Below are 144,179 nucleotides of genomic sequence, written 5' to 3'. Positions count from 1 at the left end.
CCTTGCTCCTGAGATATCACTCTGGATTTTTATTCACCACAGGTGGGTGTGGAACCAAACCATACCATGTCTCCACTCCACCTACCAGTCTCCACATGGTTTCTCCTTTTATTCTGTAGTTGTAGAACTCCCATTCAGCTCAATTCCTCACAGTTCTGAATGATTGTTATTCCACAGTTTAGTTGCAATTTTGATGAGGTCGGGTAAGGAGGTCAGCCATGTCTGCCTATGCCACCATCTTGGCCACAGGTCTCTGTTAACATTACAACTTTTTTTACAATTTTCTTACAAACCCCTTTTTCCAAAATTCAATTTCAATACATATTACATAATGTACATGTTAGTATTTTTAACCTTGTACACATATATAATTTATAAATAAATAAATATATACTGAGTGGAAGTCCTTCAAAAATCTTAATTAATGGTATTATAAATTTTTAAAAGGAAAGAACAACATATTCTATATTATCCTAAAGATGATGTATAGTAATAAAGCATTTTAAGCAAATGAAGAACGATTGGAGTTTAACACTCTGGCCATATTCTAGGAAGTAAGTTAGAAGATGAGATCTGTGACAAGCAAAGCAACTGTGAAGCCTCTGTGTTAATTGTAGTGAGAAGATCCTAAACAATGATGGTGGCATGGGAGGCAGAGGCTGCTTGCAAGAAAATAAAGATTATAACCTGTAAATCAGATTGACCTACATCATTCATTACACTCGATCCTACACAATTCCACAAAGATAATTTATATGTCCTTCCAAAAGTAGGCTTATAAATCAAGTTGTAATGTATTATTATCCTATTTGAGATCATTAAAACAGAAATGAAATTATATTCTGATTTCACAACTAGGACCAATATTTAAAAAATAATGTAATCACTGTCACAGTTATATTGGTCTATCTTTTCTCATGTAAGCTAAATTATAATCTTGATCACAGAAGATGGGAGACAGGGACGGAAGGAGGGAGGAGCAGAGGTGAAGGTGAAAGATACTTACTGATATACTGGCTGATATATGGCTAAAATACTGAGGTCAGTATCTGATTACTCCATTCCATCAAACTGGTTGATAGGACAAAGATAGTTTGTTTTCCCTCCTTATCTTTTCAGATTCCATAGACTGGACTGGAATCCAGGGACTTTTACATTTTTGCTAAGAAAACCAGGAACCAAGCAAAAGAGAATGAATATTGAGATATAACTTAAGTAAGTTATGCATTATCCACTGGAGCTTCCACAGTTGGATTTAACAAAATTAGATACATACATTTTGTATAACTGACCTCCATTAAGTATAAATTCAGGAGGCTAATTCAAGTACTATTTTCCATTAACATTTTAAGAACTCCTTACCTATTTTTGAATGAATGAAGAAATGAGTGAGTGAGTGAGCGGCTGTTCAAATTTTATTTCAGATCTGTGCCTGGTCCTACATAAGAAGTATCACATTGATGGTCCTATTTCCAGAAAAGCTCCATGTGATTTAAATTTGAAATGTTTTCATCCATAGCAGGTAACTTTTTAACTAGGCCAAAATCGAATATTACATGAGATATCCCTAGTGGCATTTTGTAATAGTTCCTCATCTTTCTATTTCACATGGCCTTCAGTGGCACAGCTCCTCTCTTAAATTACTCTAGCTTTTCCGCAATTCTGTAGGTCAGATTTATATATAAACTGGCTAGACAGCATGGCAATAAGTGGATTCTCAAGGATATTTCACAAGACTTTAAAATACATACAGCATTTTACCATTAATGTTAACAATCATTGTACATAATGTTAAAATCAGTTTATCTTAAAAACAGAGAGAATAGTCTCATAATTTTTCAAAACTAAAAATGTATTGGATTCAGACTGACAGTTCAGAGAATAAAAACAAAATGTCAGCCTAGTTTCAAAAGGTGTTTATTAATCATTCTAAATTTCATTCCTCTTTATAATGTATTCTGAGAATATCATAGCAATCAGCATTATGTTACTGTTGTAATGATAGCTTAGAGGGCAACAGAAACCCTCTCTGGGATATTGAAATCAGACAAGCTGGGGACAGCTGACAGGGCACTGTTGGGGCATTCTGTTGAGAAATAACAGGTAAGGTGCCCTCTAATTAGAGTAAAGTCATCTCAGTTTTTCATTCCAAAATTTCAGATTTACTTCTGAACTTAATCCTATGTGGGGCTCAAAAACAGACTATATTCACCTCCAACAGTAAATTAACTGACATGTGAGCACAAAACATGTGGCTTTAAATATAGTACTGAATTACCGGTCCTCCAAAGAAATAGAATGGACTCTGATTCACAGAGCAGGTAACAAACCTAAGGCTCTCAATCAGGCTGAAGGAATTTACGAGCACGGCAGTCATTCACTCTCCTTAGAAGGTCATCGGCTTCACAGCCTGGGAAATAATCCCTGCCAACTGCCTTGCAAAGTGCCTGAGGCATCGGTCCCGAGAGGCATAATTCCTCTTCTTTCAAGGCTAGAGGTCAGAGCCACGATCACAGCTCAGTAAAATTTAAAGGAAAAAGTATCCGGGGTCAAAAATATCCTAAGGAAAAATACAAGACTAAAACTAAAAAATATATACTGTGCTCCTCTGGGCTTTAGCATGGCAATGAAAAACCTGTTGCAGAATATTAAATTTAGATTTCCTTTTCATCCGATAGCTTCAAAATAACTAAAACTGAATACAGAATATGATGGGTGTCATTCTGCAATCAGTTCTGAGGACATTTTTAAATGCTACAAATCCACTGAAATCCTCATCAGCCTAGACATTATATTTAAAAAATCAAGTTTAAGTGACGTAAACATGAAATGGGAGCAACAGCTCGTGATTAAATTATTGCATCAACTAACTTGAGTACACGAAAAGAATGCTGTTCTTTCAAGCAATGTTATTCTACCTCTGATCAGAGAGACTCATCCTCACATTTGGTTTCTACTTCATAAAACATAACTCATACAGCAAAAGGGGGAAGATAATTTGTAAATAAGAATAAACCGTGATTTGGGAATTATAAAATACATAAACTAAATTCATGTTTGTGCAAAAAATACAGTTCCTCTTTATACTCCTAAAAGTGAAAAACTGTAAAAATTGCTTTTGAAAATCATAAGCCAGATGAGATTACCATTAAACTCAACAAAAGTAGCTTGGTACTCATGAAAACATAACTGAGTATATTTAAAGATTAAAGGCATTTCTGCAGGTATACATGGCAAAGGGTAAAGTGTTTTATTTTGGTCATCTCTGCCAGCTGCTATTACACGCTGTCATTTTCAGCAAGAAGAAATGAATTTGCAAAAGAGTGAGCACAACAGGCCTGAAGTCAGGCAAGCCAGGGACAGCTGACGGAGCAGGGTCTGCACTCTGCCTTCCAGGACCCTTGCATATCCACATTTCATGGGATGTTTTTCTGACATGCCTGTAACTTAGTAGAATCTATGGCCTCCTAGCCTATTAATCTGCTTCTCTCTCTAAATTCGGTCCTACTCTTTTAAGGGAGAAAGTTCTACCTGGCAAGAAGGAAAAGCCCCTGACAAACAGATTGTGTCCTTTCATTGTCCCTGGCTTTTCAAAACTCAATTCAGAGGGTACACCTCCTCACTGTTTTCTGTATTACTCGAAATGGATTGGGTCATGCCAGGGTAACAACTTAACCCTGAGATCTCAGTGGCGCGCATGGGAAAGGTTTATTTCTCACTCATACTAAGTCCGCTGCAACTCCGGCAGTTCTACGCAGCAGCTCCCTCTCAGGGTGAATACCAGTCCTATCTCCTGTGACTTGGTCGTCTTAACACACCATACCCAGATTTCTGAGATAAGGGGGTAATAAAGATCTAGAGGGCAATTTACTGGCTCATACCTGCCTTGGCCCAGAAGAGCTCCCCTTCTGCCCACAGTGCATTGTGTAGCTTTAAAGAGCCTGGGCCATACCCTCTTCCCGGGGGATCTGGAGGACATAAAAACAACACATTGGTAAGCACTTCAAGTCTCCCCTACCTTTTTTAACCCTGCCCTGTAAATGTAGGCTGGTGTCCACAATTCGCTCTCCACTTTGTCTTCACTCTATTATAGAACATGTAATTGTTTATCGTATATTTTACTTCATTAGGCAATGAGATTCTTGAAGGAAACACTTAGATCAATTATTTTCCTGACTAAATTCCATGAACACAAATAAACATAACCACAGAAAGTTAGACAGATGCCTGCTAAATGTTATTGTAAAGTCCTAATTACTCAGGTATAGCAGCAACCTCAAAAATATATTTGAATTTTATATGAAAACCACCACTTATTCAACACCAATAAATACTGAATGTTCCCTATACACCAATCAGCAGTAAATGCGATAAACCAGGACCTTCTCATGTAGTAGTTTATATTCTAATAGGGAAAACAATAAATAAACATCAAAAGCAATAATGCTGAAAATAAGAAAAAATCAGTACGAGAGTTACTATAAACTGGGTGACCTGAGGAGCCCTCTGAAGAGGTGATGTTCAGTGACACATGAATGATAAGAGGAAGCCTACAATTAGAAAGCCTAAGGAAAAAGTATCTTTAGATGCCTCCACTTTTATTTACTTTTCATCACTTTTACAAACTAAAGTACAGAAATATTAATTTATAACACATAAATCTTTGAGTGCACAACTCAAAGAATTTTTACATATATCTATAGCCAGATTAAACCATTCAGGTCAAAATATGGAATATTGCCAGGGCTCTTACAGTGGATATAGAGGGAATATACCTCAACAAAATAAAGTCCATCTATGACATACCTGCATTTAACATCTAAAAGGAAAAAGACCAAGCTGACAGACACAGACAACATATTAGTGGTTGCCAGAGGTGAGGGGTAGGGACTGAACAAAACAAAAGGAATCAAAATGTACAGACTTTCAGCTATAAAATATGCCATGGCTATGTCATGTACAGCATGTGACTGTAGTTAACACTGTATTGTCTAATTGACAATTACTGGGAGAACATACCTTAAAAGTTCTCGTAACAAAAATGAAATAAAATTCTGTAACTATGTATGGTTAACAGATGCTAACTAAACTTGCTGTAGTGATGATTTCACAGTACATGCTACTGTCAAATCACGTGTGCACTTGAAACTAATAAAGTGTTGTCTGTCAATTATACATAATTTTTAAAAATTGGCAAAGGTAATCTATGGAGATAGAGATCAGGCAGCAGTTATCTTGGGAGGGGTGCTCTTGAGAGGGGCCCAAGGAAATCTCCTAGAATAGTATTTTAAAAGGAAGGAACAGCTAGTCCAAAGTCCAGAGCAAACTTGGTATGTTCAAGAATGTAGAATTTTTGTACAATGTGTATAAATTATCTACTTGTAGTTACATGTGAAATTACCCTCTATCAAGGACCTTACATAGAGTTCAAGATCCCTCACTTTTACTGAATCACCTCTAAACTGTGTAGAGTTAAAGCACAGTCCCCAGCATACCTCATCATTACCAACCACCAACTGTTATTAAGTGCCTTATAAGTAAAAGAAAAGCAGCTATTACTGTAGAAGATTTTTAAAATATCTGACACTCTTCATTTTAAAATTTACAATCTATTGTATTAGAGAAAAAGACAAAAATATGTAAAGTGTTAATTGATTAAAAGTTAAAAGCAACATGTGGCAAGACTAAGACATACCTCAAGATAGCATAAGATTAATTACCAAGTAAAATTATCCACATAAACTTTTATTTATATATTTTCCATAAAATCAAGTTTATTTCTGGTTGAAGGAAAATGACAATGATTTCACTAAATTTACAGGATACAATAGCATATTTCCGTGGTACAGTTACACAATGGTATACTATTTGGCCGTATGGAAGAAGGAAATCTTACTTTTAGCTACAGCATGAATGAACCTGGAAAGTATTATGCTAAGTGAAATAAGCCAGCCAGAGAAAGACAAGTACCATATGATTCCCCTCATATGTAGAATCTAATGAACAAAATAAACAAACAAACAAAATAGAAACAGACTGTACATACAGAAGACAGACTAACAGCTGTCAGAGGGGAGGGGCTTCGGGGCTGGGTGCAAAAGGTGAAGAAATAAAGCAAAAAAACAAAAACGAAAAAACACCTCAAAGACACAGACAACAGTGGTGATTATCAGAGGGAAAAGAGGGTGGCGGGGGGAGGTAGAAGAGGGTAGAGGGAGGACAAATGGCGATGGAAGGAGACTTGATTTTGGATGGTGAGCACACAATGCAATGTACACAAGATGCACTATAGAATTGTATACCTGAAACCAATGTAATTTTATTAACCAATGTCACCCCAACAAATTCAATAAAAATTTTTTAAATGTTTTTAAGAAGAAATAGTCTCTGTGTTATATACAATATTCACTTGCAGAGCACCCAAAAAAAGGTATAGTGTAACTTTCCCTAACAGCTAAGCTAAACAAGGACAACAAAAGTTCTGTGAGGTCTTAGAGGGCTAGTAATAGCAAGAGACAAGCCATTTTATAAAATGATACTATGGATGAGCAGAGAAAAAAACAGTGGTTTCAAATTTGAATTTGACTCAAATTCAAAAATTATTTGACTCAAAAGCAATTCATCCAAATTCCGTGCATCAATTTGCAATAATGTCGGGGGGCTTTAACGCAGCCCCCCCCCGTCCGCCATGGATGAAGCCTCTTATCTGTAACACACCTGGGGGCCTTACCATGCGGTACTCCTGTCCCTGGGGGGATGAATTTCTGTCCTCTTAGGCGTGCTGTCCATGGGGATGGTGGCTCGAAGCCTCTGGTCCGTGCAGGTCCCGAAAATCCTCAGGTCCCTGTTCCGGGCGCCAGATGTCGGGGAGGGGGGCTTTAAAGCAGCCCCCCGGTCCGCCACGGATGAAGAATAAGACTACCAAGACATGATCTGCTTGGGGAGGAGAGGTGACCGCTTCTCTCGAAGGAGAAGGTCCCAGAGCCTCTCTCTCCAGGGGCTTTTATTAGGTTCATTTGCATAGGAATACAGATAAAGCTCATCAATCATTGTCAGCCAGTAAGGGTTAAACAATACATGATTTACAGAGAACTTTGAGGGCTTATACTGAGTTACAGCCAATTAGTTAGAGGGCCATAAAACTTTAGGCGCCAGACTCATCTCAGGTCTGGACCCTTATCTTTGAAACTGAGGGTACAAATTAAGTAGGTTTCACAGGAATGTATGTATTTTTTTAGGCCTGATTCCCCAGGGAATCCGCCCCTCCCAGCACAGGACTGCACTGCCCTCTGTTATTGCTTCAGGCTTAAGTCAGGCAAGGGAAGTAAGGCAGCCAAGAGATTAGGAGACTTCTTGCAGACAGAGTGAGGACTCAGGCTATGTCAAAGCCGAGGGGCGAGGGTCCATCACCACCTTTTGCCACAGCCCCCCGAGTCCTTCCCTGCGGGCCTCTTCCATGACCATGTCTGTCTTAGGTTGACCCTCCCTTGAGGATTCTTACCCATCATTGGCTAACTGGCCAAGCTCAGGGCCAAGCAGGGTGAAGTGGGCAGGGGTGGCACACCTGCCAGGGAGATAAGCTTTGTCTCCTTAGTGGCTTATTGTCCCAACTCTGACTCAGCCTTAACCATGGGGGGTTACAGCCTCTGAAACCAGGCAGGGCGGTTCCCAACACAATAACATTGATTCTCATATACATGATAGAACACAATGTGTGTCCAGAATGAGTGGTAATTGGGATTTACTTAATTATGGTTACTGATTCTCCCAAACTATGCAGAAAAGGCTAATTACTATAACTTCTATCAAAAAGGGTTATAAATTGAAAAGAGGAAAAAACCCAGAAGCAAATCCTGAGGCATGGGTTCACATGCAGTTGGTAATCTAAGAGGAAACAATGGTAGGGGAGGGAGAAAGTGAGACAGGGAAGGGAAGCCAGACAATAAAGGGTTGGTTATTAATGAAGTGTCCACTGCAGCTATTAAAAAATAATTAATCCCATTGGGAATACCTGGCAGCCAGTTTAGAATAGTGTAGCCAGTGTAGCAAAATGGGTGAAAAAGACTGAGATATTGACATGTCAGCTAATGACTGGTATTTATGTCAGTCATTAGCTGAGGGCTCCTCCCAGGCCGTATTACTTATCTGGAAGGCTGGTCCACTGAGGGCAAAGGGGGCTTTGGTGACAAGAAAAAGCCTTCAGGCAAAGGAACACTGCTGATGCCAGCTGGAGAAAAGGCCAGCCTACACCGAAGTGGTAAGAACAAGGGAACCTGGCGGGAGAGTGATTATCATATGGACAGGGGTAATCTGGAAGACCCAATAAAAGAGGACCTTTAACTGGGCTCTGAGAAATGGGGAGTATTTGGTTAAGGGAAAGCGTTTTAAGTTAGGAAAACTGGCAGGAGCAAAAGTATTAGTAGGAAAGCGTAAGAGGTCTCCTAGGTCATAAGCCAGTTTGTCTAGCTCAGAAGGACAATTTATATAGGATATCCTTGGGGAAATATGGTAAAAATGTATGTTGGGGCCAAATTAAGTAAAGTATTTAATGCTAGGCTAAAGAGTTTCAACTTTTCATTGTGGGTATTGAGGAACCTTTAAGTTTCTAAATGGAAATATAATAAAATGAAAACATTACCTTAAGGCATTAACATCTATGAGTCAGCACTAATATCCTTAGAATGTAAACTCCTATTGGATAGGCTCTGTATGTTTTCAGTGTCTCCAGGAGAGGACTGTATGCAGAGAAATATTCAGAACCCATTAATAATGAGGACCCTGAGTACACAAACTTTGGTATCACAATACCATTTCTTACTAAAAGAAAGCAAGGCTCCTTGGAGAAAGGGCTGATTTCAAGTCTGTGCAGAATATTTACAAGGTACAGTATAAGTCTAAAATATATTTTCATGCCAGAAAGGAAGTAAACTGTCAAACACTGTAGTGTCTTGGTCAAAAGAACTCAGGAGCCCACCTGAAGAGGTTACCGGTAGCCAAAGAAGAAACAATTTGAGCATCAAAATAATAAATATTATACAAATATATTAAATAATATCTTCAGTGACATAAAATATATTGAAAATTTTAACATCCGTAAGTTCATAAGTATACTTAAAAACTTGAAGGATATTAGGGAACTAACTCATTATTCTGAAAACTAGGAAATAGAGGAGAAAATTGTACATTTATCCTAGTTGTCCTGTATACACTGTACAGATATTTAATGAGGCAAAGTTATTTATTATAAAAGAATTTCTGTTAGTAAATGTAGAATGAATAATCACATTAGGATATTACCATTTTGCAACTCTAAATGAAATAATGGACCTATGCTATAATCAATAGCTACTAAAACTATCAGCTGAAAAGTTGATGGAAAAAATTTGTGAGGTTTATGACAAACTTTGTCGGGTTGACAACATCTGAACCCAATAACCAATTAAAACATGATAAAAAGAAAGACCGCCAGACAGTTTATGCCTCTTAATGTAATGCAACAAAAAATAAATAATAACACCTATGAAATCTCTTCACCAAAAAAAAGCTTAAAAAGCTTGATCTGGATAATCCTGTAGGATTAACTACCAATATACAAGAAATACAAGAGAAAGAACTCCATAGGAATACGATTTGCTAAGTTCAGCGTTTGCTCAGTTCTGTAGAGCAATTGATCATTATTCTTTTTTTTCCATCCCCACCTGAGGACATTTTTTCATCCCTTATTTTTAGAGAGAGAGGAAGGGAAAGAGAGCGGAAAAGAGAGAGAAACACCAGTCTGAGAGAGAAACATATATTGGTTGCCTCCCATATGCTCCTGGACCAGGGATCAAAGGAGCAACCCAGGAATGTGCCCTCACAGGGAATCAAACCCACACCCCCTGGCTATGGGACAATGGGCCAACCAACTGAACCACATGGGTGATCATTATTCTTTAACAAATAAACTTCAAGAAAAAAATTAGAGGTGAACCTATAGATTTAAAAAAAATCATCAAATGTAATATGGAGAATTTGTTTAGGTCCGGATTCAAGTAAAACATAAAATAAAATTTACAAGATGATTAAATTTGATATTGAATGTCTCATGATGTTAGGGAATTATTGTAAAATTTGAGTTGCACTAATGATATTGTAGTAATGTTCTTTTTAAAAACCCTTTTATATTATAGATATGTATTTATAATCCCAAAACTTGTATTCTTAAATATTTATCAGTAAAAGAATATTGTGATATACTTCAAAAGAACCTAATTGGCTGGGAGGAGAACTATATATTAATAATTATTTATGATACATATGTGATTAATATGTGAACATTTGTTATACTAATCTATTTACCTTACTGTATGTTGGAATACAAAGATCAAGTATTCTGACTTAACTAAAACTCAGTATTTCTGTGCTCCTGCCTAATCAAGGACTGAAGACAACTATTGACGGACAGAAGCATAGGACAAAGCTAGAGAGCAGTTATGAAAGTACAATGTCAGCACGTACACAAAACTTCACTGTGAGAAGCTTCTAATTGATACAGTAGACAGACAGGAGCAGAGTAGGAACTACAGGCCAGCTACTGAAGCTCAGTGAGGCAGAAAGCCCCAGGTGCCTAGCAACGAACAAAACTGGGAATACAAGTATTGCAGGGTGGGACCTCACCCCCAGGGTGAACTCCCCTCACTTACCAGTTTAGAACCCCTGACCTTTCACATCACTGGTCGTGTGTTTTGGACCCTCCCCTGAGCGTTCCGCCCCTAGCATCTAAGTCCCCTTAGAGGGGGAACAAGGAAGGCCAGAGAATAGCCTCACATGACCCACATACAAGCCCTGCATGGCCACTCCCTCAGGACAATGAGGTTCAGACCCATATCCAATAATCTTACAAACAAAGCCTTTTGTCTATTGATCACAAGGACAATGTTTCCATCAAACTAATGATAACATGTAGGCTTCAGGTGTGTTTCAGCTCAAGCCTCAGAAAAGCAGCAAAACCGGAAAGCAACAGCCAGCTGACATGAGGACCAGCTACAATGACTAAGGACTCCCTACCCTAGACGTGACCAATCAGTAAAAACCACCACCCTAAAAGGACACACCTGGAAAGCTGAGGAATATTCTATTGAAATCCTCCCCCCACCCCAGACCTCAAGATAAAACCCCATAAGAGGAAGGCCCCAGGGCAGGCTCTTTCCCTCTCTGGAGCACACTTGTGCCATTCCTTCCCCCATTCTTCCCTCAAAGCACATGCCCTTGCTTTCTTTCTCCTGAGATCCAAAAGCCCTTCTTTTGCCTCTGTAACTTGCTTCCTGAGTCCACACAGCCCAGCTGGTTCACTTCTTCCACAGCTCACTTATTTTACCTCTGTGACTCTCTAAATAAATTTTCACTTATATTTGAGTTCCTTGGCTCAGAATTCTTTTTTTTAGTCGAACTCAAGGACCGAGGTCTAACATCTGGTGCTGTTTGCCATTAACACAGCAACTAAAATCCAGACAGGAAGCAATGGTCAACCTTAAGAGACTCTTTGTTAGTGATTGCCCAAGAGGCAATTTTAATAAAGTCTGAAAGTTAGAAGACTGCCAACACCTACCTTTGTAACCGTGGGATCACTTCTGTAGGTTTAGGAGCATGAAAGAGAAGGAACTAAAATAATAAAGAACAGCAACAATAATTGTGTTGTGGGTAGCAGCTGTAGACTTAGCACTGTCCTAAGAGCTCTGCATGCATTATTTAAACTTCACAACAACTCAGAAATGGGTTTTGAGCATTTTGTAGTACTTTCTAAAGAACTACTCAGTGAGGTAGGCATCAACACATGGCACCACTTTTCACATCAGGAGATTAAGGTTCAGAGGCCAACAACTTGTTTAAGGTCATATTCCAGTTTTATTAAATATGAAAGAATGCTTTAGACACTCCATTGCATTGGACTTTATCGGCTGGGTGCAACACACTGGAAAACTTTAAACCCATTCGATAGGCCTAGAGCTTTTCATCGCCAGCACCACACTCTACACATCTTGGTCTCACCTGGAAGAATAACCAACCCTTCACTCAACCCCAGGAAGCCTGGGCTACTAGCCGGGAAACTCCCGCCCAGAACTTTCCTGATGTTTCCCCCAACACCCCCCCAAACCCCGCCCCTTCTCGGGGCGCTCGCAGCCTTCGACCTTCAAACTACGTCTCCCATAAAGCCGTGCGCGGACACCAAGCCTCCCCCGGAAGTTAGGGAGGCTCTATCCGGCGTCGGGAAGAGTAAGTGTGGGGTGCTCTCAGTCCCTCGACCGCAGCCGCATTTCCTAGTCAGATCGCGCGTTGGTCGGCCGCGGGGGCGGCGACCAGTCCTCGAGGCTCTTTCGTCTCCGCGCTGTCCCGCCGGGCCCTGCGGGACCGTGCGGCGCAGCCCCGCGGCCGGGGTCCCGGGACGAGGGGGGAGGCGGCCTGTTCTGCGGCCCGTGGCACGTCCAGCCCAGCCTGTGAAGTAGGGGAAAGGAAATGCTGCCTTGGGCATGGTTTCACTTTGAAAGAAGGAATTCGCAGTAGTGGCAAGAAAACAAACTCTCAAAGCATTTGACTGTTTGAAGAGACCGTGCATGGGTGGTGCTTGATTGGTTAAAGGACCATCCTGAGTGCCCAGGGAAGGGGAATTCGTTAAATAATGGTTGGTGACTTAAGTGACAGAACCATATTTGAGGTCAGCCGGGTCCATATTGAGCAACGTACGTGTAACCTTGAGCAAGTCACAGGCCCCGAGTTAGACACATCAGTAAAAGTGCATGTTGGTTTGGATAAAACCTAAGACCCTTGAACCCTAAGGTTCTTTTAAATGACCTCTCAGAATAGTCCATGCTCCTCTTGGAAAGCGAGGACAATAGGTTATCTGAATCGCCTGATCCTGCTTTAAGTCCTTACCCTCTGGAGGACCTGTCAACGAGAGATGGAAAAGTAAATCAAGCAGTAGAGCTGGATTTCAGACTTTGCGTAATTCTCTAGAATGAGTAATGGTTCTATTTCTAGATGGTTTTTGTGCTGAGAAAGCTAAGGGGGGGAGTACGTTTTCCACTTTCGCCTGAAGACACTGCATAAGCATCGCACTGCAGCTACTGAATGGTACGGTGTTTCTGGAGGAAGAGTTTTGCAGTCACCTGGGGTGGTGGTCTGTGGGGAGGCTGAGGAAGTGACCATGACTCCAGAGCATGAGGCAGTGAAATATTACTTAAAGTACACCTAACTGAAGGACCCGTATGGTGAGATTTTATAGAAAATTTAAAGGAAAGACACCTTAGAAGGGAGACTACACCAGTCAGTATATAGCAGTGCTTCAAAACAAAGTTCTGAAAAGTTGTATCTTTTTTTACTCATAATACTTTTTAAGCATTTAAAAATCTAAGTGTGAAGGGAATGGTCATGTACATTCCAGAGTAAATCAAAAATTAAAATGTTTTCTAATATAGAAGTCACTAATTTAAGTTATAAACATTTTCATTATCAGGTTTTAACCCAAATGTTTAAATTCCTGTGAATATATTTCACCTATTTGTAGTTTCCACCTATTCATTTATAAACAGTAGAAAGATACAGGAAAGGTGAACAGACACAAACTAAAGTTAATCTCTCTTGTCCATTTTTTTCCCTTAAATTTTGCTCATACGACTACTACTGTAAAATTGATCTGCCAAATTGTAGGGTCATAACCCTAGAGACATCAGCTTTCAAACATTATGGATTATAACCTTTCCCTCTTTTAAGCCTAAATATCTTATTAGAATGGTAGAAGCCTAGTTAGGAACCCAAATCTTTTCCTAACAGCATTTTATAGAAAAAAATGTATACCTTAATAAAAGGCACTGTGAGGAGTTCATAGACAGCTGAAACATGAACCATTTCCACCAAAAATAGCTCAATTTTTGCCTTACCACATTCAATCCATGTTTAGGCAACATTTATTAGGAGATATGAAATAATTATTTTCTGTTTTTTTCTTAAAGAAACAATGGAGTGATAATGCAAAGTTAAGTGTTTAAAAAGTTTCTGTGTTTCAAGGATAAACAAAGTAATTAACAGTGTCCAATAATCAAAAATATATGATCAATAATTTATGACAAAGATAATACTGAAGTGCAATGGGACAAAGATGGTAATTTCAAGAATGATGCCAAGTCATGTGGATTACTCAATGAGATAAAAATGTATCTTGACCCTTACCTCACACTATGAACAAAAATAAATTTCAGACAGGTTACAGAAAAGAACAAGGAAAAGCAATAAGTGGTTTTCATGAGAAACTTAATTTTTGAATAATTTGCTGTGGAATTGTAACTCCTCTGAGGGCAGGGACCTGTTTCTGGTACCCAGGCATCTAAGAGAATACTTCTTGTCATCTGCTAAAGACTTCTGCTTTTACTTCTCTCTGCTTTAAATCCTCTTCCCATTGAAGTCCCTGTGTCTTCAGATTCCCACTTTGCATTGTAAAGCTGTTACCTGACTCCTCCCAAGCATATGGTCCCCGATTTTACCAAAGTTCTGTATACATTATTTTATATATCCCTCATGTTGAATTATATTTAAAATTCTCAACTGATGACAGTTTTGAAGTGTATGCTGTGATAACATTTTACTACTAATTAACTCGTGAAGAGCATATTGTTTGAGAATCCATAACTGTTATTCTAATTATATCAGCACTCATATAATGTTCAATCATTGATACAAAAAGCAATTACAAATGTTTTTTTCTATTTTCCTTTTTTTAAGGAAGAAATGTCTTCTATAAACAGAAGTCCAAAACAAGAAATAATTTCCCAATTTCACTGTTCAGCTGCAGAAGGAGATATTGCCAAGTTAACAGTAATACTCAGTCGCTCTCCATCTCTTCTCAATGAAATTTCTGAAAATGGCTGGACTGCTTTAATGTATGCTGCAAGGAATGGGCACCTGGATGTTGTCCAATTGCTACTTGAGAAAGGGTAAACATTTTGAGCTATGCCACTTGAAGGAGACTGTGGTTTACTTTCTGAGTGACATCTTTTCTTCTAAATTTTTCTTGTAGCCACATTCATATCATTGGACTTATAAATAACTCACTGACTAGTTCTGTTAACAAAATGTAGCATAATTTCTAATCAAAACATACAACTTTTTATTGAAGAATTAACTTTTCATACTTAATAGCAAAACAAATTTAAAAGCAAATTTATGAAGCAAAGCAAAATTAATCTAATGGTTTCCCAAATAGAAAATGTAAATCTACCCACTGTGACTACCACAAATTCCTTGTAAAATTTTAATATCTAATAGCACGTACTGCTTTTTAATTTTATAATTCTCCAAAAATTAAAATATCTTCTATCTCTAACTTTACATCCTTTATGATTATTTCTTTTAACCTCCCCACTTGTAAATTATATATTAAAATGAAAAAATCTATGTAATCATTAAATAGAGGGACTACATATGTATCTAAAAATATTATAATAAACACTGGAGAAAATGTTTATTTCCTATTATATTTTTCCTTTCATCTGTAGGTGTGACAGATCCATTGTCAACAGATCAAAGCAGACTGCACTGGATATCGCTGAGTTTTGGGGTTACAAGCATATAGCTAACTTACTAGCTAATGCTAAAGGTCAGAAGAAGCCTTGGTTCCTAACCAATGAAGTAGAAGAATGTGAAAATTATTTTAGCAAGACACTACTGGACCGGAAAAGTGAAAAAAGAAATGATTCTGACTGGCTACTAGCTAAAGAAAGCCATCCAGCCACAGTTTATGTCCTTTTCTCAGATTTAAATCCCTTGGTTACTTTAGGTGGCAACAAAGAAAGTTCCCAACAACCAGAAGTCAGGCTTTGTCAACTGAACTACACAGATATAAAGGATTATTTGGCTCAACCTGAAAAGGTCACCTTGATTTTCCTTGGAGTAGAACTTGAAATGAAAAAAGAGTTACTTAACTCTGCTGGGGAAGTCCCAAGAGAAGAAGATGGGTTGATTGCCTGGTTTGCTCTAGGTATAGATCCTGTTGCTGCTGAAGAATTTAAGCAAAGACATGAAAATTGTTATTTTCTTCATCCACCAATGCCAGCTCTTCTGCAATTGAAAGAAAAGGAAGCTGGTAAGAAGTGAACAGTCCATACTTGTATCCATAATAATCTGGTTTTTCGGAACTGTATTGCAGTTGTATCCGTCTGCAGTTCCTAGGGAGCATGCTTTTTCCAGTAAGCAGTGAAATTAAGCTCTATCTTCATTAGAAACTTATGTAAAGTTCTCACCCTAGGGGACTACTCTCCTGGGCAGTTACAGCAGTCTCAATCAGCCAAGATTAATTTCCCCACAATTAACCCTGATGTGTGATGGTGTCATTTGATTCTTCAGTGAATAACGATTGAGACCTGCTGTACACTGAGCCCGATGGCAAAGACTTTGTTTTGTTTTGTTTTCTGTTGCTGGGTATGCCAGTTCATGTGCAGCCTTTTTATGCCATGGTAAGAAACTACGGGTTTTAGTCCAAATTCCATTTAAGTGTTATAACCTGACCTATGTTTTAAAAAAAAAAAAAAAAAGCCTCCATTTTGCCTGCTTTATAGACCATGAATTATAGGTAATTAAATATGGAAGTCAGGAGTCTTGTTGAGAGGTGATGAGAAATTGCCGTATCCGAGGTAAGAGATTGCGGTAGCTTGAATTAGTGGAGTGGAGGGTGAAAGAGTTGAGACATTCTGGAGGGAGAACTGATAGGGCTTGATCAATGAGCAGTCTATTATAAGTGAGAGGGAGTTGATAGTAAACTGGACTATGACCTGAATTAAAGTGATTATAGTAGAGATGGAGAAAAGGAGATACATTCAAAGTATATTTTGAGAAAAAAATCGACAGTACTTGATGGGATGCATATAGAGTACATAATAACGAAGGAAAAGATCAGGAGTGACTGCTAGGTTTGAACGTTAGTAATTTGGTAAATAGTGATAGTATTTTTGATAAAATAATGTAGGGTGATGAGTAGAGCAAGGAAAGCAGAACAGACTTGAAGTAAGTAAATCAGGATAGTAGTTTTGGGCAGGCTAAGTTTTAGAGGATGGTAGAATCTGGAGAGAGGGAAGGAGAGGAGGTCTGAACTAGAGATACCCATAGGGAATCAACACAAATGTGGTATCTAAATCCCAGGAAACTACTGAGATTACTTAGAGAGTGGAGAGCAAGTAAGAAAGAGACTCTCAGAATCTTGCCTGGATCCCTCTCAGTTTAGAGGTCAGGTAGTGGTAGAGAAGCCATCAAAGGTGATGTTGACAGTGCGGCCATAAGATAGGAGGAAAACAGGAGACATGGAAACCATGAAAGCAGAGTATTTTGGGGAGGTACAGGTCAAATGTGTTGAATGCTGTTGAGACTTTGAGTATGGTGAAGGCAAAGTTGTTTTGTTTTATTTTGTTTTTTAATAAGAATCTTTGGTTTTGGTAGTATAAAGGTGTTAATGAACTTGACAAGAGGAGTGTCAGTGGAGTGGAAGGAACAGAAACTAGATTATGACAGACTGAGGAGTTAATGCGAGGTGAGGGAACATCACTTGTCAGTGTTCACCTTCCCTCACGTGATGAGGAAGGCCCTTACAGAGACATGAATGGTGTAAATACAGTATTTTTTTATGCTCTGTGCAGTTTCCAGTTGTAAACAGGATATGTTCCACAGTGACATGTACCAGTAGTGGCTTAGTCACAAAGACGGGTTCTAGCAATTCCCTAGTAAATATTGTTTTTTATTGTTCAAGTCCAAGTTAGGAACTGCCTTTGTAGTGTGTTTTTATAAAAGTCTCCATTATTAAGTCGCCATTTGTAAAGTCACTATATACCAGAATCTTGTATACCCAAAATTTCAAAATCACCTATAATAAAAGTCGGAGCTAAGCTAATACAGTGCGTAAGATGGATGTTAGTACATCTATTTTATATGAGCGTTGTACTTTATTAGTTCAAATTATAGTTAAATCTAATTTGCATTTGCATATGTAGAATTAAGTCTTTTACTTTATGTATACATCATAAAAATAGGAATATTAAACCCTTGATCACAGAGCTATTCAGGAGTATATGTCTTTATTGTGACTTACGAACACATATTGTTACAATATATGTCTTCATTATGACTTAAGAACATTTTACTTATATATTAAATTGTTTACGATTTGTCGCATAATTAAAACTTTTTGTGTTTCTCTTGAAGGGGTCGTAGCTCAAGCAAGATCTGTTCTAGCCTGGCACAGTCGATACAAGTTCTGCCCAACCTGCGGAAGCACAACTAAAATTGAAGAAGGTGGCTATAAAAGAGTATGCTTAAAAGAAAACTGCCCTAGCCTTCATGGTGTTCACAATACATCATATCCAAGAGTTGGTAAGCCCTTTATTTTACAGTGAAATCTCAGCCATCTGGAATCTTAGGCAATAAGACATTCATTTTCAGTTGTAGATGGATTAACATTTTTATTAAGAGCATGTTTAATTTAACCATTAAGACTATAAATATTAAGTTATTACATACTTTCATGACTTTTAAGTAAAGGACATTGTACATAATTAGCCAGGGACAAAAAAAGAAAAAGAAAAAGAAAAGAGCCCCAACATTTGGTACCTGTTTGAGGCATCACCAAAGCAGTACAGCCTGGAGCTAGTTTCTCATAAACTAGCTGGTATCCGCCTGTACCTTCTGTCTTTCTTCTAATCCGTGTTTGAGTCTGCTGGGGATTTCAAAATCTGATAACCCAGCCCTTTAAGACTGTGCGGAAAAAAAATAGACTAAGCAACACCTGCAGAGGTCGTCTGGGAGTAAGTAAAGTGCACGGCTTAGAGGCATCTGTTTTTGCTGCTCGAAAGCCCCTTATATTTGATTCCTGGATCTCAGTCATGATATGGGGAGGGTAATTCACTAGATTGGTGACTTGTGAAGAGGTGAACTGTTATTTAATTTGTATGTGTATGTATTGTTTTAATGGCTTAAACTTGATCATAGAGCCACCTTAGCTTTTAAAAACATTTTGTTAAGGATTGGGATGTAAGAGCGAGGGAAGTTTACCAGGGGAAAACTTGAATTTTCCCCATGCCATCCATGTACTATCTACTCACACTTTTTTCTTATTAAAGAACATAAGAATATGTCTGGCACCATAGGTGCACAATAAATGTTGTTAAGATGAGAAGGACGACAAAAATGATCTTGCAGTTCACGGACAGTACTCTGTACAACTTTTTTGAAATACTGTCATTAGGCAGAAAGGAAAAATCTCTTGTAAACAGACAACAGTCTTGTTTTTACCGTATATACACTTATAATTATCCTACTAGACAGTGACCCTGCACACACAATGAGTCTGAACTACTTTTCCCTGTCATTCATACATCTGATTCTTTTTAATAGATCCAGTAGTAATCATGCAAGTTATTCATCCAGATGGGACCAAATGTCTTTTAGGCAGGCAGAAAAGATTTCCCCCAGGCATGTTTACTTGCCTTGCTGGATTTATTGAACCTGGTAAGCAGTCTTAAATTAACTTTTGTAATAATTTTCACTTAACTTACAATTTCCTAATAAAAATTTTAGACACCATTTGAGAAATAATCTTTCATAAATTATTATGTTATAAAACAGGTATTTCTGAATATTTTCTGTGTATTTGAAATGATAATTATTGTTTTTACTAGTGGAATAAGTTTGTATGTTTTAAAATTTCAATATTTGCTCTTTCATATATTGCTGTTACCCAAGGTATCCACATGATTTACATACACCTCACTTCCTTCTGTACTAGACTCAGCTGTCACCTTTCCAAAGAGGCCTTTCCTGATAGCCCCAAATACATGAGTTAGCCCCATACCCTGCGTTCACAGTCCCTGTTACCCTGCCATTGTTTTTGCTGCAGTATTCATCACCACCTAACCTGTGTGTGCATGTATCTGTCTGTCAGTCTCTCTATTTATCTGCTCATACCAGAAAGTAAGTGCCATAAGGGAAGGGGCTGTATTTTATCATCAACGTATCCCAAACCCTTAGGGCAGTGCCTCTTAAATACTAGGAGTTCAATAAATATTTGTGGAATAAATGAATGAATATATCTAGTTAATACATTTTTAATCTCAACTTCTAATATTAATCTGCATTACTAGATGATAATAGTAATAAACACATGTAGAACCACACTCTGTTCTGAAGGCTTTCCATGTATTAAATCACATGATCCTCAGCAATTTTATAGATGGGGCAATAAGGCACTGGGGTGGAATAACTTGCCCAAAATCAAGCAGCTAGTAAGTGATAGGGCAGAGATTTAAACCTGGATAGTTTGTCTCTGACTCCATGTTTCTCAAAGCTCTATGCTGCCTCTAGCAGCTCTAGGTTTCTTTGTTTTTTTGTTCTTTTTACTGCTGCCTAGAATTCCATTTGTGAATATTCTGAAATTCATTTATCCATTGTACTGTTGGGCATTAAGCTTACTTCAAAGCTCTTGCTATTACAAACAACACTGCCATCGATATTTTTATACTACTCCTTATACACATTTGCAGGCGTTATCTAGAATACATACCTGAGAATAGAATGGCTAGATCATAGGGTATGAGCATCTTAACCTTTTCTAGATATTGCCAAGTTGCTCTCTCAAGTGTCCCTGCCAATTTGCATTCCTTCTAGCAGTACATGACATTTTCTGATAATCCACATCTTCACCAAGTTAGAATTTTCAGACTTTTTAATTTGCCTTTCTGATGGATATGAAATAGTGTATCATTATAGTTTTCATTTTTATTTCCTGCTGATGGAGTATCTTTTTCAAATGTGTTTTAAACATCCAGTTTTCTTTATTCCTGGGTTTTACATGTTTGTCTTCTTTGCCTATTTTTGTTTTGGTTGTTTGCCTTTTTTTCTTATTGATTTTAGGAGTTTTTAAATATGTATTATGTTATTCTTTATTTTGTTATGGTCTTGCAAACTTGCTAGTCTATGAATTATCTTTTTTATGAACACAAGTTGTTCATTTTAATATAGAAAATATATTAATCTATTTGAAAAAGAAAGCTATATTTAAATAGCAAAATATTTCTAAACTTCCAGATAAACTTAACTTAGAAAATATTCCTTCTATTCTAATTCTCAATGCCAGCAAATCAAAATGTAAAGTACATTTATTGGCACCATTTTATTTTATCATAGCTGAGCCAACAATCATCCAGATCAGTGATTTTCAACCTATTTCATCTCATGGCACACACGAACTAATTATTAAAATTCCACAGCACATTCAACAATATATTTTTTACTAATCTGACAAATAAAAGAGGTACAATTTTGATTGATTTACAAAAATAATAGTAATTATTTACTCTTTTTGCTCCAAAGTGAATTTTTAAAAAATTATGTGCCTATACTTGTATATAAGGATTTTTGTTACCAGGAATTAACCAATCAGACACACCCTTATTATGTGACATGACCAATAAGATGCTCTCTGTTACATGACATATATATTTATGGTTTAAGACAGGTCATTCACACTGGATGGCTATTGCTCTGTTGGCTGTTGTCATTTTTTTATTTGACAGTCTAAGGAAGAGATCAGTGCTCCTTACTAAATAGGGATTACATACATTTTAAAAACTTTTGTGGCTTCCCGGTTGAAAATCACTAATCTAGAGGAAAATAGTCATTTAGAAAGAAAAATACTGAATTTTATTTAATGTTACTTTTAAACTTTTAGTGTTAGGTGCTTCTAACTATTTTGAAAAGAGTTATCTGCAATAACTGGCAACATAAGAAGAGTTTGAAGATTTTAGTGTGGAAGAGACTAGCCACTTACAAAAATCATATAAAGATAACGTAACTATTTAGTGATCGTATATAAATGAAATACTATTTAAAGTGTTTACACAGTGTGTAACCAATAGTAGGTGCTAGGTAGTTGTAGATGTTATTTTTTAAATGTAAATAAAGATTTGGACCTTTAAGAAATAAAAAGAATGTTGGTATTTTGATTCTGCGTGCAGTCATATACTTTAACAAATAAAGTTTTTCTTGAATTCCAATCCAATTTTAGCCTGTTTTCTGATTCTTTGAATTGGGTTCTGTCCAAAATGATTTCCAAATGTTTGAACCATTCAGAGAACAGTATGTCCAGGGCATGTTCCTCAGCTACTTGTTCTTTTGCCCTATTTCATTAGGGGAGACAATAGAAGATGCCGTTCGGAGAGAAGTAGAAGAGGAAAGTGGAGTCAAAGTTGGCCAAGTTCAGTATGTCTCTTGTCAGCCATGGCCAATGCCCTCCTCCTTAATGATTGGTTGCTTAGCTGTGGCAGTGTCTACAGAAATTAAAGTTGACAAGAATGAAATAGAGGATGCCCGCTGGTTCACTAGAGAACAGGTAAAGTTCAATTTAATTTCCTTCTGCTATTGATTGTTCTCTAACTGTATCGGTGTAGGCATGCAGCAAGGATACTTGCTTTCAACAAGTTCAATGAATGGCTGTGGCTCTCTCATCATGCATGGATTACAGTGTAATTGATGTGTCCTATGTTAATTCATTCTATGAGATTCTCCAAGTAATGATGATTCTGTGCCATTTTCCAATTTCAAATGCCATTCCTTCAAATTAATGATGCCTTTCAGTGGACTTAAATAGGTAACCATTATTTCAGAGATGAGAAACACGAGTGTTATTTTTAAACATTTTAATTTAATTGATAGCTTTAAAACAGTTATCTCTAAAAATATCAGTAAAAATGCTAAAAATTGTGAAAAGTTCTTGTTCAGTTTAAAATACACTTAAAGACAAGAATGACAAAACTGTATAACAAAAATACACTTGCAAGAACTTTTTACATCATTAAGTTTTATAAGGAAAGATAAATTACATGTGTATATTTTACATGACCCAAAGTATCTGTAGAAGACAAATGGATAGTCTGCAGCACTGAAGACCTGAAGTCCTTTCTGACTTTGTCTAATAAAATTAATTTTATTTTATGTTCAACCTTTAAAAGTAGAAATAAGATTTTTTTCAAATTTTATAAATGGAACCTGTCCCAAAACTTGACATCACTTTGAAAATAAGTGTGGGGCATATGCTTTGCTTTTTCATGACCTTGTTTTCATAAGGGAATATACATTACTCAAACATTTTAAAAATTGAATCACTAACTCACTGAAGCAACTTAAGATGCTGCACTAAATTTTTCATGTTTACCCTGCATATTTACATGAATGTTATTACTTTCTACTGTTATTCACTATAAAAGTCATAACATTTTAGTTTAATTATATAAGCATAGAAGTTGTATTTAAGTATAACAGTGTTGAAATCCTAGTACATTTTATTGTGGTCTATTTTAGGTTGTGGATGTTCTGACCAAAGGGAAGCAGCAGGCATTCTTTGTGCCACCAAGCCGAGCTATTGCGCATCAATTAATCAAACACTGGATTGGAATGAACCCCAACCTCTAAACCAAGTAACTGGACTTTGCGTACTGATTGATTTCTTACACCACTTACTCCTCAAGTGAGGCTAGAAATGTTCAGTGCTCTTTAGAATGTCACAACACAAAACATCTCATTGGATTTTGAAAATATTTTCAAAGTGTACATTTCATCTTAACCATAGAATTCTTATTTTTATGAATTACAGCATTGCCTCAAATTTTGTTATATCTGGATCATCCTTCTGTAAACATTGTTTTGGTTTTGCCCCACAATTTTATTTCACAAAACCATATTTCTAATAAGAGATATCATGTAGTAAAGAAATATGTTCTAACAATGTAAGTACACCAAAATTCTAGCACCTCTTGTAAGCATTAGACTAGTCATTAAAGATCCATCGCTGAAATTAAATATACTTACAAGTAATTCTCCTCAAAGATCAGATACTAAATCTCATATACAGGGTCCGGCAAAAGTAACACCTGCTTGAGCGTGGTTGGTCGGGCACGTGAATGTCTCACACGAGATGGACAGCAATTTGAACATTTCACCTAAAACGTCCTATGGTGTGCTGGAGTGTGGTGTTGTTATGTTACAGAATTACATGCTATGATTTTCTAATAGAAGTTTGTAATGAGTGGGCATTATTTGTGCCAGACCCTGAATATTTACATAGTTAATAAAAGCACTGGTTTTATGTCACATCTTTTTTGAGAAATGAGGTAAAATAATTTTAGTGAATTTTGAGCTTGAATTTTTAGTCTTTCCATTACCATAAAGTGTCTTTCAGTTGTCAGTAGTCAATTATGCTCGTCTTCCCATTGTAATTCACTTTTTTCTCCTGGTTTCATTGTTCTAACAGTGCTGCAGTTACAGTGTTGCTACTAGTCTATTCTCATCAGTTAAGAATTCTCTATTTTGACAACTCCACAGAATTAGTGAGAGCATATATTGTGTCTCCTCCTTAAACCTAAAATTAATTAATCTATTTTCTATTAGATATACTCAAAATCTTAAGACAAATCAGGGTTCTCTGCATTTTCACTGAAATTAAACATATTTGAAAGGAATTCTCCTCAAAGGTCAGATGTTATGTAAATCACAGAAAGATTTACACATTTTTAAAAATCCCTGGCTTTATGGCATTTTGTGATAAGGAATGTATCTGCATTAGCAAAAAAACTATATAATCATTACTAATAACACTGTTAAGCTCATATAACATTTGCTTTTGGCCTTAAATCAACACATTCTAAGAAGCCTTTATAAAGTAAGCATATGTTAGAAATGAATCAATAAGATTCTAGAGAAAGTAAATTGTAGTTCACAGTTTTGCAACATAGAACTGTCATATTTTACAAGGCTGTTTTGAAAATGCTTTAAAAAGTAACATTTAAATACATAAATTTATATAATTTGGCTGTATGCTCTAGCATGTTAGAATGGGAAGAGACCTAAAGAATAATATAGTTCATTGCCCTTCTCTTATAGATAAGGTAAAGGAAATATTGAAAGGTGAATTTAATTAATTCATTAAAGGTAATTAATTAATTAATTAATGAAAGTTAAACAATTATAATTTTAATACAATTTATTGTGTTTATGGTTAATTACAAGTTTATACTGTGTAACCCAGAGCAGCATTCTTCCTCTGATCAAAAGTAGAAACTATTACTAAAAGTGTATATAAGATAAATCACAATAATAGGTAAGAATAAATTCAGTTTACCAAAACTGTTAATTAAAATATTAAATACTAAAATTTATTTAACTTAAATAAGATCATTTTATTAGGTAAAACTTTGTTTTATTAATAAACAATGGTTTTCTTAGTAATTGATGAAGGCTTATTGATACCAGGTCTTTAAATAAAATTAAGATTTACACAGGACATTTGGATACATAATAAAGTTTGAACTACACAGGCATATAGAAAATTCCATGCCTCGAGTATTCTGAAGTGTAATGACTTAAAGTTCAGTTTTACTTCAAATGTAGTTTTAATACTTATAGATCCTAAGATTACATCAAAAGTTTTAGGATAGCAGAGTAAAATACAAAGTATCAACAAAGTAGTTGTAAATTTAGTTTTTGGTATTTAACACTGTACTCAGGGAAAATCAGTCTCTAAGTAAATTATTGTTTTAATAATCATTCTTAAATCGTTAACCTCTGAGAGGTAATAGCTATGTGTAAGTAGAAGAAATAGGCAAGAAATGGTAAAGGTTCAAGTGCCATCAATGTATTCTAATGGAAATAAAGGTAACAATACATTGAAAACTTTATCTATTCTCTGGTGTGTTATGTGTTCTTTTTAATGTTTTGATAAATATCTTCTGAAAAAATGGAAAAAGCTAAATTTCAATCATCATTTCCTATTTAGAATTAATGATGTGTAAACAAAATACACAAATGCCCTTTTAAAAGTTGTCATATTAGAAGATGTAAATTTTTGTTTAAATCTTTTTAATTTTATAGTTTTGGGTCATATATATGTATGCATGTCCATACATACACACACCCCAAACTACATATACATATATGTCAGTGATTTCCTATTTGTATATTGTCTGTTTTTATTACCAAGTTTTGCATTTTGAATTTATTATTTTTTTACTGTTCATGGAAGGACTAGAAGAATTAGAAGCCTACATATTTTATTTAGTTGGAAAAATAACTGAGTAACTCTTTTGAAGTTCAGCTAAGGGGTGTGGATAAAGACAGAAAAAAAAAATGGAACAACCAAGGTGAGACCATGAGATGAAAGGAGACAGTGGAAGTTCGTTAATAAACTAAATAAACTCAACTAAATTTCATATGACAACAGTAGACAGAACTGGTCCTGGAACTGTGTTGCTGATGTGTTTATGGCACAACATTAGGTAAAAATGTTCTATAAAACAAATTCATTAATTATTGAGAATAAAGTTTCCATAATGCAAATTGTATTAGGGATGAGAACCAGTTATTAGGTTCTAAAAACTATATATATAATATATATTATAAGTAATATATATATAGTGTGTGTGTGTGTGTGTGTGAGGTGAGAATGGTGGGTGTTGAGTGAAATTTATGTGTGTGCTACACTTAAAAGGGCCAATTTTCTGTAGTAGAAAAAGATCTAGGACAACGTAATTCAAAGTGCAAAATGAAGAGTATTTGTCTACAAGTGTAAAAGACCTAGGTCCTGAGGCATCTGCGGAGGGAGGCACTTAGAAAAGGAGGGGGAGAGTTTGACTTCAGAGTAGATGGGGGAGGGTGCTCCCTAAGGGGCCAAATGCTTATGAGCTTTGACAGCACTGTGGTAGATGAGAGACAGACACACGGCATATTTTGAGAACTATATTGAAGAAATGGATAATAATGTTGCCAGGAGCCTGCATCTTCAAAAAGAGTTTCATTGGTCAAGAGAGGACTGGAAAGGAGTTGTTTGTGAAAATAAATTCAATGCCGAAAATGATTCTTCTATAGTACATCTTGTCCTTTTTCTTCCTGGGACACTCAGAATTCAGAATAGCTGTTGAAACAGGAAGTGTGGTTTATTATCATATACAGTAGATTTCCAAATAATTTATTTTCCAAAAGTAGAAACGATCAAAAGAAAGTTATTCAAATAATAAAGATTGCATGGGGGGAAAATGGGTAATCAGAAGCCTGAACTTTTTTATTGTTTGAGAAATAATTTTTCAACTACAAAATGAACATTTGGATGTGTTAATTGGGCTCATAGGCAAGTTCCTCATTCTATTTTCACTAAAAGATATGCACATATAATTGTACTCTTTGGTGGAAGTAGCACTTTTAAATTTTCTTTATACGTTTCTTTCACTGCTAAGCAGACAATGCCATAGCATTGGACAATGGATATTTCTCCTTTTCACAAGTCCCATTATGATGATGCTCTACAGAATAGTGGGGGTGGCTGTGAAATTTGAAAACAGATTTATTAAGTTGAAAAAGAACCCTTTCTGCTAATGGAAACATTTTTCTTTCTAACCAGAAGTCTGATAACAGACAAACTACAGCATAGAGAATGGAAAAGTGCCCTGGCTGTCCAGTCCTGGGTTCACGGGAGCTGTGCCAGACCATCTTCTTGTCTCACCCTTGACGGATTACAAACATAATTCTAATCACTTAACTTGTGAGGTAGTTTCATTTTTAGTAACACAGGAGTTCCACTCAGGAGTGGATATGGACAGTGGTACTTACATCTATTTTAGAACAGAGTGAGTAAAAAACTGATCTCGTCTGAAGTTTATTTTTATTTTATATTCAACCCATTTTACTCTAGCCTGAAATTGTTGTCTATTGGAGCAGTGTGATGTTTTGAACATCTCAGTGAAATACCTTACAAATATTTATTACTGCTTTCAGATAGCAGTAAGCTGATGTCATCTCTATCACTAGGGGTAAAAACGATTTAAAATGCCATTGATCCAACAGCTTTGCTGCTAAGAGTTATTTTGCTTTTGTTGCTGGATTCACTTGTATTACGAAACAAGTGAATCCAGTGCCAAAAGGGTTTATAGGGTTTGGAAGTCCAAATAAGATGCCGGAACAACCGTTGCAAAATCAGACCTCGGGCTGCGACAGCCCTGACCATCTGTTCTGCATGTTAGCGAGAGCTTCTGTGGGATTGCAGCCGTGAGTGGGAAGCCCGTAGGAACTTTGTTCTGGAAGACACTGTTAAGGATGAAAGGAGAAAATATGCCATTGATTCTAATAAATTGTAAATTTACTTCAAACTCAGATTTGTGAACTTTGTAAAAGTTGTTTTCTGCTTTTTCTTTCCAATATATCTAAGAACTAATAGATCTCTATTTCCAACAAGCTCCTAAGAAAATAGAACTCTTTAGTTAGCTTATTCTCAATACTAATACTATCTACACAGAACTCTATATAGAATGTTGACAGTTATTTTTTTATCCTTAACCCTATGAAATGCATGTTAATATCATTATCCCCATTTTACAATTGACTAAGAGGAGCTTACTTTTTAAGGGACATTGTTAAATAAATAGAAGAGCCAAAGCTTGAACCCAAGTATTTCATTCCAAGTTCTTTCATCTTTCCACTTACCAGAGCCATCTTGCAGAAGCCCTTTAATAATGCCGCACTGACAAAAGCACTTTCAGTCTCAATTTCCTCTTTCAATTCCTTAAATTTTGGTCATTTTTAGGTTGGATCTTCTTTTAACATTACACATTTTTTGCAACCTTCAACTACTTATTTGGTTACCAAATTTCTATCTCCAACTATCCGGTAGACATATTTGCTTGGACATCTCAGAGTGTCCTATATATTACACCTGTAAAGTTCAATGAGCTTGTCTCCCAAGGGTGTTCCTGTTTCTCTCCCTATTTCAGTAGTCTTGCAAGTGCCCAAGACTTACCTTGCAGGTCTTAGAACTTGGGGTATTGTTACCTTTAATATGTCTACTTTATCTCTCACCCTACGGTCCCCACAGCCAATCTCCAAATCCTCTCCCTTTTATTTCTTTTCTTCCTCATACTTCTTAAATATCAGTCTCTGTCTCTCTGTCATGCCTCCCCCATCCCCAACTCCATCTCTCCATAGCCACCATCCTACTTCGGGCTACTCACCTGGTCTCAAGCTCAGCTCAGCCTCCTAAATGGGTCTCTCTACTTGAAAGTTTTACTCCCAATCTATTCTTCACATCACAGCCAAGGAGATCTCGCTTAGAGGTAATCTTTTCTAATCTTTCTCTTAATATTTTTTTAATCTTCACCTGGGGATATGTTTATTGTTTTGAGAGAGAAAGGAAGGGAGAAAGAGAAAGAAATGTCATCGATCAGTTGCCTCCAGTACACATGCCAACCAGGAGTCAGACCCACAACCTTTTGGTGCCCAGGATGATGCTCCAACCAACTGAGCTACCCAGCCAGGGCTCTCTGACTTAATATTCTTCAGAAAGACCCCTCTGTGGACAAAGGAGAAAGTCCAATTTCCTTAGCATAGCAATTTGCCTCTGCAGTTAAACTCTCATCACTTCTCTTTCTTCCAACTGCTTATATTTGTGTGGCAAAAAGCCACAGACAAACCTAAATTTTTATTATGCATTAATAAACTTTTATTAAGGATTATCTGAATAATTATGACCAATATCATATGCTACTAGTTTAAATAGAAATGTTTCATTCATTTATTTAAAGATTCTAAGCTATATTTTTTATTTACATTTCTCGCAGTATTTGAAAAATTGCAGTTAAGAGCTTATTTATCCCCATTTTATACATGAGCACACTGAGTCTAAGAAGTCAGATGACTTCTCCAAGATCAACGTAGGGTATGGAAATAGGACTCAAGTTTCAGTCCCTCTAATGAAAATCTAGAACTCCACCATACCATACACCATACTGCCTCTGCCCCAGGATCTCCCACTCAATGATAAGGAGCTGACAAAGAGTTGGACTAGATCATTTAAGTTTTCATTCTTGTTTGGGTGTCTTCCCCTTAGTCTACACCATGGGAACATCATAGCTGTGTATCATGAATGCCCCTATCCAAGCTCCTCATCCACAAGAGCATCACTGTGCACTAAAAGTGTATTTGAAAACAAACAGGCGTCCGGGATGGGCAAGACAGATAATAATAGACCGATTAAAGGGTGGTGGATCATTCCTGACACTGCATAAGATTAAATATGGTAATCAGATTTTGGATTTAGACAACCCAGATAAATCCAAAGTAGAACAAGATGAGGTCCTCGAATCTTGACTTCATTTTCTTGCCTTTCAAAATACATATTTGCATTTAATTCACGTCTCCCTCAGAGCTGAGGAATCTGTGAAGGATTTACCCAGGTGAGCTGATTATATTTTCTTTCTTTTAATTTTTTTATTTTTCTATGCTGTTTTGAATGAAATACTTTAATCTTTGTCATCTTAAATTAGTGGCTTAGCAAAGGATAATAGCAAAGGGAAAATTATTTGAATGTTATATATGAGGACAATTTAAAAATGTATTTCTTTACAGGCACAGAAAATCCAACAGCTGTTTGTAATTTGCTCGGTTATCAGAGAGCATGGTTACATCCAAAAAAATTCTCAATACTCAATGCATTTAGGCCTCTTTTATTTGTGCTAAGAAAGACATCATATGCACACTTGAATAGCCACCAGCCATATCCTAATTTGGTTATGTGAAATAGTGCATTTGGAAAGCAAGGAAAATGCAATTGACAAGCTAGGCTTACAAGCATAATTGAAATTCACTTTGAATTCAGGCAAGGTCAGTTTCATTTCAAAGCAGTAATCTTTGTTTTGAATTCCTATATTCTGCTTTGTTTCTACGGCAGCATTAAATTTACTACCAAATATAAATATGATTTTAATAAATCACCAAATGATTTTCTCATCTGGTTTAGTTAGTAGGATTTCTCTTCATTAATTTTACTTACCTAAATGTTTTTAATTTTTGAAATATATTAATCACCCAAAACATTGTGATCTGATCTCAAGAAAGAACACATTATGGATTACTCTTCTCTACAACAATAGCAATTACTCTGAGATTTACAGCAATTTAATAAACAAATATTCTGGCTAATATTTGTTATATAAATACTCTGGATTCAAACTTTGCAAAATGATGTGTTTGCGATTTTACTGTCAGTCCTTTGCTTTTGATGGTGATACACATTTACAATCAGATTCCCCTCACAGTTAGTAATTCCGACAGTTCTTCCTATCTTCCTCATTCTCACTCAGAATTTAAGTATTAGGTGGTTTTTAATCTCCCTTTTCTTCTTCCAGAATTTAAACATTCATTGTTTTGTTTTTTAAAAAATTCCAGTGTCAGATTACCTTAATGTTGAATAAGTATCCTCAAATTCTTTACTGGGAACGAAAACTGAAAACTAAATTTCTATTTTCTACTTCTTTTTTTAGATAGTGCTTCAGTTGCTAACAATTCACTTTTTAAAAAATATTTTATATGAAGTCATTTAACTTCTCAAACAAATCTATAGTAACCATGTGATGAAATCAGCATGCTCACAAAATGGTCTTGGTGTCTTCTCTTCAGGGGGAAAATCATCCAATAACCAAATTTTCAAATAGGTCTTTAAAGTGACATACCAGTTAAAGGACACATGGACAAAACCAAAGGTGGGTAAAATCAGGGTAAGAAGTGGGGATGGCTGGGGTGGGGGGCAGTGGTGAAGGAAAAAATGGAGACAATTGTACTTGAATACCAATAAAAATATATAAATACAAATTTTAAAAGAAATAAAAAAATAAAAAAAAGTAACAACAGGAATTTAAATGTGATGGGTCAAATTCTCGACTCTCTCATCAGCTATGAAGCCCCTTTCAGAGACTGGTTCCAGATTATTTTTGAGAAGGAATAGAAACTCTGAGTATGATCCAATTTGAGAATGTGTACACTCACTAGCAAAATGCACCGATATGTTACTCTTCTCAACTAATGGGACTGCCCGGACCTCAGTGAATTTGAGAAATGGGATGGAATGTTAGCACTAATTGTCTGCCCAAAAGAAATCTAATCATGAAGTGATTGAATTAACCTGGCAGATTAATTCTAGCCGTAATTATCATTGGCCAGACTGCAATTTGCACACTTTTTTATGATAATGGGCAAAAATACAGGACAGTCAGTAGTTCAAGCTATGTAAAAGGAAGATCAGCAGGAAATAGTAAGCATAGAACAATTAAAAATAAATGCCATTTTATTGCTTTTAAAAACATACATTAGTTTGGATCAAGCTACAAAAATGTGCTTTACTGAATAAGGTAATAGAAAATATTTAAAAATTGTGATTTCTGAGTTATTGAAGGTATATTCTCTAAATCTTTTAATTGAAACCTCTTTGAAGTCCTTATATCTTGTTTACATTAATGTCCTTATCAAATTATTTTTTCAGAGGTAACAGTAATTTCAAGGTAATTCAAGTTCTCTTAAATTATGAATTCTAAACAAGTAATGAGGTTTCACATTTCCTAAAGTACAGTAAAAATTGCTAAAAATAAGAATGTTGTCTCTTACTAAATAGCAGACTATGATAATATCTCCACGGAAACATTTGAAAGAACATGTTGATTGCATTCTTCTGAATGACTTGAAGAGGTAAAATTAACCTACAGCCATTTTTTAGGGTACAGAATAAAACGCAGTTTTTTGCTTAGGGGGTAAGGAGAGATTTTGAGTTTGTTTTAAATACTGACTTGAGATTTTTCTTACTCCCACTAGAATTTGGCAGTGTCGTGTGTGAGGTTGGGATTTTTTGTTGATTTGTTTTGGTTCTGGACTGGAAAGGAATGACCATGTTTTGTTTTGCACCAGCAAACACTCCAGAGTCAGCACAACTGCTGAGATGTGCCCCTAGGGAGTAAAACTGCCCCGCTGAACAAATCAGAGGGATTTCATATTTTGCGGGAATTATACACAGAGGTTTCTGTATGAAGATCAAGACAGTATGTTCAAGTTCTACTTCAGACTGAGGATTAAGATTGAGTGTTTCAAAATTAGCAGGATATCATTTAAACCCATCAAGCCTCGGTAATTCAGCAATTAAGTGTTCAGAGAAGCAAGGCTCTTCTGTAGTACAATTTTTGGAGTAGTATGCCTCTACTTTAATAAGCAAAACAGGAGACAGCATTTCTCTTTAGAAAACTCAAAGGCATTCCTCATTTGATTAATAGGTAGTGAAAGTCCTGGGCAGAAAAAAGTAGCTCCTGAGTTCTTTTCAATTAGCCTTTTGTACCCTTTTTTTTTTTGCTAACTTTTACAAGGTAACTAGTGACATATTTAAATACACATATGTGCTCTACTTTGTCTCTTCATCTTAATGAAATACACCATTTTAGTAAAATTTTTATCATTTGAAATATGTGTGTTGAAATGAAGTCATCACTTTGTGTCTAGTTGACAACAGTATAATTAGCCAAAGAGAAATAAAGTACCCCATGGGACTTGAGTGAATAGAAATGGATCTCTCAAGATAGATTCTGAAAGTCGGTGTGCTGGTCAAGGTCAGAGTAGGAGAAAACCATGATTACAGATTTATTGGACATAGCAATTGAAAAAATTTTTAGAGAAGTCAGTGTTCTAATCATAGTTGAATAAGGTGATTTCTCTCCATACACTGATATCTAATTCGTGCCTCATTCTGCATATGGGATTAGCTAAACTTGCACTCTGAGAGTCCTTCCGAAACCCAAGAGGAAATTAGTCAAAGCAAAATACATTTCTTCAGGGTTTTCTGGTCTAACAGTGTCGTGACAATAACACAGAATGTAACCGTGCCTCCTGAAGTGAGTGACTTGACTGGTAAGCAAAATGGTTTTAGGTGGTGCATGTGAAGATACTTTCATTATTTTTTTAAATTATTTATGTTTTTGTTTTACATGTGTATTAGCTACAACCCAAAATTTTACATATATGAAACTAAAGTAAAAAATTTAATGAATAAAAAAACTATTAAGCAAATAACAGCCCCGCTATTTTATGGGAGTAGTAAAACGCCTGAAAGTAGTACACACTATTGACATTGAGAAACAGTAGTGCAAGTTGTATGCATTCATTCATTGATTCGACAAATGTTTATTAACTACTATGTTCTTCCACATACGTGGAACAGGAGCACATCAGAGTATAAGACAGACATCATCTTTACCTTTGTGCATCCCACACTTTGGCCCATATCTCTAGTGATTCCTCAGAGGATTAGGATACTCTGAGACTGTATACACTGGGGCGCTTTGTCTACCTTTGCTGGGCCCCAAAAGTAAATTTGCTCTGGACTTCTGTTGGCTCAAGTCAGGTTAACCATAGAGTAGCCAGGGGCCTGGTTTAATCCCGGGAAAATAGTCTCACTAGGAGTGCTTCATGAACCATGCCCCGTAAATACTGGAGCTCACAGGAGGTGGTGGATGCGCTGTTATAAATAGGAAGATCAAGGTTTAGGTGTGTCATTCACCCTGCCAGACATCCTCCTTCTGAACACTTCCGCTACACTGCAATCCTCCAGGTTCTCACCAACCATTTTAGCTCTTGCAGGCAAAATCAAACACAAAATGTAAGAACACTTTGACTCTGATAAGCCAAATGTGAACACAAGGGAGACAAGCAATGAAAAACACAACATATCTTCTTACTCTAGTGGCCCTAGGCCCTACTAATCTGATTGCTAAACTTTTATCATAAATCATGTTTAGCAGAGATGAAAGCAGGATATTGAGAAGTTAACACCTGAGATTGATTTAGGACACAATTTGGGTAGAACCTCTTTACACTGGGCTGAGAAAATATAAAAAGTGATCTCTCAAAAAGTCTTCTTTTCCTAGAAGTCTATTGATATAAAAAGAAAGAGAATCTGTGTCTAAACCAAAAAATAAAACTACAAAATAAGAAATTTAATCCTTAGTGTGTACCATCTGGGAGAGGAGGGATATGAAGTGGAGTGGAGTGAAGCTGAATTCATTGCAAGTTTCCTCAAGACTGTCCTAACCTAAAATCTTAAGGCTCTTCAAGATTTTCTGAATAAGGTTCCATTCCACCCATTCAATTATGTCTGCTTCAACAGTGCTTCTGAAATCAGAATCACTTGGTGTGGGCGCAAGGGGATTGGAGGGTGAGTGCTTATTAAAAATGTGTATTCCTGAGCCTCAGAATCTGAATCTCTAAAGTAAGGCCCAAAACCGACATTTTCAGCTAGTTCAGTGATTTGTAAGCCCTCTCAAGTTTGATTATCCTTAAGCTAAACTGTAAATTCCTTTAAGTTTGCATTATATTTACATTTTTACATTATGTCCAGCTCCGAATCTTGAGCACATAGCACGCAGAGTGCCAAATTCTTAAGGCTGTCTCTGTAGGAAGTACACTGGGGCTTCCAAGTTATAATTTTGCTCCTTTCACTTGAATCATTTTGTAAGAAAGTGAGAGAGAAAAAGAAGAGTTTCTGAAGCATGTCGGAAAGAGCCTCTACATTTAACACAGTAAAGCATTAAAACCTTCCAAAAATCTTCAATAAAAAAAAAAATTCCTCACTTTCAGAGACTTGCCGTGGTGGAGAAAAAAGTGAAACAGCATCTCAGCACTCTGTTTCCTCCGCTGAGAAATGGGGGAGTTGGGTGGGTGACCTCACACCTGTCTACCTGTCAAGCAAAGGGTAAACACTTTTGGAAGTGCAAACGATTTTCATTTTTAGTTCTTCCTTCCCTTCCTCTACTGATATTACCTAATTTATCAAACTTTATTAAATACCAAGTTCAATTTTCCTCTGGTTTACTAATATAAATTTTTATCTAGCTTTTAAAATGTTAATAATAACAATAACAATAAATTCCCCACTGCACAATGTCCTTTCCTATCTGCATTTTATTTCTGCAGATTCTGATTTAACTACTATAGGGTGGGCTTCCTGTTCCTCCAGGATCGCCCTCCCCCACTAAGTTATGTTGGATCCACTATGCGTCAAACAGTGTGATGGCATTCTGACAAAGCTGATGTGCAAAGATCACTATTTTTATGTGAAAGTACTCTTATTTTATTCTTCTGAACTTAACACCTTAGCAGATTTATGCTCCAGTGATTACCAAGAGTCTCTTTTGCAGACAGACATAAATATTCCCTGTAAGATGGACATGAATATTCCCTGTGAGCTTCAACAACCTGCCCATTGTATGCTCAGGGAGAGGAAAAGTTGGTTTCATTGGAAATGAGATTTGGATGTTTCTGTTTTATAATTTTAAGCTAATAAATTATGATACTCTGCCCATGTGAAAGTGTATAAATATAGATATAAAACTGTCTTCAATGTTTTCAACAGAGGGGGAAGGAAAGGTGTGAAGAACAACTTGCAGTAGCTGAAACGACGTTAACTAAAGCTGTTTTATTTCCAGACACTGGGAAATTATCAAGAATTACTGCCCAGCAACCAATTTTGTTAAGTTTTATCCTTGCGACCTCCATAGTGCAAGTCTGAAAAGTGATATACGGGCATCACTGAAACGGCTGTTTTCCAATATAACTCCTCTTATGCTTATGCATACTTTTAAAAAATTTTAAATACAAAAGAATGTAGTTTCAAATACATGCTATTCAAAGTCAGGGGTGACAGTAAGTTTGTACACTTAAAACATACTTTCAAAAATAAATAGAAATTTTACAATTTTCTTGCTTTTGAATGTTTTTAAACTTGAACTTTTCATAATTTGTTTTTAAGTGTATAAATTTCTTTTAAACCTGTAGTGCAGAGAACATAGGCTTTGGGTTAAAATCAAGAAAATACAGTTGTGAAAAATAGACTAAAGTTGATTTCAAGTTCTACAGAAAACTGGAGACAAAGGGCACCACCAAGAGTATTGGACGGCACGCCACCCTGAGTTAAGCATGCAACCTTCTGAATCAGCTTTGTGTTTAGTCTCCTCTGCAATCTTAATAGCGATCATCACTTACGCTTCTGTGAATCTTTCTCTTCTTATTGATAACAGAACATTCCCCTTGAATGTTCCAAAACAAATGATTCAGCTTTGTAATACAATAGAAAATTTTTAAGTAACTTATTTAAAAAGCGGCACTAGTAGAATTTCCTAATACCTAAAAAAAATCTTTATGTTCTAACAGCTTTCTCAGAGTAATGCTGTCACTATGTAATACTGCAGTGGAGAGTATTTCCAGCTTACAATTTTCCTCGTTCTCCTGTGAGTTATAGTAATGAGCCAAAGCTCAGTTAGAAAAAAGATCTATAAAATTTAATACAAAGGTCTCAAATGTGATAGAATTTGGCTGATATATATCTGCAATCATGGTAACTTTCCTGAGCTTTATTGCCAATTTTGCACAGAACAAATAAACATTTATGAAAAATATAAATCCAGGAAATCTGTGATTAAATTGGCACCTTAATATATATTCCAAGGCCTAGTGCTGATGTATTTTACTTATGGATAAAATTATACTTTATACATATGTGTAAAAAAATAACTGAAGTGCTGAGAATGTTTTCAAAGGGGAATGAGAGGTCACTAGAGGGTTTGAAACAAGGGATGACATGATTTAATTTACATATTTTTAAAGTCTGGCTGCTATGTAAATAACCAAAGGACAAAAATATAGCAGAAAATCAGCCATTGCAATTGTTCAGATTTAAAATATAAATGAATATGTATATTTATATATTTAAATATATTACACATATATAAACATATATGTTTTTAAAATCTGGGCTATATATGTATAAAGTACAATTTTATCCACAAGTAAAATACGTCACCACTTGGCCTGGGCATGTATATTAAGGGACCATGTGACAATATTTGAAGGGGTCAAGGAATGTTTACATGCTGAAATGACAGTAACACAATGGGAGAAAGAAACTGATATTTCAGGAACAGGAGCAGAATCATCACAGGAAAATGGTCCCAGGGACACTTACTTCATCCACAAAATAAGAGGTATTTGATAGTATATGATACAAATCAAAAGCGCTAGTAGTTTGAGTATTTGAAAATGGAGAGGATTTCAGTCAATTTTTATTTCCTAAGATTATGTGTCCAGATCATTATGAAAAATGTAAAAGGAAAAGGGATAAAGTTGAAAAAGAGAGAAATTATGTAATACATTTTTTAGAGATAGGAAAGATTAAATGTTATTAACTCATTGTAGGAAAGATTTGAAATGATGGCAGTGTCTTCATGTAAGATTTAAAATTCTAAACCATGTATGAAGAAATCCAATAATATTCTGATTTTTCCAAAAATAACCACTTTTAAATTTTTTGAAATATTAAATTCTTTAGTCTTCTAAACCTTTCTTTGGTGGCCCTGCTTTGCTGGTGTTCTAAGCACTCTCTTTATGAATAAGTTTTATTTGGCCCTTTCCGAAAGAAGAGTGAATGTCTGGAGATAAGATAAAGTGATTGACTATTTCGGAGGAAGAGAGTCCCAAGCAAGGGACAAGGAAACAGGAGTCGAGGATGCTAAGGAACTTTTTCCCACCCGTAATTTTGCTCAGGACTAGTTTAGACCATGTGGCCACAGCCATGCCCCATTTAACAGGCAAACAGGAAAAAATGCCTGCCGCCACTCAAGTGAAGTAGAATTTGTAGCACCCCTTACAGAACGCGTATAAGACTCATGCCAATTATTCCAGGTGCTACCATCAGCTAACTTTGGTGCTTCTTATGGAAGGAAGTACAGAGCAGGAGAGAGAACTAGTATGGAAAAAGATGAGCAGTATATATATTAAAAATTAAAATCTTTATTAGCTCTCAACAGATTAATACACAGTAGAAGGAAAAATACATTTAGAAATACAAGAGGGCACATTATTGAAGACAATTAAATAGAGATTGGGCTGTCTGTCTAATTCATTTATCCATGCACATTTATTAGGTGAAGTACCTACTTCATATAATCAGCATCAGGCACTGTGCTAGGTACATATTCAATAGTACCTTCCATTTCCTGGACAAAGTTCTCGTACTCCTTTGCAGTTAAAGCACAAACTGACTTAAATTTGTTCCGTGTGATCGGAAACAACCCCAGGGCATCTAGACCATATGTGTCCCTTCAAAGAGAGAGTTTGCCTAATTCCCGGTAGCCTGGGTTCTAGTCCTGAATTTGCCACCATTTGTGCAATATGGGAAGCAAGGACTCTTTGGGTATGTTCTTCTCATGTAAAAAGAGAACTTTGGGTGAGCTGATCTTGAAAACTTCTTCTAGATTTTTTGGTCAAAAAAAGTTTATGGTTTGATCAGCTTTATCTAAGCACTTGCTTGCACCTCTGATGGGATGGTATCCTCCCAAAGTCAGCTACTGCTCAACTCTACTTATGTGTATATGTATTCTAATAGATATAGATGTCATTTGACTACAGTCCTTTATAACATATCATCAGTTGTGTTTCTTCAAGATGACTCTGTAGGGTGCAATTTATAATTTCCATCATAGAGGCAAAGGCAACTCAGCCTAGTAGAGATTCCAAGACCTGCCAAGTAAGCCACAGAGCCAGACCACGACCAGACCTTGTGAGTCAAAGCTCAGGGTACTCTCCACTAAACACAGCACAGCAGGCTGCATTTTGCTATTCAAACTATAGGAGGTGATAAACAAATAATCAATAACCTAGTCGAGTGCTTTTGAAGCATTTTTTAAAATAGAAAATCCAAAATGTGTAAGACAGGGATTAAAAAAAAAGGTTGAGATATTAATTATGTGTTTATGATCCTCTCCCCAATGCAATCCCCAAGTTGGCCTTCAAAGAAAAAGGGATTATTGCTTGCTTAGTCAGCCTTAGGAACGTAATTGGGCCTATTGGAGGAGCGAATAGAAAGGGCAATTGCCAAAAGTGTGTCGATTGCTCTCTATATGAAAAGTTGTGTAAAGGAAGCAAAATCAGGAAGTATATAAAAAAGAAGGAAATATTACCTTCTCAACAGCATGTATGTACCTGGAGAGTATTATGCTAAGTGAAATAAGCCAGTCAGAGAAAGACAAATACCACATGATTTCACTCATATGTGGAATCTAATGAATAAAATGAACTAACAAACAAAATAGAAACAGACTTATAGATACACAGAACAGGTTGACAGCTGTCAGAGGGGAAGGAACTTGGGAGCTGAGTGAAAAAGGGGAAGGGATTAAGCAAAGGAAAAAAAAACCCTCATAGGCAGCAGTATGGTGATTACCAGAGGGCAAGTGGGGTGGGGGAGGAAGAAGAGTGTATGGGGTGGATAATGCTGATGGAAGGAGATTTGACTTGGGGTGGTGAATACACAATACAATATACAGATGGTACATTATAGAATTGTATCCCTGAAACCTACACAATTTTATTAACCGATGTCACCTCAATAAATTCAATTAAAAATTTAAAAAAGATAATTGAGACTTTGAGAATTTGTAGAGAAAAAAGGATTTGAAATCAACACATACTATAATGTAAAAGAGTAGAGAAATGAGTTAAGAAAATTTTAAATATATTTTTGCCCAAACTGCCCACAAACAAGTCCATTTTGTTTTGGTTACCGTACAACAGTTAAAAGTTGAGCTTCTCTGCTTAGGTATGTAAAGGCGCAGCCTGCCAAAATACACTCAAGACAAGCTACTTCAGTGGGAAGCTTTCTCTTTGTATCTCTGCAGACAGTTCAATCTTCTAACAGTAAAGCAGGCTTGAGTCAGGCTTAGCTCTAAACATAGGTCAGTGCCTATATGAATGTTAGGAGGCTGCCTTTGACCCAGATATCTCCCCACAAATACTTCCTATTTGCTAAGATATCATCAACAGGGATAATAACTCTTTATTTCACAATAAAAGTAAAGAATTAATTTGATCTACTACAAAGAATGTATCATGTGCATTCAATCTTATATTTAAGTATAGTATATATGATAATAATGTAATAAAGGCAAACCATTTCCCTAATTCATTTAATTTAGTAGGATAACAAATTTGATGATATTGAATTTAATTCGACTTCATTAAAAAATTAGATATTTCTATTAGGCCAAGAAAAAATAAAATATAAAGTAATTAAACAGAATGTGATTTTATAATTTGCATTCTACATGTTATACATATGGAAAACATATGTTTGAATGTTCAAGTGGTATATAATAATGCACTAAAGAGTTGGGGTAGAATTAAACAAAAAGGGAATGTATAATCATGGTTAAATGTATTCAAAGGAGAAGACTGTGGGATAACAGAGAAAGATACTATGCTATCAAGTTGGCAAGGTGGTGAGTCAATCAGTAATTTTACTACACCTAAATTCTGAGTGGAAAATAATTTCAAATTTCATGCTTTCAAAGGACAGTGAAGACTGAAGACCATCAGCTCCCGAAAATGAGGAGAAAAAGAAGAAAAGCGTATAAAAAATGGAAACTCTTCAATCCCACAATATGTATGTCCAATTCATTTTTATAAGTATGTATAAAATGAACTACCCGGTTTATGTACCTTCTTATCACAGGAATGTTTACAAAAGTAGGAAGATAAATGCATGTAAATGTTATAAAATGATTTAGAAGTTTGGTCATAGTTATTATGTATATATTCCTGCATTAATTATTAACGATATATGTATTATGAATAGAAATGTAAATAAAAGTATTTACTTACTCAGACAAAGGCTATTAAGACCTCAATTCTTAGAATCTCTGTCTAATATATTATTATGTAACTATCTCAGTTCTATCTTTCTGCTTGCAGAAATTGAAGTGTAGTCAATTGAAAAAGACTATAAATTATAAAATTGAAAAGGGCTATAAACTGAACTGCTCTTGGCATGAGGTGTTTTTGTAAAGAATAGATTGTAATCTACAGTTCTGGAAGGCAATCTATCAGTCTATAAACTGCTCTTGCGTACGCGCTGTAGTGTAAATGGGTTTCAGAGAGATATGTCTCCATGTCTTTTCTCCCATGACTTTCTCGTTATAGCTCTCTGATTATAACCAGGCCTGCTGGAAACTGTTTCAGTACTGGCTGTGAAAAAAGCCATTCCCTCAGACTAGAAGAGAGGTAAATGGGAATGGTTAAACTTTCTAGTATGCTTGGAGAACATATATGTCAAATCAGAAGTTTGTATACCTCTCCCGAAGTGGGAAAGTTATGATTCTTTAACCTACGATTCTTTATTTGATTCTGAAACAGCAATTTTTTTTGCAACCTGTACTTCTATACCACCACTAGTGAAATTTTGATGGGATGCTTTTCTTTTTCCTGTTAAAAAGAATGTATGTATTTACTCTTTTTTTCTACTTTTATTTCTTTATTTTTATTTTTTATTGTTGTTCGAGTACAGTTGTCTCCATTTCCCCCCCCCTACCTTCACCCTCACCCTATTCATCCCTGCCTCCTACCCTCGAACCTACCCCCTTTGGCTTTTTCCATGTGTCCTTCATACATGTTCCTTGATGACCCCCACATTATCCCCTATTACCCCTCTCCCCTCTCCTCTCTGGTTACTGTCAGGTTGTTCTTTATTTCAGTGTCTCTGGTTGTATTTTGCTTGCTTGTATATTTTATATTAAAATACATGTAAGTATATATAAAATCATATTTAAATTAAGAATATTTCAAATTAATTAAAAGTAATCCTTTTTAATTTTTAGCTTGACCAATTTGTTAAAAATATCCTTGTGGACACCTGGTTCATAGATTTACCTGACATCATTATTTACTTGTTGCTCATTCTTCTTTCTTTTCCTTCACAAACACTCTCTTTCGGATATAGTTTTAAACATAATTTGAGGTCTTCATATTTTGTCCACTCTTTTTTACACAACATCTGGTAGCTCATGCTCAAGTTCACAAAGGGCTCATAGCAAAATACTCTAACATGATACAGCAGAGGAGTGAAGGCTGAAACCTGGCAGTTCTTGGGCCAAAGCTGGTGCCTAGATATGTTGGCCTCCATCTATAGAGGGTTTTTCAAAATGTAAGTCAATTCCCAGAAATTGGGAGATTTCACATAATGAATCCAAACTCTAGTGTAGTTCCGGGAAACGAGGGGCTCTGGCAACACTAGAACACCTTCTCTGTCGTATAAAAAGCCCTACGCTGACAAAAGACGCTCTCAGACCTGTTTAACAGCCTGTCTAGAAACCATTCTTAGGTATCTCTCATGCCCTTTTCCCACATGTTTATTTGTTACACCATCTCAGATTAAATCCAGCTCTATTATTATTGGTATTATAAATACCTGATCATGGCAACTTGCTCTTTATCAAAGTCTCTTAAAATTTATTTGCTCTGAAATTTTTATTTCATCCATTTTGGAAGTCTTTGTTTTAAAGTTAAGCTGAATTATATTCTTACTTCCTAAAACTTCCAGATGATACTCTGCATTCTAAGATAATTGATTTAAAATAAGATATTTATTATTAATGAATTTTGTGGGAAATACCTTGACATACTAGAAATGTTATTCAAAATACTTGCTAAAGATATGCACTGAATTTTATCTGATATGTTCAGAATTTGGAACATCTGCTCTTTAAATGGACACAGAGACTTTTTTTTTTTTGCTTCCTCTTAGGTGAGCCTCAGCCTGCTAATCAAGCATGCCGAAAAAACGTAAAAGATCATGAAGAGGAAATCGAAGGAGACACCGCAGAGGCTGTGTTTCATCAGGCTGGGGCATTAGGGAAATCTAAGGAAAACGGAGAGGGGCATACATCCGCTTCTATGAACGAAAAGCAGAGTTCCTTTTTTCTCCCTAAAGATAAGCAGCGACCTCCATCTAAGAGCAAAATAAGAAGGGAGAAGGAAAATGATGATTCTCCTCCATCCATTTCTCATCAGCTAAAGAAAGTCTTACCAGCGGTCACGTTTAATGACTGTGAAGAATCATTATCAGGAAAAATCACACTGCAGGATTTCCCAGCCACAGCAGAAGGCTCTAGACCAGACAAGGGGAAAACGATTACACAAGTAAAATGTGGGGATTTCAATATTCAAGTAGCATACAAGAATAGATTTTTCTGTAAGACAGAAATGCAGTTCCCAACAAAAAAGAGATGTCCAAAATGTCACCAGTGTTACCCTGCCAGATGTATTCAAAGATGTTATTCCTCTAGAAGCTGCTCTTCTAAATACAAGACTATTTTGATAGAAGAAATAAAATTTGAGGCTCCATCTAAATACAAAGGAGAAACTACCAGAACAGAGAGCCCCTCCCTGAAAGTTAGCATTGTAGGAAAAGGAATTAAAGTTAAATACATGAGTAAGAAACAGAATATGACAATTAATATAATTCATCCTAAAATAGGGGGGAAAACAGCTAAATACAGAAGTGCTTCCTCCGATCACACCACTAAAGAATGTTCCAGGTTTTCTGTGCAGTCAGGTATCAGGCTGCCTGAAAAGGGGCAGCTTGAAAACAAACATCAGAGTTCAGGTGGTCCCCATGGCTCTTCTCCTATTGGGTTTGCTGCCCAGAAGGAGGCGAAGCATGACACAGCTGTGGTTTCTCTGTGCTCAACCCCCGAGAGGAAGAGTGAGCCAGACATGCTGTCTTCAGTCTTGGGTGACTGTGAGTTAGAATCTGCCACCTCTCAGCAGAAGGCCTTTAAAATTGGTCTGAACATGCCAGAGACGTATTTCTTTGAAGCTGAGACTCTTCTCAAAAATGTTTTTCCTACTTCACACGATGCCCTAAAAACCACAAGTTTAAGTGAACCAGACTTGAGTAAAATGCCATTTGAGGACCCTAAAAATGTAGACAGAGACAGAAAAATCAACTTTGATATCCCAGAAAATACCACAGCGGACTCATATATACAGCAAAGCACAGAAGGAATAAATTACTTGCCATTTACCATTACTAACATCTTCCCAGTTCAAGATGGCAAAGACTCTGGCTTTTATTCTTCATCTTCTCTGAATGCAAAGCACGTAGTAGAAAAAGCAGCCAACATTTATTGCAAAGGCAGCAAAATTGCACCTGCAAAATACTGTGAGAACACAAATTCCAAATCCTTCCCTTCCAGTCAAAATACTGTGATGCCTCCCACCCCATCTTGTCCATCCCACTGGGCCACCAGATATTCAGAACCTAAAGAAACCCCTGGAGATACATTTTCCTTTGATCACTGTGCAGGATTTGAGGTAGACTTTGAGGAAGAGCAAGTTGATGTGACTGACAGAAATTGTAACAAAGCCGCTTTGCATAACGACTGTCATAAAAATGTGCAGCAACAATTGGAAATGAAGAGTACACAGCATCCAATGCCCAGCCTCGCATCCTCCAGCAGGCTCACGGCTGGGAGCCCACTCAACAGGAGCAGCCACAGCTCCGTGCAGTGGGGTCAAACAGAGTCCCAGGCAACTCATGCAGAGACAGCAGCTTCCAGCCATACAAAAGTGTCAGGCATGACCTCAATAACTGATGAGTTAGAGCAAAGATTAATTATTCAAAGTGATAAAGAAGGTACAGTTGATTCTAATTGTCCCATGGGAATGAAAAACCTTAAAGAGTCACCCAGCTTTCTGGGAAATGTTGAAGGAGACAAGTTCCTCACGAGGCCAGTGGTAAAGAACACATGCCACAGAGATTTTGAAAACCTATCAAATGAGAATCATGATGAAGTCTGCTTTCAAATGGATTTTGCACCGAACACTGCTGAGTTCAGCTCTGCAGGGTGCGCTACAGATAATCTGTTTCTTATTGAGAAACCAATGACCGGTGATGCAGACCAATACAGTAATCAAGATGAAATAAACCCTGGACTAACCAATTTTAAACAGGAGGCAGCAGAGTGCCAAAGGATTGCCTCGATAAGGCCAAATTGTGAAGGAGATAAAAATGACCCACAAGAAAATTACTACCACCAAATAGACATACTGCTTTCACCTCAGAAGCAGAAGGCCTTGAAAGGTATGGTGGGCTCCACAGAACCTTTCGTGTTCTTTATTTTTACATGTTTGAGCTTTGGAAAGTCTTAATGTGAGGGCTTTTTTTATTGCTTGGGATTTTTTTCTTTATCGCTGAAGATATATTGAGTATTTTAGAGTTAGATGAATATGGGCAAGCATATATCACCCACTCCACCCATAAATAGCGCATAACAACATCACCAAGGCTACAGTTTAATATAAAGTAAAAAAAAAATCAATTTCTCTTTAAAAGGTTGATGTATTGCCAAATCAATTTTGTGGGAGACATTAGCCTTTTGCCACTCTTAAATAATCTACCATTTCTTTCCTTCTTGCAAACTAAGCATGTTTAGAAGAATAGGAAAAATGTGTTATTGATAAAGTGTGTTTTTAAACCTTGCTGTGGTGTCACAGAAGCATGGTGTACATGTCTCAGGAGGCAATATGGAACAGTAATTAAAGCAAAGGACAAAAACCAGAAATGGCCATAGTTAATCCTGACTGAGCCGTCTATGGGGCCTCTGAACTCACGCAGACCTCTGACCTCCCTTGTGCATTGGTGGGCCCTGCTCAGAGCACTGACAGAACCCAGAAATTCTCCAGACCTCAGGAGGGCTAAGATGGAAGCTTTTCCCTAAATATATACTACTGCCTGTCTGCTTTCAGTCTTGGATCCATACTGTATCATTTTGGCCACTTCATAAAAAGCCCTTGCTGTTTTTCTCAATAAGTCCAAAATATTTTATATTTAGTGTTAGCATTATTATACATTGTATACTAAATTATGTCTCGAACAAATAAAACCTTTATACTGCTAGTAACATCCCTAACTTGTCCAAAAATGGGATTTGGAGTGATGTAACTTAATCAAGAGGCTATCTTTTCTTTGTTGTTGTTCTATCCCCCTTTTCAAAGTAGAATTAACAAAATTTCGAAGTAAAAGTGAAATACGAAAAGCAGTGTCAATTACATAAGTGTTGGCATAAAATGTGAAATTTACTCTATGGAGAATATATGCCCTAAAACAACACAAAATCTATGCAGTCATCTGCTTAATATAAGCACCCTAAAGCAAAGACCCATCGGTCACCGTAGCTACTTCCCAGTGCCCGCAGAGTTCCAGATACCAAGAAGAGTGCCATTAATCCCAGCATTGGGTTCAGTCTGTAATTCTTAGGTCTGCAGAAAGCGGACCTGCAATAAGAGCACACTTCCAGAGCACAGCCATGCTCACCTAGATGTATATTTTTCCCACCCAGGCTGGCTCTCCTTCCCCCACGAATAGGCCCCTCCCTGGACTGTCTCTTCCAGCAAAGCATATTTTCTTCAGAAAATCAATAATTCAAGTCAGAATCCTCCCAAAGCTGATATGGCACTTCAGTAGGCTTTGAAATTGTCATACTTGGTGAACAAATGAAGCTACAGGTTCTCTGTGTTACTGTGATTGTCAAAAGCCTGTTCCAATAGCTCACGGGTAGCAAACACAAGGCCCGAGGGCCAAATCCGGCCCTCCACCTTCTTTTATTTGGCCCAGCATCTTGTTTCTATGCGGCAGCAGTGCTGAGCTCCTTGCCCCTAGTTAAGGAGTAGTTACATTTATATAGTCCTAAAATTGCATCCGGCCCTTTGAAGGCAACCACGAGGCTGATGTGGCCCCTGGTGAAAATGAGTTTGACACCCCTGCTATAGCTCTTGCTCCTTTACTTACTCCTCTTCCCCCATCATTCTGTTCCAGCCTCATTGACTTTCTTGAGCTGCTAGAATCTGACAGGCAAGGTCCTCCCTGAGTCCCTTGTTCGAGCTGCTCCCATGAACTGAATTACTTTCCCCTATATGTCCACATGGTGTACTTTCATCTTTGCAAGGTTTTGCTCTCATGGTACCTTCTCAGTGACCCATTCTCAGAGCACTCAATTTAAAATTGCAGTCTGAGCCCTTTCCTTCACCAGCCAAGCATACGCTATCTCTTTTCCACATTTTACTTCCATACACAGCACTTTTCACTTCTTAATATGCTATATATTTTATTCATTCTTTTGTTCTGTCTTCTCCCATGAGAATGGAGTCACGAGGGTATGGATTTTTTTCTGATTTGACCAGTGCTCTATCTACAGCACCAGATAGTATCGATCCTGTCATGGAAACACAATGAATGTTTGTTGAATGAAAGAATGAATTCAGTGAAGTCACATCAGGTTTTTTTGTGCAAAACACTGTTCACATACAAAAACAAAAAAAGCAGGAAAATTGTTCAGAAATTTTAATGTTTATATTAAAAGACATATGAATCTATAAATTTTGTGTGGCTTTGACTCTCCTAGAGTTGCGAGTATTCTTATACTTTATTCAATACTATTGTCATCACACTATTGATACCTCAGGCCAAGATTCTGTAATCTTTTCACAGTGTAAGTCACTTTGAGAAACTGGGAAATCTTTGTACTGTTTTGTCAGGAAATTATAAATTTGATATAAGCACAAACGTGCCTGTATTTTCAGACAGGTCCTTCAACTCTTCAAATTCTAGCCAGATTAATAATCCCTGACATGAGTGCTGCCTATACCATTTACATATTGCACTTCTCTACACCCACATGTGTGCCCTTGGGAATTAGCTAGATTAGAGGTCACCACCTGGCCTGCCTACAGGGGCCAGGGATGTAATGTGAACCGGTAGAGCAGGCTGCCTGTGCCAAATAATGGAGTGTTGGCGAATTACAGGGAGCAGTGTCCAGAGGGAATACGAAAGCGGGTCTAGTACAGCCAGGCTTTTTGAAATTTCAAGATAGCTAGAGATCTGGATTTTTAATATGTATGAGTCTCTAGATTACATGACTTGGAGGACAGCGCAGACTAAGCAATCTATGTAGTCTGAACCGAATAAGACAGGCTGGGCAGTGGGCATGTGGTAGAAGGTGGAAGAGCCAGTGGCAAAAAGGCAAGGATACCAGCCTGAACCCCTCAACACTAAATTCTGGGTTCTTCCCCTGCCAGGTCAGGTCTGTACATTCTTGCGTAAAGAGGTTTCTCAGGGACTCAGTTCTTCAATTGTAAATGGACTGAAATATATCTTTAAAATCTCTGCCCAAAAAGCCTCAGAAATTCTCTGTCATAAAAAGAAAATTAGTGAAAAAACAAAAACTAGGCTACTCTGAGAGAGTAACAGATAATGAGGAGGATTAAGTGATATTTTACATGGCAAAGAAATATTTATAATTAAACAACCCTTTGTGTGTAATATGACACAAAACTTACCTGCATTGTGTAAGGTATTCTATTTCCCTGTGCCCCTAAGGAAGTAGTGATTGGAAAAGCCCACACCAAGACAGGGAGGTACAGAGGACTGCAGCTCTGAGAAATTTGTGGTCCCATAGTGTGCACCAAGCATCAGGGATGGAAAGATGAATTTAAAAAATTTATTTTCCAATAGCAGAATACAACTGTTGAGATAATTTCCAACATGCTGACTATGATGAAATTGGAGACTTTCCACACTGGTGCCCATTTCAACACATCACAGTAGATGAGCAAGTCCAGTGTCCAGGCACCAGGGGCCAGGGGCCAGGGGCCAGCTGCATGCCCATGCTGTCTTCCAGCCAGGCTCCTCCCAGATCTGCATTTTCCTCTTCTTGGCTTCCAACTCACTTTCCAGGCCCACCTCTGCCTTTCAGAGTGGTAGTTTTCTACTTTCACACTCATGTTTCATAAAATATTAGTATATTCTTTAATGCATCAACATATTGTTCCTCCAAAGTGACAGTGTGTATTTTAACAGAGTCCTTCAACAAACTTGAGTGTCTTCATTCCAGCCCCAGGCAAATTGCTTGATTCCTAGAATGGCTCCATAAACATATATTGGGTAGTTACAGAATGAGGGAGAGAGTTATGTGTGAATGAAGGTTACTAAGATGTAGATTCATCTCACTATGGAAAAGCTTTCTACCACTTTGAAGTATCAATGTTTATGCTGATTCAAGTAGTAAACAGGTAGCAAATTTGAGTCTAAGAAGTGTTCAAGCTTAGATTAAATGACTACTTGGTAGAAATCTTGTCGAAGTTTTTAAGCATATAAGGATGGTTGGGCCAAATTACTTTCTGCATTTTTGCAAACCTGAGATTCCATAAATAACAAGCAGGACAGTGAGAGTGATGCTTTGCAGTCAGTGGCCATTACAAGTGGTTCTCCAATCAAACTTCAAAATGTACTACAAGGCACATACCTTTTCCTTATTTGAGTATATAAGAAGATACCCCAGACAAAAACGTTTCCCATCATATCACAGGACCATATTTCCATCACACACTTTCCTAGGCCCACAGGACTTCCTTTTTCTCCAGCAATTTCAGAAAAGAACCACTTTTAAATATAAAATATTTGACATTAGAAAATTCTTCTTCTCCTGGTTGCCTTAAGAATCAGCCTGGACTCTCTATGTCCTCAAATAGTGGAACTACAGTTCCTCCACTCTGCAAAGTTGCAGAGTGCAAGAAGTCGTCTGCTTCTTAGCTGTAGACCAAATAACCGGCCCAGTGGAAATTAGCATATAAAAAGTGAGCAGCAGTAAATATTGTAGAATGAATGCCATTTTTCTGTCACCCTCTTACTTCCTAGGGAAGAGGTAGGAGTCAACACAGAGTTGTTGAAAACTAAAGGGATTGGATAATGACTCTTCTTCCATCAGTGTCTTTGGCCCCAACAAGTAAAATTTAAATTATTTTGCAAAGGATCATTAATAATTATACATAAAAATAAAGAAAATAATTTATTTATGGATATATCCCATCCATTATTTAAATAGTTCTGAGAACAAACTTTGATATTGACAAATTAGATTTTAATTTACAAAGACCAGGTTTTAAAAACTCATTTGCTCCTGGGAATAGAATAAAAATGAAGGTTCATAGTTGGTCCCTTTTTAAATTGACATCACTTACCTTTTCATATAGTACCAAAAAGTTAAAGCAAGTAAAATCTTAATCAATTCTAACCTATCAAATTACTTTCTAGGTATTACAGGCTGTGCTATTTAGGTTTACTTTTACTTCACTTTTTTAGTTATTTTCTTAAATTACTTGTGTTGCAATTAGTTTATTTGTAACTTTCTTTTAATTAGTACACAGCATTGTGGCTTGTGATGACAGAAGGCAGAAGTTTTGAAATTATTGTTATTTATTAATAAGTTATTAAGCTGTTATTTATTCAAATATAAAATTATTAAAACTTCTGTGCACGATGGCTTCTTTTCCTCTTTTCCTGATTTTGAACCTACATGCAGCAAGGAAAGGATCATGAAATTTTTTATCCTTATGATTAATGGACATCAAACCATAAAGGATTTGAGTTCAATAGTAAACTTATTATCATAGATTGTATTTAAGATAGGTAATTTAGGTAATAATTTATTTATTTAGGTAATAATATCTTGTGTCATGGAGAATTCAGGGGACATAATTAAAAATGTATTTGCACTTTGCTCCTCCAGAGTAACTAATTAATATAGTGTTTTGTGTACTGCTGGTGCCCAGGGAGTATCTGTCAAATTGACCAAACTGAGGCAGTGGGTCCGTGATCCCTCTTTCCTATATAAATCAATTTTTCAATTATATGGCTCTTCTTTTTTTAAGTAAAACAAGTTCAGAAAGTGAATCATGAAGAAGGTAAATGAAATTATTCTAGTTCTAGTTTACAGTGATTCTGTTCTAAAGATTGGAATATTTGAAATTCTATCTTGAAATAATGTTTCACTTTCATATATAATGTGGTTTAATCTAGATTGGAATTTGGAAATAAATAGCGTCCTCAAGCTACCCCCGGAATTGGCTCCAAGAGTTACGAGAGCCAGTGATGGTTCCCAGGAGGAGGCAATCGACCAGTGGGCCAGGAGGAGGCAGCAATTCAAAGACGGCAAAAGATGCAGCTCAGCAGGCGGCAGTTCATTTGCCAGCAACATCACTGAAGGATCCAGTGAGTAGACAATTAATTTTATCTCCAAAACCAGAGCAAAGGCAACTACTTATGGAAACTTAACCATGTCCCCTCCCTCTTATCTCCAGAATATAAACCCTGTTGTTTGAACGTGGCAATGTGATAATTATATGCTTTTATGTGAAAGATATTTTTGGAAGAATCAACTCTTTATTACCCACTAGGAATTCCAACTTGGTAAATTATCTCTTTCAAAACATACAGCTGCCTACTAAGGCTGCTTTTCCCTTCAGAAACTGAAATAACTAACTATAGGGTTCTTTACTGAATTAAATTTGTGTCCTACTTCAAAGAATCAGAGTTGGCTTAAAGTATGTACATGGTAAGAAGACAAGATTAACATGTTTGATTATAAGAAACAATTTTGTTGTTCTTTTAACATTTGTGAAATAAGGAAGTGTCTTTAGATGTATACTTTAATGAGATACTGTTTCCCTCACTAATGAAAGGGTGCCATTAAATCAGCGTTATACCTCAGCCCATAATTAATGGCAACTGACAAGGCAAGATAGGTCATCACTGAGGAAGTCCAATTGAAGGAAAAACAGGTTTAAAAAAATAGAGGGCAGCATTAGTAGAGTTAGTACGTACCACTACTAATCTGGTTCTAAAACTCTTAACAGCTAAAAGCCAAACTTGTAAAAATAGAGAGTAAATGATGCTTACCAGGGTTTGGGGGATGGAGGGTAGCGCAGATGTTAAGGTACAAACTTGAGCAAGGAGTTAGTAAGTTAAAGAGACAAAATGCACAGTACAGTAAACACAGATACCAATATCTTATTATAATCTTCAAAGTTGCTAAGAAACTATAACTTAATTATTCTAACCACTAAAAAGAAAGAATGAGGGTGGGGGAGGGAGGTGGGTTCAGCTGGGGTGGGGAGGAGGGAAGGGGAGAAAAGGCATACAACTGTAATCAAATAGCAATAAAAATTGAAAAAAAAAAGAATGATTATATAATATGACAGAGGTGCTATTATCACTATAAAGGCAATTATTACAATGTATAAATGTATCAAATTAACATGGTGTACACCTTACATTTATACAGTGTTATATGCCAAATATATTTTAATAGAAAAAAAGCTTTCTCAGATATATCTTCTGCTGTGATTTCACCCGCATGGCTTACAGAGTGATTCTAGACTTCAGTTATTTCCTAGTTACCAGTCTACTGAAAATTCTCTTCTTGGTTTCAAACACATCTATAGATCTTACCTTCTATCTCCTTCCTGATTTTCATTTAGATTTTGAAATACCTTCCTTTTATCATGCAAAAAAATTTAGCTGCACCCCCTGCTTCTATGTATGTGTAATTGAATTCACCATAGTGTTCATAAAACCTACAGGAACTAGGACCTATCCACATATATGTTTTCCAGCATTCCTATCAAAATGGGAGACAGTGTTTGTGCTTATTCCACTATCTTGAACCCACATCTGCAAATAACTTCCATAGGTAGCTTGCTTTTTTACTTTCTTCCACTTTACTTTCCACCCCAGAAGTCTTACTTCTATGGATTATATCAAGGGGCGTATATGTCCTCTGGCTTCCTGTGGGGCTTGACCAATAGGGATGATGAGCAGGAGCCTGTAGGGAGTGAGGACAGTGAGGAGAGTGAGGGAGTAAGGAGGGTGAGGAGAGTGAGCACCAGAGCCACCTACCCCCATACATCTTAGTCTAAATTACATGACCTTATCACAAGGCTTTCATTAATACAACATTACTTTGAAGGAAGCTCTTGACCAGGCAGATATTTTTATTGTTCATTACAGAAACTCCCCACCAACTTTTCAACAAAAAGCGCCAACATACAGTTTATTTTCATAGTCTCTTTGAAACCCTCAAAATCCTCACCTTGCCATATCTGTAAGTTCTAACCTGTTAAGTCATGATTCTGACCCAGTCCTTATCAAGATCTCACTTCGAAAGACCTGCCTTAAACCCAATTCTATTTCTCAATAAAATCGAATTTTGCCTCAGATCTCTCTCTGCGGTGTACCAAGGGCTGGCTGTGTCTCTAAAGCCAATTCCTGTAAAGTTGCCCTCCCCACACAGTCTTCTATGGCTCTGGTTCTGGTCATTGATACCTGCACTCTCTCCCTTACCTTTTCAATGTTAAATGGACCAGTGTTTTTAAAGAATATTTTATTGATCATGCTGTTACAGTTGTCCCAATTTTTCTCTCTTTGCCCCCCTCCACCCAGCACCGCCCCCTCCCTCAGGCAATCTCCACACCTTTGTTCATGTCCATAGGTCATGCATATAAGTTCTTTGGCTTCTCCATTTCCTATACTGTACTTTACATACCCATGGCTATTCTCTGACTACTTATTTTTACTTCTTAATCCCCCCACCTCTTTACACATCCCTCATAGCACCCTCCCATCTGGTAACCATCAAAACGCTCTCCATATCCATGATTCTGCCTCTGTGTTTCTTGTTTGCTTAGTTTGTTTTTTAAATTCAATTGTTGATAGGTATGTGTTTATTGCCATTTTATCATTCATAATTTTGATCTTTTTTGTAAATAAGTCCCTTAATATTTCATATAATAATGGTTTGGTTATGATGAACTCCTTTAGTTTTTCTTGTTTGGGAAGTTCTTTATCTGCCTTTCAATTCTAAACAATAGCTTTGCTGGCTAGAGCAGTCTTGGCTGTAGGTCCCTACTTTTCATGACTTTAAATATTTTTTGCCAATCCCTTCTAGCTCACAAAGTTTCTTTTGAGAAATCAGCTGATGTACTTTGGGAACTCTCCTGTTCCCCAAAACTAACTGCTTTTCTCTTGCTGCTTTTAAGATTCTCTCTTTATCTTTAACCTTTGGCATTTTGATTAGGATGTATCTGTTTGGGACTGTCTGTGTTTCCTGGACTTGCTTGTCTATTTCCTTCACCAAATCAAGGAATTTTTTGTTCATTATTTTTTCAAGCAGATTTCTAATTTCTTGCTGTTTCTCTTCTCCTTTTGGCACACCTATGGTGTGAATATTGGTATGCTTGAAATTGTCCCAGAAACTCCTTACATTATCCTTGATTTTTAGATTCTTTCTTCTTATGGCTCTGCTTAGATGTTTTTTGTTCCTTGTGTTTCATATCATTGATTTAATTCTCAGCTTCATCCTCACTACTGTTGATTCCCTGTAAATTGTTCATTTCCATTAGTATATCCTTCATATCTGCCTGGCTTTTTTAAATGCTGCTGAAGTACTCACTGAGTTCCTTGAGCATCCTTATAACCAGTGTTTTACACTCTGCATCTGATAAATTGCTCATCTCCATTTTGTTTGGTTCTTTTTCTGGAGTTTTGATCTGTTCTTTCATTTGGACTTTATTTCTTTCTCTTTATTTTGGCAGCCTCCCTGTGTTTGTTTCTGTGTATTAGGTAGAGCTTCTTTGACTGCCTGGCTTGGTTGTGTGGCCTGTTCTGCCCAGTGGCACAGCCTCCCCCTTAATCAAAACTGGGAACTCGAAGTATACCCTCTGTATGGATTGAGTATGCCCTCCTCTTATAGTTGAGCCTTGATCACTGTTGGTAGGTCTATGGGAGGGATTTACCCAGGCCAGCCAGCTGCAAGGACTGGCTGTGACCACTGACCACCAACCTCTGCCCTCTGTGGAAGATCAGCTGTTCAGGGGCTGGGTGGTGGTGCTCTGACATGGTCTGTAGCTCTCCATTGGGTGTTCAGTCTCTGGGTTTACCCAGGTGGCGCAGGCCAGGGTCAGCCACTTCCTGTGTTCCACCCAGGGCCACCCAGCATGAGCTACAAAGCAATCTGCAGATGGCTGCTTCCTGTGTTGGGCTTAGAGGTTCCCAGGTGGAGCCAAACTGTGATCTAAAGCTGGCTGCTGCTAGTGCTAGGCCTGGAGCCGCTTAAACAGGGATAGGAACACTGGGGGTGGCGTGTAAATTGGGTGTGGCAGAGCTTCAGGTAGTTGCCCAGTTAGGTGAAACAGTAGAAGCCAGGTTGATAGAGTCTCAGATATGGCTCCAGCCTGCCTGTTCTGTGTCTCTGTGAGGGGAGGGCTCAGAAAAGGCACAATGGCCTCTGCCCCTCTTTCTGTTTGGAAGGAAGCTGTCCCCCAGCTTTCACCCTGCTGCCAGACACTTCAGTTCCTCCCTGTAAGCCACTGGTGCCTTTCAAGCAGCTACCCTAGTGGTGCAGTATGTCTGCATAAGTTCAGCATGGGCCCTCTAAGATGAATTGCCAGGGAATCCAGTAGTTTTTTTCACCAACTCAAATCCTGCTGATTTGTACAGCCAGAAGTTATGGGGTTTTGTCTTCCTGGCACTGGAACCCTGGGCTGGGGGGTCTTGTGTGGGACTGGGACCCCTCACTCCCAAGGTATTCCTCCCTCCCGTGGTAGAATTTTTATCTACCACACCTGGGTAGAGTGACCTGCCCATTCTGCATCTCTGTGTCTCCTACCCTTCTGGATTTATGTGGTTTCTTCAGTTCTGTAGTTCTCAGACTTCCATTCAACTCAATTTCTGACAGTTCTGAGTGATCATTGGTTTGTAATTTAGTTGTAATTTTGATGTGCTTGTGTGAGGAGGTGAGCCATGTTTACCTATACCTCCTTCTTGACCAGAAGTAAATGGACTATCTTAATTCCACCATATCACATCTGATTTCCTTAAATCCTATTCGCATTTTGTAAATAGTATTTTTATTAAACTGTCCATCACACTTATTTGAGTGTGACGCCTATTTCATGCCACAGCCCTATGCTATACTAGTGCTCAGTTCTCACACCGCAGCAATGATCAAGCATCACCAACACTACACATTGAAGACAGAATTGTTTATTGCTTACAAAGATAAGGGAGGACACCCCATCTTCAGAGTTTTGGTAATGCCTCAAAGGGGAAAGGCAAAGTTGATTTTATTGAGAATTAGAGGTTTGGTTCTCACTGTACTGAAATCTTCCTTGGTCTTGCGGTAAATAAACAGCAGACATTTCACTTAGATGAATTCCCCAACTGGATTTCCTAGACAGCAATGTGCTTCAACTGCTGCCAGTTAAGTGTTTCATGGCCTTTTGTTTAATAAACTTACAGTTTGAAAATTTTCTTTCTTTACATTTAAGAATATAAATCTTGTGATATGCTTGTAAATCAGACACAATAGCCACTGCCTACTATTCCAGGTCCCCCAAAGGCTACACTTACACAAAAGCAATAGTGAGAAAGATGGAATTTCCTGAAGGCGTGAGAGACAGAGGGAAGGGCACATATCATATACTCCCCAGCAAGCAACTTTGAAACCTTCTCCACATAACACTTCTTCAGAGTCCTTGTGCTGCCCCTCAGTCACCCAAGGAGGCCCTTGTTCAGCCCTGCTTCCTTCACATAATGCCCATGTTCCTTGCATTCTATTTTCCCCTCTCCAGGTTTTCCCTTAAATTCCTCTTCTTTATACTGCAGACAGTTCAACTGCGGTTCAACCTCCAAATCCATGTAACCAAAATTATCAGGTTCAACACTATAGTAATCAGAATTAACCCATCTAAATAACAAAGAAGGAAGAAGTTGAGGGAAGAACAGTTTCGTTATAAATAAGAAAAACAAGGGCATAATTTTACTTGCAGTAAAAAAACTTTATTACTCATAGCAGTAGCTTCCACTATTACCTGGAACAATTTACGATTGATCTAAACTAAAAAAAAAAAAAAAAAAAAAAAAAAAGTAGATTGAATGGGAACTTTGGCTACTTTGATTTATCACAGATGATCTTCACGTGTCACTAAGAAAGAGGCCATTTTCTCTAGTTTTCAGCCTCTAATATAGAAGGACCAGCTCCTTCTAGTTCGCTGTGTCTTTCAGCATTCTGGACCCTGTCTGTCCAAGTCTATTTAATCCTTTGTTTTATGAACAAATCTTCCACTACTAGTCCTCTTAGACATTCGTGTCCTTTCTGCATTTCTTGAGAAAAAGGAACAAGTGTAGGTATGCAAGAATCAGCCCACAGTGGTTCACAATAGCCAACTATGCAAGTTATTTTTTTTCTCTAACAATGCAATTCAGCAGCATCAGGTTGGTAGCTTAAAATTGGCCATGGTGGGGGTACATATACAACAGGAACAAGCAAACACCACAAATAAGGGCTTTTTTATTTTTCTCTTGGAGAATCATTTGTAAACATTTACTAGCACCCATTACAACCCAGGAATCAGCTGTATACCTTGTACCAATTCAAATTTCAGGCGAAAATAACAATCATTTTAATTAAAACAATGATTGTGTTTTCTTTGGCATGATTTCTGTCTTTAATGAGAATTTATACTAACAATATGTTTTTCATTAGACGTAAGGATACTGCACTGTCTACCATTTTATTTTTACATGTATCCAAGCCACAGACACTCAGAAAGCATGTTGTATTTCTTCAGCCACTTTTGTAGTGGGTGCGCTTCACTAAGAGCTGCTGGCGCTAGCATTGTTTAATATGCGGTTTAAATTCCATCTCGTTTATAGAGTCAGGATGTGCTACGAATCCATGACTTAGAACCCGACAGCTTTATCGAGCACCATTACAGCTGTGCTTTTCAGTCTGTTAATCTCACTCATTTCTGCCTTCCTACATACTAACTGGAAAAGACATTAGCAAGGACATATTTATGTATGTGGGCACAGTTGATCAATCCATCTAGGCTGTGGGCCATGCTGACTAAGGCACACCAGGTAAATAACTCGGAGGCTGTAAACTGAAGTCGGAGGGACTGCAGGCTCTGATTTTCATAACCTCAAATGGCTCCAGTATCACCAACAGGTATGGCAAGAATTTTGGTCTAATTGTGTAAGGATATTTGATAGCATTTGATAGCATTTTTCTTATTTCATTCAACTGAAAAAATTATTATGGAAATGAATTTTCAAATATTAGTTTACATGAAAATAAGAAAGCAGAGGGTTGGAACAGAGAGAGAGGGGGCAGAGCAAGAGGAAGAGGGAGGAAGAAAGGCAGGCAAAAGAACTTCAATTTCTAATAAGAGCTACAGATTACATTGTGCTTACTATTCCAGGCTTTACATTAGCTTGTTGATTCTCTCAACAGTGTGAGTTAAGCACTATGTATATTCTCATCCTCACTTTACCACATGAGGGATCAGAGTCAGGGAGAAGATAAATAACTTGCCCACTGTCACTTGGCCAGAGTTAGTGGTGGACTGGTTTTCAAGCCCAGACAACCTGTCCAGGGTCTGTGCTATTGAACACTTACCACTCACTGCCCCTGGTTGCACCATTCCAATCTGCTCTTGGTTTCTCTCTCTGGGGAAGTCCAAACAGGGTTTCACTTCGTCAGATAACACTTTTTATTATCCTCAAGTAGTACAGTGGAATGAAAGAGAGAGAAGACCTAAAGACACCTGGAACTAAGTATTTTATCTTTTTTGATTCTAATGTCAAAAAAAAGGAAGCTTTTAAATTTTCAAGAGCACAGAAGTACAAATGCAATTTTAGTAATACCAAGATATTTAAGACCTCATTCTGTGTTAAGTTTTATTTATTAAAGGCTCATCTAGCAAGCCAAGTTTTGGTGACAGAGTCACATTTGGACATGTTTTCTACGTGGCTCAAAGTTCCACAGGGACAGTCGTTGAGAAATCTAGCAGTTTGAAGCTGCAGCAGGTGTGTGGTTTGCTGCTTCACTGGATTTTCACACAAATTTTATGTCTCAGTTTATGTAAGAGCATGTTGATTAGCTCTGTCTTGGTAGCCGAGTGAACAGAGAACTGCTCATCCACATAATCAAATCTGTTCGTAAGTAAGTGAGCTGTTTTAACAGTCCCCTGCATGCTGTTAAAAACAAAGATCACTCTAATCTAAAGGCCCACCCTCACACCTTTCCATAGTAGGGGGATGTTTACCTACCCACCATGGACTGCCACTGCTCAGGAGAGAAATCATAATAAAGATAAATCCATGGACCGCAAATGTGTGCATTATATTCATAAATATTAAAATGTGACTGAAAATTTAAAGCCAAGGATACAGAAAATAAATCAAATAAGAAAAGATGTTTTAAACTCCTTTGGGGCTTCTGTAACTTCAACTACTATGTATGAAGCAGCTTGGATTTAGGTTTAAAGCTCAAAAAGATGGGTCAGTAAATTATTATTATAACATTTTGAGTTTACTTTTCCTAGCATATAAAGTCAAATGTCACACTTAGGCTTGTTCAAAAAATAAACACAAAAATCCTTAAAAGATTTGGAAATATGGTGCATGGAAGATGGCATCCCATGTCCTGAGTTAAAGTATTCTATTTAATGTGTTCATCAAATTATTCCAATAAACAAGATATCTCATAAAAGATCTCAGACATTCCACGCAGCAACATCCTCACAGACATGTCCCCTAAAGCAAGGGACATAAAGGAAAGAATAAACAAATGGGACCTCATCAAAATAAAAAGCTTCTGCAGGGCTAAAGAAAACAGCATTAAAATACAAAGAGAACCGATAGTATGGGAAAACATATTTGCCAGTGATACCTCAGACAAGGGCCTGATCTCCAAAATATATAAAGAACTCACACGACTCTACTCCAGGAAGACAAACAACCCAATTAAAAAATGGGCAAAGGACTTGAACAGACACTTCTCCAAGGAAGACATAGAGGGCCCAGAGACATATGAAAAGATGCTCAGCATCACTAGCCATCAGAGAGATGCAAATTAAAACCACAATGAGGTACCATCTCACACCAGTCAGAGTGGCCAACATAAACAAATCCACAAACAAATGTTGGAGAGGATGCAGAGAAAAGGGAACCCTAGTGCACTGTTGGTAGGAATGCAGACTGGTGAGGCCACTGTGGAAAACAGTATGGAATTTCCTCAGAAAACTAAAAATGGAACTGCCCTTTGACCCAGCAATTCTGCTGCTGGGATTATACCCTAAGAACCCTGAAACACCCATCCAAAAGAACCTATGCACCCCAATGTTCATAGCAGCACAATTTACAATAGGCAAGTACTGGAAGCAACCTAAGTGCCCATCAGCAAATGAGTGGATCAAAAAATTATGGTACATTTACACAATGGAATTCTACGCAGCAGAGAGAAAGAAGGAGCTTATACCCTTTGCAATGGCATGGATGGAACTGGAGAGCATTATGCTAAGTGAAATAAGCCAGGCGGTGAGGGACAAATACCATATGGTCTCACCTTTAACTGGAACATAATCAACAAAAGAAAAAAGCAAACAAAATATAACCAGAGACATTGAAATTAAGAACATTGTAACAATAGCCACAGGGGAGTGGGGAGGAGATAGTGGGGAGAGGGGTCTATAGGAGCTACTATAAAGGACATAAGGACAAAATCAAGGGGGAGGGTACAGGTGGGGGAGGGAGGTGGGACTGGCTGGGGTGGGGTGGAGGGAAGGGGAGAAAATGCAGACAATTGTAACTGAATAAAAATAAATAAATTAATTTTTTAAAATAAAAATTAAAAAAAAATAAACCTTATGCCAATGTAACAGAATGTATGGGGTTGTAATAAGATGCTGCCCCAAACCCATCAAAAGTTACCTATGAGTAAAAATTTAGTATCAGCAATAATAAAATAAAATAAAATTTTCATATCTTTTATATGCCAACACTGTTATTACAAAATATTCCCATACATCATCCCCTTTATTTTCTCACCAAAATTGCTTTTGCTCAGTCAACATGGTATATCTTTCCAGTACCTATTTCCCACCTTCAGGCTACTTAGCTATATCATGTTTATCTAACAGTCCGCAACCTTATCTTCCTATAGAAATTTTGCCCACTCCTCAGGGTCCAGTCTAATGAAATTCTTCCTTTAATCATGTCCTTCCCCTGCAGCCAGAATTACTCAGGCTTCCCTTTAAACTCCCTTTCTTCATGAGTTCCCTATCTTACTAACTTTTCCATCTCCATTGTGCCTAAAATTGCACCATGCTTATGGCAGAATGATTATTTTAAGTTAATTCAACTTAATAAATGAGTAACAAATGAGTGAATGCACCTGAAACAGTTTAAACTATGGATTAGCATCAATTAACCAATGAAATCTCATTTGGCATACAAACTAAAAACTATAGGAACAAGCATTGTTTTTGACTGTGAGAAACTACGCTTTGTCAGCATACCACCCCTGACCATGTCAGACCGAAGTTAAACAAATGTGTCAGCTAAAAACTATTGTTACACTCATCTGCATGTCAGGACAACAGCTAATGCTTCCAATCTTCAGTCTAGTACTAGGAAAGCAGAGGTAGAAATGTAGGGGCAAGGACAAAACCGTCTGGGACAATTGGCCAGAGAAAACCAGTGAGAGCAAAAGAACCGTTCTTCCAGGGGCTGTGTAAAACGGACCTACCGCAGAAGTGCAGCTGGCCATGGCTGGGCGGGGTGAGGGGGGGAAGAAAATGGTTTTACCCACAGGTTTTAAGAGACGTGCATAGGGGCAACTATAGTGTATGAGAAGAAATTGAAAGAGAGGTGTCTTTTTGTTGTTTTTGTTGTTTAAGAAGCATTCTGAGGTCTTCCGGTCCCACCCTCTTCATGGGAGTTGAGAAATGCTTTTAAAGGACTGATGCTTTTGAAATGACATTTTGGTCATGAAGTGGTGCTTCTTACTTGGGCACCGAAGAAAGACGGAAAGACTTGGGGCAAGACTTTATTAAGGTTTGAACTGCCTGAACAAGGCCACAAAGAAGCACACGGAAGCAAACGGAGAAAAGCAGTCTCATTTCCTTTACTGGCACAGACTTACACACTACCCCAGAAACCCCCAAATACACGGACCACCTTAGGCTGCTGTGAATAAAACTGGCAGATGAAACTTTACCTGTTTTTCTATCTACTTTATTCTACACAGTAACACCATAGTGAGTTTTCCGGGAAGGTATGTTTATTTTAGTTGCAACTTCTTTGAAGCACAGAGAGGCAATAATGATTTTTTCCCCTTGTGCTTGGAATTTTGAAAGGAAATCTAAAACTAAATCTCAGTCTTATGTGACTTTCTCTTAATCCCTAAATACTAATATGTACACCTCCAAACGATGATTTGTCCATAGTTTTCTTCAACTAAAGGTTTAGAGTGCCATCTGTAGTCTGCCGACTCCCGCGGTGTAGGTCCTCCAGCAATACCTGTGTTGTTTATGATGGTTTAGGGCTATGTAAGTTCTTCCCGAGAGAGTTGTCTAACCAACTTGGCTGCTTGTTTTTCAGGATGACACCCCGCCGGTAACACAGGCTTTGCCCCTGCACACAGTCTGCACACAGGCCGTTCTTCTCCTTGGCCATCAGCATGAGCCTCTTCTTTCTCCCCGAGCATAACTCACGGTGTCACCTTTTCTGCTCCTCAGTCACCTCGGAAGACGGCCGTTCTGTGGATCTTGGCTTTAGAGTTGATATTGAGGAAAAAGGTTTCTACGCAGAGAATTTCCATTCAGCAGCGTGGGTTTTTCGAGGGGATGATGGGAATCCTGAGGACAGTCCCAGATGCCTTAGTAAAAAACCCCGGCCAGTAGCTGGTAAGGACCCTATGGTTATGATAAAATGAATATGTAAGTCTCAGAGGATCTGTGACCAGGCTCCCGGCAAGTCTGTGAAGTCAGCAAATTCACACACTAGGTGTAGCACTTGGAGAGAAGTATATATATATATATTTATATACTATATAAATATATACAATTTCTTAGTATTGTGAAAGAATCTGAAACTATTAAAATAAAAGCTGTCTTAAGAGCTCACTCAAACATAGAAAGTAATTTCAAAGTTGGAGTAAAGATGAATGGAGGAAGAGTCAAGTCTATTTCATTCTATAAGTAAAAAAATACTATTTTTTAAAAACGTACTGGAGAGCATAAACAAGTAACAGATTATCATTATTGCTCCAACACCAAAATACAACCTTTTATTGTTTCTGCATTGTCTTTTTATTATACATTGGTCTAGTCCTATTTTAAATATGTATGAAATATGCATTTGATATCACCATGTATATAGTTTGACATGTAAGATTTATAGCCTACATTTTACATTTAGTAATATAATTTTCAATAATTATACCTTCTTTTAATAATATAAATATTTTTCATGTGTTTTTTCAGACTCCATTAACATTCTAATAATTTCATGATGGTTTTATGACATTAATTTTTAGTTTACCAAGACTATATAATTTCCTTAATGCAATAACAACTTAATGAATTTTTAAAAGTACTTATACCTGAATTAAAAGTTCTAGCATGTGAAATTATTATTTCAGTTTAATCTTTGCTGCAAAATTTAAGGTGTACAAGTTTTGTAAATGTCTCTATCAGTATAAATAAATGATCTTGATTAGAAGTAAACAATTTAAGTCCAGCAAGCAAAGATTCAGGTTGTAAATAATGTTTTAAATTAAGTATACAATCATGCATTCAACAAACACAATACCTACTATGGTCCAGGAACTAGAGGAACTTGCTAAAGACACACAGAGAGAAATTATGAGTTTGATAGTTCTACAAAGAGGTACTTAACATTTTCAGTACAGGCATCAAAATTATCACCATATCTACAAATGTTTATAGGCAGCCAAGAACAAGCATTTGTTTAATTCACTATCATTTACTGCGCTAAAAAAAAAAACTTGTTCAACTTTGCTAAAAATTTTCATATATACACATTTATATGCATACACACATGTACTTACACATATTCACATGTATATACACATATATAAAATGCTTTTGTGTTGCAAGTGAGTTTTATGGTAGTATTTATTAGACTGAACCTCCGTACAAGAGTGTGCTTGTTATTCTTACTGTTCCTAAGACTTGAAGTGTTACATATATAAAATCCATATGTTCTTAACAACGTGATATTGAGAGATTAGTAAAGAAGGTCGAGATTGGGAGGAAAGGTGATTTGTAGACAAATCAATAATTTTAAAACTAAAAATATCTTTATTAACCTAATGGCATCTTAAGGTATTGCAATAATAATTTATATATACCAGCATGTATTTTGTGAGAATAAATTTTACACCTTAAAAATATTCATTCCTAATCTCCTAAAAAGAGCTCTTCTATGAGTTGGAGAAATAGATAAACAAAGGTTTGCATCATTACAAAAATGTATTGCTGGAGCCACAAGAAAATTTTAGGGTATTTTCAACATATGAGTGGTGTTGTATTTATGGAAATATTTACCCTTCGTCTGAACTTTCACATTTAAAAAGATGATTCCAAGGTAGTGTTATTTGAGGGGATAAATTACCTGAAGATGTGGCCACACAGTCTCTGAAGACAATGACATTTATTTGTGGCTTTTCAGCAGCAGCCATGTGGCACTCATAGATTATCTACCAGACAGTGGCAAGGCAAACTAGAGCTATAAATCTCAAAATATGAGAAAATTGTCTGCAGAATGTTGCAAAACATTTTGATTCTCTCTTCTCCCATGGGAGAGTGCTACAGTTGAGCTCATGATTTAATGACTTTATTGAATTGTTTATATCTCAATAATCTCATGTAATATGAAAAAAACAACAAACATGATTTAAATTGAATCAATACAGTAAAAATACTCCATTAAACAAATACCTGTTGGGCAATCAATATGTCAAAAGGAGAAAACATTGTCAAGAGTGTAAAATAGAGAGAGCAAGAAGTTTGACAAGTGCGGATGTTAAAAATCATTTCTACAAATGTCAGAAATAAAGTTTCTGATTTTCTTTTGCCCTGATTATCTCCCAGACTATTGCAGACTGTTAAAATATTCATTTCTGTAGCTTTGAATTTCCCAGTTCTGCTTCTTATCTGGCAGTCCAAACAATCAAGTAAAATGAGTGCCACACGGAAATCGTCTGCTCCCAGGAGCGTTGAATAGAGCAGAGGATGTAATTTAAGTGTTGGAATACAATAATACCTTCCTGGAAACTTTGGTATGCTTTTTCTGATGCTGTTTTTAACAACAGAAAAAGTTTATTTTCTCCAGATATTTTGGAAAGACCAACATTCCTTCAGGAATCCACATGAAGAGACTTCATCCCTCCTGTCTTTGAATGTTTGACAATTTTGGCATCCAGTGTCTCTCATGTAAACTCTATGAGAAGAAGTCTCTTGTCTGTCTTCAGCACAACCATCCTAGTGCATAGGAACACACCTGGGCACAGAGTAGATACTCAGTAAATGTGAATGAACAATTTCTGCTGTTAGGCTACAGTGGATCGTTAAAAACAGAGGTGCTTGTTTCCTTGTTTTTATCTTATATTTTTATAGCTTAGCTGACCAAGGAGATGGTCACATCCAAGCACATTTGTACAGATTGAATAATCTTTTACTCTTTGTCATTTCTTATTCCTATAATTTTCCTATAATCCCTACTTAATTTTTTTAAATTATTGATTTACCCAGAATATATGGGAGAAATTTTAATAAAATAATGTCAAAACTTCTTATAAACTTTGCAAAACATAATATAAATTTATAATAATAATACATCTCCAAAGACTAAGGACTCGCTCAACTGGACCATCTGTCAGAGATGACAAGGAAGAGATTTCTCACCAAGGGAAAGCTGGACTAAGGTCCTTTCCAACAAAACACAATTGTTATCTTAAATTCCTTTGACCTCCTGATTGCTTCTAGTTACATCCACATTTTCTCTACATTACACATTCTGTAATAGTCTTTGGATATGCACCTAAAGAGGATGCAACCCTGCAAAGAAGTGTTCTCGATACTCAACCCAGAAGATACAAACCTGTCTGAGAAATGAGAAGTGAAATATAAAAATACAAAAGAAAGGTTGAAAAGGAGCAGCAAAACATATCACTCATAAAATCTAATGTGTCCCTATTTTTCGATGAAAAGGTACTCTATTAAATTATAATTTTAAGGTATTAATTTATCCCATCTTTATTAATAGATAAGCATTCTTTTTTATAATTAATTACCTCACTTTTCCCAGAGACCTAATAATAGGACTATTACTAATAATTCACTTCCAAGACTCAGGAAGTTTATTATCATAGTTTATTATGATTTATTTTTTATCACTTAAAGATATTTATTAACAAATAAGAGAGAAATTGACCAATAAAGTGTGCCAATGTAATTGTAAGGGACAGATTAATTCTCTCAGTATTGCATTAGTACTTATTTCTGTTGACCTTGACCTTAAATACAACCTAATACACAGTATTTTGAAGCCTTTTGTTATAACTCTTCATTGGATAACTTTGTCAGCATTTTAAAATACATCCTTCTGTTATTACCTAGGCCCTTCAGATGTTTTGCTTTAACTTTGTACTCTACCATGATTCAGGCATATAACTTTTTCTAAATAAAAATGAGACGTAAATATACTGTAAAAGACAAAATGCCTATGATGTCCACATTTCCCTTTATGTAAATTGTCCATCCACAAAAGATGTCTTGCAGAGATGTTTTCTGCCTTGGAATCCTGCCCTTTCTTTGCTTCTAAAGACTAATAGCCCAAAGAGTTGTGGGCAGAGATAGTTTGGACTTGTGGTATTCTCTCTTTCAGGCATCAAAGTGGGAAATGCCCTTGGTAGTGGGCACAGAAGTTAAAATGTCTTGAGGGCAGGTGAAGAGGGTCATGAGTGAGTTGAAGTTATGAATAACCACACACACATATACATATACTACATATGCATACATGTATGTCCACATATACACAGAAAATACTGTATGAAGGTACCAGGAGGAAAACGGAGAGGGACATGTAAAAACAGACTGAGAAATGGCTGAGCCACACTAATTAAACATCACTGGAGTAGGTGTAAAAATCCACGAATTCTTACGGTGACATCGCTGGAGCGCTCCACCTTCAATCCAGCACAATTTTAGTTACAATTTCTGCAAAGCTCAGCTATTTCTGTTTTTTTCTGAGAAGCTCAGTTGTTCAGGTTTTCCTGGATTCCTATAAGACCTACATGTATGGCTGAGAATTCTGTTTTCTTATTTCCATGTACAATCTTGAAATAACTGCCCCATTATTTATGGATCTGAGTGACTCAGACCTCTAAGACTCAGCTACCCCTGGGGAGTCACACTGTCTGGGAGTAGTCGGCAGTGCCCCTTACTTACTGTGCAACTCAGGAGACTTGTTTAACCTCTCTGTGCCTCAGTTTCCTCCTCTCAAAAAAAAAAACCCAATAATAATAGGCTAATCAAAAGATTAAATTAGATGATACTTGTAAAGTATTTAGAACATTTTTATTAGGTCTGTTATGCAATAAATGAGTAATAAATACTAGCTACTTCTATAATCATATTTATAGTACCTAAGGATTAACTCAAAAGTACGCCTTCTTTGTTTCCTCCGTAGTGCGAGAGCGAACCGTGAGGCTCTTCAAAGGAACTGGCGATTATCCCTGGGGCTTCCGAATTCAATTCTCCAAACCAATCGTGGTAACAGAAGTGGATGCTAGTAAGTTGTCTCATTATAGAAGCTTTAATTCAGACCAGACTACTAAATCCCCTTTGGTATCATAGTCCTGTAAAGCACACATATGCAATAGAAGCAATTCCTAAATCTCAGTCTATCAAAAACTCATGATGATTGACGAGAGTCCACATATCATGATCAGATGTTTTTAAAAGACATGCTTTCCTGACGGAAAATACTCTCCTGGTATATTTGGGACACTGGCCTCCCTACCAAAGAATGGCCCTGCCTGCATCGTGGAGATGGGGCTCAAGCTCTGGAGTAAGAAGGATGTTATACGTAGGCCGTTGCTGCAGATGTTTCAGTATTTAATAGTTTCTGGGGAGAGTTCCATTCCCCCTAAATTATTTCCTGACAGCTTCTCAGATCTTCTTATTTCCTAACAAGCAAATGAAGAATTAGTTGATGCCTAATGAAAGATGGCATCCTTTGCTCCCTGATCTATAACATAAGAATAATTGGAGATGAATGACTTGAAAGAAATTGGGGCCCGAGCAGGAAGATTGATAGGAATATAAAATAAAGATGCCCACACCCGGCCTGGTGCATTAGTTGAGGCCTAATGAGAGTATCACAGAGGGAAGCCCAGGGCCACTAGGGGTTTCTTAATCGTGTGGCAGTACTCATCTGGGTGACGTGTTTCCCAAGGTCAGAAACTGTATCTTACTCATTATTTTATCCTCAATACCTTGTGCAGTATCCCAAAGGTAAATGGAGTAGATGCCCCCCAAATGCTTGTTTGATGGCCTCGGATACCCCTGGGTACCTGAGGGCTGGGGAAGCATGGGGCAGAGGGAGGGGAGGATTATGACCCTGCCTGCTTTGTCCCAGTACTTTCATTCCTTCCCTGGTGCCATTATCACCCAGGGTCACATTTCACTTTGCTTTGCATCTCAGAATTCTGGTATCCCCAAGTTAGATATTGCATGCTCTGTGATTCTCCTGGGAATCAGCTGTCATATCCATGAAGAAGTGGGTGGCTACTTCAGTCAAAGGTGACACCAGTGGGCAGGAAACAATGTGCCCAGGAGACAACCTGTTTTTTATATGAACAGAATTTTCTGATCTGTTCTCAGTTTGTGGGAATAGAGGAAAGAAATATTGAGTCCCTACGTAAAAGTGAGGTATTCCTGGTGCAGCAAAGAAGCTAAGTTCTATAGTTTTAGGACCCATCCGAAGGGCACTTCTTTCAGGTTACACTTATGCCAGGTGAGCGATGGCACAGATCTTGTCTAACACTGTAGAGGCTTAGTCTCTTCTAAGTGTGAAGGGATTGTCTAAGTACTAAGTACCCTGGATATCTAGTTCACCTTCACTGATGTTTACAAAGAAATTAGTTTACTTATTTATAATATCAAAATAATAATTACATTTGCTTTAAATATAATCATGCGATATCAGAGAGGAAAGAAACTTACATGCATTGGATACCTATTATGAGCAGGGCGTCTTATACACGTTCTCCCATGTATCTACATCGCAGGACGTGAAGCTTCATATGACCACTGCCATTTAGCAGACGAGTTTAGTGAGGCTCAAACGGGTTAAGTGACTTGCCCGAGGTTATATAGCTATGTCATGGATATCAGAATTTCTCCCTCCAGAACCGGTTATTTCCCTATTCTGTCAGTTAGGACTCTCTTGCAACTGAGAAGAAATCTGGCTCAAAATGATCTAAGAAATGAAAGGAATTGATTGACTACAAAAGTCGATGGTTCTGTGACAGCCCAGGTGCTTGATTTGTTTCCATGGCTCAATTATTCCATCAAAGGCTCAATCTCTTTCAGCCCCTGGACTCAGACTTTTTTGATGTTACAAGCTTCTTATTTGGACCCAAAACAATCTCAGCTGTTCTAACTTTCCATCACACTTCAGAATTGTAAAGACAGATGGAACTGGCTTCAAATGTCCTCATGTGTCAGTGTCCCCGGGGGGGCCCATGTGAGCTGTTTCACAAGCCAAATGCAAGGGGAAACGCATTGTCCAGACTGTTAGGAGGAAGCCTGGCCCACCCTGAACCTGAGGGTGGAGTAACGCTCTCATGACTTTCCCAAGCAACCACAGACTGGGAAGAGATGGAGAAGATGTGAGAAGACCTCAAGGCACTCTCCACATCTCATCCTCAAGTCATACCCCCACGGTGACACTCCGCACCCAAAGTGTGATAAACAACAGTCACACGAACAAACCATCACTCACATACACAGTTTTTGTCTCTGGGGTTTTGTCTCTTCTCCATGGAATAGTACTTCCATATAGTCACATTTTTTTAAAATCCTGTTATTCTTATCAAAGAATTGCTTTTGAATTTGCATGACTTAAATAGAACTAGTTTATTCTCAACTATTAAGAAAAATATTCAATACATTAAAAATCATATCAACTCTTCTTAACTATACAGTAGAACTGATATTATCTCAGATATCTAATAATTATGGTTGAATGGGATTCAATCAGTGTATTATATAAAATAATTTTTTCTCAGTATTCTCCATTAAGGTTACCTTGCAGATCCATATTTACATGCTCTGGGTGAGTTCTGGGATGGATCTTAATTTTTTTGTAGTCTCTCTTAGACCATAAAAGCATTGTTGTTTTCTCATTAAAGGTTAAGTGCAATCTAATAATTATAGAACTACAGGTCAGTCTAGCGTAATAATAAAAATTGCTGCATTCTTATCCAATGTTGAGTTTCTCTGCTCCCCTCAGCTTGCGCCTGCCTCAGTCTTACAAGCATGGATTATGTTCTTGACGGTCTCTCAACCCCATTTTCTGTTCATCAGAAATCCCACCTCTATACCTTCAAATGTACTCACGTCTTTGTCTGTTCCTCCTTCCTCCTTTTCCAACTGAAGGTCAGTCCTTATATAGAAATAAACTTAAGAACAGCTAGGGTGGGGGAGAGCAATGGGGGAAAAATGGGGACTACTGTAATTTCACAACAATAAAGAAAATTTTTTAAAAGAAAGAACACCTAAATTATGGCAGGAAAAACAACCGCATCATTTGTAAATCTTAACATTTAAAGATGTCAAGTCTTCCTTAAATTGATCTATAACTGTAATCCCAATTAAAACTCTAGAAAAGTAGGTGTTTTAGCTTTTGCTTTTGTAGTAACTTTTTTTCAATTAGATTCTAAAATACTTAGAGAAAAGCAAATGGCCAAATTATTACACTGAAAATTATTTTATCCAGGGAAAAAGCCTTTATTCTGACTTAAATTATTAAAATGCATATGCATGGATATATTTTTACTTTGATGTGAAAAAATTTCAATTCAAGTTTAATCAGTTAATCAAATATACAAATGATGATTTGACAAGTAATCCTCTTATTAAGGTAAGGGGATGGGAAGGGAGTTTACCCCAATGTTGATGGGATTTGGGGGTGGAAGAGTGGACTCCAAACAAGAAGGGGAAGGATAGGAGAAGAGGAACATGATGATAGAACTCAGGTGACAAAAGAAAAAGACTGCAAATTTTGTCCAGGGTCAATGTTACTAGTGCCCTTCCAATTAACAACAATGAAAAAATAACTGTGGGATAAATTATTTCTGTATAGACACAAAGACAGGCAACTTTTTATCATAAAGAGGCTTCTCATTCTTTTCTATGTTTTTAAAATACATCAAGCTTTAAGGAAACAAATGTTTATTCATGGGGAATGTATTCATGGGCTTTTCATACCTTCCCACTCCACTTTCTTCTCTCCCCTTCCTCCTCTTGCCATTTTCCTCTTCTCTTTCTTTTTCCCTTTTCCCTACTCTCCCATTTCTACCTCTTCTTTTGAAAAATTAGTTATAGGCAAAGAAATAAGATAATTGAGTACCCTTTTTTTCTAAAAAGTTCAAACAGGTCTGACTTTATTAATTTTGCAGATTTTTGCAAAATATCCAAAGCCTTGACAGACTTTTTATGCCTGTCATTCTAGATAAAATAACTATATGCAATTTAATAAAATGTTATGATTTCTTTAATTTTTGATACCTTTGTAACTGTTCAACTGAGAGAATGAACTGTATCTCATCCATTCAAGTGTGAAACAAATAAAAATATTTGCACTGCAAATGACTTTGTATTTAGGAGGCCCTGAGGGTTTGTAACAAGAAAAGCTGAAGCATGTCTATTGTAGAAGAAATGGTACAATACATAGTTAACCTAGGATTTTAATCAATATCCGAAAGTGCTGCCCTGGCAGGGATTCATGTAGCTGCTGAGTCTCCTTCTCCTTTTAAAAATGCGTTCCTCCATGCTGAGGAACAGCCTCTGAAACCCTTTGTCTAGTCAAATCTACTAAATGAGTGGTTGAGGGACTTTAAAATTACACATATTTTCAGCACTTCTGAGAATCTCATTCTCACCACAAAACATTGTTCTGGAAGCACTAGCGAGGCTTAATTACACACTGAAGATGAAAGGATAAGGCAGGAGACGTGTAGGTGGGGTGGAAATGATCATCCATAAGTATACAGAGAGGGAATGTGCTTGTAGCTTACATGACTAATTGCCCACACTCGGCTGACATTTGCATGAACATTTTCTATGAAAGCCCAAATGTTTGTGAGATCTGTTGGCATAAACAAAAGAACCAGATGTTCCGACTTTGATACCAAGCAAACTCGAAAAGAAAACTATACATTTAGGGATGGGCAAACCATAGGGGAAATTATGGACAGGCCCATGTTTCTGGAAGCTCTAGAATTTAAAATGCTACTGTTATAGTACATTTTTTTCAAATGAAAAAGACAGACTCCTTTTTAATTATAAGGTTTTCAGATTCTGCATTATACGTAAAATATGCATGAAAGGGTGAAGTAGCTCAGCATTCAACTCCTTATTATAAACACACAACTATAGCCTCCGGGATCCTGTTGAGGAAACAAACAGAAAATTATGGTCCTGTTTTTCTATCATCTCATTCCTTCCTGTTTCATGGAGGGTGCATACTTCCATCTGTTCCCAAGACCGAGTCGGGCAGCCGTCTGTGTGCCATGCTACAGGGTCACTTTGAAAGAGCTCCCTCCTCCAAGAAGTCCTAATGGCTCAAATTTCTACCATAGTTAAGTAGATAAAGGGAGAATTTCTAGGCCACATTAGAAAATAGAACATAATTAGTACCCTCTATAATTAAAGCTAAAAACAATGAAATAAACTATAAAGAAGAGTTACACTTCAGAAATAATTACTTTACAAACAGGAATCATTTTCACGCTCATAAATACTGTAACAGTTTTTTTTTTCTTTTTTTAAAATTATTTTATTGTTGTTCAATTACAGTTGTCTGCATTTTCTCCCCACCCCTCTACCACACCCCAGCCAAACCCACCTCCCTTCCCGGCTTCCGTAACACAGTTTTTAAATGAGTTAAGGATTAGAGTAGACATTTCTCCAAAGAAAATTAACACATAGCTAATAAGCGCATTAAAAATGTTCAGTACTCAACAGGGCAATGCAAATAAAAACCACAGTGAAATACCACTTCACTCACACTCACAGGGGTGGCTATAATCAAAGAGTCAAAAAATAACAAATATTAGAAAGAGTGTGGAGAAATCCAGAACATTTGTACAATGCCATTTGGAACACAGTCTGACTGCTTCTCAAAAAGGTAAACATAGAATTACCATCGGAGTCACAACTCCACTCCTAGGTACACACCTAAGACAAGGGAAACATATGTCCCCCAGAAAACTTGTACACAAATTTTTACAGCAGCATTATTTTTATTTATTCAAAAAGTGAAAACAGTGCAAATTTCCATCCACCGATGATGAATCGACAAAATGTTTCATATCCTGACAACAAAATATCTATTCAACTTCTAGAAAGAATATAATGTATGCTATAACATGGGTGAATCTTAAAAATATTTTGCCAAATAATCAAGCCAAACGTAAAAAGACTACATATTGTATGATTTCATTTGTAGGACATGTCCGCAATAGGCAAGTCCACAGATTTAGTGGACTTAGTGGACAAAAAAACAGATTAGTGGTGAGCCACGACGTTGGAGGAGATAGAGAGTGACAGCTGCGGGTCAGGGAGGCTCTGTCTGGGGAGACAAAAACGTTCGACAGTAAGAGCGCAGTGATGATTGCACAACTCCCGGAATATACTTTAAGCGGGTGAAATACGTGGCATGTGGATTAAATCGCAGAGGTGTTGAAAATGAATTATGTCTGTATTGGAGTTTTTACGTCAAAAATTATTGTTTAGATGAAGTTTACTTGGGAGAGAAAACACTTAGACCACTGATTATAGTTTTTATGACTTTTTCTCGTCAATTAGTTAGCATGTATTGACCAGCATAAGTAGGTCAAACATTTGTCTTCCACTTAAAGTTCTTTAATTATCAATTACTTTCTCATCTCCAGATTTAATCACTTTTCCTCGATTCGTGTTCTTGCTTTCTGGTATAGATTAGGATTTAAAATGTTGTCTTGCACATTTCTATGGTGTCACTGTAGAAATCCTCTTCCTTCGTTGATCTTACACTCTTGCTTCTGCGCTCTCTGGGATCCATCTGCGTCTTTGTTTGTTCCCCTTTGGTTCCACTTTTCCTCCCCTTCCCACAGGGAATTTTCAAGGTGTTGTCTTCACTGCTCTGCATTTCTCTCCATACACGTGCCCCTTTCTTTATAAATTCTGAATCCATTTCTCAGGCCCATCACATACAGTTTCAAAGATATTTTTCTATAAACCTAATGGACATTTTTAATTTTCTTATCCATGGTTATATCAGTATTATGAAAAAAAGCTAATACATCTATTTAGTCAACTTTTTAAAAGATTCCACCGTATGCCAGAGATTATGCTAGGCATGAAAATAAATAAATAAATAAATAAATAAATAAATAAGAAATTTTACTTGCCCATGAAGTGTTGTTAGTCCATTAGGGGTACAAAGGCAGATATGCAAGTAAGTGCAGTGAAATATTTTAGGTCCCATGACAGCCTTTTATACCTTCTATTCATTTCCAGTTCCCATTTTCAGAGTCACATTACAGGACTGTATCCTGACAATAATATCCTTGCTGATCTGCTTATGTTAATCTCACCCTACTCTAAATTAATCTTCTAAAAACCACTGCAAACCTATTTTCTGTTCACAACTTTTAATGGCTCTCTGTTGTTGAAGGATCAGGGACAAATTCCTCATCCTCACATGGAAGACCCTTTACACACTGGCTAACTCTTCAGTCGGCTCCTCCGCGCTCACCCTACCCACCCACAACCTCTATTGCAGTTTATCTGAGCCACTGACTTTTGGGCATGTCTTAAATTATTATGTTTGTGTGCCTTTGCTCAGAAAACTTTTCTTTCTTGACGTGACGATTGAGGTTATATTATCTTTGGTAACACAAATATATGAGTGGCTTAAGACAATAAAAGCTCGTCAGTCACTCATGTTAATAGTCCAAAGCAGATCTTCTTTGGTTGCTAGCTTCGACCCACATAATATTTCAATATCCAGGGGTTTTTTTCTTTTTTAGTTTAGTTTTGGTTTTTTGTTTTTTGTTTGATTTTTGTTTTTGTTTTTGTTTTTGTTTTTTAGTATATTGTCCCCTAGGGCCCTTGAAGTTATCTGCATCCAGCAAGTCAATGGGAAAAGAATATGAAGGGTGGTCCATGGGATGTTTTTATGGGCCAGGCCTAGAAGTGGCCTACATCACTTCTATCCACATTCTAATGGCTAGAACTCAATCACATTGCCTGTCCAATTGCAAGAGGGTCTGAGAAAAGCTGTCCAACTGTGAACTCAGATGGAAGAGGGATTAGTTTTGCAAACACCCGGCAGTCTTTGCCACCCTACCTCCTCATTACTCCCCATGGTGGAGAATCTATTTATTCACCAAGGTCTGACCAACTTCCTCTTCATCTGGAAAACATTTCTTAGCCCCTTCAAATTGGAGTGAGAATTCCCTTTTCTGAAGTTTTACAACCTATTGTTTATTTTAAACTTACACTCACTGTTTATTGCATGTGACTTTTCCTCTTGATTGTGTACACCGTTTCATCCCCAGTGGAATCTTAAACCTCTAGAAGGTAAAATTTGGGGGTCAGTTATTCATTTATTCATCCATTCAATGTGGATTTAATGAAACACTACCATGTATAAGACAGTATTTAATACAATAGGGAATACAAAAATTTACAAAAAGTCACTCTGGACCTATATTGTCACTTTAGAATTTGATTCAGAAGGCATTGACATACGCAAGTCCTCTGAGTCCTTTAAAACTACGGAGAAACTCATTTAAATGATCAACCATACCATGAGACTTTAATTCAGGGCAAGGATGACATCATGTAAATGCATAGAAACATCAAATATTATTCTTCACTTGCCTTTCTACATTGATCAGCCATTGCTTATCCAAGCACAGAAGACCCTCCCTACTAGTGTAAATAGACTTGGACAAATTGTGGTCATGATTAAAAATACTCCACGTCATGTCACCTCACCGGTTGAGTCACGCTTTAAGACGGAACATCTCTGAGAAGGTTTATGACATTCTAGGGAACGACAGCTTGGTATTTCTGCACAATGCTCATCCATGCACAGTACACAAGCGTCCAGCACCGAGATCTGAGGAAAAGGCAACGGCTTCCAACTGAAGTGGAAAAGAAAAAAGAGATTTAAACTTCTGCAGAATGAATCTTGTTTAAATATACGGGAGGCCTTATTAAGATGGCTCACATCTTTTTCTTTAGCCCCAGAAAATATTAGGTATGTTACAGTAAGTGCAGATACTAGAAAACCAGGGGTTAAAATAAATAGCTGCTGGAAAGGTCCTCCCCACCTTCCAAAGCCTAAATCCAAAGGCTTAGGCTATTTTTGGTTTTCTTTCTCAGAAAGGAGCCTATACAATGAAAGTAAAAGCAGCTCTTTATTTCTTTTTTTCTTTTCTCTCTGACTACTCCAAGATCTGTTTTTGCCACAACTTCATAAGTATTTCAATTACTTGTTCCCTCAACAATCCTACAGAGAAGCTCTGCCCCCATCCCCCCTTTTCCTAGATGAAGATATTGAGGTTAAGTGATTTTCTCAGGGTTACAAAGAGACCTAGCAGCAATGAAGGAATGAGAACTAGCAGTTCAACCTTCTGGTGGATGAATAGATTGAGTTTCTGAGCAGCTGCTATTATATTGCAAAGAGGCCACGTAGCTGCCTGGCTGAATGTGCAAAGAAACCGGGTCCTGGAAATGAAAGGGAGGCTGCGAGGACAGCATTTTCCTTCTTATTAATGACATAGTCAATTGTTTAAAGTTGGAAAGAAAGGCCCTTTAGAGAAAGCGCTTTTTACAAAGAGGACAAACAGCAGGGAACTCAATTTGGGACCCTGCCTCAATGAGACCCTTGTTGTCTATCTACTCACAGACAGCGCCGCTGAGGAAGCCGGGCTCCAGATTGGAGATGTGGTACTGGCTATCAATGGCACCCAGGTCACCAGTGTGGAGCACGCGGAAGCTGTGCACCTTGCGAGGAAAGGTAGGTGGGCTAGCTACAGAGCCTACAGTTAATCCAAAGAAGCAGAGGGCTGCAATTCACCGGGGAGTCTGAGCAGGTGGAAGGGGCGGCTGCGGAATGGGTATAACTGCATTTCTCTCCCGAAGCTCCCTGTAATGCCTTGACATCGACATGATTTGTTGTAGGAATTAAATCACATTTCTACCCCGTGTTCCTTCTGTATCGATGGCCAGCCACAAAGGTGAAACCAGAAAACGGCAGTAGGCAAAATGTGCTTTATTTAATACCAAAATATTTCCTTGAAGTCCTTGTCATGAAAAATAGCATTGTAATGATATTTTCTTTACAAGAATTCCCTTCCTTCTTTTCTGCCTTCTCTCCCTCTCTCTGTGGCCTCTTTCTTCCTTTCTCTCTCTTTCTTCCTTTTTTTTCTTTCTTTCCATCCATTGTTAAAGTTAAGAGACTCAGGGTTTTAATGTTAAAAAAAGAAAGGAAAAAATTACAAATTAAAGCTTCTATGGATCCTCCTAGGGCCACAGGAAGCCTGCCCTTAAAGCACTTCTGACAGGGATAGAATTGCCAAGAGAACAATAATACATATGTGCCCCATTCCTTTGTGTCCATTCCCATGGAACTTTGTGGAAAAGCTAATACCATCTTCCTCTCTGCAGAACAAGTTACTTCCTTTGGTGCCATGTTACAAACACTTATCTCCCACACACCTAAAAATATACATCGTGGGGTTACTTGGTAAGGTGTCAGTGCTTCCCAAAAGCTGTATGCATACCTCCCTGTCTCCAAAGTATATTATCAGGCAGTGGGACCTTAAAATGTGTGCATCTGAGATAGGCCACAGGTGCTACTTTCTGAGCAAAGGCATCACTTGCCATTTCTCATGATTACATGAGGCTTGGGGGTTAGCGACAGTAATAGATTTCTCCAGGACAGACCAGGACAAGAAAGTCATTAACAAATGATGTGTACTGATAAGCTATTCTGGGCTTTTTTATAGAAAGAATTTAGCCTAGAATTTGGCTGCTCTGTACGATTTGGCATGTACTAGGTGCACCAAGAATCCAAGGATGCTATCAGTTAGCATGTGCACAACTACTTATCAGTCCTATGTGAATTTTTACCCCATGTGCAGCACAGATGAGAAATCAAGATAACATGGCAATGATTCTACTAATGCATTGGAAGTATCTCACACAATATGGAAATTCCATCCCCTTACTTTTGGATTTACCTGTTCCTAGGTCTTTGTCACAAATGATTATTTCTCTAATTTTTTGAGTTAAATAAAGACTGATTTTAGGAATATTTGCACCCTTAAGACTTCTTTTATTTTCCCCCAAGAAGCTAAATATTTTTTATAACACTGAACCATTCAGCCTCGCTATATCAGTTAATAGAAAGTAGAAAACATCTCTAAAACTTGAATGGAGGGTTTTCAGATTTCTAAAAGATGATGAACTAACATTGACACTGAGAGAAGAGCTAAACTTAACACCCTCGCTTGTGCTGCTCCTGGCAGCTATTTGCAGGATGAATTTCTCTGCTGTTATAATCTGGCTTCTGCCACACCTTGACCTCCTTTCCCCAAGAAGACACTGACTCTCAGGAAACCTCCCTGTGTCTCTGCCAATCCTTCTCAAACCCAGCAGTGGAGATGCCTTAGAAGCAGAAAGGCAAATTATAAATCTGACGCTCTGTAGTGAGGACAATAAGAGACTTCTGAGCAAACGATGTCATTGCGGAGGTCAGGAAGGGTGGGATCTGCAGCCAGCAGCAGAAGAGGGTTAAGCACCTCAGACAGGGCGTAGCTGAGACACCATTTTTTAGGGTTTCCCTCCCCCACATGGCCCTTGGTGGCCAACTCCCCACCTCTGAAATCCAGACAAACAGCAGCCCCTGTCATGGACAGTCAGTGGGAAACATCAGTGTGGCCCTTCAGCACAGATGGATTAGGAAAATTATTATTTCTTTCTCAGGCTTCATCTGCACCTATCTAAGACTAATTAAGAAATAATAAAAAGAAAAAATTGCAAATGCACAAAATAAAGAATAAACAAGGAAAGAATAAAATATTAAAATAGTTTTAAAAATAATTAAATAATGCTCTGAACAACTATATTAAAAATAAGTTGGAAAACGAGATAAATAAAACCTTTTTCCAAAAGCATTTATGGTGCCAAAGTAAGTGCTAATATAAGTAGAAAATTTGTACAGACCATAAAAAAAAGATATTTATAAACAAAAAGACCACCTCACCTCTCCCCCATTTCCATCCTACTTTAATTACCATTCAGAAGCCTAGGATACCAGTCACTCTATAGATGAAATTTATCTTATTCTATAGAGTTTTTCAAAAAATTGGAAAGAGCAAATGCTTCTCAACTCAAAGTTATAGACTATTACACTTTGATTCTAGAACCAGATAAGTATAGGATGAAAAAATATATATGCCCATTTTACTTAAGAAATGTATAGATACACAAATTCTAAGAACAAATAGTAGATACCTGAATCAAACTGTTTATTCAAGTTACATATAATACATTATAACCAAGTGGAGTTTAATCCCTAAAGATGGTTTATCATAAGAAAATATTTTAACACAGTTCTTCACATTAATAGACTAAAGAAAAAATCACATGACTACCACCATAGAACAAAAAAAACATATAATAAAGTTCAGCAAATAAACATGTATGTATGTACAGATTTAAAGTTCTCTAAATAGTGGGACTAGAATTTTATTTCCATAACTTGATAAAGCCCATCTACCAAAAATCTAACCATGAAAAGAAAAGATATGTAAAAAATACATACAACAATGACAAAACATTTAATAGGGAAACTTTGGACACATTTCTTTTGAGATTGAGAAGAATAATGTCAATTTTAGCAGCCTCTGTTTATCATAATATCAGAGGTCCTGGCATCCAATAACATAAGAAAGAGAAATAAATGTGTATGGTCTAGAAGGAAAAAACAAAACCATTATTATTTGCCAATTATATAATTATAAAAACTCAGTAGACCAATGTTTAGAACTAATTAGAGAAATATTGACCAAGCCAAGTTCTTCTTATAAAAATCAGCACTATTACACTGGTAATAATAAAAACAAAGGATAGTAAGATGTGAGTAACAATAGCAAAAAACTACAAGGTACAAAAGAATTCATTTAACTACAAGGTAGAAAAGAATGCACAAGAATTTATGAAAAAATATATACCACTCAACCAAAGTACATAACAGAAGACATAAGTAACTAAAGATGTATAGTATCTTTATAGGTGGAAAAATATTATAAAGATCTTAATTCTCCCAAAATTAATAATAAAATTATATTTTTAATAAAAATAGAATAGTAGCTTGTCAAACCAACTCTCAAATATATATGGAAGAAGAAATGTCTGCAAATAGCTACATCATTTGTGAAGAGGGCAAACCGTGGCAAAGGAACTTCTTATGCCAGGTATTTAGGTATATTACAAAACCATGGTAATAATAAATAAAAACTGGTATTGTCACAGAAGTAGACCAGTGGGATGGAATAAATTAGAAAGTTTAGAGAAGCACTAAATATTTATTAAAGCTTGACCTATGATAAATGTACCACCACAAAACAATGGGGAAAGGACAAATATTTTTAGTATATCACTTGTATACAGAACTATAAATTGGATGGATTTATACCTTCATACATGATGCCTTATACTTTATACCATACAAAAATGGGCTTCAGATGTATTAAAGACCACAATTTTTAAGTTACAAATATATTGTCAGTAAAAGAAATTATAGGAGAATAACTTTGTTAGTGACCAGAGAAATGGAAATTAACAACAAGATGACACTTTACATCCACAAGATTAGAGGGGAAAATTAGAAATCAGATTATAGCCTACTTTGGTAAGGATACGAAGAAATGAGAATCCTCATGCACTCTTCTTGGGCTATAGACTTTTCAGAGAGCAATCTGGCAACATCTAGTAAAGAACCTATAAATCCTTTGTCCTAGCAAATTGCACTTCTGGATTTATAAGCCCAAAGAAGCTGCTGAGAGGACAAATACAATGACATTCAACGCAATGTTCTGTGTAGCAGGGAATATTTAGAGGGACTCTGGGTGACCAATAATGAATATGTACTGGGCTTTTATGCCACACATTGGAACAATAAAGGAGGTGTGCATTTAGCCAGCACCATGGATAGATCCTTTAAAAAATGCTTTTGCATTTAAAAAAAAGACAGAAATGGAATGAGATTTTAGCATAGTATCATGTATGTAAAGTAAAAAATTACATGCATGAAAGGGTATGTCAACAGGATATATCAAACATGTCCTGTGAGTGCCTATTGTGGGGAGCAAACTGTGTGGGGAAAACCAGGAATAGAAGGAGAAAATAAAGTGAAGCAAAACAAAAGAAAGGGAAGCTGCATTCCAAAGACAATTGTGTGCAACAGCCTGGGATTATGATGGGCTGGGCAGTGGGCACCTGAGTTCAAGAGCAACAGGCCAATACCTCCTGAATGGGGGCCCACCCACACACAATTTTAGCTCCATCCACATTCTAAAATGTACAGGCAGTTATTGTGAAGGAAGGCAAAAACAAAAAACAAGACAGGGTAACAGAACTGAGATACAGTGGGTCTGAGAAGAAACTAAAAAGCAGGAAGAGAAAGGGGAAAATTAATGAGATTAAGTTAGTTTAATATAGTGCTTTACACATTCAATTTTGTTAGTAAGCCCATTAATTGGTCAGGGTATTTCCGGAATGTACAGAATTTGAAACAAGTTTCTGAGTGTCCTTTTTGGGAGAGAAAGTCACCAACTTATATGAAGAAGGCACTAATCATGAAACAACTGATTGAGCTGTTTGTTAAATTCATCTGATGTACAGAGGTCTTGAAATACATATTTACCAAGTATCTACTAAGAGTTTGTTTAAAAATCTAAATGTGTCCACTTCCTTTTTGTATCTTTTTGCCTAAAATTAAAATAAATAAATAAATAATAATAGAATATTAGTCACAGAAAAAATAAAGTCTAGCTGATATCAGTTTGACTACTAGATACTTCTGTAAAGTTTCATTCCCTTGTATTTTAAACTTTGGTAAAATTCTATTGTACTACTGGTTGCTACTTGGCTGATTTAGATTTATAAACATTAGATCACTTTTCTCAAAACATTTCATCTTAAATCTAACAGTATGGCAGACTCACCAGAGACACTCTTTTAAATACAGAACTCCTGGTGGGGGCCTGCACATTTGTAATTCTAATCAACCCTCCCTGGTGATTCTTTCACAGCTAGCTCAGCATCAGCACACAGCCCAGCAGCTTGGAGGCACGGCCAAAAGGTTATAGCCATCAGATTTATAAGTCTATTTTGTTAGCTTCCAGTGCAGGTGTTATCATACCTCCCTGGACTCACATTAGAAAGGGGATCCACCATATGTTACAAGGTCAAGTTTTCAATAAATCTGTTGAAATAATAATTCTATTCAATAATAATAATAATAGAATAATATAGTAATATAGTATATAGTATAGAACCTTATTATATAAAGTAAAGATAATTGAATAATAATTCTATTCAAAAATACTACTAATCACACTCACCTGTACATATTACCTTAATTTTGCTGATGGGAAACCCAAAAGAAATTTAAGAAAGTATTCACACTGGGAATGACAATAGTTCCATATGAATCTTTATTTAATTAAGTCCCTCATATGTTCTATTTTGGGTTTTTATCGAGCTAGTTACTTGCAGACTCAAACAGAAGATTTAATCATCAAGGAAAAGTGCTGAAAAGAAGAAAAGGAAAGGAAAACAATAAAGCTCAATCAACCTGGAAGTCCTTTGAGTCTGTGAGGGCCCCTTTGCTTCACCGAGAGCAGGCTTGACTAAAAATCAGACAGCAGGGCCGGTGGGGTCTGGGACCTCGGCAGCTGAGCGCAGTGCTGGCCCACCAAGCAGCCCTGAGGGACAGCGCGCGTCTGGCACATTTCTCTCCCGTGCCTGCGAGGGTTGTGGAGTTTGTCTGACAGCAGAGGTGCGACTCGACACAGTTGAAGATTGGTGGCATAATGAGAAGACAGTGATCCAAGGAGAAAGTGTGAATTCGAAAAAGAAATCATTTTTCTCTCTCCTGTAGCTGTAAATAACCTCAGCCCAAACTCCTGACTTCCAAAATTCTAGGCCAAAGTGAGAGGGAACAAGAGTCTGCTAGAGCTTCTCTTTTTAAGGACATCATCTCCAAAGAACCGTGTTTGTTAAACACATGATTTTCAGATCCTCATCTGATGAAATGAATAGTGGTTCGTTCATTCACAGTGGCTCTTGGCTCTTTCACCTCAAGCCATTCGCCTTTCCACATCCTTCCTCCTGCCCACCCCCTAAAAGCAAGCAAGATTTCTGGGATGGCCAATAGTGGAAGGCAGTGGCTATGTGTGTTTTTTCTGCAGGGTGAAGAGAGGCTTAGAGAAAGAAGGAAGGGATGGAAAAGCTAATAATTTTGTGGTTGCAAAATACTGGGGCTAAAATGAAAGCATACAGGAGCAATTAAATTATAATTGGAGGAAGAATGGAGTGGTGGTTGGTAATAAAGCTATGTTTATGAGCAGAACCTCTCAGCAACTGAGAGATGCCCGGGGACTTGCCACTCAAACTGTGGCCTGACATCACCTGAGGGCTTGAACACATGACAAAGTCTCAGGCCTCATCCCAGACTTGCTGAATGAGAATATGCATTGGGTGATTTGCATCTACATTCAGTTTCAGAAGCACTGAACTAGGCCATTTCAATATTTTTAGGATCCCAGGAAATTAATAAATAAATAATAACAAAACCAGGAGGCTTTCGTTGTTTGTACATTGAGTTATTTTCATACACACACGTGCACACCAGAATGACTGTGTAAATAATGTAATTTGGAGATAACATCTAAAGCCTACAGTCTCTGGGAATGCCCAGGTGCTCCTGGCCCCGGATGGAACTTGCAACGGGAATAACACCACCATCACCCAACAGCTGTCTGGAACTCAGCAGCTCCCCGTGAATCAGCACCACGTCCTGACTCTGAATGTGAAAAACTTCCCTTTAGTGTGATGACACCATGCTGCAGTAGGTCCGCCTGTATCCCCGTCCCAGAGAGAATTCTTTGGTGCACAAAGTCATGTTTATGACCAGCTGAAACTCAAGCTTAGCCTGATCCGTATCAGAGAAACCCATAAGCAGTGTGTGTAAGCAAGAGGGAAGTGACCTCAAGGGGCAGCCCTCTTCAGCAGAACATAAATACATTGGCAGATGTGTCGACTGCAGGAGCGCAGTTCTTTGCGGACTGAAGTCCAAAGACAAAGACGTCTGTGGTTGCCGGTCAATCTGGAGCATCGCTTCTCATTTTTCCTGGGATGTGTTTTTGACAGGAGCTTAAGGGCAGTTCAATAAATTAAAATGTATTTACATGGCAATGAAGAATGATCTTGACACACAGAGTTATTTAATTACCAAGGTGCTTTGTGTGCCGCTAAAGTTAAGACTGTGTCAGCTTTTCCGGGACAAATCTTTATTTTCAAGGCCATGTGGCTCAGCCAGGAATGATCCCTTGGGTTGGAGCTTGTCATTCATATAAGAGGAGTCTCCTCACTGACCCCCATTTCCATAGACAGCTCTAAACAGATTGGTAATCTCAATGTCACACATTATGATGAAGTCAGTGTAGCAAAGGCCAAATGTCCCCCTTCAGGGAGGTGGCCTGCCTTTCAGAGGAATTGTAAATGAAGCCATTCCCCATTTGCAGTTTTCAAAGCATGCCAGGGTTGCTGTCTGTCTGAATGACATTCAGAGAATTTTCTTGAGGCATCAACAGGTAGGCCCATGATGCAAGTCTGTGTCCACGCCAGCAGCATCAAAGCACAGTTGGTAAACAGTGATCTCATATTATCAGGAACAGGGACAATTTCCCCCCGAGCTATGCACCATACTGATCCCATAGGAAAGGAGGTACAGGCTCCAAGGAAGTCTCTCTGCGAAGCAGAAGACCAGCACCTGGAAGCTCAGGGTCCAAACCTCAGCACTAATTTGGGTAGCAAGAAAAAAGGATAAAAAATACGCGCCTCAGCTGTCCTAGAATTCCCGGCTACTTCCAAGCTCAAAGGTTTGTGATTGATTTTCATCAGAGATAATATTGGTGACACAATATATTAGCAGTGGTTTAGATCCTCCCTTTGACCCAGGTCAAGGAGGCTCATTGAATAAAATTGAGATAGGAAAGCCAAACATCACCTATCTTCCCTTCGTAGGATGTAAATCAAATTATGTTAAAGATTTCCCTTAGCATTATTATGGACGGTAAGAAAGAACGCACTTGAGCCATTCATGATCAGACCCAACAAGGCCAGGTGGTGGAATAGAGAGGATTCTGCGCCAGAAGCCAGGAAGCCTGGGTCCATCCGATTCAAACCCTTATGAGCTTTGGGGCCTCAGAAAAGCCGCTTTACACCCCCAGCTTTCATTTTCCTTGTCAACAGGAGGGGTCAAAGTACTAAAGAATTCTGATTCATCCCAATGGTAGGATTCTATTTCATGTTTTCCATTTATGAAAAATATAACCTCTTTTTTATCCACTTGTTTTTGAAAAGCAACAATCCTTTGGTTGGTTAAAAGTTTCAGCCCCCGAATTATCCCACATTCATCCCTATAGGCCCAGACGTCTTGACTCTGGTGGTGGGATCTGACATCAGCCGCTGCCCCAACACGCCTTGGCCCACCTGCCGCGGCTACCTACACAAGAGGACGCACTCCGGGCTGGTGAAGGGCTGGAGGAAGAGGTGGTTTGTGTTGAAGCGTGACGGCTGCCTCCACTACTACAGACATAAGAAGGTACGTGGAGGGGAGGTAGAAGGGTTGCAGTGGTTAAGAACAAGAAATACTCAGAAGTGCAGTCAGTCCATTAGCGAAGTATTGTCTTGTAAGGTAGTAGGATTCTGGAAACAGTGTTCTGTTCTGTGACTTTTAAAGAAATTTTCCTTCTTCAGAGGTTCAAAGAACTGTGATTTATTTTCTCTGCAGCTGCATAAATCAAGGTTGGCATAAGTTTCTATCTCATTTGTTCCTATTTTCGTTTATTCCTCTGTGAAAACTTCCTTATCAAAGCCAGAAAAATAAGAACCAAACTGCATATGTAGTACCCTAGAGAAATCAAGGTGGGCTAAGGCCGAGTGCAGCTAACATCTCTCTGGACCGCGGTGCCCGGGCACTGTTCCCTGGGTTACAATGACTGATGTCAGCAAGGTTTCTGAAGCAGAGCACCTGAGAAGATGCCTGGAATACCCTGTTTCATTTCCCAGATTTCATTAACTCAGTGATTTCTAACTATAGGTAAAGGTTGGAATCTTCTGGGGAATCTTCTCAAAATTTGCAGACCCAGTCCTCCTCCCAGGTGTTTCTCATTCTGTAGGTCTGGGGAAAGCACTTCAGATGACTGTTTGAGGTTCAGACCACCAACTGCAAGCCATGTCTTGTCAGCAGAAGTGTTTTCTTAGCCCTGTGCAATACGGTGTTTAATTATTTTAGTCTGATGCAAACATAAAATTCAGAGATTTCACATAGAAATCCCTATTTCCAACTTCTGTTGAAAATTTTCTTAACATTTGGTGGGAGCTAAATAGTGACTCCCTGTCCAGGGACCGTGTGAACTGTCCAGTTCAACCCAGTGCCCGCTGCTTCCTACTGTCTCCACTCTGTTGGCTTCACTCCAGACCACATGTTTGTAACCCACTGTTAATAAGTGTTAAAAACAGGAGTTTTGGTTGTTCACCTTATTCATGGCACGATCTTATTATTTCTGCCTTATTTTACATTGCCCTAGTTGATTAATTTTAAGTTTCTTTTTGTGTGATATATATATAAATATATATATATGACCTTAATTCTTTTCTAGAACAAGGAAAGGAATATATCAATATAGAAATCAATGCATTTTTTAAAAACGAGAAATAATTTTGCATATTGAATCATTGTGGAGACGTGCTACTCCAAGATCATTAATCACTTACGTGTGACATAGACTAGGAGGTGTCTGTCTGCCTTTAGTGCCAATGTGAGCTGTGCAGCTACTTTGCAAAAACTTTGTCTCCCTCCAGTGCAGGAAAACAGGATTCTCTGTAATCAGGATGAGAAGTGATGGTCCAGCCTACTTCTCAGGACTCTGTGTACTAAAGTGGAACAGATCGGACATTTCCAATCTGGGAATGCTTCAGAGGCCTCTGAAGAGTTTTCCAAACTACACATGCAAACCATCTCCTTCCGCCTTTCCTCCCAAGAGGGGTCCTGGAAACTGAGTGTTCTTTTTTAAGCTTTCAAGGCAATTACAATAGAACTGATCTGTAACCTGGGTGAGTCCCACAACAGAGTCTATTTCCATATAGTCAGAAGAAAAAATCAATTAATGCAAGCTTGCCAATTTTTCTTTCATGGTTCTTTATCCTGAGATTGTGTTCCTTCTACGTTCTGGTGATCATTTTTGCTTCCTCTTATGACGTAGTGACAGCAGTAGATGCTAGCTTTTCTTTGATGGCCTTCCTCAGCAAACAAATACATGAAAGCAACCTTATGTCAAGCACCCCATATTTTAAACTTCCTGGTTCCTGGCACCAGTGTTTCAGGTCTGGGTTTGCCAGGTGGCAATCGCGGGACTGTGTTGCCTACAGATGTTATGTTTGGCTTGCACGGTGTTTTTATAAATTTTTTAATTAAGTGCATTCAGGTGAAGCATGTGCTATCCGACCTGCCATAATCCCTACTCTTCTCATCTCCTTACATGGAGCCCAGTCATTTAAATTACCCACTAGGCCCTGTGGGGATCTGAGTATACAAATCCTGGGGTAGAATTTATGTAAAAAATTAGTCATATGGTGGTATAGCAGTGGGAATTTAAATAGATTTTTTAAACTGTTTTTAGTCTTCCTTGGAAAAGAAATGTGGATCTTCTAGTCAGTTTGGACACAGCTAAGGAAAAACTCTTTGAGTAACTCTAGTTGTGATCATCATTGCCACGATGGTAAAATAGAAAAATACAGCTTTATTTTTGTTTATAAAGGGCCAAAATCGGATCCCTCTGGTGCTGCAAATTCCAGAATACATTATGCCTGATCTTTAGAATAGATAGCAGTGACTGAAAAAACTAATGGGGCATAATAAGAACATAACAGAATAAATTAGCAGAAAATTAACTCAGCCATACAGCGTTTATTCATGCAACAAATATGTATTGAGTGCTTTTCATGAGCCCGGCCTTATGCTAAGTGCTGGGAGCACACGCACACAAAGAAACAGACAATGTACCTGCCCTGTGTGTGCTTATGGTTCCCTAGAAGAGACTGATATCAGGAAATGGACTCACAAATAAGTATGCAATTGTGGTTGGTACATACGAAAAATTACAGAACAGGAGAAGAGAACTGTAGCGATCGGGATCCCAGAGATGCAATCACTAGTGATTTAAATAAGCAAAATCTAATATAAAGTATTATTAAACTGTAATCAAAGAATAACTTTGTGCTGTAAGAAACCCTATGGTACCAAGGGAGTACCCAAGGAAGGACAGAAAAAGGAAATCCCTCCCTAAGGCCGGAGAATTCAGATCTCCTTGGAAATGTAGTTAAGTCCACTGGTTGGCAGAGCCGCTCACTGGTTTGCTGGGTCAGAGACAGTGTGCAGTCACAGGGCAAACAAGAAGCAACACTTTGGAGCACGGATGAGGCAGGTGAATTGAAAGCTGATAGCTGGTGCATGTGTGTGTAGGAGGAGTGGGGACGCCCGTGTAACAGGAGGCCGGGAGCACCAGTTGTCCTGTCGGGAAGGCCCTGTCTAGAAGATAGTGGTGTGGGCAGACAAACCTAGGGGAGAGGGGAAGTGTGCAGAGGAAGGAGACCTGGAGCATGGGATGTCCACATGGGAAGGGCCACAGGAAGGCGATCACCAGGCCACACTGGGACTGCAAGGTCTCCAGGGACAGCGTGTTCTGGGTGCATGGCTGGGACACAGCACCCCCAAATGTCCACAGGCCCACACTGCACACTAACCCAGAACATCCGGAAAGAGCCCGAGTGCCCCTTCCTCCTGAAATGTTCCTCTAGCGCCCTCTACTGAGAAAGCTTAACACCACGCTCACTGTGCAGGGCTCCATCCATTGTTGCAGAGCATATGTTGAGGGGTGAATTTGGAGCTGAGAAGCAATAAGTTGATAACTGGCACATGAGTAGAATGGAGGGTCTAGTATAAATTAGGAGAAGAAAGAATATTTAATGGATTTTTTATTGAGGACATAACATATCCACTGAGGCCTGGGGGGTGAATAAAAGTTAGCCAGACAGAAAGTTCGGATGAGCATTCTCCAGGAAGAAGAGACAGCATGTGTGAAGTCCCCGTGCTGGAAAAAAACAAAACAAAACAAAACAAAAAACAAAAAACCTTGGGAAGTGTAAGGAACTCAGAGAAGGCCCAGTGTAGCTAATTCAGAGTGTGCGGGGGAAAGCAGGGAAGAAGACAAGGGTCAGGCAACTCTGAGCCCTGGGCCAATGACAGGATTCTTGGATGTTCTTCTAACTGCAATAGAAAGCCAACCAAAATATGTTAGTCAGGGGAATTTTCAAAACATCATTCTGACCGTTATGTAAAGAACAAAGTAGGGGGATGCGTGGAATGAAAATACCTAATGCCCTAGTCTAGGCAATGAGGAGAGTGCCTGGCCCAGGGTGGGAAGAACGGAGCTAAGAGGACAGATCTCCACACATAAAAGCCGAGATCAGCAGGACTTAGCAACAGATTAAATGTGGTAGAGAAGGAGAGATAACGGGCAATTAAGGAGAACTTTGAAGTTTCTAGCAAAAGTAACTTGTTGGATAAGGTTATCATTTACTGAAAAAGGAGCCGGTTACAAGGATACAGGGTGAAATGAGATTACTGGAAACTTTGGCAAGAGAAGTCTGGTCTATACAGAGTTGAGAAAGAAACAATTTATTAATGTGAACTGGAAAGTGTAAGCGGCATGCAAAGACCACCAGTCAACACTTGCCTACGAAAGAGACTAAATTCCATCCATTATCAGGATCCCCTACAGTCTGTCTCTATCATCTGCCACGTCTACAATTTTGCGTCTGTTAGAAGGACAGGGCACTAATCCCAGTGCTGAAGGCAACCTTCAGTCCTTGTGAGTGTTGGTCGTTTTGCTGTTCACCCTAATCCCCAGGGTTATTCTTTAGGGCTCTAACTCAGAGCCTGATTGAAGGGGTCAGAATCCTATGAGTCTGTTGAAAGCTATGCTCAGCCTCTCAGCCCCTACAGATGGAAGTGACCCCAGTGTTGGGCTCATCTTCTACTGATTTTAGCCCTATTACTCTTCACTATCTTACAACCTCTGTGGTGCATTCAAAGGGGACCTTTATATATACTTCCACTTTTCTATTTCTATCAGTAATAGAGTTGACCCTAGTTAACCAGTCTGCCATTACCAAAAGTAAAATTCCAACGTCAGCAGAAAAGAAAGGGGGTATAAGAAGACTATTGTTTTTTGCTATTGTTTTTCAGGTGTAAGGTACCAGTTTAAGTATGAATGCTGTTGAGAGTAGAATCAAGCAGAGGGAAAATAAATGTTAAAGATACAGAAAAAGAGGAATAACTAGTGGATACATAAGCCATCCTTCCTAAACGTCGGGTATATCCAGCCCATAAGTACCAGCAGAGAAACTGAACTTTATGAAGGATAAGACTGAATGTTCTATCAGGTTAAAAACAAAGGGAAACATTCTCTGCACATTACAGCAGAACAAGCCAGTTTTTGTTTTGTTCTGTGAATCTGTGTATGAAAGAATCCAAATGTGGGTGTGTGGGGGAGAAGCGGGAACTGGGAGACACTTCACACACGGGGCTTTACAGATGCTCGAAGAAAAAACAGTGTTATGCTTTCAATAACAGCCTCTGTTCAGGACTGTGAATCGTCACGGCGTACTCAGTTTGCTGTAACGGGGGAGGAGTCCAAGGGGCCGAATGGCACACAATAGGGTGAGAGACTTCATTTTGAACAAAGAGTAGAATTTGGAGCGTGGAATCAGATTAATTATTTTAGTCATGTGTCTTGGATCTCTTTTGTAAATGAGACCTGTTCATCTTTGATTTTCCTTTATGAAAGGCAGGTGAATGATATTCCTTTCCAAAATTGCCGAGATGCTAGCAATTCACTTTTAAAAGCTGTACAGCTCTAAAACTAAATGGAAGCTTGGGGAAGTCGAATAGAGTGCAGGCTTTGAAGGTCAGTCCATCCCTACAGCCTCCAGTCTTAGAATAACTTTGTCCCCCTTTAACCACAGGGGATTCCTTCCAGACCCCCAGTGAATGCCAGACACCGAGGATAGTCCCCAGCTCTAATCAACGTCTTCAGCTCTGCCAGGAATGTAGCAACATCTGCTTTGTTGAGGATGCAGCCTCTCCAGGAATTTTTATATTTTTCAGTCCAAACCTATTCTTGAGTCTATGTAACCATCCCTGAGCTATAGTAAATGGCTTGGTTCCACTTGTTTTAGGGATCCCTTGCTGAAGTCTCAATGCTTTCTGGTGCAACACCTTGCCACCAATCAGAACACATTTTTGGTTCATGTCTTCACCCCTGAACTTAATGCCTTTTCCACATTAACTAAGCACTTATAATGCATTGCAGCTATAACTTTTGCAGTTTGAGGTACAGTAGCAAAACTAACAGGAATTTCTTTTTTCTTCTCTTTGTTCTTCCCAATTTCATGGCTGAAAGATTTATTCTTATCATAGGTCTTAGCAACCTCAGCAAACGATATTTTTATTTCATTGTTAAGTGGAGAACTTTCACCTTTTCACATAAAGGAAGCACTTTATGGCTTCTCTTTGGCAAATCAAGTTGCCAGCATCGCTACTCTTGTGCTTTGTGGCCAGTATTAAATAAAGTAGGTGCTACTTGAACCCAAGCACGGCGATACCCCAACAGTGATCTGATAGCCAAGACGGCCACTAAGAGACCAACCGGCAGAAGTGTCTCCGCTGCGGAAAGGGGTACGTGAGTCACGTCCTGGGCGGGATGGAGCTGGATGCAAGAGATTTCATCACTCTACTCAGATGGCCCGCTCACAATTTAAAATCTATGGATTGTTTGTCTATGGAATTTTTCATTTAAAAGCTTCAGATCACTGTTGACCACAGATAAGTGAAACCGCAGAAAGGGAACCTGCAGATAAGGAGAGACTAGCATAAGTTTACGCTCCATCTTCTAGTAAACTAAGGGTTACCAGAAAATCGGTAGCTCTTGGGACTTGCCCTAGAATTGGTCCAAGAAGCAGAGGAAAACCAGGCCCACAGAATGGGTTTGAAAGGACAGTGAAAAGAATCAATACAGTTGATTTCTGATGACACCACATGGTCTTGACTGTTACCACAATGATGCCACGCCCATGCCCATGGCTATCCAGGTGACCTTATGGAGGAGACAGAATGCCGGAGCTGTGGGAGGTGATCTGGCAAGAGAGCCAGCTGCGTTAATCATCTGCATCCAGATTTGGCACTGTATGCCTTGAAGTCACCTGAGAAGAATGCAGGTTATGAGAGAGAGAGCAGAGGACAGATTCACTAGGATGAGGACAGAGCCAGTCAGAAATCTGGTGCAGTGAGGAGGGTCCAGCATTAGAGGCTGAACAGGAATAGCCAATGAGGCAAGAGGAGAACCAAGGGAGTCTTCTGTTCTCAGAGCACAGAGACGAATGTGTTTCAAAAACGTGGGAGTGGTCGGTGGAGGCTGATGCTGCTGTGAAGTAATGGCCCTCTGGATACAAGCCTCTTAGAGGGAGAGTGGACCTCCCTGGGGATCACTGGCCTTGTGTGCATCTCACTTCCAATCTAGAAACCTAGTTTGTCTCAGCTATTCTGAGTGGGGGCGGGGAAACTGCCTTGAATGCACATTTTTGGGGACTGACTTTCTATCTTTTCCTTTGTCTTTCTAAGACAAACTCTTGGAGTTGTCTAACACTATCTTCCTCCACTATTTTCCTAACCCAGTGCAATCAGGAGCCCACTTTGCTATACCTGTGGTTGTGGAAATTGCAGTCATGCCTAGATTACTCAGGAAGAGATAGGAGAACGGGAAACACTGCGGGCCGCCAGCATTTACTGGGACATGACACTCTCTACCTGACAGGGCTCTTCTGTGAGTTGAATGAAGTAATATATGTAAACTAATAATAATTATTAGTCAGCACATAGTTTCAAATACTGATTTCCACTTCCTTGACCCATTTTACTCTATTCTAAGTAACTACCTATGGTCATGTAGCTGGTAATTGAGAACAGATTTACGTACCTGTCTGCCTGGCTAAAAAGACCACGTTCTTCCTTTCCACTGTGCCAAGCTTCGGGCTCAGTGCTTTTGTCCCATATTGTCCTACCTGCAAACTGCCTGCCCCTGGAAACCGCAGGGCCCTGACCCGTTTCCCAGGTTCACACCGCAGAGCTGACCTCACTGTGCTAGGCTGCTTCTACTCCACATATCAGCCTTTCTTCACTGGAAGCCCGTTCCATGTTTCCTCACATCCTAATTGTGCCAGTCCCAGAGAAAGATAAGGACAAAAGAGAAGTGAATGTAAAAACTATTGCTTGAGATTTGTGCGCGTCGTTTGCTGAGCTCACAGGAATGGAGCAGATGCATACCCCATCAAGGGAAGAATGCTTGTGGCATTCAGAAAGCGCAGAATGAGTCAGTATGTATTTGTGGTCAATATAGTAGGGGATCTTCAAGTTTCCAATCAGCTCTCCAGAAAGTTTATCTCCAAGTCTCAATACCTCATTCAACCTCACTTTTTAATTTAAGAGATGCCCAGTAGGTGGAGTAGCTCACTCACAGATGGTTTTCAGAGACTACCATGGAAGGTAGTTTCAATTCTGAAGTTCTTGTTAATTCAGGAGGAAATTGAGAAAGAACTGACACTAACCCCTTTCTTTTCCAAAACACAGAAATAGTGATTAAAGATTACATAATTTACAACAGAATATCCAGCACTTCAACCAGGTAGCTGAGGTTCACCTGAAACCCTTCTATTTATACTAGCTATGAATTTCCAGCGTGGGATAACTTTCCAGAAGGGGGCCATGCAAGGCACTAAGCAGCAAGTTCTGGGTTAGGAGGGTGTAAGGTACATGGCGAAGCTGTCTGACACGAGACGGCCACATTGCTTAGGATGATACTCTGTTGGACCTATTTGTCCTGTATTGATAAGTCCCAATAAAAAAGGATGTTTTAGAATGGGAAGAGTGTACCCCTTAGCTTTTTTGGCTTTCTCTCACCACCTTCTGCTTTTTTCCCCTACAACAAAATTCCACCTGCAAAGTATATGTTCAGGGTGTAAAGCAGATGAAAGCCGGTTTCTCAGAATGGCTTCCTTCCTGGGCAGCCGAGTGCTTGGGATTCCCAGGGATAAAGGCAAGGCCACGGCGCCATGTCCACTTCTAAAAGATCTGTCTGGGAGAAATCACCTCCCTTCAGTTACTGGCAAAATGCTTATTGAAAACTTACAACACGCCAGGAACACAGCTGTAACGATAGCAAACAAAGCTAACAGCTCTCCCGGAGCTACACTTAACGGTAGGAAGAGACAGGAAAAAAACTGATAATTTCAGATACTTCAAATACTGAGAAGAATTTGGATTTGAGAATACCTGAGGGAAGGAGGGGGTTGGGAGATTATTTCTCAAGGATGGTCAAGAAAGCTTGTCTGAGAAGATCATATTTCAAACAAAGATCTGGGAGGATGATTTGGCAGAGGAAACAGCTAACACAAAGAACCTGAGGAAGGAGTGCTAAGTCATTTTAAATCATTACATTCTTCATAAGCATTAGGTAGTTCACCAGGTTGCTGCATAAGTGCTACTTACTACGTGGTACAAAGGAAGATACCGATGGCACTCAGGTTTACATGGGGGAAGGAAAGGGATGATCCTAGAGCACAGCAGGTGTGTCTCCTTTTCCAGGTGCGGAGGTGGTGGGCAGCCGCGTCCAGCCTGTGGCACTAGTTCATGGAGGAGTGCCGAGGGGCAGGGGGCGGGCAGCATACGGAAGCAGAGGAGACTCACCAAAGGGGCAAACTGAATGCTTCAAATACACATTGTAGGTATTTTAAAGTGGCTCCTAAACGAGCTTTAAAATAACCTGCTTATCTCCATTTCAGTGTTTCTCAACATGTGGTCAACCACATGTTCAGATCGCCCAGGCACTTGTTAGATGTGAATTTATGGGGTGGGGCTCAGGAAATGGATTATAATAAACACACACACACACCACGGATATCATATGCACCTAGAAATTTTTTTCATTGTTATGCTACTACAGTTGGCCCAATTTTCCCCCTTTGCCTTCCTCCACCCATCCCACCCCCACTCCCACTGTCAATTCCCACACTGTTGTCCGTGTCCCTGGGTCATTCATACATGTTCTTTAGTTCCTTCCCCTTCTTTCTACCATTATCCACCCCCCTCTTCTGTGGTGAGTCTGTTCTATGTTTCTATGGCTCTGGTTCTATTTTGTTCATTAGTTTATTTTGTTCATAAGATTTGCAACAGCCTGGGTGGAACTCGAGAATATTATGCTAAGTGAAATAAGCCAGTTGGTAAAAGACAAATACCACATGATCTCACCGATCAGAGGAAGCCAACGAACATGGGCACTGAAATTGATCATTGACACTCCGTAGGTTTTCCATTTCACCAGGGCTTCAGCTCTTCCCATAGCATGGCCTTCCACTTTCTCCTAGCACGGGGTCAGCTCTTCAAAGGTGAAAGAGCCTAAACACCTCTGAGAGAAAAAGGGAAGATTAATGCATGACAAAACCCTGCAAAACATTAGGAGTTTTAAAGAGATCTTTAATAGTTTCCTTTATTTAAAAAAAAAAAAGCCCTGGCTAGTGTGACTCAGTGGATTGAACATGGGCCTGCGAACCAAACAGTCTCAGGGAAGTCTCAGGTTCAGTTCCCAGTCACGGCACTTGCCTGGGTTGCAGGCAAGGTCCCCAGTAGGGGACACGCAAGAGGCAACCACACATTGATGTTTCTCTCCCTCTCTTTCTCCCTCCCTTCCTCTCTCTAAAAATAAATAAATAAAATCTGTTAAAAGAAAGAAAGAAAAAGAATGGAAATAAAAAAAGACATAGGTCTTTGCTTTGGTAATTTGTACTTCTTTTACCTATAATATGTGAAGCAACTCTTTTCTTTCTGAATTTGAATAAACAGAGGCTTTCTTCAAGGGTACAGTATTATTATTCCTGTGAAAGGTGTAATGTCGTGGGCAGTTACATGCTCTCCTAAACCTCCAGAGCATTGAGCTCTTGCCTCATCCTCTTCTGGGAGACACAGTGAGGGGAAAGTTCCCTTGGGGAGGTTGTGGGTTGGGAGGAGCCGCTTTCAACTCCTGCTGCAGACAGCCATGAGAGAGCAGCAAATGCCTTTGGAATGGTGAAGAAAACGAGTCCATTCCTCACATCCTCTGGTGGCTTTGTATTCAATGTAGAAAACTATGGCCAGAAAAGCAAGAGTAAATTTGGACTTCTTACTTACCCACCTCCCATCTCTAATTTGGTATTAAGGGATTTTGTTGTAGTTGTTTTTATTTTTTAACTAACCCTAAAGAACAGGATTATTTGGTTGCCTAATATAGCATGATATGTTTCATGTTTGTTATTTTCATACTTTTATCATCAAAAACTTGAAGAGAAAGTCTATGCGTTCTTTCTCGCACAGATTTTTCTAGTAGGCCGTGATGCCTAAGAGTAGCAACAGCAGCAGCAGTTACAGCAGCAGGGCCTTTGGAAAGATGTTTCTTCACTCAGAAGCCTAACAACCTTTGCTCAGAGACTGTTCCACAGCTATTCGCAGTCTTCAAATGCTTTACCTGAAACGTCTGAGGCTGCATCAGGCTGGAAATTATTTTATGGCTCCACGAAACATTATTTTTCTCTGCATTAGCTTTATCTCCTTATTTCAGTAAAATATCTGCTAAATCAGCAAAAGGAGAATCAGTTAATTAAAGTCTGTGTATTTGTTCTTCACAAGGAATTCCAGGGTTCAAGTTTAAGAATGGACGATTAAGGCCAATTATTCAGGGAGTGTATGTGCTATTTGCATTTTCCCCTTTGGGATACATTTGTTACCATCATTTACAAGGAGGGTATTTGCTTGCAGATCTGCCCTTTTACCGCAGCATGAAGATAATGTTTCTATTTAAACTGAGTCTGCCTCGCCCTGAACGTTGCAGAGTGGCAAGGGCTGCCATCTCCTGTTCCCTTGGGCCCAACGCCATGACGGGGCGAACGAGGCTCTGGTCTCCACATCTCCGGGTCCTCGCTACCATTCTGGGTGGTGGTCAGATGTGTTTGTTATACTGCAGAGAATTAGAACACTGAATGAGTTCTATAAAATTCCACCCGAGACATTTTAAAATAAAACACTTGCAAACAGAGTGCTCATTCGAGCTCTGAAAAATGTATTCTGAAAGCACTGCAGGGACATTTGCAACTTGAAACTTTTCATAGAAATTGAGAGAACTCAAGGTCAGTTTAATATTAATTCTCCCTCAGCTCTTTCATCTAACAGATATCAAGTTGCATTTGAATCTGGTAAAGAGATATGAATTTAGGTCAGTTTAGCCTTCAGAGGACAAATTTCTTGAGAAATATTTTGTATCCATTTATTTAGTTTTAAGTATCATGGGTTATTTTAAGGTGAAAAGGACTAAAACTTGCCTTTTTCATAGAACTGGAAATTCACTTCTGGTAAGTTGGAATTGCTTTTGAATAATTTATAAGGACAGAGAATTCATCAGATCTGATATCTTCAGTAGCCATGAGATTACCTTGTTCTGTAGTGGGTGCTATGGGAACTGCAGAGCTGGAGTTGGTTAGCATGAGACTTTGCATCCAGAATCTCCTACAGGTGAAAGGAAGCAATGTTTAAGAAATGGAAAGCTTGAGTCAAAACTGTGTAAGAAAGAACCTTTAAAAACATGCTTCACTATAAAGGATATTCTCTAGTCCTCCCTCCCTGATGCTGACATTCATTCCACCAGAGTTCCCAGCCAATACACAGGGCCTCATCTCTTAGTATCACTACCTTCTCCTCCTTTTCATTCGCCAGGGTGATAAAAACCCTCCAGTTTGTTACTGATCAACCACCCATTTCTTCTACTTACGACTAAAATTATTGCATTCATTTAGACCTGCTGTTCAATCTACCTTAAAACCCATCCTAAATTCAAAAATTGATGATCTTGGGACTTCCCCAATAATTCACATTTAGTCTTTAGAAGACTAATAGAGACTTAGATTGTAAAGATAGACCAAAGCCAAATGCTAACAATAAACCTTACATTCAGAATAAAAAGCTATACCTTATTTAGGTGGCAACGAAGAACCACTGAGTGGTTTTGAACCCCAAAGCATAACTGAAAGATGAAGCAAGCTATTCTTTAGGCCTGTAGGATGGTGCTGGGAGGTTGGCTGTAGGGTGAGCTAGGAACACTTGCACTAGTTCAGACAAGAGATAAGAGACTGAATTCGGGTGATGCACAAAGAATCGGAAAAGAAAATCTCGGAAATATTTTAGTTATCCATTTGCTATTCCAAACTTCTTCCTGTTATCCTACACTGCTTTTAACAGTCTTATATCCTCTTCTCCCACTGAAAACACCCTCCTTTACAATTTCTTGACAGTTTCAGCCCCTACCTATAGAAGTTCTTAACCTGGAGTCCAAAGACTCCGGAAGGTAAAATATTAAAAGGTCCTTGAACTTGAATGGAGAAAAAAGTTACATCTTTATTTTCTGTTTTTTAAAAGATTTCATTTACTTGTTTTTAGAGAGGGGAAGGGAGGGAGGTAGAGAGAAAGACAAACATCAATGTGTGGTTGCCCCGTGTGCACCCCTACTGGGGACCTGGCCTGCAATCCAGGCATGTGTCCTGACCGGGAATTGAACCAGCAACCCTTTGGTTCGCAGGCCAGCGCTCAATCCACTGAGCGACATCAGCCAAGGCTACATCTTTATTTTCATTAACCTCCAACTTAAAGTTAAAATTTTCTTCAATTGTAAAATAGGGCACAACCTACCATAAAATTAGCTATCTGTCAACTTTTTAATAACACAAATTAGATATTTCATGTCATATTGGACTTATTGCTCATATGTTAAATTATAGTTTATATTCATCACTACTTCAAAATGAAGGTAGCAATGACCAGATCCTATTGTTTAATATGTCATTAAAGAAGCAGATGCTACCATATCACAAATTTTTCTTTACTATTCATAATGGTACTTCAATATAATTGGTTTCCTTTGTAATCCTATGTATTTTGATTTATGCATTTAAACATGTTAATCAAAAAAAAGATACATAAACTTCTACAGAAAAACATCAAGAAGGCTTGTAGAGACATGGGTCACCCTTTGAGATTGTGGCCTGACACAGTCTCCAAGGTCTAGTTCTATTTCCTTGAGAAAAAACTATTCAATCTCTCACCCCTTCTGAAGGCAGCCCTGCCTTTGTCCGTCACTTGGAGACCAGGGAAGGAAAGACGTCCCCTCACTTGCCACCTCATTGGTAGCTATACCTCTTGCCCATCCCCACCCCACCCTTTTATTTTCCTTTTTGTATTTTATGAGCCTTCCTTGATACCCCTGCAGAACGCCAGTTCTACTGTAACCAAGCATAATCTCAATCTCCATTTGTCCTTTTTGTTTGTTTCTTAAAGAATTCTTTCCTTGCTAAATAAAAGGCTATACTCCTCCTGGCTCTAGCCACTTTGTTGTTGCTGCATACCAGAAGGCAACAACTTTTCCAGGTGAGTGCCAAGTCTCCACTGATTCACTTCCTTATAAGTGGTAGCAGGAGCTGAGAAAGGAATTCCATTCTGGGAAATTACTGCTGCATGAAGCACCTTGACAAGCACTTTGACCATGCACTGATGTGGAGAGAGATGGCAGGAAGGAAATCGTTGACTAGAAAATAGGAAAGAGGGTATTTTTAGGGTACAAAGAGTGCACCAAACATGAGTTTCATCTAGGATTGACCCTGACCGCTCCCACTGAATGACTTTGTGTGTTAAGAACCTTGGCACATGTGCATAAGTTGATAACCTCTGTTACATAACCCCTCAAAGGGCACAGGCTTCAGCCACACACTGATAATGAAAGCACAATAAATATCTTCTTGGCTGACATTGCAATGAAACTAGAATAATTTTAACAGATTTTGTTTTCACGGACGTTCCTTCCAATTTATCTCATTTCCTATGACTAAGAGATGGCATTGGTGATAGAAAACACCATGCATACTGTAGAACTTTGTGAAGATTTCCATGTGGTTTTGTTGTGTTAGTTTTTCTTTTCTTTTAATATATACATTAAATGACAAATGAAAACAATAACTTGCTGGAAAACTATACACAGAATTTTCATCAACAGTTTCCCCCACTACTGGAAGTAAATAATGAGGTTTCAAGGATTGTATCTCAAAATCTATAATGTGACATTTTCATAAATAATCAAGAAAACAGGAATATGAAGTTTGATCAGTAAGATTGGAGTCACAGATAGAAAGATGACTAGTATCACAAAAGGTAGGCTTAGAATTCAGGTGACTTTATAATTTGAAGAAGTAGTTGGTGGGTAGGACAGATATATACTGAAGGAAGAGAAGCCAAATGTACATTTTTGTGAGACCAAAAATGTTAAGGGATCAGAGTGGGCTATAAGCATCTAAAAAGCAAAACTAAAATGAAAAATGCAAAAATGGTCACTGTCTCTGACCGCTGTGAAGTCATTGTTCCAGTAAGGGTAGCACCAGGGGTGCCTAACCTGAGCACTGTGCCCAGGGAGACACGAAGAAGGAGGACAAGTGTCACAGAAAAAGTAAAAATTCCTATAGTATTCAGAGACAAATTACTTTTAAAAGTGCAAAGGATGTGACATCACATTTGAGAAAAAGAAGATTATGAGAATTAGGTGTACCGACCAGTATTGCTCCACATTGGTATTCAGAGTCCATAGCAAAAAAAAAAAAAAAAAAGGACCATGTGTAAGTTGTTCATAAGTAAATTTTTTTCAATGTAATGGTTTATTCTTCCTTCTGCAATTACATCATAATTTTATGGTGTTAAATTGCCTTTTCTTTTTAAAATACAAATATAGATGGCAGTCTTTTCTTAAACATTCCTACTTGAGAAAAAAAAATTGAGAGAATTGAAAAGTACACCCAATCTCCTTATTTTATTTTAATTTTCTACTTTTGGAATGGGTAGTTCAATCAGTGATCTCTGAACCTATTTACTACATAAATCTTTTAGAAAAATTTTAGTAATATATCCATAATATATGGGATTTTATTTATAAGTTACATTTGTGTGCTGCTCTGTAATATATATTGATATTATTAAGCTTACACAAAAATGTAAATTCAAAAGGATGAAATGAAAAATAAACATTAAAACTTATTTTTTATTTATTAAAAATTAAAAGACATTTTATGTTCTCTCTCATTTTAAAAATATTGTTGAGATCAACTTATTGGACACACCTTATTTTTTAAAAATCTTGGCATAACAACACTTTGTGAGACAGAAATTCAGTTTATTTTCACAGAGTTTCCGTGGCTGTCGTGACTTAAGTGCACATTTTACTAGGATAGCAGAGATCCAAACGGAAAAGCGCTCATCGGCTCCACTTCCTGCATCGTGGTACTCATTTCTCAGTCCCATCCACCAATTATGCAAGTTTTCCCTTGACATTTGGCTAGTAAATTTCCTTCTTCCCGGATGTCAGTCATTCATCCATGCAAACTAACTGGGCAGTGTTGCATTCCGCTATTTTTAACAAATAGATTCAGGACGTTTTATTTGGAAGGGTTTTTTTTATTCCAATTTCCTTAAATGTGGAGATATGAATTTTACAGATGAAACGCAGTGTTTGTGGCAACTAAATCATTAATAAGAGCACCATTTCCCAAATGCTTTCTTCATTACATGAGTTTCTTTCCAAAGCAGTTCTTTTCTCGTTCATTATTAAAATGTGACCTTTGCCTTGAAGGGGCAAATCAAGTCTGCTTACTTCTTCAACTAACTGCAAAGTACCAGACTACTGATAGCTACTTGTCATCACAAAAAAGGTCAGCAAACCTGGCTTGTGAGGGTTTGTTTTGTTTTGTTTATAAACATGACCAGCAAACCCCTGTGCTGTGGAAAAGATGTTCATAGTCATCGTCCCATATCCTTAGAAAGCATTCTAAAGATATTTTAATATATAAGGTAACATAATGTTTAATCCTCTTGCCCGCATACTAACGTGGCAGCATGCCGAAGGTGACCACACAGCATGGGTGTGCGGTCAGCACTTCCCAGGGGGAATGCACGCCCTGCCCTTGGGAGGTGGGCTCTTGGGCCCAGGGTCCTAGCTGGTGACCGTTTGACATACAGGCTACATGATGATGCCTGGGAGACACATTACATATTTAAAGCTTAATTTATTATATTTGCAAACAAAATCTAAATAAGAAGTTCCATTACTTTCTTCTTGCATCTTGGTCTCTGAGGTATATATATATATATATATATATATACATATATATATATATATATATATATATATATATATGATGAATACCAAGGCTTTAGTTGATTTGGATAATGTGCTTTTTTATTTTTCCAATTGACTGTCACATATAAGTAGTTTAAATGGCAAAATTTATTAATTAACAATTTCAGTTGTCTTTATAAACCTAGTGGGCTATTATATGAAGTGTGGTGTCCACAAACTCTTTAAGTTTCCCAAGAACACATTAAAAGTGTAAGGGCATGAAGCCTATAAAGTGACTGGATAAATTAAAATAAAGAATTTCTTTTTAAGGAACACTGTTAAAACCAAAATCAATTCTGAAAAGAAAAAATGTCCCTGCAGATCTCTTCTAAAACATTAAATTGCTTGAGATGAAAGGAAACCCATGCTATGATATGGAGCCGGACTTTTCTGCCAATCTATGATCACACAGCATCTGCATCTGAGTTTTCAGGAGAAGAGCTGAGGCACAGCTTCTCCTGGTGCCCTAAGAAAGGCATTCTCCCTTCAATTAAAAGATCCATTTGATTTCTACTAATATCACAGTTATCAGGATCTTACTGATTTTCTCAGTGATTCTTACTGAGAAAAGCTCAACCAACTGAAGTGAAACACAAACGAAAATTTAACTGAGGATTACTGAGAGTTATATAGTCTGAAACAAATATCCAAAGCATAAAATGTGAAAACATTAGCTTTTGATATTTTGTTTTAATTAACTTCTCACTAAATTGGTAGTATAAAATTAGCATACTATAAAAAGGGCTATTAAACCGTAAGCCAATGGAATTAGTATGATTGGGCCATGTAAGCTTACCAACAAATAACAAGCTACCAGAAATATTAAATAATACTTTCATATTTGCAAAGGTACATATTCCTATAGTGTGTTTATTGATTAAATAACTAACACACCACCTGTTATGTTCATTGTCACAAAGACAAATTTCAAAAGTCCATTCGGTTCTCATTATTCTCAGTAACTGCACCCTGTAAAGCAGCTGGGAACACTGAACCAGGGAATACTGAACCACTGCTCCTAGCAGAAACACACGGTTAGGTTCCTGCAGGCCTCTGATCGCAACATTTGCATCAACCGACCAGTACATAACCTTGTTTTTATGTGTTTCTGTCCAAATGCACTTTATTTAATACATATTGTTGACTCGTTAACATTGAATTCAGAACCCACAGCATTATAACTTATACTTGAATGAAGCTTATGTAAAACAGATATTTCCTTCGTCAGGCATATCACAGTCTTCTTGCATTTAGGAACACGAGCCAGCAGTTCAAAACTATGTTTGGAAGTCCATCTAGAAAGTGAAATTACTAACCATAAAAACATAAAAATCGAAAGAATATGGCACTACACAGACCACAAGAAGGGTACTTGTTGATGACATAAGAGCTGAAATAAGACAGAGCATCGGTTTTGTGGCCTCAGCGGAGAACATGGGCAGCAGACAGCGCCATCATTTTGTGGCTTTACACGTGGCCATGAGTGGTGTGGGAAGTGTCACAACTACAAATAAATTTTTGCCAAGTAGCTAGATCCACACATACTGAATCCATGAACAATGAGACCATCTGTTCCTTATAAAACTTAAAATACTAAATTAATGGAATAGCAAAGCAAACTATGAAGGATTATTCTTTTTCCATTGTCAAGTTATTTAAAAATGGGAGGAAACTATTGTAGTAAAATGACAAATATTTATTGACTTATCGTGAACAAAATAGGACTCTGGTAAGCTCTTAAACTTTTAATTTCAACAAACCACTAAGGTAGTTAACACTAGTATGCTTATTTACAGATGAGAAAACTGAGGCTTAGAAAGGAAAGCATATTCCCCCAGCTCACCCTCTACTAACTGGCTGAGCTAGAATTCAATGTACACTCAAAAGTCAGAGTACTGCTGCAACTCCGTGAAATGTGACTTTCCTAAATTTAATTCTAGGGTCTAATTTCGAAATCAGTAAATTTACCATAATGCCTTTTCTTCTTCTTTTTTGCTAGAAAGCAATTTCATTGTTTTTAAAGTTTTTCCTTTATTCAGGTTGTTATGAACTTTCTATCTAAATCATTCATCTTAACTATTCATCTGTTAGCATTCTTTTAAACCCTGTGGAACACAAAAGAGCAAAATGTAACCTTTTAGATAACACAGTCTTTTTTTTCCTTGTATTTGTTCAGAAACATTCTTTTGTACACAAGCTTGCAGTACTTTCTCAGAAAGAAATTAGGAACTGCGTTCTTTCAGGAGCACAGATGGTAAATACTAGTTGCACCTTAGAAATGATGCTAACTCTTCTTTATATTTTGTTATAAGTAATGGTGAATCGTGTCATTTTGTTTAAAAAGTTTCAGTAATTCCTTACTATACACAGAACAAAGCCAAACTCCTCAGCCTGGCACTTAGAGTCTCCACAACATGAGTCCAGCTTCCAGATATACCTCAATGCTCACTCTGCTCCATCCAGCCCACTCCGTTTGCTGCTACTTCAAAACACTTTTTTTCTCCCACTCCTGGGCCATTCCTCACACTGTTCCTTCTGCTTGGCGCTTACTTTCCAACATCTCTAGATTGCAAACTATAACCTCTTTCATAAGACCTCAGTACCGTCAGGTCATACTTAGTTTATTCCGCCTTCACAGTTCCTATATGTCCTTGTCTTTGAAAATGACTACACATAGTAGGTGCCCGACATATGTTTGTCAAACTGAAATGAAAGAGCCACGAATATCCATGAATAGGCGTATCTGTTAGGACACCTTTGACAAAGGAAAGCTGAGACATACATCATTGCTAATTCTTCTTGAAAAATGGCTGAACTTTCCATGGGGACAGACTAGCTCTAGGTATTTGGTAATTGATCAATACATCAACACTTTAATACAGCTCTTTGTTTTTGTTAGCATTCTCCACATCTTCGTCACTACCTGTAAAGATAGTTATTACCCATAGATTTTGGTCAATCCAGATCTTCGACTAGTGAGATCTAGACCACATTTAGAACTCTCTTCCGACCTATAAAGGAAGCAGGGATAAATTTCATTTATGGTGCTCTTGCAAATGTAACTGTACCTACACCTTTGCAGTTAACTCCCAATGAGAGAATGAAGAGTGACTAACAGCACCTCCTCCATGAAGTGGGGAGATTATCCTGGGTTACCCAGGTGGGCCCAGTGCCATCGGAAGGATTCCCATGAGAGGGAGGCAGGAGAGTCAGACTCAGAAAAGCAGTGACAAAGGAAGCAGAGGTTTAAATGATGTAGGGCCACCAGCCTAGGAATACAAGCAGCCTCAAAACCTGGGTGAGGCAGGGAAACAGATCTTCCCCTGCAGCCTCTAGAAGGAACGCAGTCCTGCCAACACCCAAATTTTAGCCCAGTGAACATGATTTCAGACTTTGGACTTCCAGAACTATAAGAGAATACATTTATGTTGTGTTAAGCCAGTAAGTTTATGCAATTTACTACAGCAGCAACAGGAAACTAATACAATGCCTATGGCTTCTGAGTGGAGAATGGCTTGGAGGGGAATCAAATGTGGAGCTGGGAGGCCAGCTGAGATGCTATTACAGCAATCCAGCCAAAGTAGGTCTATCCAAGCGTAATGGAGCCGGCATAGACCTGAGATAAGGAGACAACTGGGGAAATATTTTGGAGGTGGGGCTGATAGGACTGGCCCAATCCCTTTAGCTTAAACCATTCTTTGTTGTGGCAGAAGCTGGACCCCAGGGTACGGTTTGGCATGCTAGTGTCACTAGTCTTAGAAAGCAAGCACTGCTTTACTAGGTGACTGACTTGACAAATAGATAATTTACTCACCAAACACCCAGCCAATGGGAAAAAACAACTCGAGCCCAGACTAAACAAGTCTAAAGGCAAGCTCTTTAGTCCTGCACTGTCATAAAGAATGGAAGAGCAAGGCCAAAGATAGCAGCCGGCACAAAAGCGGATGCCTTCAAGGGGAAAAATGTGCTGTGGTCTAATTCCAGGCTCTGCAGGATTTCCTCTTTACAAGGAGTAAGAAGAATGGTTTTCTCCACAGTGGAAAAGAGAAGGAAAGTAATAGCTTTTTCACCCCAGCCCCATTTGTCAGACCTCTCTGAGTTCCCTTCTCCAGCCCTCTTTGCATCCTGGAGGTCAGGACCCTGCCCGGCTGAATACAATGAGGCCTTCCTATAGGCAAGGTGTCCAGCTATGGCCTCTCATTGTAGCCCAGAGCTGGCTTAAAATGCTAGTTTGAGCACTGAAGACCCAGGGGAGAGGGATATCTCATTGGAGACCAGCAATGCTGCCCTGTCACACAGTAGGCATTTTCAGCCCAGGAAGAAGACTAACGTAAACCTTCACTCCACCAAGCTGTCCAGGACCTGGCCTGCAGGATCTCCTTAACATCACCTCCCCAGATCAGCTCCAGAACCCCACATCATCACACCCTTTTCTATCAGTGCCCAGAGTTAATCTCAGCTTCCTGAGGAGGTATGTGTCCCCAGCAGACAAGTCTCAGGAGCTTCAGCATGATTCTTGTTTATCCCACAGTCTGCATAGTTTTATGCTGTTCTGTGCATACCACACACTGCCCTTCCCTCCAAGACACTCTCTATGAATTTCTAACTGTCCCCAGGAATGAAACCACTTGTCATCACAACACAGAGGTGCCCCATCCTAGGTCTTTGCACAGTTAAGCGGGGAGGGGACCCATCCTAATTCTCACCATTAGCACTGGGAATAGCTGTGCTGATCCCTGAGGCTCAGCATCTCCAGTGAGAAGCTCCTCTGTGGAGTAAAGGAAGAGGAAGTTGTGTGAACAAGTTTCAGAATAGAACATTGCAACCCTCTCTCCCTGTCTGGCCTCCAAAGTCTCCCCACCCCCGGCCTTGTGCATAATGACTCTGTTCTCTGGTACCTGGAGATCTTTTGCAGCTCCAGTCTCTTATCCTGGAGCTTACAAAACCTCATCTCAGCCCAGCTGAGCTGGTCAGCAGACCTCATGTTCTTTGCCCAAGGACAACCAGAATAGGCCACTCTTCTTTATTTTCGTTTTTTAAGTACACTATTTTGACTTAACAGTCCCATTTATGCCCCACACCTATCACTCTCTAGATTAATACCCCACTTTACCTTCTTCACATCCCCTAGATTCCCAAAATGATTCGTGGGTGAGTATCTCCATTTTTATTGCTAATGAAAATCAAAGTGCTTTGCTAAAAGAATAACACCAGTGCCCGATGCTCATAAAGAAGGCGCCCGCCAGCTCTGATCCCGCCCATCAGAACTAGACCTCATCCCTGGTCTCTATTTTGGGAAGCTTTTCATCCCACAGGCCACAAAGGCAACCAACTGCCTGAAGAGAATGGCCTTGTGATGAACACAGAGGTCACACTGGAAACTGTGTGCTGTTAGTTGATTACACCCTCTTCCAAGCCCGTCCTTGATACGGACTGATACGGACGCAGTGAATGCCTAAAATGGCATGTGCGTCTCGTTCTGGCAATTAGTTTTGATCTCTCTGCCTTAATGCTGTGTCCAGTTGTTCTGAAAGAGAAAAGAAATGTTCTGCCTCTGCACCATTTATTTTAATATCTGCATTCAGTGAAGACTTATGGAAGCCAAGGTCTCTCTGAGGTTTTGTGAAGGATAAGAATGAGTTTTTCCCCACCTTCCAGAAGCCAGGAGCATAGAAGAGAGAAAACATGTAACCAATACATGATGTACAGTATACTTCAGTGTTTGAAGAGAGAAAGGGCCTTTTCTTCACTCAACACATATAAAGCAAGGCATAGTTTAAGTCAAAACGAAGAATAAACGAAGAAAGCAAAAGAGGGTCCTACTCTCATGGGGAGAGATGATCACTAAACCAGTAAAAAAATAATTAAATATGCAAAGTCAATTTATAAAATGATCAACACGATTAATAGAAGGGGAATGGGATAAGATGGGATAGAGGTTAGCTTAGTGCAGGTATTCAGGCAGAGCTCTCTGGAAAGTGAGTCTCCTTCTGAATGATGAGATGGTTCTAGCTGTACAAGACCTAGAGAAAGAACGATATGAGCAGAGGAAATGTGTCAAGGCCGTGAAGTGGGCACAGGCTGGGAGCTTTAGGAGAGAGGTGATAGTTCAGCCTCAAAGAGTGGTTAAACTGGCATTTTACAAATACAGTAGTGTAAGCAAAGGCACAGAACTGGGAGAGCATGAAGTGCGCTTAGTTGGCAGCAAGCCTGGGTCTGAATTAAGGTCTGGTGGAGCCTGAAATTCAGGAGGCAGGATGAGGGGATATTATTGACCAAGACCCCAGGGCCCTGCCGTGGCTGTGGAATGTGTTCTGCGAGCAGCAAGCACTCCAGCAAGCGGGCTGGAGAGCAGTCTCTGACTTGGTAAGAATGTGCTTTAGGAAGATTTCTCTGGCCTTAGTGGGAACTATTTTTGCCTTTGACAAACAGATATTCTTCTGTGCTTCTGTCAAAGCTTCCTATTTTCTGATAAATATTCATGTTCATGCCTAGGTTTCTTGTAAGAGATTGGGCTATAAAATAGTTTTAAGTAGTGCTGGCAATATAATTTGTGGGTCCCAGAACCAAATGAAAATGGCCCTCTGTTCAAAATGCAGTTTAAAAGCTTTTTCCTTTCTTCTGCCATCTCTCTCACGGCTTGTCATGGCATTTTGTATCTGTGATTTAATACAAAATATCTCCCTCAGGATACTCGTGGGGCAAGTGCAGACCGTCACAGGCACCAAATGCTTTCTACCCCGCTGAACCCTCTGGCACCCACACCCAGCCCCCTGCTGCAGGGGAAGGGAACAGTGGTCATTGGGTGGGAGCCAGGGAGCAGGAAACCCACACCGTGTCCCACAGAAACAGAGAAGTGGACCCACACGTGAGCCAAGGCTCCCAGCTCCTGGCACATGCTCCATCATTCCACCTAATTCTCATACAAAACATAATTCAAAGGCAAAATCATTAAGACTTTCAAGATGCTGATTGCATCCTCCCGCTGACAGAGCTTTATGAGGTGGCCCAGTGGCACACATGGAGCCTGCCCCGGTCTGAAGCCTGATGAGAAGTTGTCTGCTCCTCAACATGCGTTTTTCCCTTAGAAGTTAAACCCAGTGAGCTACTGCTCGTCAAAAACACACGTGCTGCTCTACCTCTATTAGTTGTTACCACTGGAGGAACTGAGTGCAGGGTACATAGGACCTGTCTGTATTATTTTTTCAACTTCCTGTGAACCTACAATTATTTGAAAATAAAAGTTTATGTATGAAAAGCCCTTACACATGTGCTATTTTGCTGAAGGCAGTAAGAAGAGAAAGAGGGAGAAAAACAAGGAAGGAATTAAAGAGCAAGAATGAGAGGATGGAATTAAAGCTACTTAGTGGTACTCGGCTGGACCTCACAAGTTATTTTGCAATCTTAGCTGGAAATGCAAACCTTGTCCATGAGCTTAGCAAGGGCTGAAAGGATGGCGGTCAGGCTCGTGTTTGCAAAGGTGAAGGACAAGCCGGCTTGTTTGTGACCACACTCTCCTTTTAGCCTGTTCAGATCCACTGTCAGGGGTGTCCAACATTTCAGCATCTCTAGGCCACACTGGAAGAAGAAAAATTATCTTGGGCCACACATTAAATACATTATGACACATAATCATGAAAACATCTCATAATGTTTTAAGTTAATTCACGATTTTGTGTTGGGCCGCATGCATAGCCTTCCCAGGCCACACGTGGCCCTTGGGCTGCAGGTTGAACACCCCTGCTACTAAATGATCATTTACTGATTGCTCACCAGGTACAAAGAATGCCCCACACTGCCCTGTGCCTTCTGGGATTACAATAAAAGACAATTGCATTTTGTGCAAAGAATATTTTCTCAAGAACTGATGGAATCCAAGACTAATCTTGGAAGAAAATGGCAGGTGCTTCTAGTTACTGGCTAAAGAAATACTGCCTTGTGGCAATAGAGCAAACAGAGTTCTCTTGGCCCATATGTTTTGAAATACTTGTTTGATTTTTTAATTTAATTTGGGAGTTTTTCTGGTTTTGTGCCTGATGTTTGCACAATACTACTTCAAATTTGCATAATTCAAATTGTCATAAAAGGACCTACACAGATCCTAAAGGGATATTCTATAAATTAAACAAACTAACACATATAAAGTATCTAATACAATCCTTAGAACTAAATAGGCAGAAAATTAAAGGCAGTCATTCTTGCTGTTATATTCAATAATATTTCAAATAAATCACAGTCTCCAATCCTGAAAAAGAGTATCTCTAGGCTGTAAAGCTGGGACATTTTTAAAAAATCTGTATGAGTAGAATAAAAGTAGAGTTCATAGAGTTAAAACATTTCATAGGAAAATACTATTTAGCCCTGAGGTTCGAAGTGTTTCACTACTGAAGGGACAATTAATACCCAGCCAATTCTTCTGCTTCTGTGCAAATGTGGAACACAGTAACAAATTAAACCTACACATCATCCCAAAGCTTTTGTCTAATCAGTGATTAGAATACCTCTTCCAATATGTTATTTGTCTTTCTCCTCAGCATGGGGGACGGATTCAGAGATCAATGAGATCTCTGAATTAAAGGCAAACAGCAGTAGAAGCATTCTGCTTGGTCACTGTCTGAACCTAGAGAAGTAGCCCACAAGCGTTCTTCCACTCCTGGGTGACGGCTAGTGAGTAAGGCGCCCCCTGAGGAGCAGAGCACCAGAGCTCAGTGCACCCAGCGCCACCTTTCTGCAATCTAAACTCAGGCATGGCCATCGTTATCATTGTCATCTGTCCTGAGTAGCATGTCCTCTAGAGCCGGTCTTATATCTTGGTGTGGCCTTGAGGGTCAGAAGAAGGCCCAAGTCACCAGACAAGTAGCCTGCACACAATTCCAGGGAAAGGGAAATTTTTCTAAACATGGACCTAGGGAGACTTGTCTCTAGAGAGGCCATGTCAGAGCTGTGAAGAAAAAAGAAAAAACACTAGTGACTTATTCCAGAAGAAACTGGTGCTGGACTCCAGGACTCTGAGCCCCTTCACAGTTGTCCACTGTGATCGTTGTTCATGACTTGAGTGCTTTGGATCTAGCACTGTCTCAGCCACCATCTGGGGGGGCGGGGGGTGGAATTCATGATGTCTACTCAGATGGAGCTTGAATCTACCTTGGTCAGTAATACCCACACGGTAGGAATAGATGAGAGCACCGTCTCTGGATCTCACAGACTGACATCCAGGCCTCAACCCTGTTAACTTGCTACCTGGATGGGCCTGGGCAATTCAATGAGGTTTCTAAGCCTAATCCTGAACTAAAAGTTAGGGATAAAAACAGCCCTGACCCCCCAAGGAGAATATAAGCATGACATTAGTTTCTCTAGCCTTTATGAAACAAATCTTATTTCCCAGAGATGGCCTCATGTCGCGGTCGGGCAAGCTTTGGTGCACATCCTGGCTGTCCCACCCGCTAGCTGCGTTTCCTTGGTCGAATTACTTAACCTCACATGCCCCCACTTCCCCATTTGGAGAATGCAGATAACACAAGCCTCACAGTGAGGTCATTCTATAACCTTGCTCAAATCGACAAGGAGTATTAAGACAAACCTTTCTGGATGTGAAGAGTCAGGATAAATCTGCTACCATTTTAACCTTCACTCAAGACAAGGCTAAATGGCATCCAGAAATCACCTACACTGTATTTAGCATCATGCTGATGAATTTCTTTTCCTTTTTTCCAAAGGTCTGAGTCATTCCGTTCTTTTGAGGTTAGACAGAAGGGGTTTTGCTGAAAACTTCCAGTAAACTCTATAAACATGACACAGCAACGACTAAAAGAGGGGAATGCTTCCTGAGCCCGTTCATTCCCTCCTGAGCTTTCCCTGTGGATCGAGGATGGGTCATCTCCCTGGAGGCAGGTTCAGTGGGAAGGCTTCTCTTTATTATTTACTAGAAATACTAAGCCAGCAGGCAATTATAATTTTCAGATGCTCAGAGAGATTTCTCACAGGAATATGGCACATGTTACATGTCCTCTCCCTTGTTTATGTCCCTGTCATTTATCATCTGAAAAGGGTGTGTCCTGACCTTATGATGTCTTACTTAAGGTCGATAGGCCATAGTCCCAGGTTGCTAATGCCACTTGGTTCCTCAGAAAAAGAAGACAATTTTTGATATGGTGACTCTTGGGGGAGCCCATAGTCCACACAGAGAGTGTTTAATGGAGTATCTCCCACTTGAGATGATTAAAAGTACACAGCACAGTGCATAATAAAAACTCAATCTCAATAACTATTAGCAAAAACACACATGAGGCACTATCTCATTCAGCACTCAATCGTATGGCACAGGCATGCTTTGTAGGAAGAGAGAGAATAGTGATGGCTATAAGAAGCAAAAAAAAGACTTCATGGAGAAAGAGGAATTTGAGCTGGACCTTGGAGGATGGCTAGAATATAAATGGAAGGAGAAGAGATGGGAGGACACAAATGATGAAGGAAACTTGAGCACAGGAGGAGAAAGAGTGAGGAATTTCTGAGAAACTGAGGACTTGGTTGAATATATTTGATGTGTTCACGAGTCTAGCAATCTGGGCCCACTCAGGAGTTGGAAACCACATAGTATATTAGTAATGGTTCTCCAGAGGAAACAGAACCAGTAGGATATGTGTGTTGGGGGAGGAGATTGACTTTAAGCTGGCTCACACAATTCTGAGGGCTGGCAAGTCTGAATTCTACAGGACAGTCCAGCAGTCTGGAGACCCAGGAAAGTAGATGTTTAGGCTGGACTCTAAAGGCAGTCTGGAGGCAGAATTCCATCTTCCTCTGTGAGACCTCTGTCTATTTCTCCTAATGCCTTCAACTGATTGAAGGAGACCCACCCACAGTCTGGAGAGTAGTCTCCTCTACTCAAGTGCTACTGATTTCAAGGTTAATCACATCTGAAAAACACCTTCACAGCAACATCTAGAATGGTGTTTGACCAAATGTCCAGGCACAATAGCTTAGTCAAATTGATACATAAAATTAACCATCACACACAGTCATTTAAACCGAGGAAATTTAATATAAAGAACTACTAACCAATAATAGGAAATAATTATAAAGATAAAAAAGAGGAGGTACCTACTAAAAGGTACCATCTAAAAGATACCTTAAAGCAAAGAGAGAGCAACCAAAGTAGCACAAATTTGAAAATAGAGGTTCAGGCCTCATTAGAGAGGTTGGCCGCAGCCACGGAATGACGGGGGATTTTGCTGGGTTGCCTGGGCCAGAGCTGGTCCACAGTCTCTGGGCTAGCAGAAACAACTTGCTGGAACTCAGATGGTCCACCTACTGGACAGATGTGCACGGAGTCAGGAGTATGGGGAGTGACAGGGCACTGCTGTAGATGGGAAGTCTAGAGAGTGTAGTGTCTGCTTTGGGACAGCCACAAAAAATGAATGTCCACAATATAGGTGAACTAAGGCTGGGCATGCAGAGGGAGTTGGGTGCATAGAGGGTGCTGGGTGCCACTGTGCATGCTGTTAGAACTGGGAACTAGAGAGACCTCTAAGAACCTAATGTATTTCTGGGTACCTCTTAACCAAAGGGGGCAATTTCCTATATGTCCAGTCCCACAGGGTTGAGGAAAGGATGTACAGAACAGAACCCCAGGATAGAGTACATCCCTGTCTGGGGCTCCTTACAATGCCATTGTTCTCCCAAATGAGAACTGGGAAACCTTGAGGAAGCCACATCCACTAGCACTTAGCACTGGAGGAAACCTCGAGGACCAAGGAGCAGAGAAAAATGCAGCATGCTCTTGGTGCCTTGGGAGCTGTGCACCAGAACCAGGAAGAAGAGCCCTTCTCCCTGCCACGTCTCTCCAGCACTCTGTACCGCAAAGCTTAACTTCATGCCAGCTGGAAAAGGAAAAAAAAATTGTAAGTCCCAGATCTATTTTCACAAGTCAGGCAATGAAGTATAAATTAGGAGCTGAGAGGCCATAAGTTGGCAATGGCACCGCGGGCAGTGCCGTGGAAGCAGCCCTTGTGTGGGCGGGATCAGATGGTTCCGATTATGTTGTCAAGATTTCACTGGTCTCCAGAAGCTCAGCCAGGAGGCTGCTGGAGTGATGAGGACATGAGATGCCAAGGCCTTGGATCAAAGTGATGTCGGGAGGGATGAAATAGAAGGGTGGAGTGTGATACTTCAAAGGAAAAACAAAATTCTTCCTTCAGGTCAATCACCCTGCCATAGTCCATTCAGGCTGCTTAATAAAAATACCATAGGCTTGGTGGCCAAAATAGCGAACATTTCTTTCTCACAGTTCTAGAGACTGGAAAGTCCAACATCAAGGCTCTGGCAGATTTGGTGTCTGATTCACAGACACCTGCCTTTCCGATGTGTCCTCACGTTGTAGAAGGGGACGCTGATCCCATTCAGGAGGGCTCGACCCTCACAACCTAGTCACCGCTCAAGGACCCCACCTTCTAGTACCGTCACATTGAGGGTTAGGATTTCAACCTGTGAGTTTGGGGTGGGGAGCAAAAACTTCAGTCCATAACACATTCCAGTTTTTTAAAAGCAAAGAAGCAGGGCATCTGCAAAGACGGTAGAGAAAGAGGCGCCCTGGCTGTGCTGTGTAGGCCATCCTGTGTGGGGATAAACATCTGAATCCCCTGAGAACAAAACACCCCCCCTCAGGAGAACTGGGTCACCCCTTTCATAACGAGGGTCAGAATGAGCCTGTCGAAGGACCATGAGTCCCGTGATCTAAGAACATGGCCAGAAAAGGGGCTGTGGAATTGTCAGGAATGAGACCAGGAAATCAGCCCAAGGTTAAAGCCTTGCAGGGCCTTAGTGCCCAGTACAACATCTGGCAGAAGGTACACAACACTCAGTGAGCACTGGTGGAAGGAAGGGAGGGGAGAGGGTGGTACAGGGAGGGAAATCCTTTCAAGCCTAGATTGTGAATCAGGAGGGGCAGGGCTTGGCAAAGGTCCAAAAGGCAGCCTGTCAGGAAGAGAGCACAGAGGGAGGCAGGGAGAGTAGGAAGTGCCTGGCTCTGGCCAGCAGGCAGCCTCTCCCTGGGGGCTGCGGGCAACCTTCCATCCAAGTGTAGCTGTAGCCAGAGGCAAGTGCCTAAGCCTCTCCTTCTCTGAGTAAGGGGTAGAGAGCCCTCAATGAACGAGCTCTGTCACCTGAATGACAAAGATCCAGGCAGAGAGCCAACCACTCAGATCATCACAGCTTCCTTCCAAGATAGGACAGCAAAGCCCCCCCGGCCCCCTGCTGTATTCTCCCCCCACCCCAGGCAGGGTATTACTGGGTGGAGGGTGGGGTGGCCTAGAGCTTTTCTCATAGCTGCGCTGAGCCCTGAAGATGTGGTAGGGACGCTTCATTTGCACTTCAACTGAAAGTGGACCCCGATATGGGAAAGAAAGGATAGCTACGTGCCAACCACATTATGTAGATGATTTCATCCTCACAAAGGAAGGTGCTGGTACTCCCATTTTACACATGAGGACCCTGAGACTTCCAGAGATTAAGTCCTTCCTCTTGTTCATGCAGCTGTAATTCTTGGAGTGGGGAAAAAAAGACAGATAAAGGAACTTAGTTTAAATAAAGTTACCCTCTCACTCCTATTAAAACTCCTTGGTAAACAAATTTTCTGGGCTCTTTCTCTTCACTTTCATCAAATTTCTGCATAATAATGAAGGTTAACATGTATACCTAACTTATAAAGGGCCAGGCACTGTTCTGAACACTGTATAAGATACATATTAACTCAATCCTTATAAAACAACCCTATTTTACAGGTAAGGAAACTAAGGCACAGAGAGGTTAAGTACTGGCCCAAGGTCCCAAAGGTGACCCGGTTAGTGGTGCAGTGAGGATTCAAACCCAGCTCATCTGGCACAGCTCATCTGTGAGAACCAACAACACGCAAGTTCCGAGGGAAGCCTTGGAGGACAGACATTCAATTGCAGAACTCAGATGTAGAATGTCTTGGTTTTATAGTTATCCTGGTAACTCTTCGACAGTTTTGAAAGGTCATGAGTATGACTCAGATTTACTACTTCACAGTCTTTCTGTTGTGATGAAAGTGTTGGGTGGTAGCTGTTGTACTCTAAGGGATAGCTTAGGAGCCAAGGAAAATGGTGACAAATGAGACGTGTGAATGAGGCTGAAAGTGTCTCTCCAAAGCTGCCAGCCTGGGCAGCCTCGACCCCAACATCATTAGCATCCCTCCACTGGGCTGACTTTCCCACGGGAAGCCTGTCTGTGCAATGAACTCCTTCAGCCCCCAGAGCCGCCTGTGTCTCCTGGAGCCCAGAGTCTCCCTGGTGCCAGGAAACTGTGTGGTGCCACCAGCGTGGATGTATCACTTCCACAGAATGCCTCACCCTGCAGACCGACGGAAAAGAAAAGCACGGAATCCGAGTCTGCGGCCAGTTAACGTCTCCTGATGTCACGATGGCAGCCAGGCAGCATTATAAAGGCGGAGAAAGAGCAGTAGTACATTCCGACTGGAGAGGTGCAGCACTTTGGGGGCAAGAAAATTGTCATCATCTCAGTTTCTTGTTGAAAGCAAAAAGAGAGAGGTTAAATGCACGAAGCTCGACCGGAAACCCATGCCACCCCCAAACAAGGGCCTGACTTCCGTGCTCACTTCACTCTCTGTTCTTCATCCGTCCATTCTTGCCTACCCAGAGGGGGAAAAGGCATACCAAATAAACAAATACACGCCCACGTATTCAAATGTCTGTGTGTAATGATCAGGAGTGGTGTAGTGAGGGGCTCACAGGGCCTGGACTTACGACTTGTATTCAATCACAGAACAAAGATAGCAAAGTCACTACAGTGAGAAAACGCTCATATCTTTCCCTTCTTCTGGCCTTTGCAGGCTTCGCTGCTCTCCTGATCCTATCAGCTAAGACATGGACAGAGGCCATCATCTCACAGCTATCGAAAAGTGATGGTCGTCCATCACCAGTGGGGAAGGGTGCCTGCAGTCCGCTGCCTGGAGATAAAGGGCCCTCAGCATCATTAACAAGGCTCCAAGAGACACTCATCCTTCAGTTTCACTTCATCCCGGTAGCTTTAAGTGTAGCACTCTCAGATGTATATTTCATGCAACCTTTCATGTGGTGCATTGCTTCAGGACATGCTTTCTTTCCCTCTAAATTTATCTTGGCTCTGGTTTCCCCACTGAGATTTAGCTATTTTTCACAGCTAAAGATGCCTTTTCCTCTCACCCTTAGTTTGTGGATGTTCGTGACAGTGCCTTCAGATAAAATGAAATATGTTAGTAGAGTGTCTCAGCCTTTTTCTTTTTTCTAAGACAAAGAGGTCTTACAACAACAACAATAAAAAAAAAATTCCTAGCATATTCAAACCAAAATTTTGACCAAAGCAAAAACTCAAAACATCTGTAGGTAATTTTATTTCAACACAGAGCCCAAGGTGCGGACAGACACAGATGTCCTTGTCTGTATTTTTGTTTATAAGGAATAATTTAATTTTGAAGTGGGTTCACTCTGGGCTGGGTTTTTGTCATTACTATTGTTTACTATTTCCCTTTGCTGAGCAGTGCGACCTTTGGGATTCCTGCTGCAGAAATCTTATTTCCAGGACGGACAATGTCAACATTATTCCAGGCCATCTGGCATCAGCAGCCCGAGTTCCTCTACTCTCCATTGGTAGCTTCTGGACCTCACCGAACAATTCCTTGGTAAATCCCTTCGGCATCCCTGCTATTCTAATCATCCTGCACACATGAAGCAGCTGGATCTCTGATGTAGCCCAGGAATTCCTTCAAAATTGGAGCGAGAGCCTTTTTCTGTCGTGGAAAGGAGAATACAAAGTTGTGGGGAAACCAGGGTCTTAAACAAATCGTCACTGTTTCCAGTACCAATAAAAGTGAGACTTTTGGCAGAGCCAGAGGGAAGAAATCAAACAGAACCCACTAAAGAATTGTTGCCAAACTGAAGGATTGACTTTCACTTAAGGGACAAGTTGAAAACCCAAAGGCCGTGGCCGTAAGATAGAAAAAGGATTCTTATTGTCCTTTATCTCTTGAAAACATTTGATTGAGGAATGTGGAGCCACAGGTCCAGCAGCAGAAGGATTAGACTGAACAGAGAACCTTTTCCAACCCCTGTATCTCCACAAGATTAGAGCATCAGGCTGCTTGGGCTGGTGAAACCACGGTAAAAAATAACATAAATATGCACAGCCACGGTAAAAAGTAACATAAATATTCACAGTGGTAAGAGCACCCACACTTCCCACACAGGCTCTGTGTCCGTGGCTTTTATCACAACTGCTTCAGGCCACAACAGGCTCTTAATCATGGGCAATGAGGCAGCAGGTGAGATTAGCGAAAAGGGAATCTGGGCCATGATGGAGACCATGTAAGAGACAACAGCCCTCATTTTTGTCCCAGTTTAGTCTTCTCACACAGCTACAACTCGAGCAGAGGGGAAAGAGCCTCAAATGAGACTCACGTCGGTGTGTGTCAGGTGCCGTATGAGTTTCTCTTCTGCATGTTCCAACAGCAAAGGATGTGGGAGAACATGGTAGCTCCGGAGTGACCTGCGAGGGCTGACTCCCAGAGACCAGTATTGTACCATCTAATCTACATAATGGGCTCAAAGGAGAGCAGGCCCAGTGAATATTTGCTGTTAGCAAATGAGCAGAAGAAAATGTATTCTCCAGGCTTTATTTATGCTTCCTCTCCTTTTTGTTTACAGTTTAAGATGCTCTTGGGGAAATTATGTAAACAATTAGCTGTGATTTATAGTTATGCAAATTTTTTTCTTTATTAAAGCAAATGAAAATATATTCTGCTGGTTTCTAATGTCATAGTATTGGCCATACACAGTTACTATAAGATGTGCTAACTCTAAAATTTCCTAAAAAGATCAAAATTTCGGCTCTCTGTCTCTATTCATGGAAAGCTGATGGCTTCATGAAATACTCCGTCTTCTAAAATGTTGAATACTACAGCCTTCAATCTCCCCCACTGCAGGGGCCTAAGAAGGCAACGTGTGAGAGAAGCCGTGAGAAGGCAGAGCCAGAAGACCAGTGCTTGCCTTCTATCTCTGTCCATGCAACTGTGGGGCATCTCATTGAAACTCGGGTTCTTTCTCTAGAAGAGAGGGATGACATTAACTTCCTACTTTGTAGGGTAATTGTGAAGAATAAAAAAGATAAAGTCCATGAAAATATTTTATAAAGTTCTACACAGCTATGAAATGTTCTCTTTAGATGAAGAATATCTTTGTTTCCATTCACACATGAGTTGTAAGAATTTTTGCATGCGTGTAGATGCACACACGTGTGTACGTACATACACACATGTGTACTTGCATGCACACACATGTGTACTTGCATACACACATACATGTGTACTTATATGCACACATACACAAATATGAGTGGGGACCCAGAAAAACCCCAGAATTATATTCTGGAGGGCAGGCCCCTTGTAGTACAGGCTTCCCCCTGTACTAGGTGAGTGTTCTAAGAACCCATCTGTATCAGTGTACCAGCTGGCATTATTGTGAGAGGCTACATTCGGCTTCAGTAAATTTTTTTTTGAAGAGTCTTTCAACACACTTGCCCATTTCATGACGGGTGTTTCACCAGCACACCTGCCCACACCGCGCTGGGTCATCAGCAGTTTCTGACCAGAAACGGCATGAGCCCCCATCCCCTGACCTTTCTATTCACCCTATCTTGCCCTGAGAGACATTTTTTTGTTTCTCTGGATGAAAAAATCCTCAAAGGGAAACGTTTTGCAGATATGGAAGAGGTGAAACAAAAAAATGGCACAATCACTGAAAGGCATCAAAATTGACGAGTTCAAAAACCGTTTTGAACAGTGGAAAAACATCTCAATAGGTGTATTGCATCAACTGGAGAGCACTTTGAAGGTGACTGAAGTTTAAACATACAAGGATAAATATACAAATTTTTATAAATAAATTCTAGTTTTTTGAGGGTCCCCCCTTATATACATGTAAATGCACACATACACATTTATGTATTTTGGGAGGGGTTCATAGTTTCCATCAGCATCTCAAAAGAAGTTGTTTTCTAAAATTGGTTAAGGACCTCTGTGCTAAATGGGGTTCCACATCATCAGTCATTAGAAATGTGGAAATCAAAACCACCAGAAGATACCACTGCATGCCCAGTAGGATGGCTCTGTCAAAAGGACAAGCGATGCAGAATATTGGTGAGGGGGTGGAGAATTTAGGACACTCATACGCTGCTGGTGGGAATGTAAAATGATACAGTTGCTGTGGAAAAGAGTTTGGCAGTCTTATAAAGTTAAAGATAAACTTACCATATGGCCCAGCAATTACATCCTTAGTAATCTACCAAAGAGAATGAAAGCATATGTCTCCACAAAGACCTGTACACAAATGTTCATAGCAGCATTGTTCAAAATAAGCCAAAACTGGAAAGGGAAGTCTCCATCAGCTTGTGAAGGGACACACTAAATGAGACACCTCCATATAATAGAATACAGGGTAGTGTAAAGGTAAGTTTACAGTTGTGAGTACAAGAAACATAGAGTTTATTCTTATATTATTATTTATTAATTATTGTACTATTTTCTATATGAACACTATAGACCTACTTTTACCCCACCTTGTGTATAGCTCAACAACAAAAAGAAATGAAGTACTAAGAGGTGCCACAACATGAACAAGACTTGAAAATATCACACTAAGCCCTGGCTCATGTGGCTCAGTGGATTTAGTGCCGGCCTACAAACCCAAGGGTCGCCAGTTTGATTCCCAGTCAAGGCACATGCCTGGGTTGCGGGCCAGGTCTCCAGTATGGGGCACATGAGAGGCAAACATGCATTCATATTTCTCTCCCTCTCTTTCTCCTTCCTTTCCCCTCTCTGTAAAGATAAACAAATAAATAATCCTTTAAAAAAGAAAAGAAAAGAAACGAAACCTAACTCTGGAGCAGATCCCCTGGGTTCTGGTTTCAAATTTAAAAAAAAACTACACTAAGTGAAAGGAGCCAGTCACAAAAGATCACATAGTACATGATTCCACGTACAGGAAATGTCCGGAAGGGGCAGGTCCGGGATTGCCGCGATTGGAGGGGCGAGTGTAGCAACTGATGTGCACTGGCTCAAAGAAAATTTAGACGTCGATGGAAAAGCTCTCAAACTACGCTGTGGCAATGGTTTCTTGAATCTCCATGTATTAAAAATCACTGAATCATACATGTACACAAGTGACTTTATGTATGTAAATTATACCTCAATATAGCTGTTTTTAGAAAAGACATGAATAATGGATAGGGAGTTTTAAGATATAACTGTAAAATAAATAAAAATAACAAAATATCTGTAAAATGATTGAGTCTTGTATACATATTATGGTATTTTAAACTACTGTCATTTTTTAGAAAGTGTTTTTACTCTCTGCTGCGGTTTCCTCATCTACAAAATAGAGATGGTAAAAGTAACTACCTCAGGAGCATTAGTGAAGATGAACCAATTAAAGTGTGTAAAGTATTTAGGAGCAGCGCTGACACACAGTGAGCATGAAAGTCCTGTTAATTAGACACTAATGGGAGCTCTCATGTCACTACTGTGTTTTATAATATCTATTCTTTTGATGTTCTTTTTTCTGAGAGGAAAAATAGGCATTAAAAATTAATGGTACTGTCGTAAGTTGGCATAAATACAATGCATACTAGTAGAGGCCATTCGAAAGGAATGTGGGAAAATATCATAGCTAGAAACTTAGAGTTTTGTGGACTATATCATGGAAAACATAATCTACAGAAATTCATTGTAGTTTTATTTTTATTTCAGATCAAACAATCATCTCAAAAAAATAACTTTAGTCCGTTCCTTTCTCGTTTTCTCCCTTATCTGCTCAGCTGCAGTGCCCACACTGAACCTCTTCCCTACCAATTCCATTCCAGGACGAAGGCAGATGCCCACCCCTAGAGGCAATACCATTGGCAGGTGCAGAGGTTGACACTGAGAGCAGTTTGGGCAAACCATTTGTGTTCAGCTGTGTGCCTCAGTCTGGAAATAGGACTTTTTGCCTCTGTGCAACCTCAAACCAAGAAATGAAAAGGTAATTCATTAATCTTTTATCTTACCATTTTCACTTTGGTGGGGATGGCGGGGAGGAGGCTTCTTTAATAGCAGTCTTATAGATCATTGGGATTGGACAGCACATTCATAGCAGGAGTCAAGAAACTATCTGTTTCTCAAGTACAAGCCTGGTTCTTCATTATTCCTCCAGGTTTTTCTAACAGGATTTCCAAAAACAGAGGCATCTTCTCTTAACTTATTTACTTTGAATCCCTACGTTTTCTTTAAAAACCTCAATAATGCCACAGTTCATATCTAGCTTCCCTCCAAATTACTGAATTTATCTATTTAAGCTAATCGAATGGACAGTCCAAGGCATAAAAGTGACATGGTAAGGTCACGATTTAACACACTTCAGTACACTAAGCAAAACGAATAATAACAATGCAGCTTTGGGGGGATGATCCAGCTGGCATTTTGTGAGCGTGCATTCTGGTGGCGGGAGGGGCAGGCGTGCGCAGGCGCTCTAAGAGGGCGGCCTACCAACTCGAAGCATTAAGCCACTGTGATCATTATTTCGTGTATCATCCTGAGGGAAGGGAGATCAGTGGTCAATCCAGGGAGTCAGCTGAGCACTGTGGTGGAAATACTGCAAATTTAAGGTGAGGGGTGGGGTGAGGAAGACAGCGACAAACAGGAAATGGCCAACAGTGTCCATGTTAATGGAAATCTCCTTAAGAGAATTTGGCCTCAGCTCCAGTTTTAAAGAATGCCCTCGGTCTGCAACATCTGAGGCAAACAATACACTGTCCCTATATGTAGGACACTGTGTGTCAAATACATGTTGCTTTAAAGGACAAATAGGGAAATATGATGACAGTGACTTGACTGTATTTCAAGTCATGGACAAAATGTGGGGTGGGGCAAAAGTAGGTTCACGGTTGTTCATAAGGAAAATAATACAACATTTAACAAATAATAATATAAGAATAAACTTCCATGTACAACTGTAAACCTACTTTTGCCCCACCCCGTATTCATTGGATAGAAGTTAATATGTTTAAGATTATTGCTTTACAGTCCCTAGGACTATGAGTATGATTAAGCCTTCAGAATAGGGCACTTACTCCCATATTTTTAATTCAAAATAGAAATTGAGATGCGTTATAGGAGCAGGCAAAGGTGGCATGGAAGGGGGGGAGGGAGAGAAGGCCTGCGGGTGTGGGGATGAGGGAGGGGTTCATGAAGGAAGGCTGTGGCATGGGGTCAGACAAGCATACGTCCAAAGACAAGGAACAGAGAAGGGCAGAGCGAATAAACCAAACTTTGGAAAGAAGAGTAAGCAGTATGGTTTGATTGGAAGTTACGGGGTTTAAACAAAAATTTTTTTTAATTGGCAAGATGGGGTGGGGTGGACAGGCTGCTGCATGGCTGGGGAAAAAGGACCAAGAAAGCTCACTTCTCAAGTAGAGGCAGTAATGGTGCCCTAACGGTGATCATTATGTCCAACAAACTCTTGGCAGTGGCTATTTTCCAGGTTTTCCATATTTTAACAGCCAGCGCCTTACAGTTCATACACTAGTTGTTGTGAGTCCTGCTGGTGTTAATGAATTCACATACTTTGGTAAGATTTTTTAAAAAATGAATGAGTTTTCTCTTAGGCACTAATTAAACCATAATAAAGAATAAGGATAATTTATTTTAAATATGCCTGATGGGAGTTGGATTTTGCCACCTAGTAACAGCAATTTTGTTAGAATGTGTTGCCCTTCAACCATGAACTGTGAAATATATCTGAGCCTCAGGACCGTTCTGTGTGAATGATGGGTTTCAGGGAGAAGAGCCACCCCTCCAGATGGCGCTTATCAGGCCCCCCAAGGGGAATGCCTCTCATTTTACTGTCTTTCAGGTGGCTTGAGGCAATGAACAAAGCGGCCCATCATGTCCGCCAGGTAAGTGTTCTTGATATTTATCTCTATCTTCACTCAGGTTTTCTCCTCAGAGGGGCAAAGGATAGAGTTAGATGCCTTGCAGGCCACCTGGGGACATCTTTGATCTGCTCTGACAACTGGAATCGAGGATTTTAAGTCAACAGGGTTTCCTTCTCAGATACTCTGAGGGAACTTGCATTCCTGCTGTTCTTCTTTCCAGGGGTTTGTATGACATTTCTCTCAGTGAGCTCGGTGGGGAGTCACAAACTGGCGTGGAAGCTCTGTTTCACACAGAGCAGCCCCGTGGCTCCCTGTGAGGCTGGGGCACTGCTGCGGTTTCCTCTCCATTCCCTGAGTACAGGATGTCAGGGGTGCTTGGGATAGTGCTGTGGGCCATGCAACTTACTAGAAAATGAGTATCTTCCATTCAGAAATTCAGGATTTTATGTTCATATCTTTGTTCTGAAGACATATTAGGCCACCTTCCTTCCACTGTTCTTGCCAGTTCACGATTCGTAGCCTTGGAGCAATATAATTTTTAACATAGATTTGACCTATAAACTGATAGATAACTTCATAACATTAACAGGCGAGTCATCGCTTTAGTCCCTAAGGCCTTTGATATTCCTTTCTGAGCTAATGCTATGTATGACCTGTGTGTGTGTGTGAGTGGGGGTGCTTTACTACCCAACTATGTATACTACATATATGATCTCTATGGCCAATGGGTGATAGACTTCCCTTAAATATGTTCATGTCCTCACAAAGATGGCATACAAGCAAAAGGCATTTACTATCAATGATCTTCTGTATATATTTTGGCTCATGTCTATTTCAGAAAATTTGTATCATTTGAGCTTGAATGTACTGCCCCATGCCCTGTAGCTGTCCTTTCGGAACAATCACTGGCATTATCATATGACAGACAGCAGGACTTGTGTTTCATTTTACCTGGAACACAACACTCATTACACTCATCCATCTCTTCAATAAGTCATCCTAATGAGCCTCGAGATTTTTAAGAGGGATCTATCTATTCTGCTAATGCGCTCAGTGTCTGCAGCAGAGTGTAAAAGGAACAACCAAACTCCCAGCAGGCTCCCACTTCACAGCAACGAATAAAGCCAGCTCTACAGTCTGAAATCTTTTGCACTGCCTTGTTAGAACTAAAGAGCAAAAATGAAACCAAACAAAGAAGAGATACTGGCCGGATGCCCAGCAGGGCATTATGATAAAGAGATGAAGCACTGTGTCCTTATGCCTCAGGTCAAATTCCCAGGAAGAACCTGCCTCTCAGGTCTGTGGACTGAGGGCTATCTACCCTCCAGGGTGGAAGATCTTGATTTATCATGGGCCTTCCACAGCACTGACCATGAGTGCCTAAGGCCGATATGGGGCATTTAACTTGTCCCATTGCACAAATGGGAGTTCTAGATAAAATAAAGCATGAATCTGGGGTCACAGTGGACCCACCAGGAACAGGGCTGGGAGGACAATCTCAAATATTGAGTGAAATAGCAAATCAGGACCAAGCCTTACAGACAGCACCATTCAACATAGTCTTTGCTGAGGTGTCATCTCCATTTCCTTTCTATGTACCACTGATGTTCTTTAGATTTCCTCACAATAGAACAGAAGCCAAAGAGAAGAGTTGTCTATGGAAATGAAAGGGGAGAATTCTCTATGGCCAATGGGTAACTTCAGGTTTTCTGGATAGTTGATCAAGCATTCAGATTGTCTTAGCAATAGTATCAAACAGCCCAGGCACTGATGTCGCGGGCTTGGGGAATCTATGACCACAGGCTGGTGCAGGATGATCATTCAGACGATCCCTTTGTGCTACACCTACAGAACCATGTCTGGGAAGACGTTACTCTGCACAACAGTAGCCTCCCTCCCCTGGCTATCAAGAGCCCAGAGTGCCTGGGCCTTCTGCACCAACTGGACAGAAGCACAGACACGTGGGTCCAGCACTATTGCATTCTGAAGGATGGCTGCTTGTACTTCTATGCTAGCATTCGCTCCACTCAGGCCTCAGGTATGGTCTCAACTCTCACATGGAACAACAGTAACTACAATAATAATAGTAATGACCTCTTAGCTTTATGGAGACGTTACCGAGTCTTGTGCTATGTAATTCCCCTAAATTTGCTCATTTATCCTCCAAAGAAGAGGTACTATTATAGTTTCCATTTTAGAGATAAGAAAACTTCCTGGAAAGCCTACATAGCTTGACAAGATTACATGTAGTAAACAATGAAGCTGAGCTCCGACCACAGCCCAACAAACTTCAGAGCTAGTACCCTTAACTCCATGCTTCTACTGCCTGGAAAAGAGAAAAACAAACACCTTCACTCTTTCGGTCACAGGGCCATGCAGAGTCAATGCCAATGGTCTTCTTGTGTAGTGACTCCACCCTTTTCTCACAGTATCCCTAATCTTACATAAGTGAGGGACAAAAAGAACATTAACTGTCAATTTTCCCCTGGGCAATTTCCTTAACTTTGGAAAGCCTGCTTTCCTCATTAATAAAACGGAAACTGCTATTTCACAGGACCGTTGATAAGGTGAAATTATATAATTGCCAATAGAGTGACAAGTTCTACACCTGAAGTGCTCTACATAAAAAGTTCTCTCTACATTGTATATGTAATATATATATTTGTTATATTTATTAATTCGTATGTGCTGAAAACTACATATACAAAATGAGAATATAAACTATATAATTTAATAATGAAATAATTTTGCCTAATTTCTACAAGAAAGATTATTTAGCCTTCTTGTAGTTTTTGACAAAAGAGATTATTGGTGTTTTATTTGCGGCTAGACATTTTCCCAAATGAATTACCTTTAAATAATTAGCAGTGTTCAACATTCTGTAATCTCAGTCATTTAATTTCTTTCTTTTAGCATTAATGCTTGGGTTTAATTACGCTAGACAGACATGCCAAATGGGAAATGGGTATCTTGTGACAATTTCTGACCTTCCTGGAAGGGTCCAAAGGAGGTACAAAGCAAGCACGGTCCATTTCTCACCACTCAGGAGGAACAATACAATGATTCTCTTCTACTTAGTCACCCTTCCACTGTAAGAGTGTTAAAGCGTGGCCCAGAATACGATTCAACTATTACAAGATAGACGGCATTTCTAAGCACTTACAGGACAGGCTGTTCCTATTGAACAGAACTCTAAATCCACAGCTATATACACTTACCAGCATGAGAATGAAGTAAACAACCCAAACCCCCACAGTGGTCATTACCTAGGACTTCTCTTATGAAGCATCATTACAGAAGTTTGAACCCTTTTAATTACCAAATCAGTGAAGCTCACTTTCAAGAGACTGTTGCCATAGCTAGAGAAGAAGTGTTTAGGGTTGAATGCTCAGGTTACTCCAAAATGAAATATTAACAAAGTGCTGCCAAAACCCTGGGGCCAGAGACAGCTACTGATTCCAAAAGTTTAAAATAGATATGGCAGCCTCTAGATGGCTTCCCTTAACCTGAAGGTGGGAGGAGGCCCTACTTAGAAAGAGTCCTAGTTGGAGAGCTGGGAAACAGCTACTAATAAATAGCCTAAAAATAGTATCAGCAAAAACAGTATTATCATCCAGTGAGATCAGCTTTTTGTACTCGCCACTCTGTTGTGTTTTTAGTTACCATTTCATTTAATTACTACTACAATTCTATAAAATACATGATTATGCCAATTACACATTTGGAAACTGATGTTTAGCAAGGTTAAATCATTTGCCCATGTTTCTCTGACTAGTAAATAGTGAAAGAATGTAAACCCAGGTAGCTAAAATTATACCAACAAAAAGAAAAAATAGACAAGTAGAAAAAAATTGGAAGGTTTGTTTATATTCAGATCTTATTATTTCACACATCTTTCCTGAAACTTTGATGGTCTTTTTGGTGCCTGTAGAGCAGCACTCTAGGGCCTTACACTTTGTTCTGAAACCCTTGTTTCTGGGTTGCTCTTCTACTCCTTGTGTTAAAGAACCCTGTACTCTACCCAAACACAGTCACATTCTATTTCCTTAGCACACCCCCCTTAAACATTCTTCTGACCTCATCTCTTTGCTTGTGCTAGTTCCTTCCCCTGAAATGTTCTGCACCTACGGATTCCCCAACACAAGTTGTCCAGATTCTACCTGTCCTTCAAATGCTTGTTCAAATGCTTGCCGTTTCTGCTCTAAAGCAATCCCAGACGGTCCTACGTAAACAACAACCTCCCTTTTCTGAATTTGCATACTTGCCTATCTTACGGCACTCATCACACTCTACTTTGTATTTTCATGTCTGTTTAGCAAACCTATTCCTTCTAAGGGATTATACACTCAGAAATATAATGTATGTTGAATGAATGAATGAATGAATGAACAGCACATTACTGACATTGGCCATTATTCCCATGAAGTGTGAGTAGTTTGCCATTCCCGCATGAATAGTGAAGAAAGATTGGAAAACAGAACAGCCAATTCAAAGGCAAAAACCAAAACTCAGGCCACCAGGTAGATGCCTGGCCTTTCTGCCATATCACACCCTTTCCAGCAATCATGCGTTATCTATTTTTAAATCCTTTCTTGAAAATGTATTATTTTATGGTTAAAAAATATTTAATCCAAAGCCACTCATTCTTTCCCAGCTTCAGTATCAAATATTCCTATCTCCACAGGCTCTCAATTTCTAGCCCATGTTTTCTCAAAAATGGATTAAAAGAACATTTTCCTTACTGAAATTCCAACAGAAATTGTATACATGGGCCATGTTCTAAAATAGAGGCCTGTGATTTTTAGTTTTACATGACTCTGCTCTTCCTTGAGTAAAAACTACCACTTGCCTGAGCACGCACCTAGTTTCAGAAAGCGCACCTCACTGCAGCACCCTCCCCACTCCCACCCACAGCCGCTGCTGGGCCCTCACAGGACTCTCCCAGTGCTAATCAGTGGCTGAGGCTTCTTCAGCATTAAGGGGTCTGTGCAGAGACTCTCCTGAAGTCTTTTACCTTCCCTAGATTTTAACTTTAAATTGAGGGTTACATCCTTTTTCTAAGAGTCCTAATCAACCTTCTTGTCCATTTTCACTTCAGTCATGACCCGATGCTCACAGCCAATGATCTGGCACGATGAAACCCAAGATAGGATCGATGCATATCCATCCACATCTCCTGTGATAAATTCCCAAAACGAATATGGCCCCATCACCACTGTCCACCAAGAATCGCTGGTTAGCCACATTTTTTTCAGAGGACTGGATCACACTGCTCAGCGATATTAGAGTCGGAAAGTTAGCATGCATTATTGAAGGCTTCCTATGTGTCCATGTGCTTTAATAAGCACTTACATTCATTATCTAAAACTAATATTTGCAAAAATCCACTGTTTTTGAACCATGGTAAGTGGGAAACTAGAGCTTAGAGAAGTTAACTAAACCCAGTGGTTTAGTTACAAACGCTCTCTGACACCTGTGCCCAAATTCTCAGCCACGATGCATGTGTAGCACTCCCTGATAGAAATTAGTCCTCTTAGAGGGGCACCCACTCAATAATGCTGCGTGTCTCGTCTCTGCGCTCTGGACCTCAGCACGCTGATGGCAATAGCCAGGGTCCACCCCGCCCAATTATTTATCACAAGAACCACAGGGGTTGTGAGGACAACAGAGAAATTTTTTGAAAATAGCTAAACCCATGATGTGCTGCAAACACTACAGGAAATAAAATATTCAATTTAACTTAATCATATTACATGCATGGAATATGAATCATTATTAATTTCATAAAGATTACACAGAGTCTTAATACTCATTTTCAGTTCCTCTAGGCGATGCCATGTGAGTGATCTTTGTGCTGGTCTAACCTAAAATTCCTCCTTGCTTGTACTGTCCAAGTCCCACTTGGCTCTCGCACATCCCACTCTAGTCTGGTTCCTTGTACTCCAGCCCTATAAAGGTCATAGCCTTGAAAAAGGCCTTGAGTACCATTTATACCAAATTGCAGGTTTTGACCCTATTACTGAGTCATGCAACCAATGTAGTAGGTTGTGATCAGTATTTAAAAATAAGACAGAACAGAATTTAATTGGATAGAAAATATTATGATACCTCACGATGTTTCACAAAACTTCAGTCTAAATGAACAAAAATGTAGAGGTCTGTATTTCTGGCAGGCAAAACAGATGGAAAAATACTAATATACAAAAACACTGGCTATGAATATACATTTGTTCAAATAGTCAGTTTTCTGTTCAGGATCTTAAAGTACTTAGCAAAGGCTCTTTCCTCTCAGTTATCTTTATAATACACCTGCCATATTAGTTGCTTTGTTATTAAGATCCAAGCTTCTATGGCACTTCAGAGAGATATGGCCCACTGGCTCATAGCATCTCCGTTGCTTTGCTATTTAATTTTATTTATTTTATTTTCTTATTTATTTTATTCCATTGATGTATGTTCTTTATGAGAGATCTAGGAGACCTAATTTGATATTTCTCATTTCTGGAGGTACCTACAGAATTTGGGATATGACATTTCTTGTAATCATTCTCTGAAATTCTGAGACAATAGTGAGGATGACAAAGAGAAGACAAGAAAAAATAACAGTGAAAGGAGGGGAAAGAGCAAGATATGAGAAGCGACGCAGCACTGATTTCCTGTAAAAACCACAGTAGATGCCAATCCCACATTTTACTTTCAGCTAGATAAATATGCCTCTAATGTGCATCGTGGGAATTAGAGAAAGAGCCCCAGACAGTTCCCTGAAGCCTCTCCTTACGATCCAGGAAAGGGCTGGTGCTTTAGCAATATGCATTACTGGCTTGCCTGTGCCTGCTCATACTGAAGAGGTGCTGTGTGAGTATTCCAGAAGCCCGTTAGTCAAGTGCCTTTTCACAGGCCTGAAGCCCCTTGTCATTCACCATACACTGGAGTTTTTCCCCTTTAATCTCTCCAACAAAAACTGGAAGTCACTGTTAACTATGGTTCTTGAATAAATCACATCAAGGTCTGTGAGCATGTCTCAAAGAGAGAGAGATATTTTACCTTATTGCAACAAACGGAACACACAATGCTTGTACAGTTCTTGTGAGAAATCTCTGTCCAAAACTGTGCCAGCTTGCTGTCTACTGCTGCTACCTAGTAACAGATGGAGAACTGTCCAATGAGGTCACCTCCAATGAGGTAATTGGGTTATAATTGGATGTCTTTAGTGCCAATCATTTCTACACTATTGCTGGTTAGAAAAGGGGTCAGATAACCTTCTTGTTTGTAGCAGACACATTTTGGACAATACCTTTTATCCTTTCTCAGAAAGGGTAGGGATAGGGGAGGGTATTCATAACTGCTCAGAGAAATGAGAAAAGGAAATCTCACAAGCAGGAAGATGTCAGAAACCAGTGCCGCAACATATAAATGCCATGCCCTATAGTTTGGAGCAGAAAATTAAGACAGCAAAATAACCCTCTGATATGTCTTTAGGAACCATACAGTCCTGAAACATCTAGCACGTTGCTTATTCCACTACTAGTATATACTCCCTAAACATATACCTATGCAAAAAGTTATACATGAATATTTATAACAACATTATTCATAACAGAAAAATTAAAGAAAACCCAATTGCCCACCAACTAACATATGGATAAATAAAACATGGTACATGGAATCTAATGAGCAAACTGAACTAACAAGCGAAACAGAGACAGATTTATAGATGGAGAACAAATGACAGTTAGTGGGGGTGGTTAGGGGATGGAGGGACTGAGCAAAAAGGAAAAAAGACTCATGGACATGGACAATAGTGGGGTGATTGCTGGGAGGAGGGAGGTATAAGGGGAGTAAATGATAATGGAAAAAATATAATAAAGTATATATTTTAAAAAATAAATAAAAAAGAAGAAACTATAAATAAATAAAACCTGGTACAATATATCCATACACGGAATATCATTCAACAATAAAAAGGAATGAAGTACTGACACATAATACAACATGGATGAACCTTGAAAACAACATGCTAAGTGAAAGGAACTGGTCACAAAAGACCACATGTTGTAAAATTCCATTCATACTAAATGTTCCAGGAAAAGCAAATATATAAAGACAGAGAGTAGGTTTGGATTGCCTAGTGTTAGGGTAAGGCAGCAGATGGGGCGTGATTACTAATGGGTATGGAGCTTCTCTTCGAGGGTATGAAAATGTCATAAAATTAGACCACAATGATGGTTATACAACTCCATAAATACGTTAAATATCATTGATTATACACTTTGAGTGGGTGGTTTTATGATATACAAATTTTATCTCACTAAAGTCAATACATATAGCACAAAGAAAAAGGTCACTCGGATTTTAGTAAAAACCATTTTACTGGGACCTACTTAAGGAAAATTTCAGCCCATTTCCAAAATGAACACTTTCCTAGTTATTCCAAAATTGACTCTTTTTAATACAAATTTATTTAAAAATTAATATTACATCTAAATACCCTTATGAAATAGACAACTTTCCCCCCGATTTTTAAAATCCAAAAGCCACTCATTCTGCTTAAAAAGAAAAACATATGACTTTCTGACAGTGTACATTGGTACCAGGTTAACCAAAGTCAGCTGTATTCAAATGGACCAAATATTCTGTTGAGAGTTCCTTACTAACACATGGGTGTGAAATTGTTATTGTGTAGAGAAGCAAAAATCCAAGTCATATTTTCTTATTTTTGTTAGTACAGTGCATTAAAGTGGCTCCTACAGGAAGGCGGGCCATGAGAACAAGAATCAGCAAGAACAAAAGAGGTTTAAACATCTCAGCAATGTTGCTACTGATGTTTCCTGAAGTCTCCGCATGGAATTCAGGTCACCTCAGAGTTTCAAAACCCCATGAGGACACACACACCCACCTTCTCCTAGACTGATATCCTCTCCCAAACCCCCAAATACTGGAAAGAAAATTCAGGCCAAGCAATATATAACCACTAACATAGATTAAAAGGACTGTGGGGAGGAAATTATCTTTTAAAACCAGTCATTTACTCTCATTTTAATTCAAGTTGCCTCCCTCACATTGCCCTGTGGATTCATATTTTAACTATGCTTTGCATTAAATATGCACAAAGAAGGTGAGAATCTATGTTGGTTGTAGAAACTGCTGGCATTCTTCATTATTCTTCAGAAAGGATGCCTCAATGGCTCTACCTAGCCAATATTTTTAAATTTTCCTCTAATGTAATATTGCAGGTGTCAGTCTTTGATGCCAAAATATTTATTTCAAAATGTGTCCCCCAGGTACAGGAGTTCACTTAGGACCACAGTAAACCAAAGCTCAATACTAAATATATAGTAAGAAGATTACAAAAATGAAAACCAGGGAACCCAAACTTTATTACTAGTCTTGCCATTAATCATTAATGGATGTCTTTAAATTCCATATACTTTTGGAGTCTCAGCTCCTTCATTCATAAAATGGGACAGCTGACTAGAGTTTCCTTCAGATGCAAATTTTTTATGCCTTTTCAGACTCCCTTTTTCCATCTTAACTCTTTCCCTATTCTCATTTTTTTTTCTTTCACCTTCTATAGGTGGCCTATATCTGCAAGGGTATAAGGTGAACGAGCAGACCCTTAGCTTCAAGCAATCAGTCATTGAACTCAAACCTCCATCTGAAGAGTTCAAGACTTTCTATTTCTGTGCAGAAAATAATACAGAAAACCAACGGTAAGTCGAGATTTGCACATTTCTTCTTCTTTTTCAGTCTTAACAAGAACCTTAACAGCAAACCCTTATTCTTATTTTCCAATGTCAACTCTGTATCTTCCATTAAATCACACCCTTTCTTTGCATAGTCTCCATAGCTAATATTACCCAGGATTCTTTTTCTTTCAATGCATAGAAGGTGATTCTTCTAAAAGTATTGTTTTCAAATGAGAAAGGAATCTACATTTTTTCCCAAGGCAGTAACTGACTCAGGCAACATGAAAAGAAAAATCTACTAATACCATAAGTTGTGATGTTGTAATTTATTAATTCACAGAGTTGCTGTTTTACCTCCTTTCACATAACACTTATTGATATGTCCATCTGAACTTGGTCAGTTTTTAGGTTTTTTCATAAGCCATTGAAAGATATAAGACTTACCCATCTAATTCAATATGTTCAGCATCCAACTTGGCGTGTACACAAGGCATTTGGTTCATAACGATTCTGGGGGTGGGGGGGAAAGCAGGGAAGTTAACAAAGGTGGTAGAGATGCTCTGGTCCCTGCAGCACCCTCCCACAACCCCCAAGTCTCCCTGCCCAACTCCAGTTCCCAAGACAACCAGTGCCCTGTAGCTGCTCTCACCTCATACAGACACTTTCTCCCAACTAATAAAAAGTATCTAACACAAAATTCACAGTAATTTATTAAAACAGATGATATGGTAAAATTTCCAGAGACATTAGCAAAGGCTAGATACACTGTTTTAACCTAAAGAAATGAAACTCTGAAAGTAGAATTTCAGGATCTCAACAAGTGACCATTTGAGGAAAGGAAAAAGGATTTCTCTACCAGGGGTGTCCGACCTGCAGCCCACGGGCCGCGTTCAGCCCAGGATGGCTGTGAATGCAGCCCAACCCAAGATTGTAAATTTACTTAAAACTAAAAGATTGTTTTGTGATTATGTGTCACAATGTATTTAATGTGTGGCCCAAGAAAACTCTTCTTCCAGTGTGGCCCAGAGATGCTGAAATGTTGGACACCCCTGCTATGCCTCTCCCATTATGTAAATTTTGTCCATTTCCCTCATGCTTAAGGATAGGCTATACCGAGGGGAAAATGAATACAGAATTGCTAGATAGTTTGCAAGATCTTCTTCGTTGGGTTCATGCTATACAATCTGGTTGGCAGATTAAGAGGGTTCCCTTGAAGATGGAGCACCAACTGACACATATAGGAAAAGGGCCAGTGAAACAGAGGTAACTCCTATTTGATAAAATCCACTGGTTTGCCTCGTTGGAGCTCACCGCCAAATCCACGAGTGGATATTATCAATAGGAAACAAAGTGTGGTTCATGAAACTCTGGTCCCACAGGATACCCCGCTTGCAAAAAGTAAGTTTTGGAAATAATTCAAATCATACTCCCCTCTTAGACAATTACATAGCACATTAACTTATTAATGTTGCTAAGACACACTGATGGAAAGAATTCTGGTTAATCCTCTGTAACTCCCATTACCTAAGCTTATCTGACCCAAACCATTAAAAAAAATAACTCTTACCAAAGACCTTTAGAATAAATGTCATATATTCACATTTTATAAAACATCATCCAAGAAAATGAAAGTAAGGGAAAGGAGAAGACAGGAGAGTTAACCGAAGAGTTTGCGGTGGTTTCCAGAATTTAACAAAGAAATATTTGCTTTAATGGCAATAATCAATTGCTATATGGTTGATCAACTGAACTTTAAATTTAAGTAGAAACAGTAATATTTTTAAAAGTTCTGTGGCTTTGTTATTCTCTATTTACAAACGCTGTACCCTTCCCTGATTCTATTATTTATAACATAATTTCACTTCATAGCTACAATTGCATTTTTCTCATTTGGTGTTTGATGTTTTTGTTCAATCCAAAACCTAAGGAGTGCTGTTTACCTTATTAATTTGAAGCTAAATGACCAAGAGAAATAATTAGAAAATAAATGAAATTGTATTGTAACATTTCACCTTCTTTAGAGTGCAATGATTTTTTGATGATTTGTGCTATTATTTCTGCAGCTGGATTACAGCTCTGAAAATCTCTATCAAAAAATGGCTTCCTTTGCATCAGGCTATTCAAGACTTCATCAGTGGACCTCTAGAGGAGACCAGAATGTGAAAGTAAACCTAACCTTAAGAGAAAAGATCCACAAAATTATCACTAGCTAGTTGTGAGAATAAACAAAAACATGTATCATTATATAGCTTTTCAAATGAATGGTTCTCCAATATAGTAAAACTTTGTGATAAGATCATAATTTTCCTTTTGAACTAAAGTACCAAAATCAAAAGTGGCACTCAAATAACAGAACTTACATCAACATCATTAATACCCACTCATGTTTTTCCCCTTCGAGCTATACATATTAGCATGAAAATACAGTATGCCCCATATCGCTGTCTTTTGAAAGCATAAATACAATAAAAGTCTTTTTATTTTATTTTCTCTTTTTCATTCTCTTCTAAATGTTCTACTCTATGCTTCAGCTATAGGCTTCTTAGAATGCCTACAGGCCATGATGTGGGAAGCTGATATCTGGGAAAATTACGATCATGGAAATGAAGTGGCTTAAATGATGAATAAATAATTCAGCTAAACAAGGTCCTCTCTGTTAGGTCATCTTACAGTCAAGTGACTCACAGGACTTCCCACATGAAAGAAAATAGTAATATTATTGTTATCAAACTAAAAGAAGGAAAGAATTAGACAAAATTTAGGGGAGAAAAACACAGAGGCCTCAGTATGATTATCTGAATATTTATCATACTCTAAGGGGCAAACCCAAATAAATCACATGTCCTTCTCTTGATACTGAATGTAAAATTCAGAGAAATTGGAAAATGAATTCTAATCATTGGGTTCATTTCTCAGCGGAACAATCCCTATGTGTATCCAAGATGCTGTGATGCATTTGGAAGCCCCCCCGCCCTTGCTAATGGAACATGGAACACAGATCTCAAAGAGTTCAGCTATCAGATTCCAGTGCTCACAAGGACCTTCCAACTCCACCCCTTTCCTTCGGGCTGGGGCTCAGGGAGATAGTGCTCTGCTGAAGATCGTATAGGTTGTTAGTGGCAGAACTGAAACTGAACCCAGCTCTTCATCTCTCCATCTACTGTTGTTTCCACTCTTGCTGTGGCTTCTCATGGTGCTCAAGAATGGGGTGCATTTTCACAGAGACAATGCAGCCACCCACTTCCCAAAAGTACCAAATACTTCTTATCTTCGGTTGAGAACTGAAACACGATTCCAGTAATGAGTCTTGTTTATATTTCCACAATGTCATGGAACATCTTCATGTTAATTCAAATTATATCCTTTTCCAGAGACTCTTAAATATGAAAAAGATATCAAAATTCAAGTTATTTTTCCTGTACTCTTCACCTCTACCTCCCCCTCCCAAGCTGTGAACTCTCAACTAGATGGCTCGGGTTTGAAGCTCTTGTTCACAACCCAGATAGAGGAGGCTTGTGAGTGAGCCTGTGCTATGCAGTTCCCATATGAAGAGAGGCTCCCTAAATGACCTCATGCCCAAAACGATGTGCTGTAATACTCTAGCCAAGTTAATGCCATAACCAAAAACATCCAATTAACAGTAACAGATAGCCCTCTGTTCTGAGAATGGTCCCTTTGTTCTCCTGGTATTTACCATGATAATAAAGAGGTCTTTCAGCAGGGGCGTCATCAGTGAAGTTCACATCGGAAACCTAGAACTCACACACCCGCTCCCCAGCGGAGCACTGCGTTTCTGGAGCCCCGCCTGGAATGCAGACACTGCCCAGCCAGCTGGTGACCACAGCCAATGGTGACGCTGGCATGGAGCTGCCCCCCTATCCCAAGGAGAAGAACAAAAGCAATTTGCTCAGTAAAATGTGAACATGATTTTATATGAATTAACCACTCATATGACTCACTTGCAAGTGAAAGGCATCAAGATTCTAAGTTTCAACTCACTGCTCAAAAAGTACTATTTAGTCCTGGAAGGTTCTAGTGATTTAAGCCATCCTGGACATTATAGGGCGGGGAGTGGGGAAGGATGCGTGTACTTTCAGGTGGAGAGGATTCTAAGTTTTTAATGTGGTTGTCACAGGTGAGGTGACCCTGAAAGAACTCTTTGGTTCTACGATTAAGAACGTCTCCCTGGATCCACGAGGTGTCTATCTCCAATAGATAAAATAGGGAGGGAAAAGTGCAAGGCCAGCCTTCTATATAAGCGCTGACTACCTGCTTTATGGTTAGCCCACCTTTTGGCAAATCAAAAAGAGCTCCCCATGAGCCCAGTCATCAGTCAATAAATGTCCATTCGGCACCTAGTCTGAGCCAAGCGCTGGTTGCCACCCAGTCTGCCATCACTCTGAAGAAGCAGGAAGAATTGTTCACAGCATGCACTCTTCAGCCCGAGGGCCTGAGCACAAATTCTAGCTTTATCGCTTTTGTCCGTGACCTTGGCAGGCTACTTTAACTCTCCCTGCTTTAGTTTCCTCATCTATATATGGATACTGTTACAGCATCTGTCACGTGTGTTTATGAAAATTAAATAGATGGTGCATAAAGAGCACTGGAACAGTGAGCAGCCCCAGTGAACTCTCAATGTAATTATCAGTATCATTAGCAAGGAGTGTCAGCTGGTTATATACAGACCTCATAGCTCTGTGGACACCTTCAGAAGGAATACATCTTGTCTCCCTCACTTCACTGCCTGCAGAAGGGAAGATGGAGAGTTCAATCAGTGTTTTCATCTCACAGAACTTAGGAGAGGACCAATTACAGCTTCAGGCTTTCTGAATCATATGCAGCAAATAGCACGTATTTAGAACCCCAAAGACTGGCCTACAGTTGTCAGAACTCTGCTAGCCCCACTCCTTGATAAATTTGGAAGATTTTCCATCAGTATTCCTAGAAGCCCTGAACTAAGCCCCAATGGTTCTGTAAGGTCCCTGCAGGGCCTAAGTAGTGCTGGTTTAATTCCAGTTCCTGTTCTGCTCCATCTGCTGTCTTAAAGTGCATACCATACAGACAGCCCATGGACTGTTCTGTACTTAGGAATTACATTTAGTGAAGATAAATTAATAAACTTCAAAGAGAGAGTAATTTGTTCCCATAAAGAATAACACTAAAAGCAATCAGTCTGCTCCCTTATTTGACTCACCCACTCAGCTAAGAAAATGCTCTCAGTGACCCCTTGCCTCCACAGCACCTCTCAAGCTTCTTCCTGGGTGTGGAACAGTCTCCCCCACCCTCAAACTGAGAACAAATGTGTTCTCTATAGAGGCTTGGCTAGCATAATAGAATTTTCTTTTCCATTCAAAACTCATTTCAAAGACATGTCCATAGCAGCATGTAAAAGCTAATGAAACGATAAACCATACATTTAAAAAAATAACCCCCCTTTCTTACAATACCTTGCATTACACATACACACACTCACACAAGGTCAGTCCAGAAAAAGTCCAGCCATTCTTAGCATAACAAGAACGGTTTGCCTGACACCGATGTAACCCGGCAGCCAAGGAGAGTGGACTGGAATGATCATGTGTGAACAATGATGACTCGTTTGATGATTTCAGGGAGGTAGGAATATGTCTGTTTTACTTACTGTACCCCAGAAACTACTAGCACAATGACTAACACATGTAAAGCATTTGATATTCATTTAGTAAAAGCATAAATAAATGAACTCCAGGTACTTATCTAATCACATATTAAAATTATTACTATTATTTTTATGTTTTTCAATTACAATTTTCCCCATTCCCTCCCCATTACTCTCCCCTGCTCTATCCACCTCCAACCTTCCACACTCAATCCCGCTCCCCTCCCCGTTGACTTTGTCCATGGGTCCTTTATACAAGTTCCTTGACTTGACCCTTCCCCTTGACTTGACTAAACCCCTAGAGACATGGGCTTATTTCTGGGCTCTCTATTCTGTTCCGTTGGTCTACATGTCTGTACTTATGCCAGTACCAGACTGCTCTGATGACAGTGGCCTTGTAGTATAATGTAATATCAGGTATTGTGATCCTTCTACTTTATTTTTCTTTCTCAAATTGCTGAGGCTATTTGGGGTTATTTATTGTTGCATATAAATTTTTGAAATGTTTGTTCTATATCTTAATCACAGGCTAAAACTAAATCTGCTAATTTTGGTTTTAGATTCTAAGTAGCACTAGGATTTAAGGACTGCAAATTAAACGAAGATTCCAGAGGTGACTTAAGCATAAAGGTATTATACTAGTGAAGAAATTGTGGCATATTATGGAATCTAAAGGCAAGAGTACATCTCAGAGGCAGCCTCAGTAGAGACTGGGGCATAAGAAACCCAAGGTATCTTCTCTCTCTGCTCAACTGCTTGTTGTCCATCTGCTTCATTCTCCTTTCTTCTCCTTGCAAGTTGACTTTATTTGATATAGCAAATCAATGCAGGGATTGGGAGTCAAAATCCCAGGGAGAGTCACAGGCTCTTATCGGCATCGCTCATGAAGATTGCCTAGCCTGAACATTTGCCAAGCCTATGACCAGAGGGTGTGTAGAATAGCCTCTGTAGCAATCATACTGAGAGTAACATGTTAGGGCGAGCTACTGTGCATATCACCAGCAGCAGCGAGGGCCTATCACCAACACTTACGGGAGAAGGAAACTCAAAAAGGGGGTTTCCCCCTCACCAAAGGTGTGATACTGGAGCCTTTCAAGTTCAAAGGCAACTGCTCCCACATAGAGGTAAATGTCGACCCTCCGCTCTTTCCAAATGCTTGAAAGTTGTATCTCTTACCTTGGATGATGGTACTCAGACATCTAGGTAGCTGCTATTTAAGTCAAACTTCTATCATTTTCCATCAATGAGTGTTGAGTGATTAAGATAAGCACATAATTTAGCTTCCAAATCAGGAAATTTTGAGAGAACACACTATTAATAATTATACTGAGACAACAAATATGAGCAGGCAATGTCTCAGGCAAAGTGAGACATATGTTGTCTTATGAATACCGTACAATCTGACATTCTCTGCCTCCTCGTCCACGTGTAAAAACATGATTTTAGCTTCAAGAATGTATGTTCTCAGGTCCAGTTGCCTGTGAGAGAATGACTTCTCTCTTTCAGTACTAGTTACAACAAATTGAAAGAGACCAATTACTCACGACCAAGAAGGTGGGTTTACAACATTAAAAAATAGATTCTGAGAGCTCTATAGCACTAACACGGTTGGGAGTAGAGTAGAGAGAGGAAGAGGAAAGTTGGGTTTCAGGAAAGTGAAGTCTCCGGGGAGCCAATGGTTGGGGTTTTATCCTACTTAAATAAGTTTAATTAGGAACCAAAGAATTCCTGTCAAATGACTCTACAGCTTAATGAGTTAGCCTGCCACAGTTCCATGGATGCTGCAGAAAACATGAGACTCTTGTATCTGAGACAAAGGACTTTATTACTCACAGCCAAGGCAGCCACTGCCCCCACTGTTCAGCTGTAACCTATGCCACTGGTTCCAGCTCTGGCACCAACTATACATAGTGCCTGCAAAAAAAGCCATTTGGGTTTTCAGAGATTTAGTATCCTCACCTTTATTTGCTAAAACAGATTTCAAAACTAATTTACTTAAGCAACAGTTCTTGAGAAATTATTGTTTTTCCTGAGCTCATAAGAGAATAGTGGAATGAATTACCCCACACTTTCAAGAGGTTTCCATATTATACAATAAATTACAATGTGGTTTATGTTACGAAAAAGGCATAGTAATCTGTAATTAAAGTTATAAATATAAAACAAGAGACCCCTTTTGGGTAGACAGTCTTCAAATAGTACTGGATTCAAACTTGACCTTTCCTAGAGCTCCACTGCTGTGTTGATTTAGTAGCAAAGCAATGAAGTGTTATATTGTAAATGTGAGTTTGAAACAGGAACTCCCTGGGGTGAATGCCATTGAACCACACCAAGTTCTTTATTTTACTAACCCCCCCTCTCAGACAACTTTCTAACTGATTATACATATTTGTCCTTGATGCTTCATCAGTTTCTCAACTTGTAGATATAAATAAAATGTTTTGCTCAGTGAATCTGTTCAATTGTAGTCACTGTAATTATGCCTTTATTTCTAAATAATCCATGCTGTGTTTTTCTCTGCTGTAAGACACATTAAAATTTGGGGGGAATTTCACTCTATTCCTCGTGGCAACATAAGGATATATGGTCCAATAATTTTGTTCTACTTTCATACGGACTTTTCAATGTAGCTTCTCTCACCTTCCTCTGGCGTGTTAATTACATGTGAAATCTGATGCTAATTGGACCAATAGAGCTATATGTAGCCCTAGTTCTTTCAGCATTATCATATTTACTATGAATTAGTTAATTATAGATTTCCACAAAAACATACCGATGATGGTATTTTCAGGGTTTTTTTTTTCTTATTCTCATGAGAACATCTTCCTGATCTTTTGAAAGAAGTGTGTGTGTCTGTGTATTGATCATCTTTTCTTTAACAACCTGAATTAGGAATTCATAACTCTGAAGTGTACAGACATTTTGTATTGCATGACAGGGTTTTAACTGAACACAATGTTCCTTGAAATGCAATAGCAACCCTGGAGGTTCCTCCTCCACTGCAGTCTGAAAGGAGAAGCATCATTACACATTGGAGGTTCCTCTTTCCTCCTGCAGCATCCAGGATTCAGGTCATGACCGTGGTGTTTTTACTTCAGGAACCCCTTAAATCTGCTTTCAAACGCAGTAGCAGCTTAGAATCATGTATACCATTCGGCTAAAGAAGTCATAGGTGCTAATCAATGTACCTAGAGAGGTAAAAATGTCAACTTCTTACTGAGAATGAAGAAACATGCCACGTCAAATAAGATCATTACTCCACCATGTCCCACTACATCGTTTCAATGCTTCAGATATCAAGTAAAATAAATGTGGCTGCCTAGAAAACCTATATGGAATTTTTTCTCTGGAATGTTGGTAAAAACAGCAATAGGCTTTCATCTAATTGAGAAATACTCAACTTACCAGGTAAAAAATTATGACCACAGCATCCATATATTTGGTTGAAAAACAAAA

General features: G+C 38.9%; 2 protein-coding genes across 8 annotated transcripts; both read left to right on the top strand.

The window, feature by feature from the left end:
• The first annotated feature begins 12,190 nt into the window (after window positions 1-12,190).
• NUDT12 (nudix hydrolase 12) lies at window positions 12,191-25,736 on the top strand. Of its 5 annotated transcripts, none has more exons than XM_045197657.2 (7): window positions 12,191-12,252; window positions 14,752-14,963; window positions 15,525-16,111; window positions 18,217-18,384; window positions 19,405-19,518; window positions 22,197-22,396; window positions 23,365-25,736. In XM_045197657.2, the coding sequence occupies exons 2-7, from the start codon at window positions 14,758-14,760 to the stop codon at window positions 23,473-23,475; spliced, it is 1,386 nt and encodes a 461-aa protein (XP_045053592.1). In that variant the 5' UTR covers window positions 12,191-12,252; window positions 14,752-14,757; the 3' UTR covers window positions 23,476-25,736. The 5 variants fall into 5 exon arrangements, with proteins under 5 accessions (XP_045053592.1, XP_053767234.1, XP_045053593.1 ...); XM_053911259.1 differs by having other exon boundaries at window positions 12,237-12,252; window positions 14,756-14,963; XM_053911257.2 differs by lacking the exon at window positions 12,191-12,252 and adding an exon at window positions 12,683-13,107 and having other exon boundaries at window positions 14,756-14,963.
• Window positions 25,737-30,165: 4,429 nt separating this feature from the next.
• Window positions 30,166-137,361, top strand: LOC123480049 (uncharacterized). Of its 3 annotated transcripts, XM_053911251.1 has the most exons (14): window positions 30,166-30,275; window positions 31,498-31,580; window positions 41,253-41,344; window positions 43,481-45,820; window positions 51,593-51,784; window positions 63,154-63,321; window positions 68,132-68,233; window positions 77,633-77,743; window positions 86,445-86,623; window positions 123,351-123,508; window positions 125,378-125,420; window positions 127,251-127,437; window positions 134,974-135,109; window positions 137,149-137,361. In XM_053911251.1, exons 3-14 carry the CDS (start codon window positions 41,287-41,289, stop codon window positions 137,246-137,248), a joined length of 3,774 nt encoding a protein of 1,257 aa, XP_053767226.1. In that variant the 5' UTR covers window positions 30,166-30,275; window positions 31,498-31,580; window positions 41,253-41,286; the 3' UTR covers window positions 137,249-137,361. The 3 variants fall into 3 exon arrangements, with proteins under 3 accessions (XP_053767226.1, XP_045053600.2, XP_045053599.2); XM_045197665.2 differs by lacking the exons at window positions 123,351-123,508; window positions 125,378-125,420; window positions 127,251-127,437; window positions 134,974-135,109; window positions 137,149-137,361 and adding an exon at window positions 118,291-118,347; XM_045197664.2 differs by lacking the exons at window positions 123,351-123,508; window positions 125,378-125,420; window positions 127,251-127,437; window positions 134,974-135,109; window positions 137,149-137,361 and adding an exon at window positions 92,547-95,238.
• The last annotated feature ends 6,818 nt before the right edge of the window (window positions 137,362-144,179 follow it).

The sequence above is a fragment of the Desmodus rotundus genome, chromosome 1, assembly GCF_022682495.2.
Source record: "Desmodus rotundus isolate HL8 chromosome 1, HLdesRot8A.1, whole genome shotgun sequence".
Lineage (NCBI taxonomy): Eukaryota > Metazoa > Chordata > Mammalia > Chiroptera > Phyllostomidae > Desmodus > Desmodus rotundus.
Note: the sequence above shows the minus strand (reverse complement) of the source record. Positions and strands in the feature narration are given on the sequence as shown.

What these genes read in the sequence shown, in the direction of transcription:
- NUDT12 (XM_045197656.3), top strand. An exon ending in CAATTGCTACTTGAGAAAGG is followed by an intron (nt 14,964 to 15,524) that starts GTAAACATTTTG and finishes TTTCATCTGTAG; the next exon opens with GTGTGACAGATCCATTGTCA. An exon ending in TACATCATATCCAAGAGTTG is followed by an intron (nt 18,385 to 19,404) that starts GTAAGCCCTTTA and finishes TCTTTTTAATAG; the next exon opens with ATCCAGTAGTAATCATGCAA.
- LOC123480049 (XM_053911251.1), top strand. Translation starts at nt 41,287, where the DNA reads ATGAGGAGAAAAAGAAGAAAAGCGTATAAAAAATGGAAACTCTTCAAT. An exon ending in TCAAACCAAGAAATGAAAAG is followed by an intron (nt 123,509 to 125,377) that starts GTAATTCATTAA and finishes ACTGTCTTTCAG; the next exon opens with GTGGCTTGAGGCAATGAACA. An exon ending in AATAATACAGAAAACCAACG is followed by an intron (nt 135,110 to 137,148) that starts GTAAGTCGAGAT and finishes TTATTTCTGCAG; the next exon opens with CTGGATTACAGCTCTGAAAA.